The 110277-nt window shown below is 51.8% G+C and overlaps 1 protein-coding gene across 1 annotated transcript; it reads left to right on the top strand.

Annotated features, from left to right (window-relative positions):
- Positions 1-11317: 11317 nt before the first annotated feature.
- Positions 11318-56590, top strand: LOC144734135 (synaptotagmin-like protein 5). Its single transcript, XM_078616201.1, has 18 exons — positions 11318-12591; positions 16242-16529; positions 24814-24926; positions 27317-27479; positions 28420-28527; positions 29570-29827; positions 30185-30350; positions 30952-31051; positions 32573-32667; positions 35039-35119; positions 44311-44364; positions 46144-46337; positions 48224-48326; positions 49064-49225; positions 51372-51474; positions 52295-52415; positions 53310-53518; positions 54138-56590. The coding sequence occupies exons 1-18, from the start codon at positions 12473-12475 to the stop codon at positions 54278-54280; spliced, it is 2580 nt and encodes an 859-aa protein (XP_078472327.1). The 5' UTR covers positions 11318-12472; the 3' UTR covers positions 54281-56590.
- Positions 56591-110277: the final 53687 nt, after the last annotated feature.

A 110277-nucleotide genomic window follows, 5' to 3' on the forward strand; every position in this document is an offset into this window, starting at 1 on the left:
GTGTCTCTCCGCGTGTCTCTGCCTCTCTCCCCGTGTCTCTCCGTGTGTCTCTGCCTCTCTCCCCGTGTCTCTCCCTGTGTCTCTGCCTCCCTCCCCGTGTCTCTCCGCGTGTCTCTGCCTCTCTCCTCGTGTCTCTCCGTGTGTCTCTGCCTCCCTCCCCGTGTCCCTCCTTGTGTCTCTGCGTCTCTCCCCGTGTCTCTCCGTGTCTCCCCGTGTCTCTGCCTCTCTCCCCGTGTCTCTCCGTGTGTCTCTGCCTCCCTCCCCGTGTCTCTCCGTGTGTCTCTGCCTCTCTCCCCGTGTCTCTCCGTGTGTCTCTACCTCCCTCCCCGTGTCCCTCCTTGTGTCTCTGCGTCTCTCCCCGTGTCTCTCCGTGTCTCCCCGTGTCTCTGCCTCTCTCCCCGTGTCTCTCCGCGTGTCTCTGCCTCTCTCCCCGTGTCTCTCTGTGTGTCTCTGCCTCCCTCCCCGTGTCTCTCCGCGTGTCTCTGCCTCTCTCCCCGTGTCTCTCCCTGTGTCTCTGCCTCCCTCCGCGTGTCTCTCCGTGTGTCTCTGCCTCCCTACCCGTGTCTCTCCGTGTGTCTCTGCCTCCCTCCCCGTGTCTCTCCGCGTGTCTCTGCCTCTCTCCCCGTATCTCTCCGTGTGTCTCTGCCTCTCTCCCCGTGTCTCTCCCTGTGTCTCTGCCTCCCTCCCCGTGTCTCTCCGCGTGTCTCTGCCTCTTTCCTCGTGTCTCTCCGTGTGTCTCTGCCTCCCTCCCCGTGTCTCTCCGTGTGTCTCTACCTCCCTCCCCGTGTCCCTCCTTGTGTCTCTGCGTCTTTCCCCGTGTCTCTCCGTGTCTCCCCGTGTCTCTGCCTCTCTCCCCGTGTCTCTCCGTGTGTCTCTGCCTCCCTCCCCGTGTCTCTCCGTGTGTCTCTGCCTCTCTCCCCGTGTCTCTCCGTGTGTCTCTGCCTCCCTCCCCATGTCTCGCCGTGTCTCTCCGTGTGTCTCTGCCTCTCTCCCCGTGTCCCTCATTGTGTCTCTGCGTCTCTCTTTCCTTGTGCCCGCACACAATGTCCGTGCCCCCTTAACCGCTTTGTGTCCTGGGCGGCCACCCCTCGGAAGCACGAGACACAAAGTGATCAATTGCGTGCCTCGTTGTGGATAGTACCAGCGACAAAATGAATAAGCACACGAGACGCCTGTGGTAAAGTTCAGGACAGTACCGGTCACCAGATCTCGGTACAAATTTAATTCCTGCCCCCCGAACAAGGATACCAATTCCTGAACTTTCTGGGTCAAAGCTGGACAGCTGGCAATTCTATTGTGAAAAAGAGCTTCATATAGCTCATCTGATTCCTCCAGAATAAATGCATATTCTGATTCTCATGATTCTATTGCAGCTGGTGACGTGGTCATCAATGTGCCTCAAGGAGACTGATTTCAATCAGTACGTACTGCCTCCTATGACACGTTGATCAGAAACCCAGACATCCATGAAAACGAATTCAAGACAAGCCGGAGAGCGTGCAGAAAACAACACACAGCGAGATGCACGCTTGGAATGACATTGATAGAAGGAGAAACAAGTGGATTGAAAAACATTCGCAGGTTAATGAAATCATCCAATCGGTTGAGACAAGTATGCGAGCTTGGTCAGGATGCGTGGTGGCAATCTGCTAACTACCTCGCCCGGTTTACAGGAGGGCATGGGTTAAATCCTGACCCGGCAGCCTGTTGTATAATTGGAGTTTGTGCGTCTGTCTCACCCCCCATGGTCGCGTGGATTTTTATCCGGGTCCTCCGGTTTTTCTCTCCACAATTCGAGTCAAAGTGCATTTTTAATATTTTCCACGCGATAAGCCAATTAATTGGGGCTATCATTCGTGATAGCCAACTCGCTCCCGACAAAAGCAACACAGCTCAGGTCTGTGGCCTATGGTCGAGAACAGCGGCAGCGAAGGAAAGGCATGAAACGCCTCCCGAGAGCACTCCGCTGAGGAAACGGAGCGACGGGCATCGGCTCCGCGTGCGCTGCAGGCGCCGGAGGGACTGTTGAATCGCAGGATCGTGAGATATGGCGACGACTTGGGAAGGTCTTCATTCGGCATTGGATATGTCGTGGTTGACGACGATGACGACGACGATGTGGTGGTGGAGTGCTGCTGGCGTGGACGCAGACCCCAATTTGACGCCCGCCGTTAGAATTTACCAACTCCTCATCATGACGCCCTCAATTTTCCAAACATTCGGCGGGGAGGTGAAAAGTGCCGCCCGAGCTTTTGAAACGGAGCGCGGCACCCCCCCGCTTCCCCTCCCACCTCCCGGGCAATGGTGGTTCAAAACAGCGGCTCGGCTGATTGGAACCAGCTCAAGGCTCAATTTACAATTTTGCACTGAAGGAAAATAGACGTGAACAGCCCACGGAACAACGTGTCTCACATGCGCCATCACGGGTTTTGACAAGGAACCTTTGTCGTCAGTCTGCCCTTGCAGAAACAAACAAGTTCGTCTGTGCTGTGAGTCTGTTTGTTTTGGCTCCCCGAATCATTGGCGAGAGAGAGGATTGCAGGGCAGCGCTGGAGGGCGGAACGCGATTGTGCTCGATCTCTAAAGTGGCGATGCCCCGCAGCCGGTTTACTCTGCACGACTGGCGAGAGAGCGAGTGAGAGAGTGGCTCTCCCGTGAAGCCGCGGCTGCTTCTTCTTGAGTTGCCAGGCCACATCTTAGTCCGCCTCTGTCTGACTTTAGCATCTCTCATTCCGCCACGGTGGTGCCCTGGCCGCAGCACCGCTTCTCAAGCCCCCGGGGGCGGGGGGGGCTTGCGGCAGAAGTCGATTCGTGCCCGCGGACGTCGCGCGCAACAAACACGCCGGAACGCTTGCTAGGTGGCGCGTCGATGCACACGACAGTCATAACGACAGCCGCCTTCTGCCTGTGAGCCAGCTTGTGTCAGGCTAAGTGCACTTTGCACTTTAAAGCCGCGTAAAGTGTTAAATACTCGTTAGCAGTAGGTCACAAGATAGACACAGGTGCTTTTGGTTGACTGACCGAGATGACTGGCAGATGCGCCACCTGTACTCCCCTACTTTGCCAACTTGCTCCGTGAGCGTCGCTCCTCCGCCCTCCATTGTTGCTGGAGGGCGACTGCCTGAAACTGCCCAGCAGCATCCTCCACGAGCCTCCTCCACACAGTCCGATCTTAACACCGCTGGTACCGGTCATAGATAAGTCCATTCAGCTCCACGTCCTCCTTTACCGCATTCGTCCATTTCTTCTCTAGCACGTGCCGTGCCCATTTAGCCTCCTCTATCCAGCCAAACAGGAGCTGCTTGGGCATGCGGTGGCTGGGTATGTGGGCTGCATGACCCAGCCAATGCAGCCTCACCTGCTGGAGGAGCTCGCTGATGAGACTGTGTCCAGATCTTTCAAGGATCTGTGAGCTACTCACAATTCAGCCTCGCTAAACCCAGGACGAATCGTAGGCAGGCCAGCCTGAATGTTTCTAACCAGTGTAGATGTTACTTTAAAGGGGTCCACGTTTTGCAAGCATACAAATGGGCGGTCATAACCGTGGCCGAGGAGACCTGGAGCTTTGTATGGAGTGACAGGTCAGGCAGCTTCCACACAGCACTACACAGCGATATGCAGCACGCACACACGCACACACACACTCGATCATTACATTCATACAACTCGCTCATGCTAAAATAGATTCCATAAGTGCCACGTGTGTGTGTATATGTATGTTGAACTTCTTTTGATATGTACGTAGCTAACCATGCTGATCGGAGGTGCGGAGGAAGGACAGCAAACTAAACACAAAAAGCTATTCTAAAGAAATTAGTTTTTAATCTAAATATTAAAGTGCATAGCTCTAGGGCGTCCTAATATCGGAAGCAATCAATGACAGATGACTGTCTATGTTGATTTAAAAATGGTAGTAAGTGATTTTTCTCTCAAAAAAATACTTTTTAAATAGTCATTTAGCTTAAACAGCTGAAAATTACACGGATATTTGCTGTTCAGAATAATTATGCCTAAAGCCTATAAAGTGGAGATTAAAAATGTACGCATTAAAATGAATACCCCCTGTACGTATATACAGTACTACATTTTAATATGATCACATTGATCAGCATTGTTGGGAGACTGTACAAGCAGACAGAATATTGTTCTGCGTCGGCTGTTGGCTATGGTCCTTGATGCATTTTCAGGTCCATCCAGTCTTCTTGTCATTATCACCGGCCGGGTACCAGGAGAGAGACAAAAGCCATGGGCACTGACGGCTTCTTAAACATCGAGATAGGTAGCCAAGTCGGTCGTCCTTTGTATATTTCTGAAAATTGAATTTCTTTGCAGACTTTTGCTTCTTCAATGTCGCGTGCTTGTTTAGTATTCACGTCTCCCTCCTGGCAAGCTGATGTGGCTCGCGTCGAGCCACATCAGCTTGAGAGACGACCTTGGGGGACGCATCGATGAGGTTTTCCGGGTCACGGTGAAAGTTGTCTGGAAGAGGTCGTTTGTTTTCTCGTACTTTTCCACAAGTTGTCCTCGTGATGGTTGTAGCCGCCTGTGACTGCTTGAATTTACGAGTCTCGATTGGTAGGGGGTGTGGGGGGACCGCCACTAATTGGGGAGTGCACAGAAATATTTTAGACTTGGCAACAACACCGTGTTCATAACTTGTTGTGCATTCGGGTCACTGCCAGGGCTTGTTTCATCCTGAGGTCGACGGCCTCGTGACTCCTCGTGTTCTGAGCAGATAACAATGAGGCGTGCATTGATTGTGTCGGCTCACCCCGCCAGGAGACTTTTGAAAGTCCCATTGGGCCCTCGGGGGCAACGTTCGCCCGCCCCCCTATGCCTTGACGGAGCGATTCGCTTTGCGTTGATTTTTTCCCCCATTCCCAGCATGCATTGCGATGTCACCCGCAGGGGATACCCTTGCCCGCCTCACCGGCATGCCTCTCTCCGCCGCGTCTTCTGCCTTCAACCGCAAGGCCTCTCCGCGCCCCATCCCCACTGACAGCTACTCTAGCCTCCGGCCATTAGCCGGAGGGGGTGGAAGAGAGAGGAATGGAATTGATTGCCGATGGCATTCCGGCCTCTCGTGTGAATAATGAATGCCGTATCTGGCAGTGCCGCGCCATCGCGGTCTTGCGGCCGCACATGGCTTTTTCGCGAGCGGCGTGCGCTCTGTTAAAGGCACGCGTGGGCAAACCGCGTGGTTTCTGTAATACAGCAGCGGCATATTACCATTTTAAGAGTGTATGGTTATACACTCCTAAAATGTCTGTTTTTATTTATTTGAAGAAAAATGGGCGACATCGTTATTTTTTATGCGTTTGTGTGTCGGTGTGTGTGGTGGTTTTTGCCCTCCGTTGGGGCAAAGGTCAAACAACGGAGGGCAGAGGAGCGCCGGGTGGCTATAATGCAGCAAGTTGGCAGAGTACGGTGTACAGCTGGTGCATCTACCGGTCAACTCAGTCAGCCAACCCATGGCACTTGCTGGGTCTGTCCCGATACCTCCAGTCAGCGAGCCTTCCACATTTCACGTGGTAGCCTCAAAGTGCACCTGGCCTGGCACAGGCACCGTGGTGACTTCACCGTCACTTAATGGCGAATGGCGAGCATTGGTATTGGTGCTTTTTGGAAAACTTGATTTGATGAAGGGCGGCGGCATTTCAGGGTGCCTGACAACGTTTTCAATCGGTGCGTATATTTTCATCTGTGGCACGAATGAGAAACGGTTGCACTTGTGGCAGAGAGGGGGCCACGTGGACTTGGGAAAAAAACACAAGTGTGACACCGCATTGAAGTGAAGCGAGCGCGATTGGGCAGGACACGGCGTTGACCGTTGAAGAGCGCGTCGCTCGGGCGGATTGCTCACGGTGTGCGAGAGGGCACACGCCCGCGAGGATGCCCGCCACTGGGGACGACGGAGCAATGGGGGGTCCTGTTTCACGTGCAGCAAGCGCGGTGGACCGTGGCAATCGCATGGGGAAAGGCCTTCGTCCAGCCGTGCATAGACGACGGCCGTTGATGCTGCTGATGCGGATATTCAATTTACAGCTCCGTTGTCGAATTTAGAATTCACTCCTTAAAATGAAAAAAACCGAAGTCAACGCCTGAATGTCATTAAATAGGTACCTAAGCATTGTTTTTATTCAAGGCTTTGCTCACACTCTTCACCACCACCACTATCACCATCACATAGCTTTGGGTCTTCTGTTATCTTGGTCACTAACCTCTGAGTGCTGCTGCACTGCAGTCCCGGTCTCATGGCCTCCTCCTGCACCCTCCACACGAGGCCCACCCATCACTACCTCCAAGTTGCCTACCCTATCTTCCTGCACCCTACACACGAGGCCCACCCATCACTACCTCCAAGTTGCCTACCCTATCCTCCTCCACCATACACACGAGTCCCACCCATCACTACCTCCAAGTTGCCTACCCTATCCTCCTCCACCCTGCACACGAGGCCCACCCATCACTACCTCCAAGTTGCCCACCCTATCCTCCTGCACCCTCCACACGAGTCCCACCCATCACTACCTCCAAGTTGCCTACCCTATCTTCCTGCACCCTACACACGAGGCCCACCCATCACTACCTCCAAGTTGCCTACCCTATCCTCCTGCACCCTACACACGAGTCCCACCCATCTCAACCTCCTCTGCTTCCTCATTGACATCCACAGCACTCTCCTGCCGTGTTCCATTCTGAACTTCCAAGTGGTTTACCTCATTCTGCCACGAAATTCCCAGCATCCTCTGCATGCACCTGCGCTCAAATGCCAGCGCTTTGACCCGCGCAGTGACACAGATATTTCTCTTGCCTCAAACTCCCATCTCTGAACACTAAAGTTGACCTCCCTGATGAAACACCAAATGTCGAAACCATCCCAGAGTATGCTTGTGTTGAATCAGTGCCGCTGAAGACGAGCACTCCCAGAAGGCCTTTTGATCGATGGGATGTGCCAGAAATACTCTTATTTTTTTTTATGTGGAGAGACAGATACGTGACGGATGCGAATTGTGAGTTTATATATCATACCTCTACTCTCTGCTCTCCCAAAGTGGTTTATAGAGAGTCCATCAAACAACTCGCTGTGACAGCGACACGCCACCGCAGCCTCCTCGCGAGTGACGCTCCTTTACGTCACGTCACGTATCCCTGGCAGAGAGAGCGGCTTGCGCGGCAAGTGGACTGGAGCGAGCTTTTGTAACTCGACCACCCACCCACCTCGCCCACCCACCCCGCTTGTCTGCCGTGACGCCAGTGGGCCTCATCCGCCATGCGTCACCCTCGGCGCCGGTTCACCCCGGTGCTCGTCAGCGGCGGTGGTGGTGGTGGTGGTGGCAGCTGACGTGTGGCTTCATTGATTCTTCAACTGTCCCCCGTCTAAGTTTTTTTGAAGGTCGGTTTTAACAAAGGAGGAATCGATGGCAGCGTCCATGCAAGCGACACGTTCATAACAAAAAACATGTCGACTTGTAAATGCGTTCGTATTTTCCTGCCCAGTTCTAAAACAATTTGGGGTATTAATTTCCAACCTTTTTTACTCCTGATACGTTTTAATTAAGTCACCGACTCGCTGGATTTTTTTGTTGGTTTGACACGGCGAGCTCGTGCCACGTGACCCGGTGATAACCTTCACTTGAAGTTGTTCTACTGTTGAAATACCTCACGAGGATTTCCCTTCAATTCGATATCTTCCAAAATAATGTCATATATATTTGTGAAACACACTGCCTCACGGACATTTTTTTTACATTAATCATGATTTCTTCTGTTTTTATTTTTTGTTCTGACTGAATTGCATGCGATAAAAAAAAACTGGATTCAATTATCGTTTATCATTCCAGAATGAATGACACCATCCTAGTCCTTGACCTTTTTCCCCATCCTTTTTTACGAATTGAACAATGAATGTCACAGATCTCAATGCGTGTGGGGGGCCCTGCGTACTGCACGACACGCGCCTGCTTGTTAGTGTATTGCTCGTATGCCCGAACACCCCTATGCCCGTACAAAAGTACATTCGTACGCCCGTAAGCTCGTATGCTCGTACGTCCGTACACCCGTACGCCGAGCACGGCCTCACCAAGTCCCATGACACTTCTTCAGGAGGGTCCTGCCAAGTTTTTTCGCACTAGGGGGGAGATGTCACTGCTGGGTGGTTGTCCCAGTTGAGTAGTTTAGCAGGTAGTTTGTCAGCGTTGTTGTCTTTGTTCCGGTCCAGTTACCCATCATGGTGTTTATCTGCATGGCAGAGCATGGCATTGACGGCCTAACAAGGCCCACTCGGATGGTGAGCCCAATCATAAATTAATCGATTTCCTCCAACGATTATCGATTCGATTACACGACTAATTGTATAACACGAAAACACTTTCGATCGATGCATTTCCCCCCCCTCGTGTGTCGCTGGACGGGAGGTGACGGTCAGGGCTTGGTGACAGTATCGGCCGCATCACGACGGGCACGGATTGTCCACCCCTATCTATCTTAAAGGGGCCGGAATAATCGGCTGTAAAAAAAACGCAACTGTTACAATTTGTTGATGGACGTAATTCATTATCTCCAACAGGATGCACGGCTGTGCATTAATGCCTTTGAGGCCTCCTGGGACAACCAACGTGCGCGTGTGTAGCGGCTGCTTTTTTTTATTCAGTAAAATTTTTATCGCAGCAACAGCCAGAGGCTTCGTGCAGCTGGAACGCATCGTCCGTACACCTCCATTTAAGGACCGAAGCACGAGGAGGAATTCTCCACAATTCTCGCTGTCGCCTGTTGGGGCTGGTTGTTTTAATTACTGGCGAAACGTCACAGTAGTCGAATTGTAAATGTTGGGTGTTCAGTCTCCAACACACAACCGGTGTACGTTTTGTTTACATAACAAACCTTACTGATTGCCTGTGTCGAGTGGTGGTGGCGGGTTTAATGACACATTTATATTTACACCATCTAACCCAAAAAAAACTCATTTCTATACACCGTGTATAAAGTGGGCATTCATATTTATTAAAACCCCCCTGTGCCGAGCGGTTAAAGCCTTGGCTGAGTAGTGTCCACGGTACATATCCTGCATGCATTAAGATCAGACTCAAAATCTTTAGTTAGACTGGAGAAATCCGATGAGCTATGAAGCTCTTTTTCACAGATGTCCAGCAAGGGGCACGGGGTAAGAACGTTACAACAATACAAAAAAAACGATAAATGTATGAAAGGTAATTAAATCACAGAAAATGTATTAATTAATTTTATAAGTTCAAATTCCAAGCTTCGTCGGTAATTACAACAACCAGCCTCATCAGGTGACAGCCAGAATTAAGCAAGGCAGCATAACAACAGCAAAGACAGTCCAGGACCACAGCAAGACAACAACAACAAACAGTCTCTCAATAAAAATTGCACTTTAACATTGATGTTACCCACCCTCGCCCCCCCCCCCCATCCGGTGGCCGCTGCAAGAGTGAGAGCTCTCTCTCCATGTGTCTCAGTCTTTGTGATTGAACGAGCGCAATCGACCGGCTCGTTCACACGCGGGCGCCAGCGCAATTGCGCTCCCTCCCGGCGTCGCTTTTCACCGAAAGCTCCGGCCATCGATGCCCGCTGGTCGGCCCTGGGCAAAACGGCGGAAGTTCCACATTGCCCACGACGGGGTTCGGCCGTCCACGCAGTAGACCGGCTGCTCGTCTCACCGAAACCACGTGGGGTGTGATGGTGATGGGTAGAGTCGACGTTCAATCGGGCGCCTTGGAATAAGGCGCGGCATAAATCAACATGAGATAAGAAGATAACGACTGTTTTTTCTCTGCTAAATATAATACTGTCAACTATTTTTTATTGTTTTACCAGGTAAGGCCCACTGAGTTATGTAACTATTTTTCAGAAGCGACCTGACCACAAATGATAGCTCAACGAAGTGGCTAATCATCCCGTGGAGATTCATAGCAGCCAAATACTCTAATCGAGTGTTTCTAATTGTGGAGGGGAAGACCAGAGGACCTGGAGAAAAATCCATGTGACCATGGGGATAGAGACATTCAAACTCTAAATATACAGGCGCCAGGGTCGGGATTGGGATCGGACCCACAACCTCCTGTATACCAGGCGAGGTAGTTTTCATCTCGCCACCGCGGCACCAGACAAGGATTTGAACTCCATAGCTCTAATAGCCTGTGACCTAATCACCGGGAGTGTGCCCAATCTCATAGGATCTCGGAAGCTACGTAGGCTTGAGCCTGGTTCGTGGTTGGTTGAACGGCCACCAATGCATAACACAGATGTTATAGGCTGCGGCGAGGCTACCTGGTCATAAGAGATCTAACGTTTATGCTCCCACCTTCAACAATCCGCGGTGAATAGCATGGCGAAGTATGATAACAACCCCCGTGGCCGACACGGTGTGTGTGGGTAGACCTTATACAGCAGCGCACTGACAAAAACGCAGAACACTCTCGTTAGAAACAAGTGCTGTGGCCAGATGTATTGTACGTATCACCACGTACATCCTTTGTTATAGACATTGGCCAGGTATATTATAGAATTGGTTAAATATGCACGATGCGTGGTGGAAAATCGGAACGTGACCCCGATGATCCATTACAGCCCCCGGTCCAAGCAAGGTCAAAGTGTCCATTGGGTGCGTCTCACCTCTCTTGATGGTTCCAAGCCAGTGAGGGAAATTCCACAATTCTATGGTGAGGGCCAGTATCATTGTTATCGCATTTCTCGAATTGATCAATAATTTTAGGCATTCTGGCCACTTTAACGAATCTACGCAGTTCATCAAAGTAACGTTAATGCCACTGTGAGAAATGGAAACTAGATAATAATAAAATTGTAGTGTTTTAGACGTTGTGGGAAGTGTACGGTGGATTTCATATAAAGAGGCTTGTCCCCACAATCAGAATGTGGCTACTGGGCAGAGCACGATCCCATGGGTGTGTGAGCAAGGAAGCACGGTGACTTGACTTCTTAATCGTGAGTTAATGAGCACAAACATGGCGGACCCGTTTTGGTCCTTAATTGGGAAAACATCCACAGCGAGGTCGCTCCCTGCTGGCAGAGCGGAGCCACACTCACGCCGGCACCGGGTACTCCTCGTGCCTCGTGTAGGGATGCCTCCCACTGGTGGTACCCTAGGCTAGACCGATGCAGGGCGAGGGGGGAACGGTCGAGATGAGGTGTGATGCTGCCCGGCGCTCTGAGATGCTGAGGCATTTAAGCCCTGTGAATACAAACCCTTACATTGCGTTTTCTCTGCACGCCCTGAACAATGTCTGATCGACTGGATTGTTATTTTCCAGCAGCTGGAGGGAGAGGATATCCCGAAGGAGCGAGCGCAGGCGGGGAGGGCTGCCGGGGGCACGATGAACCCGCAGCTCACTCGCCAATCTGCCTCGCGTTCTGCAGCAGCAGTGGCAGCAGAAGCAGCAGCATCGCCATCCCACATTTAGTCACCCCCGGTTTGGCACAGCCCCCGTGTCTCACAGAGCACTACCTCCACATTGACGAGTCTCCGCAGAGGCGGAGAGCGAGGAAGTGACCTCCGATTGTACAGCAGCGGCGTTACCTTCACCGGCACCGGCGCCGAATCGGCATTCTCGTCGCGTGACATTTTGAGTTTGGACAAGCGAGCGGAGGAGAGCGGCATGGGCTGCACGCTCCACGGGAGAGGTCCTCATTGATTGGATGGCAGCCATCGTCACGCCGCTGCGCTATCGCGGGTCCTCGTGGTGAGCGAGCCGCATCGCGGCTGCCTCGCTCCGCGCCGCCTCAGCGGCAGCTGCAGCGCGACCGGGTACAGGCCCCACAACACCGAAAGACGACGGCGGCGGCCCTCCGCTTGCCGAGGCGTCTTCACTCAACGGGCAGCGTCGTCCAGGTGTCTTCCTCATTCAGAACAACGGGTTTATGTACATTTTATGGATGATTTGAAGATGGACAGAAGGAGGTAAGGACATCAGAATTAAAACTTAGACCGGGAATTTGAGCAAACAGAACGAAAATCTTGACTTAAAGTTTTCGTGACTGCAGGAATTCATATTCTTTGGGTCTTTCCTTTCGGTAAAGTCACGTCGATAGGTTTGTTATTTTCTTTGAATCTATCTCCGTGACTTTACAGACAGAATGAGACGTTTTTTCTTAAAATATATATACAGATTCTGAAGGTGTGCCGTGAGTGGCCGTGGTACGAATCGTAACGTGGGGGCGTGAGATTCCCGGGGCGAAGTCGGCGGAGTCGAGGCATTTGGGCGGCCCGGCCGAAGAAAGGAGAGTGGTTGGCGGGTGGGAGAGAGAGGGAGGATCGCGAGGCCCCTGTGGATTCGGTCGCCTTCGAGCATCTTCATCAAAAACGGCGACAAAGTTCACCTCGACGCCTTGAAACAGGGGCGGATATAGAGGCGGGGGGGTCGCGGACAAGGAGTCCCGAGGAGCCCGCGGAACGCCACGCGAGGAGCGGCCGTGACCGACGCGTGCAGCCATGTCCGGCGAGGAGGAGACCGTGGACCTGAGCTTCCTCACCGAGATGGAGAAGGAGTCCATCCTGGGCGTGCTGCAGAGGGACAAGACGCTGAGGGAGATGGAGGCGCAGAGGGTTCGGTGAGTCGACCCGATTTGTGTGATTCGCTGAGACCGCCGTTGTGTACTCGCGTTTTTTTTTTCGTTTCATTAAAATAGTTCACCTGGAACGTCCCTTGAGATGGAACTTCCCGTTTACCAGAGGCATCCAGAGAAACCGGGGTACCCTCAGAGCTCTGTGATCGTGACCGCCAAAGCACATGCAGGGCATCCAGTTTTGATATGCCTGGGAAGCCACCACAGTAGAGCCACCGCGGTAGAGCCACCACAGTAGAGCCACCAAAGTAGAGCCACACAGCCGTAGAGCTACACCGCGGTAGAGCCACACAGCGGTGGAGCCACACAGCGGTGGAGCCACTCAGCGGTAGAGCCACACAGCGGTAGAGCCACACAGTGGTAGAGCCACACCGCGGTAGAGCCACACAGCGGTAGAGCCACACAGTGGTAGAGCCACACAGCGGTGGAGCCACACAGCGGTAGAGCCACACAGCGGTAGAGCCACACAGCGGTAGAGCCACACAGCGGTGGAGCCACACAGCGGTAGAGCCACACAGCGGTAGAGCCACACAGCGGTGGAGCCACACAGCGGTAGAGCCACACAGCGGTGGAGCCACACAGCGGTGGAGCCACACAGCGGTAGAGCCACACAGCGGTAGAGCCACACAGCGGTAGAGCCACACAGCGGTGGAGCCACACAGCGGCAGAGCCACACCGCGGTAGAGCCACACAGCGGTAGAGCCACACCGCGGTAGAGCCACACAGCGGTGGAGCCACACAGCGGTAGAGCCACACAGCGGTAGAGCCACACAGCGGTAGAGCCACACAGCGGTAGAGCCACACAGCGGTAGAGCCACACCGCGGTAGAGCCACACAGCGGTAGAGCCACACAGCGGTAGAGCCACACAGCGGTAGAGCCACACAGCGGTAGAGCCACACAGCGGTAGAGCCACACAGCAGTAGAGCCACACCGCGGTGGAGGCACACCGCGGTGGAGCCACACAGCGGTAGAGTCACCGTGCTCACACAGGTCGTCATCGGGCTTGTGGAGCTACGTGGCGGGTAGCAGAGGACAGTGCAGGAAAACTGCATTGCTGTCCTGTACTTGGCCAGTGGAGGGGCGTAGTTAAATAATTCCCACGAGCCCGCACGGCATGAGGGGAGGCCCCCGTCCAGCAGTGGATTTACAGAAAGGCTTACACGTGGGAGCGCTTTGTAAGCGGCCCACGTGGGAGCTGTCCACGAATTGATTCTTGTTGTCTCATTTGCACCGTGCATTTCCCCGTTTCTGCCATTAGCCGAGAGGGAGCATTTGCATATTAAAAATTCGTATAAACGGTTAATGATCGTTTATCATTCTGACGCTTGTGACCATAACACGGTCAATTGTTTTGCTGATGGGGAAACGCTTTTGCATTTCCTCTGCCAGTCCAAGTCCCAGAGCAGAAAGCAGCAGCAAAGCGTTTAAGTGATAAACATTTCTCGGTGTGACCGGAAAAAAACCCCTTAAATTTATAACGGCGCTTCAAACCCACTCCGGTCATTTGCAAGGGCTCTCTCCTCACTCACATGTAGAGCAATTCACTTTTATTGACCATCTCGAGGTGTCCAAGCTGCTGTGGTGTTGCCACCTCGCGTGGCACTCACTCGAGAAATCCCTGCTCTGAGCGTTTGTGGCGTGACCCTCTCTCTCCTTTTAATGTCTCTCTTCCCATTTGCACAGATTGGAAAAGCCGCAATCACCCGACGGAGCATAAAACTAACACTCAAGGGACATGCCGCACAACAATAACGATGATAATAATAATCGGATATAATTTTGCAGCGAGGCGTAATAACAAGCGGCGCTTCACAGACACAGACCGGATACCTCTGCGGTGTAGAATGTGGACTTTTACCGTCCCCAAATACGAATCTCTTGAGGATGCTGCTGCGCTAGCATGAGACACGAACCCACCATGTTGCCGACGCTCCATCCGCTCCGCGGCTCCATCTCCGCACGACCCACTTACCCCGCCCCCCCCACCCCACAGCTTGGTGCCCATCGCTCTCATCCCCTGCGCCGCTCACCGCGACGCGTCCCGCTCGGCCACGGGCGGCCCCCGGGTACCACGGCGGTCTCCGTGACCGCCGCCCACATCCTCGGACCCCTCCGGTGTCGTTGTCTCAGAGCCGTGCCGTGAGGCTGTCGGCGCAGCGGCCCTCCCCCCGCTCGAAGCATCCGCGGCACTCGCGGGGTCGGGTTTATCCCACGGCTCGTCGAGAACTCTTAAACCGCGGGGGAGCGTGTGTCCCACCGGTCAGGTCAGGACCACCGCAGTGGCGAGGTGGTAGCTACCTCACCTGGTATGCAGGAGGTAGTGGCTTTGATCCCGACCCTGACTCTTGCTGTAGATTTGGAGTTTGCGTGTCTCTCTCTCCGTGGTCGCGTGGATTTTTCTCCGGGTCCTCCGGTTTCTCCCCTCTACATGTAGAAACATCACACGTAAATTTACACTGCGTTAGGCTATCATTTATGGCCAGGTCGTTTCTGCAAAAGAGCTATATAGCTCAGTGGTCCTTACCTGGTAAAATATATATATTGATAATAAAGATTTTAAAAATAAAAGCGTAGCACGGTTTATCCTGGTATTGCACTCTTCCCATCATTTCCCGTCCACTCCGGCGTGGTGAAGCGCGCTGAACATAACCTGCAGACGTGCGCCCCGGCCTAGTTAGGATGCTCACGTGTGGCGCGGTTCACAACGATCAGCTGTGACGGCCGCTCTCAGAGTACAATCTTCGTCAGCCGTCCTCGAAGCGGCAACCATCAGCAAGAGGGGCGGTGACGCGGTTGAGCGGTGGCCCAGAGCTCTCCGCTTGTCACAGAGGTTCGCGGTTTGCATCCGGCAGGCCGCGCCTGGTTATTACTACGGCCATGGGCGTGGCAGTATTAACCGTGAAATACCCCATACCGTTGTGTGCTGGCGTCAAGATCCGTATTGGCCAAGTACTAGGATTTACGCCAGTTACTCAATTTGGGATCACACAGCGATATTGCCCCCAACTGCGAAACTCCTGTGGACTGCATGTGAGACACTGCAACCTCGTGACGATAGCCCTGCGCTATTACTGTATTGTCCTATCAGCTTGTCAGGGAATGGCCTCGGCAGATGAATGACTGAAACACTATTGCGGTAGATTGTACGCAGAGACGAAGTATCCATTCTGAACCTTCGCAGGAAGCAGTGCATCACCCCGCGTTAAGCAACAGAAATTGTGGAAGGCGATATCCAGCACCCCCAGAATCCACACATTCGGGGGCGCTGGACTTTCTCAGAAAGCCCCACTCCACGTGAAATGTTCATCACACGGCAGTTCCCCAAATCATATTAATCTCTTGCAGCTGGAACATAGCCACTTCAAGTGAAACCCCGAATCCATACAACGGGGTCATAGGTGATGGAGCCGACACCATCAACTCGCCGCACTTGGGAACACAGTTGAAGGTCATACCACGGGCCGGAGGCCACTTTCAATCCCAGGATGTGGATCGCTACCCTGACGCGCTTTAATAAAAAAGCAGTTGCTGACCACAGGCCAAAAATGTCGAGCGGCCAACAATGAGCAGCGCTGAGCCACGTCGTCCTCTGCGCTCTCCCCCCCTCCCTGCACTCGCTCGCTTGTGATCCCAGGCGGCTGCGTCGCGAGCTCGAGCGCCTGCGCGAGAAGGGAGCGGCCCGGGGCCAGGGCCGCGGCCAGCAGGCCCTGGTGGCCGTGCAGTCCGCTGGTGAGGGCGTCCCCGACGGGAGCTGCGCGCGATGCCTGCAGCCCCTGGGCTGGGCCTGGCTGGCCGGTGGGGACCTGTGCCCCGCGTGCCTGCAGCGCGTGTGCCGCGCGTGCCGGGTGCCTGCCAAGGGGGGGGGCGGCGGTGCGCGCGCGGGAGGCGGCGAGTGGCAGTGCGAGGCGTGCCACCGTGAGGCGTAAGCAGCCAGAGGCGCCCACTCTACCCCTCTCTACCCCTCTCCTCTCTGCCGTGACGTGGCTGGAGTGCTAATCCCAGCATGCACCGCATGACGTGGCTGGACTGCTCGTCGCAGCATGCACCGCATGTTGTGACGTCTCCCAGCATACACCACGTTTCGTGTCGTGGTTGTAGTGCGGGCTCCCAGCATGCACTGCGTGTCGTGATGTGGCTGTACTGCTCATCGCAGCATGCACCGCATGTTGTGACGTCTCCCAGCATACACAACATTTTGTGTCGTGGTTGCAGTGCGGGCTCCCAGCATGCACTGCGTATCGTGATGTGGCTGTGCTGCTAGTCCCAGCATGCACCGTGTGTTGTGACGTGGCTGAAGCGCCTTCTCCCAGCATGCACCACGTGTTGGAATGTGGCTGTTGTGCTAGTTCTAGGTTGCTTGTGTTGAACCAATGCTGATGAAATGCTGCGCACCAAAAAGGCTGTGTGACTGATGGGATATGTATGAAAATACTTTTTCATTTGTAGAGAGACAGATATGGGAAGTAGGCGTGTTTGTGAGCTCATTCATCTAGTTCATCAGAATGGTCTGGGTCGATTATTACCTCTGTCTCTGTTTAGCACGATTGTCTATGTACGGTGAAAAATAATTTTGAAACTGGATCTTGCAAAAGCCACTAAATCTGAATTAGAATCTAAACAGAACGTGCCTCGTGCCATACTTTCTAGAATAGCAGTTTCACTGTAATCACACTCAGTGGTGGGAACTTGATGGTAGCGGTGGTGCCCGCCGTGAAACCTCTCCATGCTGTGGGGTCACGCTCACTGCCTTTTAGAGTATTTGGCTTCTATAAATTGATACGCCACTTTGTTGGACTATCATTTTTGATAGCCAGGTCGCTTCTGCGTTTCACAACTTACACAAACCCGTGGGCTTTCACGACCAATATTATCCAATGTAAAAACACCGTGGCAATTAGTTACTACTTCAGCACACCGGTGTGCTATAGAGTAAACCCACAACATAAAAAATTCGAGTACTGTGACGTTCCGTTGGTGATTACAACCAGCTTCAGATTCTTGACTTAAAGCTTTCATGACTGCAGGAATTCATATTCTTGGGTCTTTCGGTAAAGTCACGTAGATAGGTTCAAAGAAAATAACAAAAAACTACGACGTTTCGCTCGCAACACAAGCAATCATCATCAGGAGAAAATATCGCGGGAAAGCTGCTGAGGCAGGATGTGTTAAAGGTTTGAAATGGGTGTAGCCCAAGGGTCATAAGCGACGGGGGCGGGGCTAGTGATGTCAAAGTGAAACATTTGCATGTAAATGTAAGATCGGAGAGCTACCTCCACGGCAACGAAGCTGCGGAGGTGGCCATTGTATTGTGAGAGATTAGCATGTCAATGTAAGATTACAGAGCCACCGCCACATCGAGGAAAACGAGCAACGGTGGCTGTGTTCGTGAGACATTTAACCTGTTAATGTAAAGACATTTAACCTGTTAATGTTAGACTCGAAAATAAGGTAGGATGTAAACATCACAGCCAGTTATGACTGAAACTGGTTAATAATGTCCTTCCAATGATTGCTCAGTTTGTACCCAGCTTTTCAGTTTAAATTGTGTCTGTTTATATATGGATGGCTTCATGACCGAATCTTTGTTGATAGCCAGTGGGCTTGCAAACTACCTTTGTTTTAGAGAAATCAATTTTGTGTGAGCCCACCACATTAAAACAATGATCAGCCACGGCCGAGGTATTGGTCCTACCGTGTTTCAAATCTGCCTTATGTTCACGAACACGGTCCGAGACATGTCGCTTAGTTTCCCCAATGTAACTACTGCCGCAGACACAGCTTAGTTTGTAGACGCCGGGATATTGCATGTTAGGGATCACATCCTTCACAGATGGGATCAGATCACGAATTGTATGTACTGTGTTAAATAGAACCTGGATTTTGTGTTTTCTCATGATTTTGGAAATATTTTTAGTGACCCCTGCTATGTATGGCAAGGTGATGGTTTTGATTGGGTCCTCAGATGGTTCTTTCCCAACGGTTGGGGTGATAGCTTTACGGATTGTGTAATCTGAATATCCATTAATCTTTAGGGATTGGTGTACGTGTTCCAGTCCACTGGCTAGGCGATGATGGTCGGAAATACATAGAGCTCTATGGTGTAGAGTTTTGAGGAGGGAATTCTTCTGGGATGGATGGTGGTGGGAGTCAGGTTTTAGGTAGGCATCCATATGGGTGGCTTTCCTGTAGACAGGGTCCAATACAGCTTCATAATGTGCACACGCAAAATTCTCCTCAAGCTCGGCTGGGCTGAGCCTGGCAGAGTGCTTTGACTCGTGGCCACCATGAGCATAACAGGTGTTATAGGCTGCTTGCCGGGTTGCTGGGGTGAGCGACGGAGGGCAGTGCAGACAAGTCCATTGTCATGCTGTACTGCGGTTCAACAACCTATGCGTAATTCCTTCGCCAACCCGCACTGACCAGTATGCTGAGATGTGGCCGAGCAATCCCTGTGACAGTACGGCGGAGGGAGGCTCTCATCCGGTAGCGGGTGGACACCGGGGGCTGTGCGAGGACACTCGCTGAAGGAGGGAAGCTGACCGTGAGATCCGGCTGTGTTGGCTGACCGTGAGATCCGGCTGCGTTGGCCGATCGTGTTAGCCGAACGTGTGCCATTGGGTAGGAGGGTGAGGATCCGAGCAGAGAGGTGGCAGCACAGGAGGGTGGTGATACGGACCGGTTGTCACTGCACGCACGGGCTTCCTGCCCTGTTCTCTCGTGTACAGAGTCGGTGAGGCTGCAGTGTGCTGTGAGAAAGGGCCAATTCTTGTCACCTGCTTTTCATTTCTCAGGCCACGGTACCCGGTGCCGAGTGTCATGCTGACTTTGTGGTTCTGGCCAGGAAACGCGTTAGACCCGAGTTTTAAATCCCGGAGAGCTTTGAGTGGGCTCGAGCGGCGGCGCCGTAATTTGTGTGCTGCACCGGTGATCTGGCGAATCCCAGTTCAATTTCCCGGTTGCTGCTAACGTCAGTGGCCAGTGATACCTCAACCATTCCTGGGGCTACCAGCTGCATCAAGCCACCGCTGAGCAGCGTGGTGACGCGTGGCCAAACAACCCCGAGTGACAACGGCACAGGGAGGGTTCTCAGCTTGTCGTGGAGCCGGTGGGGGGGGGGGGGTCCGTGTGCACGAGGAGGGTCCCAGCGCCAAGCCCCATTCACTCCGCTCGTGTTTTTAGAAAACGGCTGCTCCTTGTGATCCCAATCGGTGCACTGGAAGAGCACGGGGCGCAGCGGTGGCGGCAGCATGTGATCGATGTGTTCTCAATGTTGTGTTTGTTCCTATTTTGTACGAATTAAGGACCCCCCCACCCCGGCTGGCATCCTCTTACCCGGAAAAAAAAAACACAAACAGCCTTAAGCGGGAGAGCGGCTGTGAATCGTCGCCTTTTTGGAGTTTGCCAGAGCAATCCCAAAGGCACGTCAAGGCACCCCTCTCCGGCTTCACTCTTGCTGCTTCGCGGTGGCTCGTTCACAGAGGCGGTTACTGGTGTAACTCCCGAGCATGGGCTGTCGAGACGGCACCAAGGCCTCATATCAGCCGGCTCGTAATATCCACGAGTGGAAAACGCCACGTCCTGTACACCTCTTATGGCTGTTGCTGCTGCTGTTGGTAACAGGCCTGCTCCAGTCTAACAGCGGCCTGGAAAATATTTGGTCAGAAATTAATTTTGGACAGCGCTCAAATTTTGCCCTGAGCCCAGTGTGTTGGGAATTCCACATAAACCAGTTACGGCCGACTTACCACAATGCGTTACTGATTTTATAAACCCTAACGTGATGCTAGGCATAGTCAACCCCGCGACTGGGATTTAAACGCGCATCCTTCCGATCGTGATTTAAGTGCTCAAGCCATAGAACCTCCCGGCCGTAATGGGGAAGATTAATAATTAAACAGAATAGTTTTAAATTTACTGCAGGATGAAGACTGCCCTACACCATGTCCGTCGTGAGGATTGTTGGACCGTACTTCGCCACACCGGTCAGTGAAGTGGGGGGTGCCCAGGAGCAGTTCAGATGTCGTGATCCCAGTGGAAGAACACGACGATTCTGCAGCTGCGATCAATTGCACGCTCTGAGAGCGCTACGTCGGGCTCCAGATTCGTACGCTGAACGCAGTTTATGGCAGCTGCGTATTTTGAATACAATGACGGAAATGTAAACACAGGCCTCTGTGTGTGTGCGCTACGAACCCGGTGACTCCAGTTCGATTACCGCTCAGGGCCAGCATCAGCGACCAATACCTCCACCGGTCCTGGGTCTCCTCCCCTAGGTCGACTCAGCTGCTCGGGAGACAAAGGCGGCCAGGCCTGGTGCTGGCCACCCAACCCCTCGTGTGGCGTGACGGCCTTCATTGGTGCTCGCTAACAGCACTTGCCCAACAGTCTTTTAAGGCTATATGAGGGATCTTTGTTTTTGTATATGTGTGGGGAGAGCGGTTGTGTAGCGGTTAGTGCACTGCACTACGAACCTGGCGACCTGGGTTTGATTACTGCTCACGGCCAGCGCCAGCCACAATTATCTAACCCGGTCCTGGGCCTCCCCTAGGTCGACTCAGCCTCACATTAGTACCTGGTGTGGTGTGTAAACATCTCCATTTGAGAGACAAAGGCAGCCGGGTGTGTTGCTTGCCTCCCCTTCCCTCGTGTGCCGTGCCGGCCTTTATAGGTGCTTGCTAGCAGCACTTGTCCCTACAGTCTGTTCAAGGCTGTACGGGAGATCTTTGTCTTGTGTATGACGGTGTCTGCTGTTCAGGAATAATGAAGAGGTTAGGTTTTCTGGCAAGGAACGTGGAGCGACAATAGTGTGACCGACCAGAGGGCCAGTTCACAGGTAGCCGGTAAGGGGCACCTATCAAGATTTGGTGGCAAATTGGCAAAATTTCCAGTTTTCTCATTCAGGTGGCACTATGCCACACAGTGCCTCAGAGCGATTTTCTGCGTGCAATTTGTATATTGTCTCCCCCTGTTCTGCATGGGTTTCCTCCAGGTTCTCCAGTTTCACTCGCACAGCTAAACACAAACTCAACCCGTAGAGTGTAACCGCGGTATTGGCCAAACATCCCAATTTAGAAAAATTATGCTGCAAATGCCTCAGTGGAGATGAGAGCAGCAGCAGCAGCATCAACACCCCCAACCCCTCCCCCCCTGGTTCTGAAAAAAACTTGGCAGGGCCCTTCTGAAAAATACTGGCTCTCCTGGGTAAACAAGTGGAATAATAACAACAATATCTCATAAACAAGGGATGCAAGTTCTCAAGCGCCTCTCATCATGCCTGCCTGCTTTTGCCTCTCCATCCGCCAGACTAAACAATATCCATTACAAAGTTGCCAATTCATTCTGTTCGTCCTTAACTCTACTCGCTATGACGATCCACTCCTCGCAATCCCGCCGGCGCACTTCACCGTGCTGGCTGCGACGGGAGGGTAGGGAGATCCTCGGCTACCCGTGCAGCGCCCTCCGCGGCACGGGCATTGAGAGAGATATTTTATTTATTTGCGACGTTGACGCCGACAACCCGGAGCGGTGATCTCTGTCACTTGCGGTTCCTGCTGGACGGGCAAGGAGCAGGAGACGCGCCGTTTGAGGGCCGTGTGCGCTCTGCATGCCCCTGTACATTCTCGTAAATAACAACCGTGATCTTCTGTTTAGTCCAGGGCAGCCCTCGCTGAGTCTCAAGATCTTGTTGATCCACGTCGGGATGTTTTCCCAGTTGATTTTTTTCTAAGGAAGTGTTTCGAACCCATTTTGCCGTACCGCCTCACCACACCAGGGTTTGGCATTTTGACAAATAATCTCGGCTATTCCACAAACCCGCTGGATCACAAGCATGCTCCTGGCATAGTGTGCTGGCCTAGGCATGTAACCATGTGTCAATGACAATAATAATAATAATACGTGATTGTAGGTTTTGATTATTATTGGTGGTGCAATGGTTATCACACTGTGCCTATGAACCCGACTGCTTGAGTTCGATCCTCGGCCTCAGGCAACGTCAGTGGGGAGTGGTATCTGAGCCGGTCTCCGGGCTGCACACTACATCCGAAATGAGCATTGACCAGCACGGTGAAGTATGGCCAAACAACTCCCCCACGACCAACCGACTTGGCGCGAGGAGGCCTTCATCAAGCATTAGACTCGTAAAAGGCAAAAAATATATAATTGAGTTAGAAGACTTCTTACCCCAGAGAACCTGGCCGAGTGCGAGACTCTTATACAGTAGGACTCTGTTCAGCCTTGCTGGGATCGTGCAGTGCGCGGTGAGGGTCAGCCAGGGGTGCCGCGGTATGGTCGGGCCACGGAGCCTAGGGCCTGGTACCACGTGGTGCGCATTGTGAAGAAGACTTATCTTCCATTTTATTCATTTTTATATTTTCATTTTCTTTTCTTTCAGAAACTCATCCGTCAGTGTGGACGCCTCCAACGTAACACAGCGAGAGCAAAACGAAACGTACACGATGCCCACCCGCAGGCATTTGCCTGTCAAACCACGCGTTCAATCTGAAAAGTCCACAAACAAATGATGACCCCTAGGGAGAGCCTCTCTGAGTCTCCTCAAGAGGATCCTGGATCTGGATTTGGTTGTTTGGCCAACTGCATGAATGAGGAACACGACAAGCAGACAATACTCCCTCATTCGCACAGTTTGTCTCTCTGCGTGAAAAATACAAAAAGCTTTATTTTCGCACATTCCATTTGGCTAAACGGCCTTCTGGGAGTGCATAATTAAATGGCAGCATTGGGTAAAAACAAGCAAGTATTTGGCTGCTATACATGTCCACGTGACGATAAGCCACTTCGTTGAGTTATCACTTGTGGCCATATAGCTCATTGGTGCCTTACTATTATTACAATAAAAAATAAATAAATAGTAAACTCTGGTCTGTTTTCGGCATTCAGGATTCCATTAGCATAGTCAGGCTTGCTTGAGCCTATGCTGTTGAACTTTGCACTCCTATCCTGCTTTTGTATTGTTTGCTATAACTTTCAAATCCCATGCCCCTACTGGACGTCGGTGAAGCAGAGCTTTATAGCTCATCGGATTCCTCCAGTGTAAATTAAGATTATCATTCTCAGCAAGGGCCCTCTTAGGCCAGATATTGGTCCTGATATCATACACAGCTATATCATACGCAACTCAAAAAATTGATTAGCGTTGCAGTGGAGAATCTAAGTAGCTTCATTCTCCACAACGATGCGGAATGTTAGCAAGTGTTTTTTTTAATGATAGCATGTATGTACATCGAGCTTCTTTCATACCGTACGATGTCAACCACGCTAATCGGGAGGTGCGGGGGAAGGACAACAAACTCATGCCTGTCAACCCAGATGGTTCACTCGTATTCTTGTACAGGGAAATTGAGTTTTTAGGTCCGTACGGTGTGCAGCCGTTTCAATTTGGCTGTCTATTTGTTTGTGTTTCTACCTTGTGATGGGACTTTGTAGGATGGACGTTGAGATTTATAAGGGCACGGGGTGACCAATAAGGTTTGAATTAGTCTGTAATAAGGTAGGGCACTGATAAGGGGTTGACAGGTATATAAACAAAACACAAAGAGTAGTTCTAAAGAAACGAGTTTACAATCTAAACCGTAGAACCGCTATGCACAAATAATCCTTGCATCCAATCCATTCAATCATTTGGAATCCTGAACCCATGACTTTACTGCCATCCCCTGGCCATTGCCCACCCCAAGCCTATAACGCCTGATATACACTATGTATGTTCGTTGACCTTCCATCGCACCGCACGTAGCCAACCGTGATAATCGTAGATGCGGGGTCGCCCATCCATATACGAACCAGGCTCAAGCCTGCTTAGCATCTGAGGTGCGTCATGATCGGGCACGATCAGGGTCATTTGAATGTAGGGCACAGTGGTGCGGAATTACCCAGACAGCTATAGGAGCATGCGCATCGTAGCCTCGCAGGGCACCACACATAGCACATCGACCAGTGGTTCACGTTGAATGAGCTCAATTTGGTTTCCCAGTGTCTCATTCCGCAAATGAATGATGTGCGATGAGATGCGTATGCTATGTGATGTGTGATGTGACGCATTGTGTGATGTGATGATGGGACACGTGATGTGTGATGAGATTATGTGACGCGTGATGAGATGATGCGACGTGTGATGCGATGGTATGATTTCACGCACGATGTGACAAGTGATGATTTGACGCACGATGAGATGGTGTGGCGTGCAGGGAGATCCGCACCGCCTCTGGGGAGTGGTTCCGCCAGGCTCGTGCCGAGCGCTTCTCATGCGCAGCGAGCGATGGCAGCGACATCGTCACAGCATCGCTGAGACGCCGGCAGAGTGAGACCCACAGCATCGCAGCATCGCACCGTCACAGCATCACAGCATCACAGCATCACCATCACACCATCACCATCACACCATCACACATGACACCATCACACCATCACACCATCACCCCATCACGCCATCACGCCATCACACCATCACACCATCACCATCACACCATCACCCCATCACACATCACACCATCACACCATCACATCATCACCATCACACCATCACCCCATCACACCATCACACCATCACACCATCACCATCACACCATCACCATCACACCATCACACCATCACACCATCACCATCACACCATCACTCACAGCATCACCATCACACCATCACACCATCACCATCACACCATCACTATCACACCGTCACACCATTACCATCAAACCATCACACCATCACCATCACACCATCACCATCACACCATCACCATCACACCATCACCATCACACCATCACACCATCGCACCATCACCATCACACCATCACACCATCACCATCACAGCATCGTACCATCACACCATTACACCATCACACCATCACCATCACACCATCATACCATCACACCATCGCCATCACACCATCACCATCACACCATCACACCATCACCATCACACCATCACCATCACACCATCACCATCACACCATCACACCATCACACCATCACAGCATCACACCATCACACCATCACCATCACACCATCACCATCACACCATCACACCATCACCATCACACCATCACAGCATCACACCGTCTGGTATAATATTGTCACACGCTCAGCTAAGGCGAGGCCTCCTGCTGAGCACCTGTGATCCCCTCGTACGACTGCTTGAGTTTTATCCGGGACCGCTGTTTCCTCTCCTATGGGAGACACTCAACGTTCAAATGGCCCAATTCAGGACCTTCCCAAAACAAAAGAGCGTCACCCATGCCTAACCCTACTTCATTAGACAGGAAATATTGTCAAGTGAAAGCCGGCCATTGGCAGGCTTTCATTTTACAATGGCCACATTGCATCGTGGACGCTCCCCCTATAACGTGTTCAGTGAAAGCGGCAGCTGTTGGTATGCGTCCTGGTGTCACTCATCTTCTCCTCCAATCTATTTTGTTCGGGAGTCCTAAAATTCAGTTAAAATATATGTTTTAAATGTTTTGATATTACCAGGTAAGGCCCACCGAACTATATCGCTCTTTTTTCAGAAGCAACCTGGCGATCACAAATAGTAGCTCAACGAAGTGGCTTATTATCACGTGGACATTTACAGCAAGTAGCCAAATACTCTTTAAACGCGTGATGTTGATTTTAAATGTTGAGGCAAAAACTGGAGGACCCGGAGAAAAATCCACGCGACCACAGGGAGAGAGACACGGCAAACTCCAAATGCAGAGGCGTCAGGGTCGGGATCGAACCCACGACCTCGTGTATACCAGGCGAGGCAGTTAACATCTCCTAGCCACCGTGACAATTGTGTCTTAATAGGATTGATACATCTAAAATGTATTACTGTTGATTGAGTGCTGTGCCGTTTTTTAAAATGGTAAATAATATTTAACCGCTTCATTGATTTTTACAAAAAAACATTATCGTTATCTTCATTATGGTCATCATGAGCCACTGTCCATCTCTACGCCGTCATTTCCCCTCACGGTCCTGCGATGGCGCACACCGGCGGGCGAGGCAGATTTCAGCGCTCCATCTCCGCAGTAGTCTCCCTCCTGCACACCGCGGTCTCCCATTTGGTTGCTATTCCATCACCAGCGCTTGCACGGAAAGTGGCGAATTGGAATTCCAGCGCGATAATTACGAAGCCATCGTACAAATTGCACGCAGGTGGAGCTGATGAACCTCACTTCCAGTGGCACGGGCCCTGGTACAAGGAAGGAAATAATAATTCACATATTTAAGGCGCATTTTATACGTAGATCCCACTGCACCCCGTGTATGGAAAGCCATAAATAAACACAACTTGCAGAGTTAACGGCCAGAACTAGGGAATAACGGCCAGTTTAAGATGTGAGTTTTCAAGACATACTAAATATATATCCTAAGACTCTGATTGTCTGATTAGAAAGTGCAAAGCGTTGGTCCAAGGTTTGGGAGCTGCACAGTGGCAAAAGCGCGATCACCCCTGCAGGAACAGACCCTTTACCTCGGAGTCCTTAGAAGAGAAGGAAATCTAAATCTCTAAGGGACCTCGTTGGGAGAGTAAACACAAACCGGTTCCTGTAAAGATTGTGGGGCTAACCCATTGAGTGCCTTGTAGGCCACCTGCTGTACTCGATAGCTGCGCCGCCGATCACCGTGGCATCTCGTTCTGCATGCACGCTGCTTGTCCTTTCGCCCCCGCGCGACCCACTGGCTAACTCGTGATGGCGGCGGCGGCAGAGAAAAAGCGCGAGGCTGCGGGGGACATCTTCCTGGAGTCGCACGCTCGCGCCCCGGAGCAGCTCGCCAAGCCCAACAACGGCCTCGCGGTCGGCACCCCGACGGCCACCCGCTCTGCCTCCAAGAAGCCGGCCGACAACACCAAGAGCTACGGGCTCAGCAGGTGACTCCTCTTCCTCGCCACCGCCGCTGCCGCCCCGCCTCTCCCTACGCGACGGTGGCTAGGAGATGTTGACTCTCTCGCCTGGTATGCAGGAAGTTGTGGGTTCGATCCCAACCCTGACGTCTGCTGTATATTTGGAGTTTGCGTGTCTCTCTCTCCCTGTGGTCGCATGGATTTTTCTCCGGGTCCTCCGGTTGTTTCTTCCACATTTAGAATTAACATCACACTTTTAGAGTATTTTGCTAAGTTGCTTCTGAAAAAAAAGCTGTATAGCTCAGTTGGCCTTACCTGGTAAAATAAAACATGTTTTTAGGCTGCCAACAAGGTGACCTGAGTGCGATTCCCAGCCACGGCCGAATTAGAAGTGGTGAGTGATACCTGAACTGGTTCTGGGTACCCCCTTTCACCAATCAACATGGTGAAGTATGGTCAAACAATCCCAATGGTCAGATAGCATGAGTAAAATGTGTGTCACATACCCCCCTCCACCCAACACAGCCAATCAATAGAGGTGTCACGTGATGAACAAGCTTGCAAATTCATTGCTGCTTCAGCACCACCGGTGAGTTGTTGGAGAGAGATCCAGAACATTTAATGATTGGGTGTGGACGTTTCGTTGGTAGTAACAGGCAGCATCATCGGGCAATGGCCAGCTTTGTGTACGACGCACGTTATACCGACGCGACCTGACCTCAAAATCCACTGCCATTTATAATGTGGGTCGCGACGCGCGAACCCAGCTCATCGATGTGGGATGCAGGTGACGTCACCGCACGCACCGACGTGTACGCACACACTTGCCCGCCGGTGCATCAGCTGGCAAAACACAATTAGTTATTTATTTACGTATATATTTTTCATATGGTAATGTTGTGGTAAGCTCGTGCGCTGGTACTTGTGTCATCTGTCTGCGCGTTCCGCCGCGCGCACTGCCGAGCAGGAAACCGTCCAAGTCACGGAACAAGCGGGGAGACGAGGCCACCCACAAGCGGGGAGACGAGGCCACCCACGGCGTGCTGCACCACGACACTCATGCCGCCAAGGAGAGGTGCGTGGGCCTGCATGCGCCTCGCGGTGTCCCATCGTGTCACGCGACCGGGAGGCTGAGTTCCGATTCCCCTCGTGTCACGAGGCTGGGAGGCTGAGTTCCGATTCCCCTCGTGTCACGAGGCCGGGAGGCAGAGTTCCGATTCCCCTCGTGTCACGCGGCCGGGAGGCTGAGTTCCGATTCCCCTCGAGTCACGTGTCCGGGAGGCTGAGTTCCGATTCCCCTCGTGTCACGCGGCCGGGAGGCTGCATTCCGATTCCCCTCATGTCACGGGGCCGGGAGGCTGAGTTCCGAGTCCGCGGCCGGCAGGTCGTGAGCGCCGGGCTCCCCGCGCCGCACGAGGCTCGCGCTGCTCGTCGTCGCGTCGTGGTTTCACTTTTCGTGAATATTTAATTTCGGAGAAAAATATTTCTGCAATCACAAAGATATAGTAGTAAGCTTTCACGACCATTATTATCCATAATCACGTAGATATAAATGTGTTGTTAAGCCCACCACCAGTAAGGTTTGTCACGTAAACAAAACGTGCCAATTAGTGACTCCTTCAGCAACCTGGTGTGCTGGAGAGTAAACCCACAACATTTACAATTTGAGTACCGTGACGTTTCGCTGGTGGCTACAACAACAACAACCAGACTCATCAGGCGATTTTGCCATAATTGTGAAGAAGTCTTATTGTATCGGCACGTTTTGTTTACCTGACAAACCTTACTAATTGGCTCTATCGGGTGGTGGTGGGTTAACGACACATTTATATTTACTCGATCTAACCCCAAGAAAAATCGATTATGGATTAAAGTTCACAATAACAATTGAAAGTTCTCAAATAGTCACGCTCCTCCTCAATAAGCATCAGTCTGCACCGGTCCTCCACATTCACCCTTTGGGCTGTTGCAGGTCGTTGGGCAGTGGTCCATCTTCTGACCGTCGCCCAAAAATATTCACAGAGCCATCGCCGTGAATGCGCAAATGGCGACCCCTTGCCCGACGCCTGCTGTGCAGGACCGCCCCGCAGCTTCCGCTCGTCTCTCTCCCCTGGCAGAAGCGACCCCAAAGCGGACTCCGTGGGCAAGGCGGCGCCGCTGTTCACCGGCGGCGCCGCGTCCCGCGCCGAACACAGCCCCTCGGCTAATCCCAGCGACGCGGCGCCCGGCGGCAGGGGCAACGTCATCGTCGCCACCGCCGCCGCGGGCATTGCCGCCGCCCCCCCAACCCTCGGCGGGTCGGTGCCGACGGCCGGCTCCCTGCTACCCCCTCCGGACGGCATCTCGCTGGGGAGCCGAGGTTCCCCGCCGCGCAGGTGAGCGAGTGGGCGAGAGCCGGCGCGGTGCTGGGCGGGGCAGGGTGAACGAGCTAAACTATTTTTTTATTTTACCAGGTAAGGTCCACTGAGCTTCATGGCTCTTTTTTAGAAGCAACCTGGCCACAAATAATAGCTCAAACAAGTGGCTTATCATCATGTGGAAATTTATTGCAGCCAAATACTCTGAACGTATGATGTTGATTCTAAATAGGGAGGGAAAAGTCGGAGGACCTGGAGAAAAATCCACATAAACACAGGGAGAGAGATACCCTCGGTAACACACGCGGCTACCATGGTCACATGCGCGGCAACTCTGGTGACACATGCGGTGATCATGTGCTGCGTGCCGCACAGGCGCGACGGCACACGCACCGACTCCAATGGGAACCGCGTGTCCTCCTCATCTCCATCGTCCTCTGGGTTTCCGTCACCCCCCGCCAGTCGCCTGGCGACGACCTCCACGCTGTCGCCGCCTAACAGGTCGCCCGGGCCCAAGATGGAGGGCCCTGCCCGAGGGAAGGTGCGAGTTCGGACCCCCGTGCCGGGGTGGCGCGCCGCCCTCAAGCCGGCCTGCCATCCCATTTCCTAAGCCGTCGATTTTACTCTGCCGATTGTCTGTTCTATCACTCGACTCGGCGGATAACACTCTGCTCCCACGTGTGCCGCTTGGATGAGAGGGCGATGGGTGGGGCTTGGTGACATCATTGGCATCATTGGCCACTTGACGCTTTGTCCGTGGCTTGTTGGGGGGGTTTCCCACCTTCAGGAGGCATTACGTCAAGGCGGCCTACATTTTAAAAGAGCCCAGAGTAATCGACTGCAGGACCTTTCTCGTTGCGCGTAACACATCTTGGAGAACGTGGCATTGTGTTAAACGCATTACAGGGTCTAACAATCACTCATCGCAACCTACAAAATACACGCACTCGTATTTACATGTCTCCCCTTCGAATCGCGACTCCGAATCGCGACACCACATCGATTAATCACGGGGCTCTGGTGGTAGATGTTGATGAATGCATGGCCCACTCTGGGACCCCTCCTCGTGCGATCGCGCGCCGCTCGCGTGACGGAGCGCTGCTCGAGTAACAGGGTGCTGCGCGGTCGTCTCGTGCTCGCAGGAGACCTCGACGCGATCCCCGCAGGGGAGCAGGGTGGGTGGGAAGTCGAGCAGCGAGAGCCCTCACCCCCCGTCGGCGTCCGTCTCCTCACCCTCCACCGGTGAGGCGACCACCCCGCTCACTCTCTCTCACTCGCAATTCGGCCACTGCCGCCATTGGCGGTAGAGCGTCGGTAGGGTCGCGATCTCGCCGGGCTAGACCCTGGCACTCCGGCAATCGGTGTCCGTGCTCGGGTGACAGGAACCGATCGGTGGCGAGATCTGAAAGGATTCAGCGTGCTCAGCCAGGTGTCTTTACGAGATGAGTCACAGGTAATGCCCCTGGGCACACGGCAGGAAGCACACCACGCTTCAGCATGCCGCATCCAGAACTCCCCTCTCGTCTCTCTCTGTTATACCCTGGTCCACATTCCTTGCCAGTCACTCATTGTCCAGGGCTGGGTCTCAGCTTACGATGAGCTGGCCAAACCTATTGAGTTCCCTATTTAAATCCCAGGTTATGGTTAACCGGTCAGGTGCTGCAGAGTCTCCAACATACGTAGGTTGAACTTCTTTCACGCCGTACGTATCCAACTGCTAACCGGAGGTTATAACGGGATTGTTGTGTGGAACTTTATAGGCTACCCAGTGTTGATATATTTATTTTCAGTGATTTTCATACCTTTCCTATACTTTGCACTCCTATCATATTTTTGTATTGTTTGTTGTAACTTTCTGACACCATGCCCCTACTGGACATAAATAAAGTCATTCTGATTCAGAGAACAGACCTAGACTGCCTGAGGAATCTGTCCGGGTTTGGGGTCTCCAGTGGGGGAGGATAGCCGGTCTTAGCACTCACCCGCCATTGACCACTCGATTGTTGATGTATGTAGAACTTCTTTCACACCGGACGTAGCCAACCATGCTAATTAATCAGAGACTTGTGAACACTGCGTTCACCAGCACGGCATATGTTGAAAACAAATCTAAAGCCTCCCTCTTTTACACACCCTCGCTTCTTGAGAATGATTCTTATTTTATTATAAGCACAATTGTTTTACGTTTCACATTCGTATTGTTGTCATTTGTTTCTCCGTCATTGGATGAACCAGCCCAATATTTACTTCACCGTGTGCCCATGATGTGAGTTATGGGTGGTGGCCGCGAGATCTCGTCGGATGCTCGGCAGCGCTGAGCCGGGACAGTGCTGGCATGTCGTGAGAATCTGCAAGGCTAACATGGTCACCAGAACAAAGTACAGCACAATCATGCACATTGTTGTACTGTACTATGATCCATAAAAATCAGAATATGTATTTAGACTGGAAGAATCTGACGAGCTATGAAGCTTTTTCAGTAGAGCAGGTTGACAACAAATAATATAAAAACCGATAGGAGTGCAAAGAATAGGAAAGCTAAGTTAGTCACTAAATAAAAATAAAGTATACAAATTGCATAAGTGCATCCAATGTCTGTTCTGATCTTCACCGGCCTCCACTGACTAACATGCCAGGAAGGCCTGCCTGTGTGGCGTCTGTGAGGCTGGGCATCTCCCTGCTTTGTAAGCCAGCCCCGTGCCCCATACGCGCACGGGTGACGAGCACCCCCCCCCCCCATGTGTGCTTGTGGCCGCCTGTCAGTGTCATGGGGCAGCTCTGACGCGCCAGCCGGAGCATCTCCTGTCCCAGCCTCCCCCGCCCGCTCCATCCCCAGCATCGGCACTCCCGAGCACAAGGTTGGTGAGCTCAGTCTGGGGGGCCCTGGAGGGCCCTGGGGGGCCCGTGTCCTGGTGCGCACCGTGTCTGCCTATCGTCCCTGTTATAGCCTCAGGCCTGGGCCCATCCCCCCTGCCCACCCGTGGGCCCTGGTGGAGTTCTACCGCCTGCAAACAGGATGGCAGGAATCGATTTGTGCCAAGTTTCCGATACTGGTATTGTGCTGAACTTAATTTCAGCAAACTACACAGTTTTTATAGAGCGAAGGCCCTAAAGCTAGAACAAGGCAATTCTTATTTTAATTGTAATGTTTTATATTCTCACAATCTCATGCTGATTGTGCTATCAGCTTCCTTCGGGCGAAGCCTGCATTTGGTTCTCTCACCGAGCAGTGCAACTCGTGTGTGAGAACACGGCCCCATAGCACAGAGCCTCTCTCTTGAGAGCCCTGCACGTGACCTCTGGTCCACACAGTAGAGGGCAGCACCTTGCCACCCCCAGACTGCCACTGAGAGAGATGTCTATCGCATGCGAGGCCCGGGGCAACTCACACACCGTGTGCCCCCCCCCCCTCCGACACCTTCAAACTAAACCGGGAGCATTACATCTGACAACCGTGATATCGAAGCATGCCCCCCCCCCCTTCCCCGGTTCGCAGTAAGCCTAGGGTACGGCTCTGCATGACAGAGCTAGAATTTGGCCAAATGGTCCGTGGTGTGTAAAGGCTGAAGGAGGTTTAAACTTGATTTGGAGCTTTCGTGACTGCAGGAATTATTCTTTGGTTCTTTCGGTAAAGTCACGTATAAAGATAAAATAATAAATTAAATTAAATACTAGCATACGACGTTTCGATTGCAACACAAGCAATCATCATCAGGTATAAATTAAATAGAAACACAAATCTAGTATACTTAGAAATGTAATGTAATACAACAGAGAGTCGGATAACATAACAGTCAACACCCTATCTGGTTGATTACGTTCTTCCTGAGAATGCTAAATTTGAGAGAGAGATTAAACACAGAACCAGAAACATAAACAGACATATAAGCAGACAGATATCACAGAGATACATAGAGAGAGAGCAAACATAGCAAACATAGGCACAAAGAGACACTACACCTCTGTGTCAAGGCCTTAAATAGAGAAAGGGGGCGGGGGCGGGGAGAGAGGGAGGGGTTAGAGAAATTAGCATGTCCATGAGTGGAAACGGTGAGTGGCAAGGTGTAAAAAGCTTGAGAGAGGGGGGCAGGGGCGGAGAGAGGGGTTAGAGACATTAGCATGTCAATGAGTAGCACGATGAGTGGTACGGTACGAAAGCTTGAAAAAATTAGGAGGCAGGGAGAGAGACACACTAAATTAACTAACCTAGCATGGTTGGCTACGTCCGTTACACCCGCGGCATTAACCAGAGGTGATATCTGTCTGCTTATATGTCTGTCTATATGTCTCTGGTTCTGTGTTTTATCTCTCTCTCAAATTTAGCATTCTCAGGAAGAACGTAATCAACCAGATAGGGTGTTGACTGTTATGTTATCCGACTCTCTGTTGTATTACATTACATTTCTAAGTATACTAGATTTGTGTTTATATTTAATTTATACCTGATGATGATTGCTTGTGTTGCAATCGAAACGTCGTATGCTAGTATTTAATGTGATGTATTATTTTATCTTTATACGTGACTTTACCGAAAGAACCAAAGAATGAACGAGGGTTGTTGGTGTGTGTCTGTGTGTATGGGTATGAGCGGGAAGCGGTAGTGTAGCGGTTAGCGCGCTGCGCTACGAAAACGGTGACCCGAGTTCTATTTCCGCTCATGGCCAACACCAGTGACGATTATCTGAACCGGTCCTGGGCCGCCCCTAGATCGACTCAGCCTCAAAATGAGTATCTAGTTCGGTATGTAAACATCGCTACGAGGGAGACAAAGGCAGCTGGGTGTGGTGCTTGCAACCCGCCCCCTCATGTGCCGTTCCAGCCTTCATAGGTGCCATTCGCTAACAGCACTTTCCCCAATAGTCTGTGAAGGCTATACGGGGATCTTTGTAATGTTTGTGTGTGGGTATGAGCGGTAGTGTTGCGGTTAGTACACTGCCCTACGAACCTGGCGACCTGGGTTTGATTCTCGTTCAGGCCAACACCAGTGACGATTATCTGAACCGGTCCTGGGCCTCCCCTAGATCGACTCAGCCTCAAAATTAGTATCTAGTTCGGTATTAAACATTGCTACTCGGGAGACAAAGGCGGCCGGGCGTGTTTGCTGGCCACCCACCACCTCGTGTGCCGTGCCGGCCTTAATAGGTGCTCGCTAGCGGCACTTGCCCCATCAGTCTGTTAAGGCTATACGGGAGTGGGGGATCTTTGTCTTGTGTGTGTGTGTGTGTGTAGTCTGATTGTACGGAAGACCCCCCGGTGTCTCCCAACCAGACGCTGAGTAACACCAGCAGCCTGCTCAGCACCACCAACCAGGTGCGGCGGCCCCTCGCTGCACCGTCACTTCCCCCCCCACTCCCCGGTCATCATCACGCCGCTTGGTTCACCAGGAAAGCCTCCTTGAACCTCAACACTCATTTCCCAGGAGGGTACTGCCAGGTCTTCACAGTCGGGGGTGATGAGGATGGTGTTATCGTGTGGTCACCCCCATTGGGTAATTTGCACGTACATTTTCAACACTGGGACGTTTTGGCCAAGACCAGTTACGTGGTGTTATGTGGAGCGGTGGTGTAGCGGTTAACGTGCTGAGCTACTAACCCGGCGACCCGAGTTTGATTCCCGCTCACGGCCAACACCATTGACGATTATCTGATCTGGTCTTGGGCCTCCTCTATGTCCACTCAGCCTCAAATGAGTACCTGGTGTGATGTTTAAACATCGCCACTTGGGAGAAAAAAAGGTGGCCGGGCATGGTGATGACCACCCACCCCCTCGTGTGCTGTGCTGGCCTTTATAGGTGCTTGTAAACAGCGCTTGCCCCAACAGTCTGTTCGGGCTATATGGGGGATCTTCGTCTTTGTTTGGTTTAATGTGAATTTGAAGCTTCGTTAATGAGAATAGACAGACATTAATTTTCTAAGTCAGACGATTCATTACAGCACACGAGTGACATCGTGAAGATGACATTCAGTATGCTGATGCAGTGACGGAGCCGCTGTGCCGTGGTCTCGTCGTGCTTGGTGCTAAACATGATACTTTATTCTTTGACTAAAGAAGCTGAAGGCATGGGCCAGAAGCCTGGGACGCACGACTTCGCCACGCCACACCGGTGGAGGTGCCACGGTGGCTAGGAGATGTTACCTTCCTCGCCTGGCATACAGGAGGTCGTGGGTTCGACCCTGACCCTAACGCCTGCTGTATATTTGGAGTATACATGTTTTCCCCATGGTCGCGTGGATTTGTCTCCAGGTCCTCCAGTTTTTCCCTCCACATTTAGAATAAATATCACGCGATTAGAGTATTTGGCTGCAATAAATGTCCACGTGAAAAAGAGCTATATAGCTCAGTGGGCATTACCTGGCAAAACTATATATTTTTTTGTTTAATTAGTTTCCAGGGACGCTCCGGCACACCACACCAGCCCTTCTCAGAACACCAAATATGTCAACTGAGATGGAACAATCACGAGGTTTCTGCGGCGTAGAAGCTGCCGCTGAGCGTGGGCGGCCAGAGGTTTCACATGGGGACTTGTACATTCACACATTCCCATGCCCCGAACCAAATCACCCACGAAGGACTCGATTTTATCAGATCTCAGAAGTTAAGCAGGTTCGCCCCTGGATAGTGCTTTGTGTGGCCGATTGGCGGGCACAAACGGGTTACTATAGGCAGCTGCACGGCACCTCTGATTAGCATGGTTGGCTACGTACGGTGCGAAAGTAGTCAAATTGTAAATGTGGGTGTGCTGAAGAAGTAACTAATTGGCACGTTTTGTTTACAGGACAAACCTTACTAATTGGCTGTATTGAGTGGTGGCGGGTTTTAGCACACATCTATATTTGCGCGATTTAACCCAACAAAAACCTCTATTATGGATACATATGAAGTATTCGGAATGACGGCGGGAAACCACTTGACGGATAGCACACTTTATTAAATCTTGTCTTCCCACAATAACACGTGTGGTCACTTTCTCACACTACACACTCCACTTGACACGTGTTGTCACTACGGCTCACTGCACGCTCACGCTACACGCTCACGGTGCACGCTCACAGCCACGTAGCGTCCGTGGAGCCTACAGACCCACCCCAGCTTGGGCGTGGGTCTCGACCTCTGGGTCCCGCGGGCCGGCCCTCACACGGACGTTCGGCCCCGGGTCCCAAGGTCCCGCCTCTGAGCCACACAGGGCCCCGGTCCTCACAAGGACAGCGGGACTAGGTGCCTCAGGGCCCTATCTCTTCCTCCTCCGTCTTCTGTCTTCACTGGTCACCAACTCCCCGTGTGCCTGTGCGCACCGCCTTATATAGCCTCCGCTCCCGGGAGACGGAGCGTATGCGGACCGCGACGTGAGCACCCCCTTAGTTGACCAATCCCCACGCGCTGACACACGATCCCCTCACTGTCAGCGCGCGTCACCGATACCCAGCCAATCACCGCCTCATAACCCATGACCCCGCGCTGACCCATGATCCTTCACCGTCAGCGCGCGTCAACAATACACACAGCCAATCACTATGCGCTGGCACACGATCCTTACCCCAGCGCGTATCACCACTACATCACCCCCTCCCACATAGCTCGCAGCCGGCCCGGCTGCTAAACAACACAACAACAACAACAATAGTAACAACAACAAAATCCCCACCCCCCAGTGTGCCCCGTAACACAACAACAACAACACAACGACACAACACCAGACAACAACCTACGTACAAACCGACGAAAAACACAATAAAAAGTCAACAACAACATACAACACCAGACAACAAGCTATGTACAAACCGACGAACAACACAATAAAAGTAATTCCAAGAAAAAAACGTGTCCAGTGTCTCTGTAACTATCGATCTCCCCCTCCGCTCGCTCCTCAACCGGGGTGATAGAGCGGTCGAGCGGATGGGGAACGCAGTGACGAGACGCTCCGGCCGCATCGGCCCCTCATTCAGTTGGTCAGGAAAAGTTGCGCGACTTAGCGCGAGTCCGCCTGGCCGGTCCATCGTACGGGACGGGACGCTGACGACCGTCTGGTGGCTCCGGCAGCCCCGGAAGGCACGGATCGGGCCTGGAAGGACCGGCCGTGTCGCGGGGATCCGGCCGCCGGTGGTCGGCAGCTGTCAGTTCCGAGCCACCTGGGAGCGGATCAGGCGGAGACATGTGAGGATCAGGCGGAGACATTTCCCCCCTCAGGTCGTCGGTCACGTCACATGCTCGGTCCTCACGACACAAAGAGAGGCCATACGGAGGCGAGAACGGTTTCAGCCGGGAGGGGTGGACGTACCAACGGCGCTTTCCCCATTTTATCTGAACACACTGGGGGCGTGCAACCCGCACGACCTCCACGGGTCCCCGCCATGGCCTCAACAATTTAGGCGACGTAACCAAAGGTGCCTGAGGGCAGTGCAGCCGGGCCCTATCGCCCGGTTTCCAGTCGTGCACGGACACCTTCCGTGCACGCAAGCGCTCGTTGGCGATTTGGCGAGACCTCGAATTAAGCCGTGCGGCCTCCCGTGCCTCGGTCAGCTTAGCAATGTTAAATTTAATATGTTCGGCCAATTTTTTATTCGTTCGTGGCGCGGAAAGACCCAGCTGAGTTTCCATGGGCGGGTCGGCCTCCCGACCATACATCAGATAAAATGGGGAAAATCCCGTTGCTGCATGGGGGGCCATTCTATACGCGGCGAGGACCCCCGGGACCTGCAGGTCCCAGTCAACATGTGCCTCACACACCTGCTGGCACAGCATAGAAGTCAAAGTCCTGTGGAGTCGCTCCACCATCCCGTCCGTCTGTGGGTGGTACGGGGAGGTACGCACCTTCTTAGTAGCCAAAAGGTCGCACACCTCCTGCAGCAATTTACTCGAAAAAATGTTTCCCTGGTCGGTCAGCAAGCGTTCGGGAGCCCCCTTGTCCAGAACGTAGCCCTGGACAAAGGCGTCCGTCACAGCCGCCGCCGACTGGTTGGCGAGTGGCCACGCCATAGGCCACCGGGTAAAGTATTCCACACCAACCAACAGGTACTTGTTACCCCTAGGCGTGACTGGAAAAGGCCCCAAAATATCGAGCGCAACGAGCTCGTTAGTGCGCGAGACCTGAATAGATTGCAGCGGTGGATTTGACGCCACGGGCGGTGGTTTCCGTCTGGCGCAGTCTACACACCCCTTTAGTATATTTACCACATCGCTCCCCATCCCCGGCAAATAATAGTCACGCTGAAGCAGAGCAAGCGTTTTGTTTACCCCCAAATGCAAGAGGCGTTCGTGTGCGGCCAGGACAACTTTTCCCCGCATAGCGGAAGGCACCACGAGTGCGTGCCGCCGGGACAAATTGTCCCATCTCATTAGCAGGCCCTGCTTGAGCAGCCAGGAGCCAGTTCGCTTCCGGCCCTCCTCGGGACCCCCCGCCCTGCGACGCAACGCTAGCAGGGAGCTGTCAGCCATTTGGAGACGGCCCCACTCAATCAGAGACAGTGAGAGCAGCGAGTCCCCTCCCTCAGGGGTAGCAGGAACGTCACCAATCGGCGCATCCGCGGTCGTGGCCAACGCACCCACGCTTACCGCAGCTGGCGGTTTACAGCGCGCCGACCCCATTAAGCACGCACATTTGGGACAAGGCGACAATCGCGACAGGGCATCCGCGTTAGTGTGGCGCAACCCCTTACGGTAAGTGGTCGTAAACTGATAGTCCTGGAGGACTTCCAACCACCGTGACAATTGGCCCGAGGGTTGGGCGACCCTCAATGAATACTGAAGCGCCGCGTGGTCCGTCCGGACCGTAAAATGACGGCCATAGAGATACAGTCTAAATTGCTGTACAAAAAAACAATAGCCAGCAACTCGCGACGGGTGACGCAGTAGCGCTGTTCCGCCGGCGACAAAACCCTGCTACCATAGGCGACCACCCGTTCGACTCCCCCAACGACCTGTGAGAGCACCCCCCCAATGCCCGTGTTGCTAGCATCCGTATCTAGCAAGAAGGGACTTGTAAAGTCAGGATAACGTAAGGGCGGGGCACCCACCAATGCGTCCCGGAGGGAGCAGAACGCGGCCTCCTCCTCCGGTCCCCATCGGAACTTGACTCCTTTTGCCATTAGAGCGTGCAAGGGTTTTGCAATGGTGGCGAAATGCTCAACGAATCGGCGGTAGTAGGAAGCAAAACCAATGAAACTGCGTACGTCAGAAACCGACGTGGGCATTGCCCAAGAACTGACACAGTTCGTCTTCGCGGGATCGGTAGAGATCCCCGAAGAATCGACAATGTGGCCCAAGTATCTCACGGACTTTCGAAGAAGATGGCATTTGGCCGGTTTAAACTTTAATTTAGCCGATCGCATCCGCAAGAACACCCCTCTCAACCGCTGGAGGTGTTCCTCAAACGTTTTACTGAAAACAATGACATCGTCTATGTAAATCAAGCAAGTATCCCATTGCAGACCCGACAAAACCAACTCCATAAGGCGCTGAAACGTCGCTGGAGCGGAGTGAAGTCCCATGGGTAACCGGTTAAACTGGAACAGGCCCCCTGGAGTCCGAAATGCTGTCTTAGGTCTAGACTCGTCGTCGAGTGGCAGCTGCCAGAATCCCGATAATAAATCAAGAGTAGAAAAATATCGCGCACCAGACAATGCATCGAGGGACTCGTCCATTCTGGGGAGCGGATACGCGTCAGCCACGGAGATTTTATTCAGGCGACTGAAATCTACACAAAATCGCAAGCACCCATCTTGCTTTTTAACCAGCACGATAGGTGCTCCCCAAGGACTGGAAGAAGGCGAAATGATGTCGGCCGCCAGCATATCGTTGACGGCCGACTGAACGTGTTCCTTCTCAGCAGGACTCAGTCGGAAGGGATTCTGCCTGACCGGTGCCGCATCGCCTGTTTCCATATGGTGGCGCAACAGGTCCGTGCACCCAATGTCATATTTGTGCTTACTGAACACATCAGAGAATTCTATCAGCAAAGCACGCAGCGCACCCAACTGTACCCTTGACAAATCCTTTGAGTCCGCACACAGCGAATCGACCCATTCAAGGTCCTCCCCCGATCGAATTTTCTGCGCCGGGACTGGATCAACATGCGCAACAAGGCGCTCTTCCGCAGGGACCCGTGCCGCGTGAGCAAGCACAGTGCCCTGCTGAATAACGGCCGGCCGCGAACCAGCGTTTAGAACCATAACGAACGGGTCCTTGTCAGCCCGAACCAACGTGTGAGCCACCGACAAATCCAGACCTCCGACAGCCCTATTTGATGGACCCAAAAGCACGCCCTGTTCCGATGTCTCCCCATTCAATGGCTTCCTCAACCGGAGGGGAATCAACATCTGCGAACCCGGGGGCACGTGCACGGTCTGTGTCGCCAGCGCTTGTATCGTAGCGCACGCCGTCCGAATTTCCGTAGGATTCGACAAAAAAGAAATACGGCGACCCGATGGTAGCTCAATGCAACGTTGATCGATGAGAATTTTAATGGGCATTTTAGCCAAAAAATCTGTGCCCAACAGACAAGGAACCGCTAAGGAAGAGGAGACGAAAACAGGTCCCGACAATTTAATATCCCCTATGCAAATGGACGCCCGAATCTGCCCGACAATGCCCAAAGAGCCCCCATATGCCGCGTAAAATGGCACGTCCACCGGAAGCAGAGGTCGACATTGGACGGGGAGAATGTTGTAAATGAGGTCTGAAATTATAGTCGCCGACGCCCCCGTGTCCACTAACACCCTGACCTCGACCCCGTCTATGAATCCCGTAACGACCGATGAACCCGCCGACGCAGCCACTATTCTGTGACCCAACTCAGACCATTTAATGTCCCCTCGGTCCTGCACGAACCCCCCTCTCCAAACCGAATCCCCGACCCCTAATCGGCCCTCCTCCGCCACAAAGCGACGGCCCATGTGTGTCGTGCATGTAGGCCGAGCATGTGAAGTGCCGCGACTTGCCAGGGGTTGGAGGGACGACTTGGGGCCTTGGTCGTCGTCCAGCCGAGGTCCCATGGCGCGCTGACGTGGAGCGCGGCAACCGGACGCCACGTGGCCCCGGAGGCCGCAGTTGTAACATGTGATGAGGGACGTCAGAGGTCTCGGTTGCTCCAGCTTGCGGGCCGATCGCAGAGGCGAACGACCCCCGGACCTCCAGTCCCCCGGTCGTCCAGCGGTGAACGCCTCCTCCCGTGGGCAGACGACTTGGCTCGGTGACCACCGGGCCCGGAGCTGAGGCCACGGCAGCAGTGCAGACGACCCCCTGTTTACGCTTGAGGACCTCGTGCGCCTGTATACTTGTTGCGACCCGCAATGAAGATATGTCGACTTCGTCGGCCGTGTTGATGGGGACCCCCAGGTCCTGCGCCAACTTGAGCAGTTGCTCCAAGACCATCGCATCCTGGCCCTCCTCGTCCATACGAGGGAACGCGGCGTCGGCGAGAGCCAACAACGCCGTGCGGTAGGCGAGCGCGGTTTCCGTGTCCGCCTTCCGTCGCTCGTAAAACTGATGGCGACAAGCCGAAGGAGGTCCATAGACCTTGGCCATGAGGCCCAACGCAGCCTTAAGCGTGGAGCGGTCCGACCTCTGTGCGGACCTGAAGGCCGCGAGCGCGTCGTCGTCCAACATGGCAGGCAGTGCCCGCAGCGCCGTAGCGTCGGACCAGGCCGACATTTCTTGATGCGCCAGAAACCTGCGTTGGAATGCGCCCCAGTCCCCGCCTTCCGCCTTGAAGGCTGTCAACGTGGGAAGGCGCTGCTGTAAGATGAAGTCGTCCTCTGCCACGTGGTTCCTCTCCGCCGCACCGTCGGTCTGCAAGATGGCGGCCCCTATGGCGGGTGGCTGATGGCGGTCCGTAGCGCGCGCTGATGACGTAAGCGGGCGCGCTTGGAGAACTCCCGCCACGTGTTGCTCGCCGTTCCCGCCAAAAGATGTCCGCGTGGTTGAAATAGCGGGAACTGCCAAGTCATTTTGGCGGGAATCTGCGAGGCGAGCCTGTTGAATGTCCGCCGACGTCCCCGCTCCTCCCGACGTGGTGATCTCCGCCAGGATGGACGCCGCGGCGAATAGCAGCTCTGCCAGACGGGAGTGCGCCTCGCGGAGTCCGGCATCAGCCCCCAGCCGCTCGTCGGGCGCCCCCGGTGGGTCTTGCGGCGTCGGCATCTCCTCGTCCTCTCCCCCTGATGCCAGCTGGCCCGAGTCGTCGAGGTTATCCTCGCGGTCAATCCCGTGAGTCCGACGAGTCTTCCTTGTATCCATGCCTGGAAGACTGTTTCACTTCTGACGCCAGTTGAAGTATTCGGAATGACGGCGGAAAAACCACTTGACGGGTAGCACACTTTATTAAATCTTGTCTTCCCACAATAACACGTGTGGTCACTATTTCTCACACTACACACTCCACTTGACACGTGTGGTCACTACGGCTCACTGCACGCTCACGCTACACGCTCACGGTGCACGCTCACAGCCACTCCAGCCCCGTAGCATCCGTGGAGCCTACAGACCCACCCCAGCTTGGGCGTGGGTCACGACCTCTGGGTCCCGCGGGCCGGCCCTCACACGGACGTTCGGCCCCGGGTCCCAAGGTCCCGCCTCTGAGCTACACAGGGCCCCGGTCCTCACAAGGACAGCGGGACTAGGTGCCTCAGGGCCCTATCTCTTCCTCCTCCGTCTTCTGTCTTCACTGGTCACCAACTCCCCGTGCGCCTGTGCGCACCGCCTTATATAGCCTCCGCTCCCGGGAGACGGAGCGTATGCGGACCGCGACGTGAGCACCCCCTTAGTTGACCAATCCCCACGCGCTGCCACACGATCCCCTCGCTGTCAGCGCGCGTCACCGATACCCAGCCAATCACCGCCTCATAACCCATGACCCTGCGCTGACCCATGATCCTTCACCGTCAGCGCGCGTCACCAACACACACAGCCAATCACTACGCACTGGCACACGATCCTTACCCCAGCGCGTATCACCACTACACATACAACGTGGTCGCTAGCTGGGAACAGTGCAGCAATATTTATTGCGTGTCTGTGTTCCACACGGACGCTCCCTGTCTTTACCAACCCTCACCGGCCAGCGTGGTGAAGTATGGTCACATAACCCCCGCAAGCTGCAGGCATGGGGAGGCCATCATCCAGCATCAGATTGACAAAGGGTGGATTGTACCTGCACACTAACCCATACACGACAGCTGATAACGAGGTCATCGAGTCTGCGTCTAACGTGTGTGTGCGTGACTAATAAATGCCTGTGACCCCGTGCTCCTTGCGCCTTACCGTCCTGCTTGGCACTAACGCCTTTGCTGTTTGTGCCGTAGCTTGGGTGGCTGCCGCGTGCCTTGAGCCACGTGCCGCGTACCTTGAGCCACGTGCCGTGAGCCGCGTTTCACGTGCCACGAGCCGCGTGCCGTGAGCCACGAGCCGCGAGCAGCGAGCCGCGAGCGCATGCCTTGCTGTCCCTGCCCGTGTGTGACGTGAGCGGCCCCGTGTGTCTCCCACGCTACCCTGGCTCCATCTCCGCGCAGCTCACCCCCGAACGGATGAAGCGCTTGACCCTCCCCGACCATGATGGCGACTCCGTGAGTTAACGTGGTGACGTTGTGCCATTGTCGCGCCGTGTGGCCGGCTCGGGTGCTAGGGCGGGCGGCGGGCGGGAGCTCCCCCCCCCCCCTTCCACCGGGGGCCAGGTTCAGTACGGCTCGATACGTACCACACCGGACCCATTGCGAGTCCACGCTCACCCGGGCATTGAGCCGTTGTTGCACATATCCCACTCACAGCCCTTGCAGAGCCCGCGGTAGAAACTGCACGTTCCTATGGCGAAGGCGAGTCTGTCCGCAGGACAACCACTGTTGGCTTCCCCACTAAGTGGTGCTCGTTCTATTGACCCTCGGAGGGATTATCAATTGAATCGACTACGTCCCAGGATTTGAACTCACAACCTTTTGATCTGGAGCCGCTCACTGCGGCTGGGCCACCCAGCCGGATCTCATTTGCTCTGCAACTGAGGATAATGTTCGGTGCGTGACAGTCAAACTTACGTTTTTTAATTCTCAGAACTACAATTTAGTAAAATTGAGTGAACAAACTTAACGTGATGCGTATTTTTCCGTAAGAGCCATTGGTGACCAGAATAAGACCATCAACTGTCTAGACATGCGAACTCAGTTTAATTGCAGGTGACTGCCTATTATACAATCCCAGGATCTCAGCAGTGCCGGCTGAGCGCTCTCGCCTGGTCTACAGGAGGTCGTGGGTTCCATCTCGACCTGGATGCGAGCTGTATATTTGGAATTTGCATGTTTCTCTCCCCGTGGCCACGTGGATTTTTCTCCGGGTCCTCCGGCTTTTCCCTCCGCATTTAGAAACACTCGTTTGGAGTATTTGCCTGCTAAAAGCCCTATTCTTATATATTGGTACTGGCAAAGGAGGTCAAATGATATATTTGGCTGCTATAAATGTCCACATAATAAGCTATTCCGTTGAACTATCGTTTGTGATAACCAGGTCGCTTCTGAAAAAGATAGCTCAGTGGGCCTTACCTGGTAAAATAAAAAATAGGTTTAGTTATAGTTTTAGTATCGAACGTATAGTAACAACAGAGTGTGGCATCTGGTATGTGGACAGCTGCTGCGTGCGTGTGTTTGGGGAGTGGCCACCGAGGTTCAATTCTCAGCCATGCAGAACACAAGTAACAATTCATATCTGAACCAGTCCTGGGCTTCCCCTAGGTCGACTCGGCCTTAAATAAGTATCCGGTGAAAAAAGTAAACATCAGCTCTGAGTAGACTCGCTAACAGCACTTGACCCAGAAGTCTGTCAAGGCTCTATGGGGGATGTGTGTTTTGTTTGGTACAGTTCGTAAATTTTACCTGTTAAGCTGGGACAGTCCTGGGCTCAGACTACCCATGTCGCGAAGTGTTAAAAATATAGTTTATATTGAATATGAACATTGGAAAAAATGTTCCGGCCTCCTCCATGCCCATGAATCTGGAAAAGGGCACCACCACCTCAAAACATCAAACGGCCAGCAACAAACGGCACTGTCGTGAAATTTGTAATCGATAAGAGTGGAACACGTTTCTTGTATCGAGCAAGGTTCGGTTAATGAGATGCTGGGAGCGAATATTACAAAGTGGAGCAGTATGGTTGCGTTTTGACCTGCAGTGTGGTTGCTGGTCGAACAACGTGTAGTGGACGAGATGACGCAGCTGGTGTCTGGTAGACCAAGTCCTCAACATGGGCAGAGGAGGCAGTGAGCGAACGTCACAGGAACAGTAACCGTGGTGGTAGCTGTAGTGGAGTGAGCGTCGGACCTCCACCCGTCCCGGCGCGTGACCACGGCCCGTCCCCTCTAGGCAAGCCTGTGCAGCAGCAGCAGCCTGTGCAGCGACACGGACGCCCCTCCCAGGAGCAGCGGCGGAGCGGCTCGCGTCTCCGGCGACATCAACTTCTCGGTGTCGTACGACTACCGCGTGGGCGTTCTCTCGCTCACCCTGCGCCAGTGCCGCAACCTGGCGTACGGGGAAGAGCGCACCAAGCGCTGCGACCCGTGAGTGCCCCCGCTCGCACACACACTCGCACGCACGTGCACTCACGCACACATACGTACGCTCGCACGCTCATGCACACATACGTACAAACTCACGCTCGCAAGCTCGCATACTCGCTCGCTCGCACGCACGTTTGCTCGCTCCGCCGAGTGACGGGCACGCGACGACTCAAGCCGAGCCAGCGCTGCTGCCTTGAATCTGGGTTTCAGCCGCCCGTGATAATTACTGTAATTGTCGTTGTCATTGTGCATGTTTACCCAGCAAAGCAATCTGTCTTGTGTGTGATACGTTTGCGTTGGCGTGAGCGCAGTTTTTTGTGCAGTTGATGCATCAGGGAGCTGGGCAGCCTTTGCCAATTTACTGGCAGTTGCCCAAAAGCTGACAGTTTAATTTCCTGCATCCTATAAGTTGTAAATAACTCAAGTGCACGTTTATTTGTATTATTGGTTGTTGTTTTCGTTATTATTCCACTTGTTTAACCGGGAGAGCATTACTTGAGTTGCAAGACTGTTATTTGAGTAACGTTTTTTTATATCGCAAATTTCTTGTGATGATGGCACACGATGACCTACTCTTTTTTTTTTATTACGCCGGGGGATCTTTAACGTCTATTGTGAAGCGGATGCCGTGGAGTATATTATGGTTAATATATTCATCGCAGTATTAACCAGGGCGGCCTGCCGGATTCCAAGAGCAAACCTCTGCAACAAGTGGTGAATGCGCTACCGCTGGGCTCTGATGTGTTAATGTCTCAGCCTGGTCGCCCAATTAAATTATACTTTGGTCCTGCAATGAATTTGGCAAAATTTCAACTCTTACAATTACATTTGGGTTTGACTGTCGCAAGAGGAATGTGGCATGGTGGGTGGTAAAGTGCTGCAGGGAGCGGTAGTGTAGCGATTAGCGGCACTGCACTATGAACCTGGCGACCTGGGTTTGATTCCTGCTCACGGCCAGCACCAGTGACGATTATTTGACCCGGTCCTGGGCCTCGCCTAGGTCGACACAGCCTCAAATGAGTACCTGGTGCGATGTGTAAACATCGCCAATGAGGAGACAAAGGCAGCCGGGCGTGGTGCTGGCCACCCACCCCCTCATGTGCTGTGCCGTCCTCCATAGGTACTATCACGAACAGCACTTGCCCCAAATGTCTGTTAAAGCTATATACGGGGATCTTTGTCTTAGTTTTTTATTGTAAAGTGCTGCCTCTACAGTATGGCCCAGATGTCACACGTTCGGGAATAAATTGTACAGACGAACAACAGTCGGGGGTGTAATGATGCATTGATTAAGATCAAGCCTTTAAGTTCTTGCTAAATGCATTTTGATTGTGCCTGACGATCGTCCCGCAAGAGAATTAACAAAAGAGAAGCGTGAGACGCGATGGGTTCAAGGCTGCGAACCATGAGTCCACCGCGGTCGTGTTTCAGAGTAGACGCCCTGCAAGGCCTCGCGTGGGAGTTGTGTTTTTAGCGAGCGTTCCTTTTGCGCCCAATCGTCTGTAGGAATTCGGCCCCTTTCCATGTCGGCGCGATGGCCACTAGACGGCACCGGAATCCACGTCGCGATCTTTTTCACTTCTGTTTCAGGGATTTATTTTTCAATTGATATACGTTGGTACATTCTTTTCACTTTCTTCTGTTACACAGTTCCTTTGGCTCTGATCTCAATCTGGTTTTGGCTCTGATTTCTGTTAGGCTCATTGTCGAACTTGTTTTTACGTTGTTGCCTTTGTTATTTTGGCCACCCAGGTCACTTTCGCGAATGAGACTCATTCTGGCTTTGTCGAGTTCTAACCGTGTTCATCAACTTGACGCCTGAACCCCGATGCTCACCGCCCGTCTCGGAGGCTGCCTCTAACCCTGTGCTGATCTCTTCCTGCTAGTTACGTCAAGGTGTACCTCCTGCCTGACAAGTCTCGCCAAGGCAAGCGGAAAACCAAGATCAAGAAGAACACCATCAACCCTGTGTTCAACGAGACACTGAAGGTGCGAGGGACATTAGCACGCGTGTACATTTATCTCGTGTGTATGTGTGTGTGTGTACAGTACACTATAAACCAAACTCCTGTCTGTGTGTGCGCATGTGTGCAGTAAGCGACGGTGCAACGGTCAGCGCGCTGCACTACTAACCCGGCGACCCGGGTTCGATTCACGCTCATGGCCAACACCAGTGACGATTATTTGAACCGGTCCTGAGCCTCCCCTAGGTTGACTCAGGCTCGAATGTAGAACCTGGTGCAGTGTGGAAACATCGCTACTCGGGAGACAAAGGCAGCCGGGCGTGGTGTTGGTCAACCACCCCCTCGTGTGCCATGGCGGCCTTCATAGGTGCTCGCTAACAGCACTTGCCCCAACAGTCTGCTAGAGGCTATATTGGAGATCTTTGTCTTCGTGTGTGCAGTAAGCGATAGTGTAACGGTTAGCGCGCTGCACTACGAACCCGGCGACCCGGGTTCGATTCACGCTCATGGCCAACGTCAGTGACGATTATCTGAACCGGTCCTGGGCCTCCCCTAGGTCGACTCAGCCTTAAATGAGTACCTGTTGTGGTGTGTAAACATCGCCACTGGGGAGACAAAGCCGGCTGGGCCTGGTGCTGCCGGCCCACCCCGTCGTGTGCCGTGCCGGCCTCTATAGGAGCTACTCGCTAGTAGCACTTGCCACAACAGTCTATTAAGCCCATACGGGGGATCTTCTTTGTCTTTGCATGCGTGCATGTGCAGTATGCGATCAGCCACACGCAGCTGGAGGTCCGCTGCGTCCAGCTCTCCGTGTGGCACCACGACAGTTTCCGCCACAACTCCTTTCTGGGCCAAGCGTCGCTGCCGCTCGACTGCTGCGACCTGGAGCGTGGGGACGACCGCTGGTGTGCGCTGCAGCCCCGGGTAACGCGCAATCCCTTCGCTGCGGGAAATTCCACGTTCCCAAGGCAGCAGCCTCGGGATTGTTGTTCACGGCCCTGCAGAGCCAGTGGTGGACATTCCACATTCCCTTTGCGTGGGGGCCAGTTTCTCCAAAGGATAGCCAGAATCAGAATCTGTATTCGGACTGGAGAAATCCGATGAGCTATGAAGCTCTCTTTCACACGTGTCCAGTAGGGGCAGGTTGACTTCCTCACAAATTGATATCTATTTTACCAGCTCCAAAGGCATGATGGGTTGAGTCGTCATTTGACTGAGATTTAAGCTGCCAATATTTCACATCGATTTCTAAGCCAATTTGTCATTTAAAAATATGTGCACAACAAAAGCAACATGGTTACTCATTCCATTAAAATGACCTCAGAGTGCACCTTGCCTGGCACAAGCACCACGCGGTAACGTGTCCAACCCAACCACTGTTCATCTCCCACAAAGCGTTACTTATTTTAGCCACCGTGAAGGGCGATCTTGAAAACCTCCGCGCCTGAGATGAGCTCTGACCACAGCAACACACAGCGGCAACAGCCGCCACAAGCGTGAGACTCCTTTAGCTGCTCATTAATTTATTTAACTAATTACTCTGCTAAAATTCATCAGAATAATTAACCACCCCGCTGCAGTGCAAACCACACACTTACATAGGCCACGTGTTGGTGTCCTAGCATTGCAGTGCTACAAGCGTGATATATGCATAGCTTGGCTCTGAGTGCGGGTGTGAAGGATTTGTGCCTCCTTGGCATATTTGGGATGGAGCTCCCAGTTCCCACCTGACTGCATTGGATAGCAGTCGGGATGATTCTTCTTTTTTTTCGTACGGATGATGTAGATGCAGTACAACAACTACAATTTCACCTTCAAGCCAGATAACCGCGTCAGAAGGAGCAGAGTGTATCCCTGTGATGTCTCCTTCGTATTTGTGGATCGTGGAATTGCGTCGTTACGCGTTGTACGGTCCTGTTCTGGATGACCACAGTCGCACGCTCATGGAGAGTTTTTAATTTTCCATTTGTGCATCAGGTATCCACATCTGCTGCCATGGTTTGTGTGGATTTGATTTAGGGTGGACCATGAGCTTCGTGGAAGATAAAACCCTGGGATCTTCTGCGTTGGGTCTTTCACAAGGTGTTCGTTTGTGAGTTCTTTTGAACTCTAGTCAGCTCTTCAGGCTTCATCGGGGTTGAATTCGCATTGTTTAAGGTTCAGCGCATGGGTCCAAAAGGGCTTGCGTGACTTCAAGCGATGACGGGGGATGTTATTGAGGTCCTGATGAATGGGTCAGAGTGATTAATTAGCCTGCGCTTGCCAATTCACTCCAGTCGCTCACTCGCTCACCGGCGGTCAGCCACCTCCGTCTCACTCTTCCATAGCCGCAACCGCCATGGTTACCGTTCCACTGATCTCCACAGGTTTGATTCTTTCACCTGTATCGGTCTCCCAGACACTCATGGCTTGTGAGTTCAACCAGAGTACGGCAGGTCTCATCGACACTCACCAACCCACTCACTCGCTCACCGGATCACCCACTCACTCCTTCTCAATGTGCAATTTGATTGAGGGACTACTGTCTGTTGCCTTGGTGTGGTCTGCCTTGCCCAGGCTTGCATTTAGTGTTGAAGAATCGGCAGGAGTTGTACTTTTGCAATTTGTTCTCATATACTTTATTTGTATTTATTCGTAGTGACTTGCTTACCTAAACGTTGCACTCCTATCGGGTTTTTGTAAGCCACTTCGTGGAGCCATGACTTGTGACAGCCAGGTCAGGGCTGCTGACAAAGATAGCTCAGTGGGCCTTACCTGGTAAAATGAGAAGTTTAATAAATAGTGAACTATATTCTGGCTTCGACATTCAGCGTCTCATTATCAGAGTCAGCCTTGCTTGAGCCAACGCTGTTGAACTGTTGAACTTTGCACCAATATCGTGCCCCTACTGGAAATCTGTGAGAGAAAAAAACTTCATAGCTCATCGAATTCCTCCTCCAGTCTAAATAAAGACTTCGATTCTGATTCACTGCTCTACTTTCTCCACCCCACCGTGAACTCTTTGTGATCCCGCGAGTGTTCCGAATCCTCGTGTCCGTTGCAAGCGGCTGTGCCTGTTCCTCCACCCCAGGTGGAGAACATCACAGAGGCGAGCCCCCAATACAAAGGCGAGCTCATCCTCGCGCTCAAGTACATCGCCCCCGCCGAGCAGCCCCAGCCCGAGTCCCCTCCCGGTGAGTCTCCTCCCGGTGAGTCTCCCGGTGAGTTACGGCGCCCACCAGCGGGGCCCTGCCCGGTCGGTGCCCCGCACCACTGAGGGTGTCCGCTGTGTGGCCCAGCCTCCTCCTTCTTGGTGTCGTCACCATTACAGTGCTCCGCTCCCCCCCACATACATTTATCTGCTGCCCCCCACCCCCGCCCCGAAGTCTGAGAGGAGCCCAGAGCCAGGGGCCTAGTCCGGTCGTGCCACTTATAAAATTGTTTTCTCAATAATGTTCGTTATCGGCCTCGGTTCGTGAGAGCTTGGATAGCTGCGTCGATTTCCGTCGTTGAGATGAAGCCGTGAAGGCAGCCCGTGGGAGATTGCTACGGCTTGAGAAGGCCTTCGCAGCAGTAGATTGATCTTGGCTGATGATAATGGTAGCAGAATTCTGGGAGCCTCGTTCATGGGATTTGGAAGAGGCGTGCAAGTGGTTTATACAAAATGTGTATCGGGGAAAATGTACACCTGGACAATCCCTTCCAAATAAAGATGTTCCATCGGAAGGTCGCGAATTCAAATCCTGGTTGGGGGTTTATGCAGCCTATCATCCCTACGAGGTGTATAAAATAGTTCCACCTTGTTGGGAGCTCAACAGTGAATGCCTTATTGCTTCTGCCATTGCAATGTGAAATCTCCATCACTGCCTCAGGGCTGTAAGGACGCGACGAGCACCGCCTCAGTGCTCATCTTGAGCAGAACATCGCTTTGATTTCGCGACTATTGGACAGCGCTCGCACACGAATGGACGCGGCTCCGTGTCAATTGTCCCGGTGGTTGTGCGCGCGCGGCAGACGGAAAGGGGAAGGGGAAGAGGCGGCCCCTGCCCACGGGGGAGCTGCACATCAACATCAAGGGCGCCAAGAACCTGACGGCAGCCAAGGCCGGGCGCACGTCCAACCCCTTCGTCAAAGGGTGAGAGCGGGGCCCCCCCCCCCATCCCCACCACCGCCAGCAAGAGGCCAGCGCCTCTCTGTGTGGAGTTTCATACGGTCTCTCTCTCTGTGTGTGTGTGAGTGGGGAGTGGTGGTGCAGTGGTTAACGCCACTGTGCCACGAACGCGGCGAGTTCGACTCTCGCTCACGAACAATCACCAGTTGTCTGATGGTGTGGTAAGTACTAAACATCAGCACTGGGGAGACAAAGGCGGCCGTGCATGATGTTGACCACCCACCCCCTCGCATGTATGTACTGTACGTTGAACTTCTTTAGCACCGTACGTAGCCAACCGTGCTAATCGGAGGTGTGGGGGAAGGAATAACATAATAAACAAAAAATAAGTTTTAAAGAAAGAGATAATTGCCACTGGTATTGGCCGTGAGGGGGAATCGAACTCAGGTCGCCTGGTTTGAAGCGCAGCATGCTAAGTGCTATGCTACAAAGACACAGATCCCCCGTATAGCCTTAACAGATTGATGGGGCAAGTGCTGTGCTGCGCTATGCACACATGCACACCTACATATACATACACACAAAGACAAAGATTCGCTTATAGCCTTTAAAATACTTTTAGGGCAAGTTCTGTTAGTGTGCACCAATGAAGGCCGCCACGGCACACGAGGTAGTGGGTGGTTAGCACCACGCCCGGCCGCCTTTGTCTCCCTAGTAGCAATGTTTACACACCAGACCAAGTACTTATTTGAGCTTGAGTCGACCTAGGGGAGGCCCAGGACCGATTCAAATCATCGTCACGGGTGTTGGCCGTGAGCGGGAATTGAACTAGGGCAGCACGCTAACCGCTACACTTCCACTCCCTGCACACGCATACGCACGTATACACACACATGCACACACACGCACGTTGAGCAGATACCTTCTCCCGGATGAGCACAAGGTGACGAAGCAGAAGACCCCTGTGGTGCGCAAGACGGTCAACCCGGTGTGGAACCACACGTTCATCTTCGAGGGGCTGCCCGTGCAGGAGCTGCCCGAGGTCAGCCTGGAGCTCACGCTCTGGGACCACGAGTCTCTGTCCAGCAACCACTTCCTGGGTGGTGTGCGGCTGGGCACTGGCACAGGTGCGTGAATGCGGGCGTGCATGAGCACATGTCTTCTGCGTGTGTCTATATGTGTGTGGATGTTGGTGTGGGGAGTGGTGGTGTAGCGGTTAGCGCTACACTGCACTACATATCCAGTGACCCGAGTTCGATTCTCGCTCATGGCCAACACCGGTGATGATTATCTGAATCGGTCCTGGGCCTCCCTTAGGTCGACTCGGCCTAAAATTAGTACCTGGTGCGGTGTACAAACATCTCCACTCGGGAAACAAAGGCGGCCGGGCGTGGTGTTGGCCACCCTCCCCTTCATGTGTCGTACCGGCCTTTATATGTGCTCGCTAACAGCACTTGCCTCAGCAGTCTGTTCAGGCTATACAGTGGGATCTTTCTTTTTGCTTGTGCGTACGTGCATGTGTGTGTCGACGCAGCCTCAAATGAGTACCTGGTGCAATGTGTAAACATCGCCACTAGGGAGACAAAGGCGGCCGGGCGTGGTGTTGGCCACCCACCCCCTCGTGTGCCATACCGGCCTTCATAGGTGCTCGCTAATAGCACGTGCCCCAACAGTCTGTCAAGGCTAAACGGGGGATCTTTGTCTTTGTGTGTGTCGGGTGGCGCTGCCCTGTGCACTGCTCCGCAGGCTTCAGTTACGAGCGAGTAGCGCCGTGGAATGACGCTCGCGGGGACGAGCAGGCGGCGTTCCTGCGCATCGCCGAGACGCCGGGAGTGTGGGTCCCCGTGGCGCTCATGCTCCGTGCCAACATGGAGGCTCGCGCGTTCTGAGCTCGTGGCCATCGCCGGAGTGCCACGCCGCAGCCGCCACCGTGAGGGCAGAACGACGCTTCTCCGCAACAGGATCGGAGGATTTATTCCTCTCAGACCCAATGTGCGCTGCGTCCTTCCCCTCATTTTAACGACGACGCTAAAAGTGTGATTAAAGAATGACATGCGCCAAACAAAAGTATGTGGGGGGGCCATTTAATTTGGTCGATAAAGTAGCGTCGATCATCTGGGAGTGCAGCAGTTTGGACCTTCGTGAGTGGGTGCACCATCTACCAGGGGACCTCGAATAGTGTCGCCACCTTTTACACAAAACTGACATGTTTCTGACACATTTCTCAACACTCGTTCTATCAGAAACGGTGCAGTATCCTGTCGTTCAATTCAACACAATACCGATACCAGATCTCGGTACAAATCAAATTGTGCCACCCGGACAGACACATGCCAATTTCCTGGTCTGTCTGGATCAAACCCGGGACAAGTGGAAAACTCACCTCCGCAGGCTTTAGAATTCCAACGGCACATTGTGGATGGATACAGCCAGCGCAGAGCAGTGATGCCACACGAGGGTGCTACAACATCACTCCTTGACGTGTGGCGCCTTCATTTATTCCCCACCGCCCCGCGTCACCAGAGCCCTCACCCCAGACACCGCCGCTCGGCTTGCGCGTCCGTAACGCATGAGACGTTTGTATTTGGGTCGCGTCTCCTTTTAAGGTCGCGTGGTCGTTAACGTTCGCACCCTGCTCCTCCTCCGTTTGCGCCGGCATCATCATGCATCTCGGCGTCACAGCGGCCCCACTGCCTTATCACCACCACCAGAACGACTGGCCTCACCGCCGCTCACCGCACATGTCCAGCCCTTTTCTAGTCGATGGCCTCCCTCTGCCACATCTGACCATCTTCACCACACCGGGCAGTAGAGGTCGGCGAAGATGTGGTGGCACACACGGTGGAACGTAGCACAGTGCTGCACAACCAACCCAATTGTATGCACGGCTGTCGCCCGCCCAAGTACCGTCCAGGCTCAAGCTCTGCTTAACTTCCGACGTGGGACAAGATCGGGTGCATCCTGGGTGATTCTGTCATCGGCTCCTGCCTCGATAATCTACACAACAAACGAACAGTGGGATAAATAAAATTGGTGTAAGGTTTTTCCACTGCCGTGAAGCAGGCACATTTGATCAAAAGTGAAATGTGTCGTCAAACGTACCCTGTTTATCTAGAACACGTTAATTTCATTAATTAAAAAAATCCTCATGAGGTAACAAAGAATGTTCGTCAGAAACACCGCACTGCTATTTACAACCAAAATATTCGTCCTCGTGGAAATACGAGTGTTCCCAGTCGGCGCCGTAGTACGGTTGGGTACGGGCACCAACACAAGACAGTGAGATTTGGTCCCTTGCTCAATTGACCCCTTCATAGCACAGAGCCTGGAACCACTCGAAACCCATGAGCTGGGCCTGCCACCTTTCCACAGAACAAGGCTGGGCATGTTTCTCAGCCAGCCTAGCTCCATTAAAGCTGTGCAGTATTCTGGAACCATGAAAAAAGGTTCAACACGATCCCGGTACCAGGACTCAGTACAAATTCACTCCTTTGCCACCGGGACAAAGAAGCCGATTCCTGAACTATCCGGGTGGTGACCCTACCGTGCACCCTGGGTATCGTTGCACCGGCGTGCACACTCGATAGTTTACACCACTCTGATCTGCTGTACTTTTGTGTTGATTCACTGCAATAAGCGGCAGAGATCCAATACAACTGTCTTTTGGGGTTCCGCTGGCCAATTATTAAAGTCGACAAATTCGCTTAACGACGCATGCACGCATCAAAACGTGCACGCGTCAGCTCTGAAGTGGGTTCACGTGACCCCTGCAGCAAACTCGAGGTGCCACATTGTTCACGGTGGCAAACATCGAGGATTGACTCTTGGAGCGCCGTGAGGATCCATCGCATTATGGGGAATGGGGCTGGGGATCGCGGCACGCCGAGTGACGATCTTCCGTTCCCTCCACCCGACAGCCTCCCCCTGCATATACTTATTATATTTGCGTGGTAATTTGCATGCTTTTGATTACAGTATTTATACGGCTATTTTATAGGTATTCTGCAGTGTGCAGACATATGGCAGTGTTACGCTATGATGGCAGTGTTACGCTATGATGGTAGAGTTATGTGATGTGACGAAGCTTGCAACGAATTAGCAATGTATCTATCTCTGACGTCTCATGGTAAGCTACCATAGAGGTGTCGTCATAAAGAACAACAGAATGACACGTTTTTAATAAAGTTTGCCGTTTCAAATGCAATCTTGACTTTCTCTTTGGTCGCAAACATTCCTGAAAAATCCTGCCACGGTGTAGAGCCTCAAGTCCACTCTCACAGCATCATTACGGGCAGGACGGCGGTCACGAGACGAACGCTGTTCATCGGTCCCATCGTTGATGCGGTTATCAATCTGCTGCTGGATGAAGCACACCCCCCCCCCCCCATGCTGTGTTAGTCACTAGGGGTTGTTTGACCAAAGCTCGCTACACTGTTCTGTACGGGTTCGGGAAGAAGAGGGTGTTCAGGACCTGCTCGGCTACCACTCAACACAGATGTTAGCCCTGGCCAGGAATGGAACTCCACTCGGCGCACCTCCGATTAGCTACAAAAGAAATTCAATGTACGTACGTGCATAACCACTGTGCCACTGCTCCACGTCGGGCGCCGCGGTGGTGAGATGTTAACTACCTCGCCTGATATACAGAAGGCCGTGGGTTCGATCCCGACCATGACGCCTGTATAACCTGCATCGTGGTGATAGCATGGGTAGTTTGGAATGAGTGAGTGAAGTTATCAGGAAGAGTAACCGTGGAAGTAGCGATAGAAGAGTGATGAGGAGGCGACTGACCGCTGGTGAGCGAGTAAGTACAGTGGCTAAACAGCAGGTCTGATTCATTTGAGTAACGCCACGGTGGCTATGAGATGTTAACTCCCTCGCCAGGTATACAGGAGGTCGTGGATTCGTTCCCGACCCTGACGTCTCTATACTTGGAGTTTGCATGTCTCTCTTCCCATGGTCGGGTGGATTTTTCTCAGGGTCCTCCTGTTTTCCCTCCACATTTAGAAACATGCGTTTAGAGTTGTTCTCTGCTACTATAAATTTCCACTTCGTTGAGATATCATTTTAGCCAGGTCACTTCTAAAAAAGAGCTATATATCTCAGTGGGCCTAACCTGGTAAAATAAATGTTTAGTTTAGTATGCGTCTTGAACCCAAATTGTGTTTTACTGTTGTTTCCTTGTTATGTTCGGATCGGCGGTTGACAGCAGTGCTTTGTCTTTAGCCACACGAGTGGAGTGCTACGAGTGATAGGAAGCAGAGGAGTCGCTTGGCTCGCTTCCGTATTTTCGGTGAGCAACTCGCCTGGCATGGCCACCTATTCCACCAAATCAATCCTGGACATATTTCTCAGTCAGCCAAGGTCTGTTCACACTGGGTAGTCTACTGTGATAGCGCGCAACACGGCAATACCGATACCAGATCTGGGTACAAATCGGTTCCTGCCACCCGCAGACAGATGCCAATTCCAGGACTGTCTGGGTCAAATCCGGACCGGTGGCGACTCTAAGCTCATGAGCAATGTGAACGCCGGCCCTCATAAGGGTGAAATGCACTGAAGTGACGTAAAAAAGTGTCATGATACTCAGATTTGTCTGAGTCAACGATCAGAAGAGGAACGAGAAGAAATCGGAGAACCCCACACGAACAAAGATTGAAGATGTCCCAGCAATGGGTGGCATGCGAGCAGTGGCAGTGATAGGTGGAATGACAACCCACGAAATGGTTGCCCTTGTGGAGAGAAAGATGGACACGCTACTCGCGAGATGATTGTTTTGAAAATCTAATCGCACAGGACAGGAACGAACTTGGCTCTCGGACGAGGAGAGCACATCCTCTGACGGATAATTATTAAAACGGGGAAATCTCTTGCACCGGGAGGTATAAATGTGGACATCGTCAAAGAAGAAGGAACCAATTGTTGGAACGGATTTGTGTGTACTCGGTTACTAAATGTTCACACAGATGAAACACTGCAATCGCTCAATGATGATGGTGATTCAAACACTGTGCACTTCATCTGGTGCGTTCGCAAGGTGTTATGGGTTCTCCCGTGGTGCCGTGCTGCACACGTGTTCAGCTATACCGTGCGTTATTTTACAATGAAATATAATCCAAACTTGTCCCCCAAGGCCTGGAGTGTCCCATATTTCGTGTAATTGAATAACTTAAGTACACGTGGTGATTATGTACATGCGCTGTTGAACATCAACGTCTCCGACGTTTCTATATCCGTCCATTCAAACCCGAATACACCTCAGCACTATATAATCTATTGTTTCTTCCATCCCAAAAATGGAATGTATTTATCTCGTGTCGCATGCCGATGGGTAGTACAGGAACTAGAATGAATTCTGCGAGGGTTAGTCATGGGTTTTTTTCTTTCTGAACTAACCACAAATAGCTTCGTCTCCATGACACCGATATGATGCCAACGAGTGTCAAAACACCGCACCGGCGTTCGCGCGAACTCGCGGCTCGGGAGGGCGGAGGAATGCGCGAACCCGGCATTAGAGAGGCGGGCACTGCGCTGCTGGCTATTGATGAGAGGGGTGTGGGGGTGGTGTGTGTGTGGGGGGGGAGTTGAGCGGCGAAACCAAAGCGAGGCTGCGAGCGTGACAGCCGCGAGGCCCCGGGGCACGGCCATCGCGTGCCCGTCCCGCGCGCGCGACGTCTCGAGTCAGCATTCCGGTGCGAGTGTGCGACGCGGCCACAGGTCACGCACCAGGGCCGCAGTTGGGGGGTGTTGGAAGCTTCGTCGCCTGTTGTTTCTGCCATCGCTGCCGCTTTTTGTTTTTGCAGAGCGTTGTTCATTCATGGATCATGCGGCGGCGGCGGCTTTCGATAATGTCGAAATCCTGTGCAGATCCGAGCTCATTCTGGCCCAGGACTCGTCACGGCATCCGCAGAAGTTCGCATTATAACAAAAACACACAAACATAACTTCAGCCACTCGGGCAGTTACAACCTTGGTGCAGTTTTGCGACGTCTTTGTCAACCGGACATTACCTCGAACAATTCATAAGGGAGGTCGCAGTCTCTCAATGACAAAGACAATCAATTATATTACACCCTGCGGCGGTCCCAAGGGGTTGGCCAGGACACGCGCTGCATGCGAGGATCATCGAAGTCCAACTTGATGATGAAATCACATCCAGGCCAGGCCTGTCAGGGACGCTCGGAGGCACTCTCACGAAGTGTAAATATAAAGCATGTTCACCGATAACGCGGTAGTTATAATAACAACCATTGATTCAATGGGAATTAAGGGGTTAGGGGGTAGTAAAATTACATATTTTCCTTGTTTCTGCAATGCCACGAAAAATGCGCAGCGTGGATTCGGTAAGTCCCGTTGCGCGAATAATGTCATCACGTGTTCTTTAGTTTCGTCCATACCGCTCTTTCACATCGAGTTTTTGTTCAAGAGTCATAGCTTTTCTTGACTTCACTCCCACGAGCACCACTACCAGAACGCTTCACAGCCTTGCTACTCATTGTAATTAAAATCAACACCGTTGTATGCAAAGCGAGACAAATCTTATTTGGTAGAGCACAGTCGGCGATAGTATGTGAGATGCGTCTGTGTAGCGTCGTGAAGGATCCAGCAGCATCCCGCTGCCTCGTGTGATGCTTACACGCGCAACGTCGTTCTGTTCACTCAATCGCGTTTTATCTAATTCGCATCCGCGTTGTAAAAAATGTTCCCTAATACATTCATCATTGGGTTATATCCAATTCGCGTTATGAAAACAACACGCGGCGTTATTGCAGAACAGATTGTCATTTTGCTCTCGCGGCTGCTGGAGATGTTATTTGTAGACCACTTGTGCACGTTTTAATATGTCCCTTCAAGAATGCAAAAGTCCAATTGAATGGAAAACTGCATTTATACGACCTTTACATGAAGGCGGTTCAGAGGATGAGCTTAACAATTATCATCCAATTTAAATGTTATCGACTTTAGTCAAGGACTTTGATAAAATATTCAAAACACAACGAAGTTTATACTTCAAGACACAATCTTCTCAACCCTCGACAATCAAGTTTCCGTGAAAATAATTGCATGACAACAGTCACGAAAGCTTCAAATCTAGAATGATAAACACGACTCTGGAGCATTATTCCTTGACGTGTCGAAGGCCTTTGACAAATGTGGATCACAACATGTGTTGGCTTCCGTTGATCAACGAAGATGCCCTTAGTTTGGGTAAAAGAAAAAGATATGTTATCCAATCGACTTCAGGTTGTTAAGCAGAATAACGTTTCATTTTAGTTTGCTGAGTAAGACAACGGGTGTGACATACGGTTCGGTAATGGTACCCAATCGATTCTCTCTTTCTGTATATATGTAATATGAGAATATATCCGGCTCACTGACGTATCATAACTTGTCATGGTGATTGGCTCTGCCGGTCCTGGTTTACAGCCAATGGGGGGAAGCCTGGGGGCATGGCCCTGACGTGATGGAAGGGTGACAGCTATGGAGATTGGTTCTGCTGGCTTTGGCCTCAGCCAATGGGGAGATGAGTCAGGGGCGTGGTCCCGGGAGCTGACGAGGGAGCCTGGAAGATTCGATGCAGGCTAACGAGGATTGGCTGAAGCGTACCACGTGACCCGGGTATTAAATAGGGGTAGAGAGGAACGACACGTGGTCAGAACGGGAACGAACGGAGGAAGGGGCCACGCAAGAGCGGGGCTCCGAGTTGCCACGTGGCAGTGCGTCTCTCTCGGTCTATCTGTCCCTTCACGTTGCCTATCAGCAGCGTGAAGTAGCTGTAACCCAAAGTGAATAAAAGACGGATTCCAGAAGTCGTCTCAAAGAGCATTATTACATATATATAAACTAGTGTCATTTACGGTCATATTATGGGTTCATACACATTAAATTTAATACAAGAAAGACTAAAATAAAAAAAATGTATTTAATGTAATTATTCCAAATGTCTCATATTCACGTTTGGTGAAATTTGATGATCATCTCCCAAACGTTTTCCTTGAGATGAATTTCCTTGAATCGGCACCTTGATGTTGGTTGGATTTTGCATCTTGACAAAGAAACATCATAAAGTTGTCAATGGAGACAAAAACAGGTTCGTTGGGATAAAGTCCAACATTCAAATCGTTTCTCCTTGTGACATATTGGCAGTGGTAGCAAATGCTTAAATGTATAATTGTGTGCAACACAAAAAGATAATGTACACAAATTGGGGCGCACTTGAATGTTATCAAAAGCAGCGCTGATAGACTTTTGGAGAAAAAAGATTATTTTTGTAATAACAAACTAATAATTAGCTACAATTTGTATAATAAGCGTTTCATGAAAAAGAAAAACAAAATATATAAAATTGGATGAAAATCCACGTTGCCTAGCCGGCAGCGTTACCCACAGCGTACAGTGTCAGGCGAGTGGCACAGGTCACCAAAACTATAATGTATAATTGAGTAGTGAGTTTAACACGTAGGCTTTTGCGACCAATGTTATTCATAATCAACGTTTTTGGGTTTAGATCGCGTTATTTATAAATGTGTCGTAACCCTCCACCACCCGACACGGCCAATCAGTAAAAATGTGTCACGTTGACAAAAGACAAATAGTTCACTGCTTTAGCCCACCGGTGTGTTGAAGCCACAACATTTACAATTTGAGTACGACGTTTCACTGGTAATTGCATCCAGCATCATCGGGCAATTCGCCAGAATGGTGAGGCTCTGCTGTGTCTCCCGTTCTTATATAGAGCAGCAGCAGGGTGACGTCATCATTAACTCATTAACTCATCAGGTGCAAAGATTCAAGGGGGGAGTGATTGTAATTATATACTAGATTAGTAATCAGGCTGTTGTTACGATGCGAGTTGTAGATTAGTAATCATTTGGAATGTGTTTTATTGTGATTATGCTACATTAGTAATCAGTTAGTGTTTGTTTCCCTTATAAGGGATTGTAATGTATCTTATTTAATAATACGCTTCCAGGCCGCACTAAGCCTGTAGCTGTCTGAGCGATTAAAGTTATTTCTGTTTCTCTCAATTTCAATCGATTCTCTAATTAGTCTTTGCCAGTTGTAACTAGTTTTACACAACACTTCCACGTTGTCAAAATCAATTGAGTGTCCCTGTTGGCATGCATGTTCTGCCACTGCCGACAGTTGTGTTTGTGATAGATTAATATTTCTCTGGTGTTCTTTTAGTCTTACACTAACGTTACGCCCTGTCTGTCCAATATAGCATCTGCCACATACACAATTAATCCGATATACACCTTCTGTTGATAATTTAGGTAATTCGTCTTTAGTGCATGTTACTAGTTGTTGAATTTTGTGTACTGTACTAAATCTTACTGTAATGTTTTGCTTTTGCAAAACACAGGCTAATTTGTCAGTTACTCCTGAGATAAATGGTATTTTTATTGTTTTAATAATCTGATCGCTTTCGGCAGTGTTGCTTTGCGATCGTGATTTGGCTTTTAGTGCTCTGTTAATTTGAGCATTATTGTAGCCATTCTGTCTTAGTGCTTCTTTAACATGAGGCAGAGATGACTAGACACGAGGTTGCCAAAATTATTGAGAATAGTAAAGTACCAAAAGTAAATATTAGCTCGAACGAGGCAAAAGCCTTAAGAGAGCTTCGTCTAAACAAAGATATTCAAATCCTAGCAGCTGATAAGGGCCGCACTACAGTAGTGATGTCACGAGCCGATTATGATAATAAAATTAAAGATGTATTAGAGGAAAGTACCTACATTCAAATTAAACGAGATCCAACTAATACTTTGGAACGTAAGACTACTGCAATCATTGCAAATTCATTAATCCCAAAAAATGAGCAATTCCTAATTAAGCCAAGGGCTTCAAAACCACCTAGACTGTATGGGCTACCAAAGATCCATAAAGTCGGCATCCCTTTACGACCCATAGTCAGTACAATTGGCTCAGCCACATATAAATTAGCAAAATATGTAACTAAACAAATACAGCCTTACATCGGTAGGACATCATCATTCATAAGAAATTCAGAACATCTTGTGAATATGATCAAAGATATTAAACTTAACCCTAATGATATTTTGGTGAGTTTTGATGTGATTTCGCTATTCACTAAGGTTCCAGTGAGCGAGTCGCTTAAATTACTTGATACACTGGTAAAGAATACAGGTTTACCAAAAGATATTCCGAAACTCGCAGACCATTGTTTAAATAACACTTACTTCTTATGGAGAGGCGAATTCTTTAAACAAAGGGAAGGAGCAGCAATGGGCTCTCCTTTACCTCCTGCTATAGCAAATTTGTACATGGAAAACTTTGAAACCAGAGCACTTGCCTCGAGCACATTAAAACCATCCTTTTGGTTTAGATATGTTTCTTATGAATGATGATGTCCTACCGATGTAAGGCTGTATTTGTTTAGTTACATATTTTGCTAATTTATATGTGGCAGAGCCAATTGTACTGACTATGGGTCCTAAAGGGATGCCGACTTTATGGATCTTTGGTAGCCCATACAGTCTAGGTGGTTTTGAAGCCCTTGGCTTAATTAGGAATTGCTCATTTTTTGGGATTAATGAATTTGCAATGATTGCAGTAGTCTTACGTTCCAAAGTATTAGTTGGATCTCGTTTAATTTGAATGTAGGTACTTTCCTCTAATAAATCTTTAATTTTATTATCATAATCGGCTCGTGACATCACTACTGTAGTGCGGCCCTTGTCAGCTGCTAGGATTTGAATATCTTTGTTTAGACGAAGCTCTCTTAAGGCTTTTGCCTCGTTCGAGCTAATATTTACTTTTGGTACTTTACTATTCTAAATAATTTTGGCAACCTCGTGTCTAGTCATCTCTGCCTCATGTTAAAGAAGCACTAAGACAGAATGGCTACAATAATGCTCAAATTAACAGAGCACTAAAAGCCAAATCACGATCGCAAAGCAACACTGCTGAAAGCGATCAGATTATCTCAGGAGTAACTGACAAATTAGCCCGTGTTTTGCAAAAGCAAAACATTACAGTAAGATTTGGTACAGTACACAAAATTCAACAACTAGTAACATGCACTAAAGACGAATTACCTAAATTATCAACAAAAGGTGTATATCGGATTAATTGTGTATGTGGCAGATGCTATATTGGACAGACAGGGCGTAACGTTAGTGTAAGACTAATAGAACACCAGAGAAATATTAAACTATCACAAACACAACTGTCGGCAGTGGCAGAACATGCATGCCAACAGGGACACTCAATTGATTTTGACAACGTGGAAGTGTTGTGTAAAACTAGTTACTACTGGCAAAGACTAATTAGAGAATCGATTGAAATTGAGAGAAACAGAAATAACTTTAATCGCTCAGACAGCTACAGGCTTAGTGCGGCCTGGAAGCGTATTATTAAATAAGATACATTACAATTCCTTATAAGGGAAACAAACACTAACTGATTACTAATGTAGCATAATCACAATAAAACACATTCCAAATGATTACTAATCTACAACTCGCATCGTAACAACAGCCTGATTACTAATCTAGTATATAATTACAATCACTCCCCCCTTGAATCTTTGCACCTGATGAGTTAATGAGTTAATGATGACGTCACCCTGCTGCTGCTCTATATAAGAACGGGAGACACAGCAGAGCCTCACCATTCTGGCGAATTGCCCGATGATGCTGGATGCAATTACCAGTGAAACGGCGTACTCAAATTGTAAATGTTGTGGCTTCAACACACCGGTGGGCTGAAGCAGTGAACTATTTGTCTTTTGTCAACGTGACACATTTTTACTGATTGGCCGTGTCGGGTGGTGGAGGGTTACGACACATTTATAAATAACGCGATCTAAACCCAAAAACGTTGATTATGAATTGAGTAGTGCGTTAAATTGTTCTGAATCCAAACTTTTGCAGTTGATGCCGTTTTGTTATCGAAGCTCTGGCTAGTTAATTGGCAAAAATTGGCAAAAACATTTGATGTTATTCAGAATCAACATGTGTAAAAATACATTTAGGTGTTTTTTTCTCCTAAAATAGTTGTAGGGCTTGCCTTCCAACCTCGATTGTGGCATCGAATTATTGAAGAGACTGGTCATTATAAATTCCTTGGGTTTTATTATCGATGCCACCCTATCCTTTGATGAACATATTGATCGGGTAATCGAAAAAGTTAAATGTAAGGTTGGCTTCTTGTCCTGAAACAAGCATTGTCTTTCAATTCATCGACAGATTATTGAAGTGACAGTCATTCTGCTATTCGACTCCTGTGATCTTGCCTGCTCAGTACATTCTAAAAAACTAAACTCTGTTTACCATGCAGAATTATGATTTGCAGTGGACGCTCCGTATAGGACGCACCACTGTGACCTCCTCTATGGCCATGGCTAGGCAAATGTCCTTGGATGTGGAAAGACATTTTCACTGCAGGACCATTCTCATTCACAAGGCTGTTGTCCGTAGGTCTGCTCTCGATTTGTCTGACCTGCTGTTGATATTACCATTGGAGAATCCGAAAAATGTGCAAAACGCGTCTGATTCTCTGGACATAAATCACACACATCGCACACAATTTCGATCCAAAGCATTGAATGTAGCTGCTGCCCCAATGTTTTGAAATCACCCAGTTTTCTCTCTTGGCATCCCTATTCTGCCATCTATGTTCTCATTTACATGGACTCATTAAAATCACTAAATATTAAGTGTGAATGTATACTTTTACAATATAATTTCTCTCATATTCTTGGTTCTTTCGGTAAAGTCACGAAGAAGGGAAATAATAAAATAATAAAAATAAAACATAATAAAATAAAATTCTCACGACGTTTCGGCCACAACGCACGCAGCCGTCCTCGGGTGAAGAACAGAGCTGTCGGAAAGACAGCGTCCTAATGAACACCGCCAAGCTTGGCAGCGTATATTTAAACTGGGTCACGGGAGGAGAGCACCTTGACAAAGGAGTTTACATATCAAACAGAGGAATTTAGCATATTGGTGACAAATGCAGATATGGAATTAGTCACTCCTTGTGGAATGTGTAGGCGGTGGGGGGTCTCAAAGTCATATTATGCTAGTGTATTATGTAGGATTAGCAGTAATGAAGGGAGGGAAATTTTAATAATAAAGAACTGCAACAGCCCAAACCACCGCCTATCAAGCTTATTTAATGATGTTTAATTTTTATTATTTTATTATTTCCCTTCTACGTGACTTTACCGAAAGAACCAATAATTTGAATCCCTGCAGTCACGAAAGCTTTAAATCTAAATTGAGAATTCCTCTCATTACGTTTTTTTTTAAATCTGTAATTATGAAATTATTTTATGTCGTCTGCCGGGCGAGTCGACCCCTTGGAAAAATTGCTTCTTAGCTCTACGAGTTTTACTCGGTGCGAAATAACACTCCTGATTCTGAGATCGGCCAAAGGGCTGAAAGGGAGGAGACGTTACCGGCGCTGGGGATGCGAGGCGGGTCTAGGGGGGCCAGGCGTTGCTCTGACAGCCACTCCTGGAAGCCCGAGGATGAGTCAGAGGGAAAAGAGTGGGGGAAAAGAGCGGCAGAAAGAGGCGGTTATGGGATCGAGAAAGAGGTGAAGAAAGGGTTGGTGGAAAAGGAAAGCTTGGGCGGAGGTTTGTGGAGATTCTAGTAGCTTCTAGAGAGAGAGAGGAGGTATGAGGGCGCGTGACGTGAGCGCGGGGCTCTTACGGGGATAACGAAAGGAGAAACGTTTGGTGTGATGGAGTGGGAAGGAGAGTGCAGTGCGGCGTCAAAGACTGGTGGGCAATAACATTTTTAAGCTTTCGTTTATTTGTTACACGAATGGTCCCGTGTAGGCAGTTTCCCGGCTATTTTACAAGGGAGCACGGTGGCGCCTGAGCACATCAAAACAAAGATAACATCATCAACATTGCAGAGAACGAGTACAGGGTCCTCAAGGAATATTGCGCAACTAACAAACGAGGTATTTGGTAGTCGTAAACAAAACACATGCGAGTCAAAAACATTGCAAGTTTACTTTTTGGTTCTTTCGATAAAGTCACGTAGAAATAAAATAAATAAAATAGAATACGACGTTTTGATTGCAACACAAGCAATCATCATCAGGTACGAATGAATGAGAAAAAACAAATCTAGTAAACTTAGAAACATAATGCAATACAACACAGAGAGTCGGCTAACATAACAGTCAACACCCTACCTGGTTTATTACGTTCTTCCAAAGAGTGCTGAATTTGAGAGGGAGAGACAAAACACAGACACGGAGACACACAGACAGACACATAAGCAGAGAGAGACAACACAGAGACACACAGAGAGAGACACACACATAGGCACACTTGTCTGTGTTGTATTGCATTATATATTACTAGGTTTGGGTAAGAGACGTATTTTTGTTGGGTTTGCCCTGTTGAAAAATCGTCCCTTCAGTTTTAAGATAGAACCTCATTTATTATGGTGTTCATCAACTATCACACGTAATAATCCTAATGCAGTGTAGGGACACATTTATGAACGTGCTTTACTATTTACACATTTATTGAAGCGATTTTCCTGAGTGAGTTTTATTGTTGTTTGTGCTAAATTTAGGAAACCCCCAGACTCGAATAATATTTGAGAGAGGATGTCAATTGTGAACTGGACTCCAGGCAGAAATTGTGCATTGCTCCTCCTTGCTAACTTTATTCAGTGACACAACAAGAGAATAGTTTGATGCCTGTTTTTCCAACGTATCAATCTAGACACTAATTTGTGAAACGACATAACACAGAGATATGGCTTTATTTGACAAAGTTGTGGGAGTGCTCCTGGCAGTACCGCTGATTTTGGGACTGCGAAGTTTCTGGAACCCCCCCCCCCCCCCACAGTCAAAGGACTACATTGGTTGTGTGCAACATATTCCTGGAGTCTGATACAGGCAGTCTCGCCCAGGCAGAGTTCCAAGTTCAACATAGTTTGTTCGAGTTGGACACAACCCGTGCCGGAGAATGAAACAAAAGTCTCGCCCAAGTTCAACATCGCACCCAGTGCGGGAGAGAGTGCCAAGGCAGACTTGCCAACGGTGACCGGGCAATTCTGGCGATCGAGTATGCCACTCATTTCCAGGGAACAAGATCTGTGATTTCGAGAAGATAGTCATATTATCGGCATCTGGGGGTGAGCCATTATAGCATTTACAATCTGTGGTGTTGAATGTTTTTTTTGTCGTGTGTCGAGCGTTTCGGTTCAGTGGCCTCCCTTTCGTGGGCTTCGGGTTTGCCTGAGTAGGGTGGTTCGGCTCATGGGTCCTGGTGAGTGGCTGGGGACTCATTTGAGAGAAGTGTTAGAGTGCTCAGATGGAGTCTCTGTCACATGGTCGACAGAGACTCATGCAGGCAGGGAGACTTAACAGCTGCCCGACTTCTTTCGTGTGGCTGAAGTTGATGCAGAGCAACAGCGATCATTTCACATTCCGGTAGTCAATCCAGACAACCGCGTCAGGAATAGTGGAGTGTAATGGGGGCCCAGGGCTCTTGTCAGTGAATAATAATTAATTATATAACGATTTACTATTTTCCAGTAAAGCCACACTGAGTCGAAAGACTTTTTCATGAGGCTTTTGCAGTGGGTTATACGTTTTAAGATGGTTTGAGGCATTTAATGATGGATTTATATAAGTGGAATGAAACCCGGAGCACCCGGAGAAAGCACAAAAGGGCAACACCCTCACCCCCTACAGATAGAAACAGGCGGGGATTAGTCCACTTGCTGCACTACCTTCTCCTGGCGAGTCTGGATATGGTACCTCGACGGTCAGGGGAAGGGAACTTCACAATGCTGCATTACAGGCGTGCATAGCCACCACCGGCCTGGCTAACGTTAGCCCTAGCCGGGAATCAAACTAAGTTCGTTAGTGCAGGGGGCTAACCACTGTGCCACTGCTTCTCTCCCAAATCAAAAACAAAGGGCAACTTAAAGTCTATGGGGAATCGTATCAGGAAGCAACCTCTACGATAAATAGCTGCTGGCTGTGCGGAGAGAGCCACCAGGAGAATGTAACGAAGGTGTTGACTTATGAGATGGAGCAGCTTATAAAAGCAGTGACAATCGGGCAACATCGCTCGGGCCTCTGCTCGGATCGCCCACGAGGGCGAGAGAATTGCACAGCGCTCATTGTGGCTCTGCTCGTGCCTTGCGCGGTCCAACTCTGACCAATTCCCACAATGACAAATTCAACCAACTTCAAAATTCCAGACATCCACTATCCTACGGTAATTACAATGGAAATTCAGTACTGAAGCAGAGCCAAGTCTACTAATCCTGTGAATGGCTTTTCTGAGACCGACATGCGATGGGCGTGTACCACATCCGGAGGTTACGACTGACTTTTGAACACAACTGGAAATGTACACCTTAAAATGTCTGCTCTGTGCACGTGTGCGAAGTGGAGCAGAAATTAAACCGCCGACGCTGTTGTGACGGGCGAGACGCTACAGGGTGGAGGTGATGGGTGGGCATTGGCGTAGCACCCAGAGGTTGGTGACTGGAAAAAACACACAGAAAATACTTAAAGCCAGATAGTTCAGTGGTGCCAGTGCAATCGTGGACCTTAGAGACCAGGTTGTCATCATTGCATAACCAGATAATCTAAGCAGGAGAGAAGTTGTGCCGAGGGGCACCACTGACGTTGTTCGTGATGACTGCTTAATTGGTTATTCGTGAGAACAATTCTGACCTATTTAATACGCACATACCATATATTATGTATGTGTAATATCTCAATTACGGCGGGAGACGAGTTGACGGGGCAGCACTTATTTATTAACACTGATGCAACAGTAACAGATACAGCCGAGATACAGCCTACGCTACGCGCGCCTAACTCGGCCACGCTCTCAGGCCCTCCGGCTACGCTCTCCCCACGGGGAGCTATCGGGCCCGCCTTGCCAGGCACGGACCTCAACCTCTGGGTTACACAGCCCGGCCCTTACAAGGACATCGGGCCGTGAATCCCTAGGTCTCGCCTCTGAGCCGCACAGAGTCCCGGCCCTTACAAGGGCAGCGGGGCTAGGGGTCTCAGTCTCAGGGCCTATCTCTTCCTCCGTCTTCTGTCTTCACTGGTTGACTTCTCCCCGAGTGCTGCTGCGCATCGCCTTACATAGCCCTCCGCTCCAGGGGGCGGGGCCTATGCGGACCGCGATGTGGACACCCGCCTGCGGACCGCGATGTAGCCACCCACCACGCGCTGTCACACGACCCCCCCCTGCCAGCACGCACCACCTCTACATATGTACCATATTTTAAATAATAATACAAAACATTAGGACTCCTTTATCAGTCCACTGCTCAATGAAGCCCTCTCCACGCTGTGTCAATCATTAGGGTTTATCACCATACTTCACCAAACCGGTCAGTGCGGGTTGGTGAAGCGAGGTGCTGGGACAGGTTCAGATATCACTTGCCACTTCATTGCTAGCTTCGGCCAGGAATCGGACTCGGGTCGCTGGGTTCATGGCGCTCATCGGAACTCTCACTGGTAGCAGCAGCAGCAGCGGCAGCAGCGGCAGCAGCAGGAGTCGCGGCGATTTGTTGGGTCCAGAATTGTCGAGGGCGACCCACGGCGTCCCGCCCAGGTTGGTGAGGGGCCTGTGCCTGACCTCCTGACATCAATGGACGCCAGATGTGGGGTTGCCACCTGTCCCGGAATTGCGACTGTGTTCGGGTGGCAGGAATTGATTTGTATCGCGATTTCGTACTGGTATTATTAAAGAATGCTGCACAGTTTTGATGGAGATACAGGCTGGCTGAAAACAATGTGTGGGGTTGGTCTACAGTGGGAAAAGGTGGCGGACCCTGGCAAGATCAGGCAAAATAAAATTACACCACTCCATGCCACGTGCACCGCATGCAGCGTGTGACGTGTGCACGTCTGACCTCACATTTTGGTTATTACGAGGCGACTGTAATTCACTCCTAAATTGTCTCTAAAGCGCAACATTGCGATGCGTATAAAGTCACAGACGATACCGTGAAGGAATGAAGAACCTTGTTTTGGCCATCGCCCCTATATTCGAGCACGCACCTGCACGGGACCACGCGTTGTTACATGTGGCGCCCCTGTGCGCACGAGGCGCACAGGGGCCAGTATGCCAGGTAGTTGATGAGTGAGCAATCGCACGTGGGTGTGCTTGCGTGGTGTTTACTGCGTGTTGTTTACTGCGTGGTGTTTACTGCGTGGTGTTTACTGCGTGTTGTTTACTGCGTGATGTTTACTGCGTGATGTTTACTGCGTGTTGTTTACTGCGTGTTGTTTACTGCGTGTTGTTTACTGCGTGATGTTTACTGCGTGATGTTTACTGCGTGTTGTTTACTGCGTGGTGTTTACTGTGTGTTGTTTACTGCGTGATGTTTACTGCGTGATGTTTACTGCGTGTTGTTTACTGCGTGTTGTTTACTGCGTGGTGTTTACTGCGTGTTGTTTATTGCGTGTTGTTTACTGCGTGGTGTTTACTGCGTGTTGTTTACTGCGTGTTGTTTACTGCGTGGTGTTTACTGCGTGTTGTTTACTGCGTGTTGTTTACTGCGTGTTGTTTACTGCGTGATGTTTACTGCGTGTTGTTTACTGCGTGTTGTTTACTGCGTGTTGTTTACTGCGTGATGTTTACTGCGTGTTGTTTACTGCCAAGAGATCAAAGTGTCTCTCTCCCCCACTCGAGCAAGCATTGAAAGGGGGAGCCCATCTCCACGTTCACGGCGCCCGAGACAGCGGCTGGAAATTCCACATTCCTATGGTGCGGACTAGTCTCGAGTGAAGAGAAGGTTCTGTGGCCAATTGGGGTGTGTAAAATAATCTCGTATTTTTGTTGTTGTATGGAGGGACAAAAATGGGAAGGATGGTCTTTGCTTATTTGTTTTGTTACTGATATTCCCCACAGCAACACTCGTGATGGTGCTGTGTTATACATCTCGTACTGTGTAGAACTACGACCCCATATGTGCCACGGTGGCTAGATGTTAACTACCTCGCCAGGTCTACAGGAGGTCGAGCGTTTGATCACGACCCTGACGCCTGCTGTATATTTTGAGTTTGCATGTCTCTCTCTCCCCGTGGCCGCGTGGATTTTTCTCTGGGTCCTCCGGGTTTTCCCTCCACATTTAGAATAAACATCACGCGTTTAGAGTATTTTGCAGCAAAAAAATTCCACGTAATAAGCCACTTTGTTGAGCTATCATTTGTGATAGCGAGGTCGCTTCTGAATAAGAGCTACATAGCTCAGTGGGCCTTTCCTGGTAAAATCATAAATAGCTTAAATGTGCAACAGAGGAACCCTGCATATAAATATCTGGCAGTTCACCAGTATTTGTCTAAGCAAGCCTAACTCTGCTGATTGCTGATGAGACGCTGAATGTCGACACCGCTCCAGAGGTACTTGTATGAAATCATTACTGCTGAAAAGCACTGACACGGCGGTTAGCACACTTAACTATGAACCCGGAGACTTGAGTTTGATTCCCCACCATGGCTACCGTCAGTGGCGAGTGGTATATGCACATATTTGCCCTGGTCTCGATCGGAAAATGTGTTTTTTTTATGATGTAACGTTTTAAAAATGTTATTTCAACTTTCCAGTCCTGTCGCAGCTTTGAGTGCATTCCATATGAACTGGGGGGGGCGCAGCTTACATTATTTATTTATGTGCCTGACTGTGTGGGATATTTTACTCAAACACATTAATCCTGTGTAAGTGATAAGATTTACAATGTTTGTATACGTGTCATTACTATGCATGTGTGTATTTTGCGTGTATCTGTGTATGAATATGTGTATTGTGATGAGCGGTAGTGCAACAGACAGTGCGCTGTGCTACAAACCAGGGACCCAAGTTCGATTCCCGCTCACAGCGAACAGCAGTGACGATTGTCTCAACAGATTCTGGGCCTCCTCTAGGTCGACGCAGCCTTTAATTACTACCTGCCGTAGTATGTAAACATTGCCACTCGGAAGACAAAGGCGGCCGGGTGTGGTGCTGGCCACCCAACCCCTCGTGTGCCGTGCCGACCTTAATAGGTGCTCACTAACAGCTCTTGCCCCAGCAGTCTGTTACAGGCTATACACGAATCTTAGTATATAATCTATATGCAATTACCTATTGGTCACGTATCAATTGACACCTTAGACACCCTTACAAACGAGCTATTGCAATACAAGTTGTATTCCAGGTACTGTAAAATAGTTATAGAAAAAAAAAACTAATTATAAAAGTACTGCTTGAATAAAGAGCAAGCGGGAAAGGCAAACTGAACACGCGCCATGCATTCGTGATTTGCCACTTTTGTTCTCTGCCCCTTGTGAGGGTGGCGCTCAGCAACGAAAGCCACAGCATAGCCACAAACCAACGGGGCACAGCGATACGACAACGGCGTGCCCCCCCCCCCTCGCTCACCTCACCACCGCAACCACCGCCCTCTGGCCCTGAGATTGGTGTGGCACGCGAAGGGTCAGAGGTGGCGTGGGCCTTCTCACGCGATGGAGGCGAGTGAGTGGCTCGGGGGATGTACCCCCGCCCCCTACCCCCCCGAGACACGCGCAACAATTACGGCTGTGCATGTATACACAAGTGGAGTTGTATGTCTCTGTCTATGTACGATGTTGAACTTCTTTCGCACCGTACGTAGCCAACCTCGCTAAGCGGAGGTGCGGGGGGGGGGGAAACACAAAAAGCAGTTCTCAAGAAATTCGTTTTCAACCCAAGATACCTCGAGAGAGCCCCTCTACAGGGTATTTGGCCTATTCTTCCATGCTGACCAAACACATGGGAAGACGTGGAATTACCAACGCTTTCACAGTGGTGTATCCATTTATATTGCTAATTGGTCTTACGGCTTGCATTTTCTTATTTTGGTATAGGTTGTGGGTTAAAACATGTTTCTGTATACATCCCGCCATTCCACGCAATTCAACAGCGTTTCGGTGCAGTTCACAGCATGTATATACCAAACTATGCAATTATTGTATTTTACCACTGATCTATGTAGCTCTTTTTCACAAGCTACCTGGCCACAAATGATAGCCCAACGAAGTGGCTTATCATGTGGAAATGTATATCGGCCATATACCCTCAAAGCATGTTTCCAAATGTGGAGGGAAAAACCAGAGGATATCGAAAAAAATCCACGCGACCACGGGGAGGACATGCAAACTCCAAATATACAGCAGGTGTCAGGGTCGGAATCGAACCAAGCACCTCCTGCATACCAGGCGAGGTAGTTAACATCTCGCCACCGCGGCAATGCCTCATGCATTGGATACTTTCAAATTGTATTTTTAAAAAATATTCTTTAATGATCCGGTGTTAATTGTAATCACTATTTGCTTTTAATGAAAATAAATCCTTCCGGACAATATTGGTCTGGAAAGCTCATAGGCTGATGAGATCAAAACATTTATTCGAATTTGATGAGGAGAGCAGAACACATTCCATTTGATCCTATTTACAATAATTAAGTAAATGCAAAACTTTTGTCAATCCACTGGTGGATGAAGGCCTCTCCACACCGTAAGGGGCACGGGGGCTGTTCGACCATACTTCACCATGCTGGTGAGTGGATTTTTGTGAAGGAGTCGCACAATACCATTCCACATATTATCGTCCCTGGTGCTAGCCGTAACCGGCAATTGAACTTAGATCACCGGGTTCAGAACATCGTGCCCACACCATGGCACAGCTGCTTAGAATCAACCTAGACACATGTAGGAATTTTTTTCTCAGTAAAGATGTTTAGAGTCAGATATTATTACATCACATGCAGGAGCTTCGTCCTGCTATCAACACCACAGCGAATGCTCGAGCACTGTGGCACTGCACACAAAGGGAAAGATCCTCCTATAGCCAGACTATTGGGGCAAGTGCTTTTAGCGAGCACCTATGAAGGCCGGAACGGCACACGAGGCAGTGGGTGGCCAGCACCACGCCCGGCCGCCTTTTTCTCCCTCGTGGCGATGATTACACACCGCACCAGGTACTCATTTAAGGCTGACCGATTCAAATGATCGTAACTGGTGTTGGCCATGAGTGGGACTCGAACTCGGGGATTCGTAGCGCAGCGCACTTACCACCACTACACTACTGCTCACACAAGCGCATGTACACACGCGCATGCACGCACACACCTCGCAGCCAGCCTCCTGTAATTCCACGGAACTCAAATCGTCAAGAGCAGCGGGTCTCAGAGCGTGGTCCCCGCTCCACCACCAGTGAGTGGCCCGCGAGGCTCCTCCAGCCGGTCCGCAGGGGCTGTGATGCAAACGCAGCTTGATCCGGACAATAATGACGACGTTTATTATACGTTTTGTTTCGAATATTCATTTATATTTTACTTGTATTTCATTTAAAATTTAAGTTAGGTAAACTATCGCGATTAAGCTACCCTCACCCTAAAATCTAAATACCACCCCCCTAAAAAAATCCCTGTGTTTTTACGTCCCGGTAATATTTATAATTTTGTATTCGTGTTATTTAGATAAATAATTGAATTCGTTTTGTCACCAGGGGTAGTGGGGGCGCTTGGTGGTCCGCGGAACTGTCCGTATCGGCCGAGCGGTTTTCGGTTCAAACAAGTTTGAGAAACACCGCCCTACACCATCGACATCAGCCGTACGGAGACGCGCTGCTGTAGCGCGTACTGCTGGTACGTCCATCGTCTGCAGGGCGCCAGGAGATACACTGAGATGGTGACCCTTGTGGCCGCTTCATTTAGAAAACGGCCAATGATATGTCAAGGAATCTTCGCGACAACATGTGCCTTAACAGGCCTGCCTATGCTGATGAGAAACTGAATGTCGAAACCAATTTACAGTTTGCTTGTATGGAACCCATTTTGTTGAAGTGGACTCGGGGAAGGCTGTGTTGGATGATGGGATGTGTAAAAAATACGTTTTGTTTTAAGGGACAGATACATGATGGATGCATATTGTATACTTATTCATTTTGTTATATATTTGATTTTTTGTCTGTTATTTATCGTACCATCATTTCTATTCCCTTCATGGCTGTACTTTATTTTACGTATTCTTGTCATTTTGGTGACGTGGGTCACTCCGCCAAATGAGACTCCTCTCTTGGTATCTTTGAGTCCTCACCACGTGGTTACACAACACAAACCTGAACTCGAACCCTTGACCAGTGATAAACATCCCGGGTCGTGTATACCTGTCTGACCCCTTCAAGCTGTCTGTCGACATCTCTCAGGGTCACCCAAGTCAAGACTCCATCTCGCTCCTGCACACGCGATGGATGATTCCATGGCTCCATATCCACAGTGGACGGTCCTCTCGGGCATCTTCCTTCCTTTGGCCGCCACTCTGTCATTCGTCTCAATCGTCGGGCCCTCGTCCCTTCTAAGCCACGAGGTGTCCTGCCCAAAGCCGCTTGCCCTAACTCACAGTCATTATGACATCACTTGCATTGCCACAACGGCACTAATCATTGTAGGCGAACTCACCCCACCCGCTGCATGCATCTCTGCGCACGGGCTGCAGCCAGTGATCTGCCCCGTGGACCACCGCAGTGCGGTCACTCAGCAAGCCCCGTGCCTCTGTCACGTGGACCCGCGGGGACCTCTCTCTCTCTCTCTGGTGCCACACAGCCGATATGGATCTCATCGGTTCGTTTCATCTTCCCCTTGGAGATTGGTTGGGGGAGATGAACTGATTGAACTTGCAACGATCGTAGGTAATGTGACCCACGTTGATTTAGTTTATTTTGTGTTTCCCCTCCGGATTTATTCCCATTGCGCTATCCATGCGGGATTCCTGCAGCGCTACACAACCTTTCATCTTGGAAAACGGCTCACGGAAGTGGATATTACAAAGCTACCTCTGAGATCCCTTCAAGTGACTCCTTGTCCACACAGTCGGGGTTACCACTCTCCCACCTGCTCTGCCATATGAGAGGAATGTTCAACGCATAACAGCCACACTGATATGTTTCATTCTCACAGATAAAATGTCGGCAAATTAAGTGCAGGACCAAATTTAACTTAACATGTGTTTTTTTGTGTGCAGACTCTGGTTACCGGGCAGAGGTCATAAACTCACTGCACCTGAGAGCCCAGTTTAATCACAGGTAGCTGCCAGGCAGAGGTCACACACAGAGAGAGCGTCGCGGAGGTCACGCAGGAGGTGTGTAGCATTGGGAGGAAGCTCAACGAATTGTCTTATTTTCACGTGGAAATATATGGCAGACAAATACTTTAAACGCGTGTTGTTGATTCTAAATGTGGAGAGAAAACCCGGAGGACCCAGAGAAAAATTGACGCGACCACGGGGAGAACATGCAAACTCAAAATATGTAACAGGCGGCAGAGTCGGGATCGAATCCATGACCTCCTGTATATCAGGTGAGAGATTTAACATCTCGCCACTCTACTTACTCGCTCACCGGAATTCAATCGCCTCTGTATCACTCTTCTATCACTACTCCACGGTTACTCTTCCCGTGAACTTCACTTACTTGTTCCAACTACCCACGTTAAGGACCCAGTCTACCAGATTGAGTTCCATCCCCACAAACGCAAGTTAAAACTCATCTTCATGCGTCTTCCCTTGCACTACTCCACTTTGGAATTCCACCCCCCCCCCCATCGTCTCCCCCTCCCCCCTTACTCAATTTATTCACCACTTTGATGGCGCTCTCCGTTGCTGGCCGCTTGGCGTTTTCGGCCTTTGGGCCCTACGCTCAGCATTCGTGGTTTAACAACAACATTGGGGAAACATTTTCAGGAAGCGACGTTGTTGGTGGTTTCAGACGCGCGATGCCTACGACTGTGTCCGTGCAGCCCAGATGGGGGGAGGGCTGAGGCACCGAACCCAAAATAAACAGTGCCGCTGTTTACACGCGAGAGAGAGCGCGCGCTCTCAATGGGGCTGTGACGCCTCGGAAAAAAGTCACAATTCAGCAGCCGCACGACCGCTGAATAATGCGGCCACTTAGCCCTCTACCACCTCCGCCCCCTCGGGAGAGAACGTCCCCGTCTGTTTACTCTGCGGCGGACGCACGGGGCGCCGTGCCCCGCGAGAAAGTCCAATGCGGGAAAGGGCAGCGTACATCCTGTACCTGGGGCAGGGCTCCGTCCACATCGCCCCTTGACGAAGGTGAGCGGTCGCCCGATAGCAGCAGACCTCAGGTTCTGACTGGCGTTTTTTTAACAGTGTCGGATTATCATCATTACTACTACGCTTCACCGAGTCTCAAGGCTATTTTTTCAGGAGGGTCCCGCCAAGTTTCCGCAGAATAAGAGATTTTTTTTGGTACGTGTGACCTCAAGTGAGTCATTTGCAAGTGATTATTGAAATGTGGCTTTGGGACCATGACACCGGCACACAATGGCCTACTCGATTTTTAATGACATCAGGGAATCTTTAACGTCCCCTGTGAAGCGGACGGCGACACGTTTTTTGTTTTCACTGTTAAGCCACCCGCAGTAATAACCAGGCTGCCCTTCCATATCGAACCACGAATCTCTGCCATGTGGACCCAAAGCTATCTGTGTGTGTCTGACGCTGCGGGTGGAACGGTGACTGCCCGTGGCGTCCCTGAGACAGACACACAGAGAGAGAGAGAGAGAGCTCTGGGCCCAGTGCCCTGCCTGATATTGATTCCGTTTCTTGTCACATTCGTCCCCTCGCTGTCACGACCCAGGTCTCATTACTCACGACGCCGCACCCCGGCGGCGGCGGAGAAGGCCCGACGGGCGACATGTGATGATGTGTGGGTGGTTCTTTTTTAGACATTTGTAACATTTAATAACACCAAATAACATGTGGGCATATTTTTGCTGGTGTTTACCGACGCTGTTGAAATGATGTACTCCCAGAAGTCTATGTGGCTCATGGGCTGTGTAAAGAACAATAAGGTTATCGGGTGTTTTTTTTTTACGTGGAGTGACAGATATGGGAAGGAAGGCATGCATTATATGCCTATGTATTACGTAACATTCTCACTGGAAACGTGGTGGGTAGGAAGACCCAACAGATGAAGAGTTTGTTTTCTCATTACGAACATTTACGTGAATAAATATATACATTAATCCACCAATGACACACATTGACTGACACCTGTTGCAAACGTGCTGCTGATGCTGCTCGTGTTTGTCGTTGCGCTGCATGGGCCCTGTGGCATGGCGGCTGATGGTGAATAATCTCCGCTGGCCACTGGTCATAACACCAAGTCGACATCCGACTTGGAAACACGAGCGGAAAGTCGTAAATGTGAAGACTCAACAATTTGCTGCTGCAACAACAACAAAAAACCACACGCGATTGGTCACGGGCAAAAAAACACACAATGCCGGAGGCGGAAACACAAACGTAGCCTTGTAATTGAATACTCGCCAAGAACAATTGGTAAAGTTTGGCACAGCCAAGAGTTACACAAACATCACGCAAAACGTGCCGACGATGAAACGCGTTCATGCAGCTGTGGAGGGACAATTTGTCGACAATGATAATGATGGAGGAGGGCCTTGGTTTGGCGCGTGTGTATGTGCAGTATGTTTGCACTGGGCTAGGAATTCGGAGACTCGAGTTCAGTTACGGGTCAAAGCAAACTAAATCTCAGCAGTCCTTGGGGCCTACCCTAGGTCGACTCAGCCTTAAATGAGTACCTGGGTGCGGTGTGTACACATCGCCACTGGGGAGACGAAAGGCAGCCGGGTCGTGGTGCTGACCATACAGCCCCTCGTGTACCCATGCAGGCCATCATAGGTGCTTGCTAACTGCACTTTCCCCAAAAGTCTGTTAAGGCTACACAGGGGACCTTTGTCGTTGTGTATGCACACGCGTCCACAAAGGAGGAGGTGCGCGCGTATGAACAACGAGTCTTCGCGTGGCCTCCGGGGTAGTTCCATCGCGTGTACACACACACGAGCGTGCGTGCGTGAGCGGGTGGATGTTTGCGCGAACGCACGCGCGTGTGTGTGCGTGCGCGTGTGTGTGCGCGTGTGTGTGCACGTGTGTGTTCGTGTGCGTGCGCGCGTGTGTGCGTACACGTGTGTGTGCGCGCGTGTGTGCGTGCGCGTGTGTGTACGTGTGTGTGCGTGTGTGTGCGCGTGTGTGTGTGCGTGCGCGTGTGTGTGCGTGTGTGTGCGTGCGTTTGCGTGCGCGTGTGTGTGCGTGCGCGCGTGTATGCGTGCGCGTGTGTGTGCGCGTGTGTATGTGTGCGCGTGTGTGTGTGCGCGTGCCTGTGCGTGCACGCGTGTGTGCGTGCGCGTGTGTGCGTGTGCGTGCGCGCGTGTGTGCGTGCGCGTGTGTGTGCGCGCGTGTGTGTGCGCGTGTGTGTGTGTGCGCGTGTGTACGCGCGCGTGTGTGCGTGCGCGTGTGTGTGCACAGGCTCCCCCCTGGGGCACCACCGCGGCCATCTCGTCCCTTGGGGGGGGGGGTCTGTGAGTGGGGGATCAAACGGCGCCGGCGAGGCCGTGTCACAAAGCTCACACGCAACATAGCGTGCTGCTAAACGAGGGGGAGCGAGGGAGGGAGGGATTCGAGGTGGGGGGGGGGACTTTGGGGTGGGAACCGAGAGGGCCCTGGGGTCTCGCATACACGCGCAGACGTAAACGCCCAGCGCTTGTCGAGCCGCGTAATTTTAAATGGCCATTACCAGATACATATTCTTCTTAATTAAAATTGGACTCACTGCAGCACGCGACATATTTGCCCGGAGTGTGGCAATCTCCGTGGAATGCACTTCTCGTGCCCAGAGATCAGCTGAGTTTCCACCCCAGGGCACCGAATCATTGCCGTGCACACACACGTATACCCATCTCTTTACAGGCGTCAGCTTACAAAGCTGGCTTTAAACCAACAGGAGTAATACTGTGGTTTCGTACGAGATGAAACGTAATTTGTTTGTGTATTTAGTAAGACAGGGTTTCTTACAGATTTAGCTGATTTATCAGGTGATCATAACATTAGCAGCCTTGCTTTTGAGCTCTTACCTTTCTCCATACCTCACCTGCGTCTCGCACACAGGGTCACACGGGGCAAGAACACAAACAGATGCTCATATTGTCCTTTAACGCTGTGAACTGCGGGGACACCTGTTAGCGAGCATCTCTTGTGTCCAGCACAGGGGACGACGCTCAGGTAAATGCCGTGCCGGGCTGTCATTGACTCGATTGCGCTGCTGCTGTGAATGTAGAAGTGCCCCATTGAAGCCTCTCCGTCCTACAGGCCATGATCACTGCCGTTGCCCAAGGAGTAGAAACCGCTCGTCTGACTCGCCTTCTGTTCTCTGATGTAGGCCAGTCGGACGAAACGTCGCGATCTGTATTTCCTCTCAATGGTAGTAAAACAAAACAATATGCTACCGGCTGTGACAGATGGGATCACAAACGTGGACATTGACACAGACTATGGAACTAAAAGCTGAAAGTGCGCAAAGAGGGTTGCAGAGGTCGCACGCTTAGAATTGCACTGAGAATCACAGAGAGGAACACGCGGATGAGAAAACCTATGCAGTTAGAGACATCGTATTGTCTGTTAGGAAAAAGAAATTCGTTTATGCAGGAAGCAATATAAGGACACATGGCCGGTGGTCGAGACAAACGATGCAGTGGCAGCCAAAGGCAGGAGGAGCGTGCCCAAGAGGATGGATTGTTGCATCGCGAGATGGCGACGGCTACATCCAACAACGATGACGATAATTATTGTGAATAAGTTGGTTTATCATGAAGTATGCCGGTTGCGTGGGTGCATACATGCATATAAAAGAGTAGAAGGGAAATCCGTAGGGAGTCGTGGCACGTGCAGTGGGAGTAGGGTAGCTCGTGCGTGGCAAAGTAAACCATATCCAGGCAGCCACGCCGCACGCCCACGGCCCCCCACGTGCCGCCCGCGTCGCTGGCTCACAGCGCGGTTCCTCTCCCACTCTGCGTATTAGAGGGGCGCCGAACCTAAATTTAAAGTAAGCTATTTCTTTTATTTTATTGTACCAGAAAAGGTACCCACTGAGCTATGTAGATCTTTTTGCAGAAGTGACATGGACACGAATGATATCTCAACGACAGTGCCTTGTCGCGTGGAAATTTAAAGCAGCTAAATACTCGAAACGCATGTTTCTGAGTGTGGAGAGAAAAACCGGAGGACCCGGAAAAAATTCTACGCGACCACGGGGAGAGAGAGAGACACGCAAACTCCAAATATACAGGCGCCAGGGTCGGGATCGACCCCACAACCTCCTGTATACCAGGCGAGGTAGTTAACATCTCGCCACCATGGCGTTCGAAGGGCACCCCCTGTGTGTCATGGAAGTGACTCAGCGCCTGGCCTGTAAGTGGGCATGAGTCTGCCAGTAAGTGACGATGTGTAATCCCAAATGCGCAATCTGCGATGCAGTTTTAAGAATTTGTCAAATTTGTACCGTGACACCAGCGCACAAGGGCCCACTCCTTTTAAACAACGTCACGGGATCTATGACGTCCGCTGTGCAGAAGACGGCGCGAGTGTGTTGTTGCGGTTAATACACCCGCTATTGATAACCAGGGCAGCCTGCCGGGTCGAACCGCGAGCCTCTGCAACGAGCGGAGACGGCACCGCCGCTGGGCCAAGTCACTGCCCCAGCGACGCTGCCAATGAAAGAAGCCGTACAGTGGGGAATAGCGACACATTCCTCTTCGCCGAGTTACTTCACAGTGGCAGATTTTATAAACACGTTTTTTTTCTTCTCCTCAGGAATTGAATGTCAGTGTTGTGACCCGCATATTTGAACTTAAAGGCCAATGTGATAATGCGAGTGACATCGCCCTTTATATTCCTGATGTACACAGGAAGCTGGATGCCAAAGTGATTTAGAATGTCAGAGTTGGGTTTGCTTGGGGCTGACAGACGCACAAGTGAACCCGTGTGTGTGACCTGCGTTCTCTATGAGCAGATAAACACATTAAGTGGTAACCGTCACGATCTACAGTACCCGTGCCGTGGTGAGCACACTGCGCTGTGAACCAACCCGCACTGACCAGCGAGGTGAGGTCTGGTCACACAACCCCGTAACCTCAAGTGTAACGACAACGATGTATAATGGGTGTTAACTAAACAAAACAATGGGGGTTTGTGTTGTACTCTGAGACAGACGTCAAGTTATCCGAGGCGTCGCCTCTTGCTCCAGCGGCGCGCCATCCCTTGGCTATCGCATCTCTCTACGAAGCCGCGCTCCTTTCGGCGTGAGCGCTCGATAGTGATGACACCGCGATGGACTCGGGTACAGGCGGTGTGACTGGAAGACGGACTTCACTCTTTAAATTAACTCGCTTACACCCCTCCCTCGTCCACGTGGGCGTTTATTTGAGCGGGATGCTGGATTTTATCATTCTGCCCAATTAGTGTCAAGACGTTTGCTCGCGATGCGCCAATGCACTCCCAAGAAGGCCGCGCGGCTGATGGGATGTGTACAATATACTTAAATTATTCATGCAGAGAGACAAATGCATATAGAACTTCTTTCGCACCGTCCATATCCAACCGTGGTAATCGGAGGTGCGGTGGAAGGACAACAAACTAAACACAAAATGCAGTTCTAAAGAAATTAGATTACAAAAAATATGTACAAGTGCATATCTCCAGTGGCTTCCTAATATCGGAAGGAAAACGTTCCAGACGGCTGCAGAAGCGCATCTGAAAGCGCGCGATGCGGTGACCGTCTTTGTTCTATGACGAGCCAAAAACCGCCGCTGCGAGGATGACCGCCGGAGTTCGCGTGATGATGGTTTATGTTCCTTGACGAGATCAGCGAGGCATTGTGGTGGACGTTTAACGTGGGCAGGAGGCGTACTTTCCGCGTATTATATCACCGAAGGATCATTGTGTTCCGTGAGCGCGTCCACTGCACCCTCGCTTGTCGTGGGGTATCGGGCGACCCGATCGCAGAGTCGGGTGTGGAGGCTGACGTGTTGAGACTGCGTCAGTGCGTCCCAGGCGGGCTGACTGCTCCATTGTCCGTATTCTTTAACAACTGGACGACCCGGTCTGTATTGGTCTCAAGTGCGATCGCTTCGGATGAAACGATGGCGAGGCAGAAGATTGAGTGTGCACGACTAGGCAGTGACGCGGTGGCCCATGCAATCGTTGGTACCTTTCATTCCGTTGTGCACAGCTCAGCGCTGCGAGACTGAGCATGTTCACATTCGGAACTCACAGGCCCCTTATTCTTAGTCACTGCTTGGCTCTGGCTCAAGCGAGCCGACTCAAAGCCACGCTTAACTTGAGGCGGCTCCGAGCACGGTCCCGGCCATGCTCAGGATTTCCACCGGAGCCGAGCCACGGCTGAGCCGCTCACTCGCGCGTCTTTGCCAGCAACTCCGGGGCTAAAAGCTGAGCCGAGCCTTGAGTGTTAGAGGCTGAGCCAGAGGCGAGTCGAAACTAAGAACACGGCCATACAAGTGTAATAAACCTTCTTGAGACGGCTCTTGGAATCAGTCCTTTATTTTTCACTTCCACAGTTACACACACTCCCCGTTGCTGACAGGCAACGGGAAGCGGGCAGACAACCAGCTAAGTCACTCGCGCACGTGGCACCCAGAGCCCCGTACGCGCATGGCTCCTGCTCTCTTCGTTCCCAGGTCTGCTCCCGACTCCCTCGTCTCTTCCCCTCTTCATCCCTCGGTCACGTGGTACCCCTAAGCCAATCCTCCGTAGTCAGCTTAGCCCGTTCCAGATCATTCCCCGTCAATCGTGGGACCACGCCTCTGATCCGGCTTCCCATTAGCTGAGGCCCAGATTGGCCAAGCCAATGACCCTAGCTAACATGCCGTGATCACGCCGAGGCCATGCTCCCTGGCTCTCCCCTTATTGGCTACAAAGCGGGACCGGCAAGCCGATCGCCACGTGAGCCATACATGGCTCTAATTACATCACCCCCCCCCCCCTCCGGTAAAAAAAATCAGCCGACTCGGCTGGGAAAAGGGCGATCAACCGATTCCATAAAATAGCTTATTAGGGCACCAAGGCGCATTTAACAATGAAGGGTGAACGGCGTCCCTGCGCCGCACAACACTTAAAACAGAATCACCCATGAACAACCCGACATACATTAGGGCGCCCCTGCAGCGCGGTAACGACAGGGAAGGGATAGCGAGACAATCAAACGCTAACGAAACGGGAGAGATTTAGATCGTGTACGCGACGCGGGACCCTCTCCGCTTCCTGCGTATGGTCGCCTCGTCGCCGGTTTGACAGGAGGGGGTAGGCGTGAAGAAGAAGATTGGTCGTTTTCGGTCATGTCCAGGGCAGGTCCCGTTGGAGAGGGGGCCGCGGGGGCTTCTTCAGCCCTCAGAACCTGTTCATCTGCAGGAGGCACACAACAGTCCCCCTGGGGATCAACGGGCAAGGCAAGCGGCGCATCCGGCACATCAGATCCCGGCAGGCCAGCGAGTGGGGATGAGGGATCAACACGCGTACTAACATAGGGTTTAAGTCGCGACGAATGGACGTACCACCGACGTTTTCCGTACTGGACGCGAACACTCTGTAAGTTCCGAATGTCCACCAACGTCACAGGCCCCCGCCACGGCCTGTGCAGTTTAGGGGATGTGCCCACTGGCACTTGAGGGCAATGGAGCCATGCCAGGTCGCCCACTGACCAGGACATGTGAGTATGCGATCGACGCGCATACTTCTCGTTCCTTGCCTGTGCACGGGCCGTCGCACACCTGGCAGCCTCTCGTGCCTCCGTAACCCGTTCAAGCGAGTCCCGTACGTGATCAGGCAAGGAGCGGGACGGTTGTTTACTCGGAGTACCCAGTTGCACATCAATGGGTGGTACGTTCTCACGGCCATACATCAGAAAAAATGGTGAGTATCCCGTGGACGCGTGTGGAACCATGCGGTATGCCGCTAAGACGCCCAGTATGTGCAGGTCCCAATCGGTTTGCTTTTCACTCACCGTGTGACAAAGCATAGCCGAGAGGGTGCGGTTGAATCGTTCCACCATGCCATCCGTCTGAGGATGGTACGGGGAAGTGCGGATCTTCTTTGTGCCCAGCGCCTCGCAAACTTCCTTAAGCAATTTGGAGGAGAAGTTACGTCCCTGATCTGTGAGCAACCTCTCGGGTGCCCCCTTATCCATGACGTACCCGTTCAAGAAAGCATCGGTGATGGACGCGGCCGTCTGGTCGGGCAGAGGCCAGGCCATCGGCCATCTAGAAAAATATTCCACTCTGACCAGAAGGTATTTATTGCCCCTAGCCGATGGAGGGAACGGGCCGAGAATGTCCAGGGCAACCAATTCGTTGATGCGGGACACCTCAATGGAACGTAATGGCGGCAAACACTGTTTCCGAGGCGGTTTCCTCTTCGCACAATCATGGCATGAGCGAACAAAGTCATTAACGTCTGCCGTCATGCCGGGCCAGAAGAAATCTTTCTGCGTCGCGGCCAAAGTCTTCTGCACGCCGAGGTGCATCAATTTGTCAGCGTGCAGGGCGCGAAGCAGGTCATAGCGAAGGGAAGTAGGCACGACCAAGCGTGGTCGGTCAGGTAACCCGTCAGAGCACATTAATAGTCCCGCCTTGCCCCGGAACATCCGCCACTTCCAACCCGCCAATTGAGCTTTTTGTTTCCCGATCAATTTTTGCAGCGGAGCCAGCGAGGTATCAGCCTCCTGCTCACGTAGCCAGACCGAGTGCGGCAGCTGTAGGGTATCATCAGTGTCCACCGACACCTCCTGGTTGTCCTCGTTCGCTATCGCCCCCATAACCGGACAGGGCGAAGCGAGCGGCGCCGCACAGCGGTGCATACCCGTCAGACAAGTGCACGGGGGAACGGGTGGCAGCCTGGAGAGCGCGTCCGCGTTACCGTGGGGACCCCCTTTCGGTACGTAATATCGAAGGAAAATTCCTGTAATGATTCCAACCACCGAGTCAATTGGCCTGATGGTTGGTCCAGTTTTAAGGAGCATTGCAAAGCCGCGTGATCAGTGCGGACGAGGAATTTCCTTCCATACATGTACGGCCGGTACAGGCGGACAAAATGCACAATCGCCAAAAGTTCCCGCCTTGTCACGCAATATCGTGTTTCTGCAGGGGACAGAACTCTGCTGCCGTATGCAACCACTCGCTCCACCCCGTCTTAACGTTGTGATAAAACGGCCCCAATGCCGATATCGCTAGCATCTGTGTCAAGGATGAACGGTTGGGAAAAGTCCGGGTAATCGAGCGTAGGCGCCGTGGCAAGGTGATCCCGAAGCGAGTGAAAAGAGCTTTCCTCCTCCGGCCCCCATTTAAACCTTTAATTTTTGCCCGTCAGAACATGCAATGGTTTAGCCAATGTTGCAAAGTTCTTAACGAAGCGGCGATAATAGGATGCGAACCCAATAAACCGCCGAACATCGCCCACCGAAGTGGGTGTGGGCCACTCTCGGACACATTGCGTTTTCTGAGGGTCAGTGGACACGCCATCCGAACTGACGATATGACCCAAGTAACGGACGGAGTGTTGCAAAAGGTGGCATTTCCTAGGTTTAAACTTTAAGTCAGCCGACCGCATCCTTTGAAAAACCGTCTCCAGGCATTGGAGGTGTTCCTTGAACGTGCGGCTAAAAACGATGATATCGTCCAAATATATGAGGCACGTTTTCCACTGTAATCCAGCCAGTACCAATTCCATGAGTCGTTGAAACGTCGCCGGAGCCGCATTCAGGCCCATAGGCAACCGATTAAATTCAAAGAGACCTTGTGGCGTGCGGAACGCCGTCTTGGGTTTTGACTCGTCATCGAGGGGAACCTGCCAAAAGCCCGAGGACAAATCGAGGGTGGAAAAGAATTTAGCACCCGATAAAGCGTCCAATGAGTCATCCATCCTTGGCAAAGGGTACGCGTCCGCCACGGAAATCTTATTTAACCAGCGGAAATCTACGCAAAACCTTGTCCCACCATCCTTTTTCTTAACTAGAACCACGGGCGCACCCCAAGGGCTGTTGGACGGCAAAATAATATCTGCCGCCAACAACTCGTCCACTGCGCCGCGCACATATTCTCTTTCCGCCGGGCTCATGCGATGCGGATGCATACAGATGGGAGGTGTCGCACCGGTGTCAATGTAGTGTGACAAAAGTGACGTGCGGCCAAGATCCAAGTCATTCTTGCTGAAAACATCAGCGTAGCGTAGCAATAATGAATGCAGGGCAGTCCTTTGCTCGTTCGACAAGGATTAATTTTCCCCGCACAAATCCGCAATCCACCGTTCCTGCGAACGATCGCGTGGAAGTCCACCAGTGGGCATTTGGGCGTGCGGCTTTTCATCAAAAGTGGCGAAATCGGTAGTGGCGTGAGCCAACACCGATCCCTCCGGGACAACAACCCGGTCAGGCCCCCCATTCAACACCTGTATGAACGGTGCCTGACCTGGCCGTACGATCGTTTGGGCCGCCGCCAAGGAAAAAGATTTAGCCACCGAATTTGACGGGGATAAAAGCACGCTCATTGCACCCTTTTTAACTTGAAGGGGTTTCCGGTAACACAGCAGAATGAGCATTTGTGCGCCTGATGGGACCTCAACCGTAGCAGCGACGACGGCGGTAACCGCGTTACCCGGAGGCGTACTGCCCAGCAGGGAAGGCAGGAACGACATCCTACGACCCCCCGGCATTTCCAAACAATCTTGGTCGACCCGTATTGTTAGTGGCATTCGGCGCAAGAAGTCTGTACCTAGCAAGCATGGGACAGCTAGCGAGCGCGAGATCAACACGGACCCCTTAGCGGTAATATTCCTGATAGCGATACTCACATCGACCTGACCGCAGATACCCATGATACCCCTATTTGCAGCTACACACGCATCATTAACCCGACGTATCCGCGACGTGGGAATGGACAAAAGATTAAAGATTACATCGGAAATGATGGTGGCAGATGCACCAGTGTCCACCAAAATACGGACCTCGACGCCCTCGATGGTACCCCGTACCGTCGATGAGCCCAATGCCGCAGCCACAACCCTACGAGCCAATTTTTTCCATTGCGTAGCAGAGCGTGGAAATGATGCAAAAGAGGGACAATTATCATCAGGAGTACAACAATGAGTGCGAGTGGATGAATGATGTGACACGACCTGCCGGGTGTCCGATTTGTGCCGACTCGCCCGTTGGTGTTGCGGTTCCGCGCCCGGCAGAGGAGATGGAGACCCCCTCGGCGGAAGTGGCGAAGGCAGAGGTCGGCAGCGGCAGTCGCGGGCGAAATGGCCTCGTCGGCCGCACTTGAAACACGTGGCCGTCGTCGGCCGGCGGTCGGACGACTCGGCCCTCGCACGTGGACGGCTCGCGTAGCCACCCCGCTGGTCGTGCGGCCGCCGTCCCGGAATCCCGTGCGGAACAGCAGCAGCCAGCATGTCGTCATCGCCGGAGTCGTCGGAGCAGTGGACGACCCGTCGTGGAGACCACCCCAATGGTGGCCCGTCAATTTCGGGTTTCCCCGTCCACGCCGCCATCTGGTCCCAGCGCTTGATGTTAAACTTAGCGTCCAGGCAGCGCGCCACCCATCGCGATGTAAGCGGTTCGTGGCCGCATACCGGCAGCGAGATGTTGAGCTCCTGGGACAGCTCCAGCATACTGGAAAGGATGAGAGGATCCAGATGATCGGCTGTCGCGTCGGTGTACGTGGCCATGGCCAGCGCCATCAACGCCCCCCGATAAGCCAAAGGCGACTCCTCCGGTCCTCGGCGACGCGACATAAATTTTCTCGTGGCCGCTGTCGGCGGGTCGTAGAACTCCGCCATCTCTGCGAACGCATCACGCAGCGCCTTCTTCTTGGACGCCGGGATGGAGCGAAAGACCCCCAGAGAAACATCATCGAGCAGTGTAGGTAGCGCTCCCAGCGTCTCCGCCTCCGTCCAATGCACGGATCTGAAGGCCGACTCGAAGCGCCACGTAAAAGCACTCCAATCGCCCTCGGCGATAAATTCCTTAATCTGTGGAAGGCGATGTCCGCAGTGGCAGGCATACGCCGCGGGCGTCTCCGACTTCGTTTCCCGCGCCCCACCCGTCGCAGGCAAAATGGCGTCCGGCGACCGCGTGGTGGCAGGCTCGCACAAAATGGCGCCCAACGGCTCCGGTGCTGCCGCCCCGCCCAAGATGGCGGTCTCTTCCCGCGTGGCAGGAGCAATGGTGGACGCCGATTCCTGGGCAGGATCTCTATCCGCGGGCGTTAAGCTGGTCCGCTATCTGGCGACCCACGGCTGGTGAGGATGCCACCGCAGTCACCAAACTGAGCAGAATTGCACGTAATGACTCGATCTGCTCCGCCATCAGCCACCATCCGTCCTTCGCCCCCGCGGTGGTCGTATCCTCACCCTGTCGGCGTTGAGAGGCGTCGAGGAGAGTAGCAGCAGCCGGCGGCAGAGAAGCTGTAGCCCCCAGCAGATCATCTTCGTCCGTCTCGACCTCTTCCTCCGATAGAGGCTCGGGCGGGTTCTTCTTTCTGAGGTGCTTGGACATCTTGAAGATCCATCTTCTTGGTTTTTTCGGTAAAGTCACGTAGAAGGGAAGTAATAAAATAATAAAAATAAAACATAATAAAATGAAACAATTCTCACGACGTTTCGGCCACAACGCAAGCAGCCGTCCTCAGGTGAAGAATGAGACACTTCAAGCTAGGAACTTACATATAAGCTGGGTTGGGGGTGGTAGAAGAGCGCCTTAACAAAAAGAATGTGCATATCAAGATGAGTTTAGCATATACATGGGAAATGCGCAGGGGGCGGGGGGGCTTCAAAGTCATACCATGCCCACGCACTATGCAGGATCAAGAGCACCAAGGGGGGGTGCAGGGATTAGCATTAACCAAGGAAAGGAATGCCAATGATATGTAGCTGCAGTAACTAAACAACACCGTAGAAAACTAAGGTATAAACTACATACAAAGACTAAAATATAAACTGCATAGCACCATCAGTATACTTACTATACTCTACAATAAGCTGAGTTACTAACAGCAAGTAATACATTACAATACTACGTCGTAAAAGTTATATAATATGCTTCCATCTAAACTTTATTCTCTTACATCAACCGAGCATATACCGTACTATATACTGCCATAGATAAACCCAACATTAAATTATATACTGTATTGCAATAAACCACATTTCAACATAACACTATGTATTATTCTACCTACCCTAATGTGTATCAAAATGGTTTATTACGTCCTTCCAATGATTGCTAAGCCAGAATCCATCTTCTCGATTAAAATTGTCTCTGTGTTTGTATATGTGGATCGCCTCATGAACGAATCTCTCATGATAGCCAGGTGGCTTGCAGAGAACCTCTGTCTTGGAGAAGTCAATGTCATGTGAGCCCACTGAGTTGTAACAGTGATCTGCCACGGCTGAGATGTTTGTCCTACCGTGTTTCAGGTCAGCTTTATGTTCACGGATGCGGTCCGAGACATGTCGTTTGGTTTGTCCAATGTAACTGCTACCACAGAGGCAACTTAGTTTGTAGACACCAGGGTGCTGTATGTCTGGAACCACATCTTTTACAGACGGTACCAGATCACGGATTTTATGTACTGTGTTGAATCGGACCTGGATCTTGTGTTTAATCAGGATTTTGGAGATCTTTTTTGTGACCCCAGCAATGTAAGGTAAGGTGATGGTCTTGAAAGGCTCCTCAACAGGATCCTTCTTGATGGTTGGAGAGATGGCTTTGCGGATTGTGTAGTCGGAGTAACCATTAGCCTTAAGAGCTTGGCGTATGTGTTTGAGTTCACTAGAAATGTGTTCATGGTCGGATATGCATTGGGCTCTATGATATAGAGTCTTGATGAGGGAATTCTTCTGGGATGGATGGTGGTGGGAATCCGGTTTTAGATAAGCGTCCGTATGGGTGGATTTCCTGTAGACAGAGTGGCTCATTGAACCATCAGGTCTCCTTTTGATTAGGACATCCAAAAAGGGTAGCTTGCCATCTTTTTCGACTTCCATGGTGAATCTGATGGCTGGGTGTATGGAATTGATGTGGTCAAGAAATTGGTCTAGAGCAGGCCGGCCATGTGGCCAGATGACAAAAGTGTCGTCTACGTACCTCTTCCATAAGGTCGGGCGTAGAGTGGCAGTCTGGATGGCGTCCATCTCAAATTTCTCCATGAAGATGTTAGCTACAACCGGAGATAGGGGGGAGCCCATTGGGGTGCCTTCAATTTGCTTGTAGAAAGTTTTATTCCAGGTGAAGTATGTATTGGTTAAGCAGTGTCTCACCAGGGGGGGTACCCCAGCATTCAGTCCCTGATGAACCAAGTCTTCAATGATTGCGATGGTGTCAGGTACAGGAACCTTGGTGAATAAGGAAACCACATCAAAACTGACAAGCAGGTCGTCTGGGGACAGGGCAATCCCCTTGATTGTCGATACCAGGTCAGTAGAGTTTAGTACCGCAGAGGTGGTTTTTCCAGTGAAAGGCCGTAGGATTTCAGACAAAAAACGAGCCAATTTATAGGTGGGGGAGTTGATAGTAGAGACAATGGGACGAAGAGGTGTATCTTCTTTATGTATCTTTGGTAAGCCGTATAATCTTGGTGGCCTGGCTGCAGAAGGTTTCAACGAGAACTGTTTGGTCTGATCAAATAAAGCGATTGAATCAGAAATGATATTGTTGGTTTTAGTGACAAGGCTGTTGGTGGGGTCTCTTTTTATTTTTGTATAGCTACCATCGTTGAGTAGTTCTTGAATTTTGTTGTTGTATTCTATTTTGTCCATGATGACAGTGGCATTGCCTTTGTCGGCTGAGAGGATGACAATGTCATCCCTCTTTTTTAATTGAGCTAATTCAAAACGCTCATCTTTGCTGATGTTGCTAGCTGGCATCTTGGCGTTTTTGAGGGTTGCAGAGATTTCGGATCTAGCTACGTCTGCAGAGATGTGACTCAAGCCCTTGAGAGCAACAGCTACCCTTTTTGGATGTCCTAATCAAAAGGAGACCTGATGGTTCAATGAGCCACTCTGTCTACAGGAAATCCACCCATACGGACGCTTATCTAAAACCGGATTCCCACCACCATCCATCCCAGAAGAATTCCCTCATCAAGACTCTATATCATAGAGCCCAATGCATATCCGACCATGAACACATTTCTAGTGAACTCAAACACATACGCCAAGCTCTTAAGGCTAATGGTTACTCCGACTACACAATCCGCAAAGCCGTCTCTCCAACCATCAAGAAGGATCCTGTTGAGGAGCCTTTCAAGACCATCACCTTACCTTACATTGCTGGGGTCACAAAAAAGATCTCCAAAATCCTGATTAAACACAAGATCCCGGTCCGATTCAACACAGTACATAAAATCCGTGATCTGGTACCGTCTGTAAAAGATGTGGTTCCAGACATACAGCACCCTGGTGTCTACAAACTAAGTTGCCTCTTCTTAGGTTTTTTCGGTAAAGTCACGTAGAAAGTAAAATAAAATAAAAACAAAAATCACGACGTTTCGGAGGCAACACAAGTCTCCGTCATCAGGTGGGACCGTCACAGCCAGATTAGCTGTATCAAGTGAGGCAATGATTCAAGATGTAATCCCTTAAAAGCGAGTTGAGGGGGGAGGGAGAGGGAGGGGGGAGCTCATCAGACTATGGTAGCCAATTAAAGGAACGTATCGGGAGGGAGGGGGGGCGAGGCCAAAAGGGTGGGCGATGGACGTGGAAGCGCTTGTGCGCAAGCGGCCAATTACTGCACACGCCAACACAATGGAGCGATTGTGCACAAGCGGCCAGCCACTGCATCCGCCAACACAATGGGCAGAGAGGAGGAGGGGAGGTCTAATACAAAAATAATGATGAGCTCCCCCCTCCCTCTCCCTCCCCCCTCAACTCGCTTTTAAGGGATTACATCTTGAATCATTGCCTCACTTGATACAGCTAATCTGGCTGTGACGGTCCCACCTGATGACGGAGACTTGTGTTGCCTCCGAAACGTCGTGATTTTTGTTTTTATTTTATTTTACTTTCTACGTGACTTTACTGAAAAAACCTAAGAAGATGATTCCTTGCAGTCACGAAAGCTTCAAATCTAGAATAAAGTTGCCTCTGTGGTAGCAGTTACATTGGACAAACCAAACGACATGTCTCGGACCGCATCCGTGAACATAAAGCTGACCTGAAACACGGTAGGACAAACACCTCAGCCGTGGCAGATCACTGTTACAACTCAGTGGGCTCACATGACATTGACTTCTCCAAGACAGAGGTTCTCTGCAAGCCACCTGGCTATCATGAGAGATTCGTTCATGAGGCGATCCACATATACAAACACAGAGACAATTTTAATCGAGAAGATGGATTCTGGCTTAGCAATCATTGGAAGGACGTAATAAACCATTTTGATACACATTAGGGTAGGTAGAATAATACATAGTGTTATGTTGAAATGTGGTTTATTGCAATACAGTATATAATTTAATGTTGGGTTTATCTATGGCAGTATATAGTACGGTATATGCTCGGTTGATGTAAGAGAATAAAGTTTAGATGGAAGCATATTATATAACTTTTACGACGTAGTATTGTAATGTATTACTTGCTGTTAGTAACTCAGCTTATTGTAGAGTATAGTAAGTATACTGATGGTGCTATGCAGTTTATATTTTAGTCTTTGTATGTAGTTTATACCTTAGTTTTCTACGGTGTTGTTTAGTTACTGCAGCTACATATCATTGGCATTCCTTTCCTTGGTTAATGCTAATCCCTGCACCCCCCCTTGGTGCTCTTGATCCTGCATAGTGCGTGGGCATGGTATGACTTTGAAGCCCCCCCGCCCCCTGCGCATTTCCCATGTATATGCTAAACTCATCTTGATATGCACATTCTTTTTGTTAAGGCGCTCTTCTACCACCCCCAACCCAGCTTATATGTAAGTTCCTAGCTTGAAGTGTCTCATTCTTCACCTGAGGACGGCTGCTTGCGTTGTGGCCGAAACGTCGTGAGAATTGTTTCATTTTATTATGTTTTATTTTTATTATTTTATTACTTCCCTTCTACGTGACTTTACCGAAAAAACCAAGAAGATGAATCCCTGCAGTCACGAAAGCTTTAAATCGAAAAATCTTGAAGATCGTCCAAACGGTCCCAGAAGAACTTCTGACACCAATATAATAAACCTTCTCGAGACGGCTCTTGGAATCAGTCCTTTATTTTTCGCTTCCACAGTTACACACACTCCTTGTTGCTGACAGGCAACGGGAAGCGGGCAGACAACCAGCTAAGTCACTCGCGCACGTGGCACCCAGAGCCCCGTACGCGCGTGGCTCCTGCTCTCTTCGTTCCCAGGTCTGCTCCCGACTCCCTCGTCTCTCCCCCTCGTCATCCCTCGGTCACGTGGTACCCCTAAGCCAATCCTCCGTAGTCAGCTTAGCCCGTTCCAGATCATTCCCCGTCAATCCCGGGACCACGCCTCTGATCCGGCTTCCCATTAGCTGAGGCCCAGATTGGCCAAGCCAATGACCCTAGCTAACATGCCGTGATCACGCCGAGGCCATGCTCCCTGGCTCTCCCCTTATTGGCTACAAAGCGGGACCGGCAAGCCGATCGCCACGTGAGCCATACATGGCTCTTATTACACAAGTAATCTAACAGGCCCCCAATATCTCCACTTGGTGATCTATCGCTTATATGCGCCTGCAATTCGCTTTAATCTGTGTGGATAGCGGAGTTGGAATACGTAACATTAGGTGAACAAGTTTAACAAAAGTTTAGTTTAGTTTATTTATAACGGGGCTTAGACCATCATCAGCTGCACACTCGAGAGCCCGGTTTCAACACGGATGGCTGTTTCCGATTGGGGTTTAAACCGATGGCGATGTTCTACGAATATTACTCGAGAAGTGGCCGTGATTGGCTATGAACCCCGTGACTAAGTTTGATTTCTGGCCACGGCTATCATCAGTGGCCGAGTGATATCTGAACCGGTCCTGTCCCCTCCCACTTCATCAACCCAGCCTAGTGAAGTATGGTCAAACAACCATCATGACTGCAGCAATGGGGAGAAGCCTTCATCCAACAGCTGATTAAGCAAAGGCTGTAATAATAATTGTTTCAACTTTATAAAAAGTATAAAGTTAAAGAGTCTGCTCAACCCAGCAGTAGAGGAAATTCCACATTCCTATGGCAGGGGTAAGTCTTCTACTGTACTGAATAATTGATCGCTGAAATGAACTCGATCCCGACCCGGACGCCTGCTGTGTATTTGAAGTTTCCATGTTCTCCTCGTGGTCGCGTGGATGTTTCTCCGTGTCCTCCGGTTTTTCCACATTTAGAAACATACATTTAGAGTATTTAGCTGCTATAAATTTCCACACGATGAGCCACTTCGTGGAGCTATCATTTGTGATAGCAATGTCCCTTCTGAAAAAAGCCATATTACTCAGGGGGCCTCACCTGGTAAAATAAAATAAAATGTTTTTTTGTGAACTCCCAAAGCACACGACAGTCGGTAGCTGCCTGCTCACTGCCAACCGAAGTACGAGATAAATTATGAAATAAACAAACATCCACCGCTGGCGGTGTTTCATCGCACCGGTAAAACCGGTCCGGCCGCGCTCACCTCGTGTCCGGTTCGTGGCAGAGATTATTTCCCCGGGTGAGGAGCGCTCCGGGGCTGGAGCCCGCAGGGAGTCACGCGCTCCCCCTTTGTGTCGCACGCGCGCTGCCCACACAACCCCCCATCGAACAATCGAACAATATGCCGTGGGATTTGTTGGGACTATTGTGTCCCAATGTCCCCCGGGACTGAGAGAGAGAGAGTGAAAGAGGCGGCAAACTCGGGCGGCTCTCGCGAGTCGGGGCGCTCATCCCCTGCGATGTGCGGGATAAATAAAACTCGGCGCGCCCCAGATCCCGCAAGACGAGCGACGTCGAGCCTTGAAGAGGGGCCGCCGCCGTGCCTAACAGGTGCTATAGGCTGCCGCGGGGGCTACGTGGCGGGCAGCGGAGGGCGGTGCAGCAAAATCCACGGTTGTGCTGTAGTGCCCTGCTTCTATGCGCCCCACCTTCACGTAATTTGCGAAGGGCGAATATCCCCTACATATCGCAAGTGCGGAGACCGTAATCTAGCAGTGGACAAACACAATCAACCAAAACAATAAACACATTCGTTCTCCGTACTGTGGCCTTAGAATAAAAAATGTAATAGGTGACATTTCGCACAATGGTCCTTCTTTAGAGCAAATCGACGAGAGAAATAGTGTGGTGAAGAGTCGCAAGACTGCGCTATACAACATAGGGCCTGATTAGAACATTTCAAAAGTGTTTCCAATTGACCAGTTTTAAATTGACATATGATTAGTTAGGCACGTCTATTCTTCCGTGATCTCCATGTCACATAACCCCCACCACCCCCACCCCAGCAGCGCCGCAATGGGGCCGCACTGAGACCCCGCTGAGTGCCAGGGCCCCGGTTCGCGCCGTGACGCGGGCTGCAGAGGCAGCGCGCGGCGCTCCGAATACCCCCAATGAAGTCGCCGCACCAAGGATGTAAAATTTCGTTTATTTATTTTAAGACTCCGCAAATGAGCGCAGAGCGGCGAGGAAAGTTTCAAAATAAAAAAAAAGTATATATAAAAAAAAACAACGTCTATCTCCAAATATGTATAAACATGACATTCAAGCAAGGGCGACTTGGGCGCATGCCTCCCCGCGCGTGATAAGGGCGCCGCCGCCGGAGCCGCGCCGCGTGCGTGCGCGAGCATCGGGGCACGGCGCAATCAGCCGAGCGGCTCGCACCGCACGTGTGGAGTCTGCTGCGTGCGCCGATAACATCGCCGCCAGACGAGGTGGATTAAAACAGCTGGGTGCCCGCGTGCCCGTGCGCGTGTGCCCGTGTCTGTCCCGGAGTGTTATTGCGTCGAACGCAATAAGAATGTACCCGAGGGGGGGGGGGGGGTCTCGAGCCATGTCAACGCTGCTCATCGCAGGCACGGGCTCCGTAGCCCGTGCATCGTCGCTCGCATTGAAGCGGCGTTGTGGCATAGGCAGAGATAGCCGCCTCGTTCGAGTTGAGCCAAACGCGTTGGGGTTGCCACTTGTCCTGGAATTGGCATCTGCATTGTCGGGTGGTCGGGAATTGATTTGTACCGAGATCGGGCCACCGTGCTTGTGTTGGGCCTCACCAGAGGATAATACTGCACGGGTTTGACCATCGACTCGGTGCTCGCTCACAAATTCGTCCGGGTTCGGTCTGCAGTGGAAAAGGTGGCAGCCCAAATTTCATGGCATTTGTTGGGGCCGCTGGTCCCCGAAGTCCCTCCCTGCTCCGTGCCTATGGCAGGGGCTCTGCCGTGCGCCGACCCCTCGCTGCTCTGCGAGCAGCTGCTGCCGTCGCTGGGCTCATCGCCCGACGGCTCCCCTCCCTGGTCCATCCCTCCGCGAGCTCGTGTGAGAGGCATAGCTCGCCGCACGCCCTCGTTCACCTGCAGACGCTGCGTTGTCTCTCCACGGATCACGCGCTATTAAACGGGGGTCAGGGGTCGGAGGGCGAACGACGCTGCCCTCACACTGCGCGAGTCCCGGCGGCGACAGACGGAGCGGGGGCCTGCGGACGCACCGACCCCTTCCCCCACACTACGAGCGCACACACCTGCACACACGCGACACCCACTCGTGCGCCGCTCTACACAGCGCTCACTCACGTGGCGAACCACTGTGTACACACGCGCACCCACACGTTCCCACTGCTCGACAAGATCACGCGAGGCCACGCTTCGCTATTAATGATTTATTATTCGCTACCTGGTAACTAATGTTGAATCAGTGAGTCGACGAGGCTGGCCTATTCCACTAAACCTGTACCTATTCCTTATCTATCGGCTATTATCCTACTTCACCTTCTTACTCCCTGTTAGATGCCCACGGCGGTTCGTTGATCCCGTACTCGCAGCGTGCCTCGATGCGTCTCACGGACGTTCAGGTCGCTGGACTGGAGAGCGTCCTGTCGCCTGGCGCTGGAGAGAAGAGAGCGATTTCCCCTTTGCGCTCCCTATTTATCCTCCCTACCTCAAAGGGAATGCGGCTCTGAACAATAGGCTCGCGACCCTCTGGCACGCGCACGGCGGTTCCGGGCGCTTTTGATATGCTACTTAATGCTCAACCTGTGTGGCGCAAATTTTAATCAATCCGCTTTTGATATGCTAATTAATGCTCAACCTGCGCGGCGCAAATTCCAATCAATCCCTTTCTCACGCAGGCCCCCCCATTATTGCAGTTCATGCGGCGGCGTCCGTCACAAAGGCTCGCCGTGGGAATCTGTGCACGGGCTCCCCGCGCGCCTCCCCTCTCCCGATCTATTCATACCTTCAGCTCAATCATTTACCCTCCCCAACAATTGTGCCTGCGCGCTCAAGCGCAACTATCCCAACCTTCCGTGACTATGTGCAAGAGCCCCTGCGGTCCTGCTACTCATGCTGTCCCGTCCTTCCCCTGCTGGCCTCGTCGACGCGTGGGGGGGGATGTGTGTGGGGAATGCGTTTCAACCGTGGTGGCCGAATGCCCTTCGCCGCGGCCACACCATATTAAGGCCGGTCGCAGCGCCGCGGTGCAACGTAGCGTCGGGGGAGGTCATCCAATTCCCTGATTGCCGGAAACCGTGAGAGTTAATCCCGATAAGGGTTTCTCGGATAAAAACCGGTCGATCAGGTGTCCTCCCCTTCCCGCTCTATGGGGGGGGGGGGATGCGTGCGGGTGTGTTCATGTGAGGTGAGGTGAGGTGAGGTGAGGGGGACGTGGGGTCGGCTCCGTCGCTTGGTGGTGGCGAGGCCGCAGATGGGGCGCCTGCTGAACGGCTTCGTGGTGGCGGCATCACATAGCCCCCCGAGGTGCCAGTCCCCGTCCCGGGTTGACTGGAGCACCTTGCTTGGGCCGCGCCCACGAGGAAACGTTGTGGGGTCCGGGGGATCCGTCCGGACCTGGTGGCTGGTCTCGGGGCGGGTGGCTCCGTCCTCTGTAGCTCCTGCGGCGGCCTCCTCCTCCACTCCAGCGGCTCTCCCCGTCCTCCGGCACCTGTGGGCTGGGGCACAAACTCAGCAGCGGAAGGGTTTAGGGGCCGTCGTCCGCGTCGTCTCCTGACTGGATCGGGGCGTCTCGGGGGCCCGGCGAGGCCCATGTAGGGTGCGAGGCCCCCCAACACGAGGGGTGCGGGTACTCCGGGATTTCGGGGCCTTCGGGTGACGGGGTTCTCTCTCGCCGGGGCCGCTTTCCACGGTTTTAAGCGGCGGACGTTGACCACCGTCTCTCGATCCCTCTCCCCGCCATAAATTAGTACCGTCCAGGGGGAGATCTGTCACACCACGGTCCAGGGTCCCCGCCAGTAGGTCGTCAGTTTCCCCACCTGCCCGGCCCCGACGCGAGGGGTGTGTAGCCACACCTTAGCGCCTGTCAGGAATAAAGGGGGTTCCATGCGGGGTCGGGTGCCCTGTTCCTGCCGCCGATGCGCGGCTTCCCCTTGCGGGTATGCTCTGCCTCAGGCTTCTCACAGGGTCTCCAACAGGTGTTCCACGGGGCGGCTTCCCTCCTCCGGCTGGGGGGAAGGGGCGCCGAATAGCAGATCTGCGGGTAAACGAGACTCGCGGCCGAACATCATTAAAAACGGGGTTTGTCCCATCGACGTGTGTACGGTGGTGGCGTAGGCGAAAAGGGCGTAGGGGAGGTGTTCGTCCCAATCCCGTTGATTTGCGGCCGCCATACGTTTGAGTTTCCCCACTAGGGTCTGATTCATGCGCTCTACCATACTGTTCGCTTGGGGGTGGTACGCTGTGGTTCGGTCTTTCTGGATTCCGAATTCTTGGCACAGTGCCTGGAACAGCTCGGCCTCGAACTCGCTACCCTGGTCGGTGAGGACTCGTTCTGGGATCCCGTGCTTCAGTACGTAATGTTCCACAAATGCCCGGGCCACCACCAAGGCCGTTTTATCAGGGATGGCCACTGCCACGGGGTAGCGGGTGAAATACTCTACTGCGACCAGGATATACCGGTTGCCTCGATGGGATCGCGGGAATGGCCCCTGTAGGTCGATCCCGACCAGCTGATTCGTGCGGCTGACGCGGAACGGCCTTAGGGGTACCTGGTATCGTGCCGGTTTCGGCCCGCACTGCTGACAGGCGCGGCAGCCCTGTACCCAGGCTGCCACGTCTTGTGCCAATTTGGGTCAGAGATACTGGCGACGCAGGGTCTCTCACGTGCGTCGTTCCCCATCGTGGCCCCCGAGTGGGTGGTCATGCACCAGCCGTAGCAGCTGGGGTCGCACCTGGGCAGGAACACAGATGCACCCCGGCTGGCCGGCCTCGGTTAACTCCCGTACCACTCCGTTCTGCACACACAACCGGGCATACAAACCGCTCCAGGGTCCTGGTAGGGCGCTCTTTTCCTCCCGCAGTGCCGCCTCCACTGCCGCCAGATCCGGATCTCGCTGCTGGGTCTGTCTCAGCTGCTCGTCGTTTAGGCCCGGGAAGGCGCAGCCGACGTCCTCCTGGATCCGTCCGATCGGGTCCCGAGCCGCGGGTCCCGCGCTTGCCGGGCGGTCGACGGGATCCTCGGTGCCACCTGTGAGGGTCTCTGTGGCGCACACTGCACTCTCTCTCGCTGGGGGGGGGGTCAGTGGCCGCGGCCTCTCGGGGGTCCGTTGCCTGCCGGCAGCGTCCCGCCGTGAAACACGGGCAGGCCTCCTCCGCCCTTGTCTCGGCGTACACCGTGGGTCGCCTCGACAAGGCGTGCGCGTTTGCATGCGTCCGGCCAGCCCGATACTCGATTTGCAGGTTGTACTCCTGCAACTGCGCCAACCACCGGGCCATCTGCCCCCGCGGCTCCTTGAATGTAAAAAGGAACTGCAGAGCATAATGGTCAGTGCGTACGCGACATCTCCTGCCGTACAAATACGGCCGGAACTGTTTGCATGCGAAAATCATGGCGTACAACTCTTGGCGGGTCACGCAATAGTTCAGCTCGGCCCCACTCAAGGTCCGGCTGGCGTACGCGATGACTCGTTCTGTCCCATCCTGTACCTGTGACAACACCGCGCCCAGCCCGCTGCTGCAGGCGTCGGTGTCCAAAATAAAATCGGTGGTAAAATCGGGGAAAGCGAGGGTGGGGGCGTGGGTGAGGTGATCTTTGAGAGTGGTGAAGGCCGTCTGGCAGGCCCCCGTCCACTGATAGGGGTGCTTAGGGGAGGTGAGTTGGGTGAGAGGGCGTGCAATCTCGCTGAATCCCTTTACAAATCGACGATAATAGGTGGCGAGCCCCAAAAATGATCTGATCTCCGTCAGATTCCTTGGCCGTGGCCACTCCACTACGGCGCGTACCTTCTCCGGATCGGTGTGCACGCCTGCCTCGCTGACGCGATGCCCGAGGTACCCCACCTCGCGTTGTGCGATGTAACACTTACGTGGCTTGAGCTTGAGATGAGCCGCTTGCAGTCGCTGGAACACCTCTCGAAGCCTGGACCAATGCTCAGACAAAGATCTACTGAACACTATCACATCGTCCAAGTAAATCAGGCACTGTTCCCATTGCAAGCCCCACATCACCAACTCCATCAGCCGCTGGAACGTCGCGGGCGCATTGGTGAGTCCGAACGGGAGTACTCGAAACTCGAATAGCCCCATCGGGGTGGTGAATGCGGTTTTCAGCCGATCCTCCTCCGCCATCTCCACCTGCCAGTACCCGGACGCGAGATCGAGGGTGGAAAAATATCGCGCTCCGGCGAGGCTGTCGAAGGTGTCGTCGATGCGGGGTATGGGGAAGGCATCGCCGAGCGTGACTGCATTTAGTTTACGGTAATCGACGCAGAACCGGGTTGACCCATCCTTTTTCGTTACGAGTACCACTGGGGCTGACCAGGGGCTCGCCGAGGGCTGAATTATGTTATCGCGAAGCATGTCCCCAACTGCCTCTTTGATTTGGGCGCGTTCGGGTGCGGCCCCACTCGGTACGCAGGGAGTTTGATGGGTCGGGCTGCACCGGTGTCAATTTGGTGCTTAACAAGATCGGTCCGACCCACGTCCGAGTCGTGTTCACTGAATACGTCGGCATACTCCCGCAGTAACTCGCGCAGCCGATCGGCCTCTCCCTTAGGTAAATCCACCCATGGTACATGTAACGCGTCGAGCAGGGGAATGACCTCGGCTCGGGGAGTCGGGCCGACTCGCCAGGCCAGGTCCTGGTCACCCTCAGGACGACCGGGGTCCTCAGCCCAGAGTGCGAACACCGAGTCGTTAGAGTGGCGTGCGTGCAGGGAGTGTACGGTGGCTATCGGGGTGCGCCGTCACAGTATCGCTGGGGTACTGTGGGGGTTAAACATCCGCATAAACAATCGGTCCCCATCTGCGTTTACCAACGTGGCGGATCCCACGACCCCATGCCGTTTTGCCAACTCCGGGTGAGGAGTTAGCATTACCTTTCCTGATGGTCGGAGCGCGGGGTCGGTGGGGGATGTTGCCACCGGCACCAGCATCTCGGTGAGCGGCCCGATGGTGACTGCTGTCGCCAGGATAGCGGCCACAGGTGCGAAGCGGGGGCGCGTTGGTTCTCGTCCCAGGAACGGTATCCGCTCGCCGTTGCTCTCCATGGTGGCGCATCGCTGGCGGGGTTGCACGTTGAGTCCCAGCTGTTCTAAGAGGTCGGTACCTGCGATACACTCGTGACACAACGCACTCGACACGTAGAACTCCTGGGTGCACACCTGGCTGCCTATGCGGACCTCTAAGGTGGCTCTCCCCAGCAGCCCCATTCCGGCTCCGCTCGCCGTGTGCAGCGCGCGGTCCAGTGCCTGCAGGTGATCCCCGCCACCAGCTCCCGTAGCCAGTCGCCAGGAGTCACCGTTTCCATGGGCGTTGTTGCTGGAACCTGTGTGGAGATCACTCGCTCGCCATTATTCTCATTATCGTCTATTTGTATCGGGACCGCGTCAATTGCACCCCTAGTTGGTCCGCTTTCTAGGGGGCGTTGGAGTTTAACCCCCGCGTCTGCCTAGCTCGGGTGATTTCAGGACAGTCTCTCACTAGATGCCCTCGGCGGTCGCACATATAACATGCCCGGGGAGGGGGGGCGGCTCCGTAGCAGGTCCCCTGTCCGCTCCCTCTCCCTCCCCCAGTACGCAGTTGTCCCACATCGGACTCTAATTGGGCTACCCTCCCGGCCAGCCCCCCTACGGTCGAGCGTAGTTCCCCCATCTCAGACTGGAGGGTCTTCATATTTTTATTCGCTTCCTCGCGTACCTGGGTTACCCTCTCACCTACGTGGGTTACCCTCTCCCCTACTTGGGTTACCTTACCGTCCATTCGGTCTACTCGGCCAGCAATATCTCCCATGCCGGTCTGTAACCCAGCTACCCAACCCGGGGTTGTCTCGCGGGGTTTCTGGGCCTCTCTTGCCCGTCTCCCTATGGGGCTGGCGGGCTCATCCTCATCCTCCTCCTCGTCAGGGATCAGGCTCGCCACGGTGTACTCCTGTCCCGACCCTCGGAGCTGCGCGCGTTCGCTGGAGAGCTCCTCACACTCCAGCGCTTGCTCGACTAGGGCATCGAAAGGGAGGCCTGCGCTACTCTTTTTGGGCTGCCACCACGCGGTGCGAGCTAGGTACCTGAGTAGCTTGTCTGCAGCTAGCGCGTCAATGACCTCCTTCGAGAACTCTGGACGGGCGATCCGGGTTAGTGATCGCACGTCCTCAGCGTAGTCTCGGAAGTCCTCGCCAGTTTGGCGTCGGCGCGCCTCTAAGGCCGTCTTCGCCCGTATCGCGTTGCGCGTGCCGAAACGCAGGTCTAATCTACGCATTAGTTCTTCTAGTTGGGTTTTCGCGCTTTCGGGTAGTGCCTCTACAAAGTCGGCTGCCCGCCAATCTAAGTTTAACTTAAGATGTCGCAACGCCTGCGCGTCCGACCAGCCATTAAGCTCTTTAGCCCCTATGATATTACGGGAAAACGCTTTCCATGTAGGGGTCCCCTGGCCGGTGAACACATGCCTTACCTTTGCGTGGAGTAGCGCGCCACCTTCCCGTGAAGATGTGAGGGTTCGTACGACTTCTGACACCATGTTGTTGGGGCCGCTGGTCCCCGAAGTCCCTCCCTGCTCCGTGCCTATGGCAGGGGCTCTGCTGTGCGCCGACCCCTCACTGCTCTGCGAGCAGCTGCTGCCGTCGCTGGGCTCATCACCCGACGGCTCCCCTCCCTGGTCCGTCCCTCCGCGAGCTCGTGTGAGAGGCATAGCTCGCCGCACGCCCTCGTTCACCTGCAGACGCTGCGTTGTCTCTCCACGGATCACGCGCTATTAAACGGGGGTCAGGGGTCGGAGGGCGAACGACGCTGCCCTCACACTGCGCGAGTCCCGGCGGCGACAGACGGAGCGGGGGCCTGCGGACGCACCGACCCCTTCCCCCACACTACGAGCGCACACACCTGCACACACGCGACACCCACTCGTGCGCCGCTCTACACAGCGCTCACTCACGTGGCGAACCACTGTGTACACACGCGCACCCACACGTTCCCACTGCTCGACAAGATCACGCGAGGCCACGCTTCGCTATTAATGATTTATTATTCGCTACCTGGTAACTAATGTTGAATCAGTGAGTCGACGAGGCTGGCCTATTCCACTAAACCTGTACCTATTCCTTATCTATCGGCTATTATCCTACTTCACCTTCTTACTCCCTGTTAGATGCCCACGGCGGTTCGTTGATCCCGTACTCGCAGCGTGCCTCGATGCGTCTCACGGACGTTCGGGTCGCTGGACTGGAGAGCGTCCTGTCGCCTGGCGCTGGAGAGAAGAGAGCGATTTCCCCTTTGCGCTCCCTATTTATCCTCCCTACCTCAAAGGGAATGCGGCTCTGAACAATAGGCTCGCGACCCTCTGGCACGCGCACGACGGTTCCGGGCGCTTTTGATATGCTACTTAATGCTCAACCTGCGCGGCACAAATTCCAATCAATCCGCTTTTGATATGCTAATTAATGCTCAACCTGCGCGGCGCAAATTCCAATCAATCCCTTTCTCACGCAGGCCCCCCCATTATTGCAGTTCATGCGGCGGCGTCCGTCACAAAGGCTCGCCGTGGGAATCTGTGCACGGGCTCCCCGCGTGCCTCCCCTCTCCCGATCTATTCATACCTTCAGCTCAATCATTTACCCTCCCCAACAATTGTGCCTGCGCGCTCAAGCGCAACTATCCCAACCTTCCGTGACTATGCGCAAAAGCCCCTGCGGTCCTGCTACTCATGCTGTCCCGTCCTTCCCCTGCTGGCCTCGTCGACGCGTGGGAGGGGGGTGTGTGTGGGGGATGCGTTTCAACCGCGGTGGCCGAATGCCCTTCGCCGCGGCCACACCATATTAAGGCCGGTCGCAGCGCCGCGGTGCAATGTAGCGTCGGGGGAGGTCATCCAATTCCCTGATCGCCGGAAACCGTGAGAGTTAATCCCGATAAGGGTTTCTCGGATAAAAACCGGTCGATCAGGTGTCCTCCCCTTCCCGCTCTATTGGGGGGGGGGGGGGTGCGTGCAGGTGTGTTCATGTGAGGTGAGGTGAGGGGGACGTGGGGTCGGCTCCGTCGCTTGGTGGTGGCGAGGCCGCAGATGGGGCGCCTGCTGAACGGCTTCATGGTGGCGGCATCACACATTCCACGAAATCGCTCAGAACACGTGCGGCTGCGTGTCCGGGACCGGCCGTGGGATGACACTTCTGGCATATTCGTAATGTACAGCCCTTCGTCAACCTACTGCTGGGTGAAGGCTTCCCGAATCCATGTCGATCGTGTGGGTTATAGTGATGTTGTATACACCTGTCCATCACAGGTGGTTGCGACACGGTAGGCAGCGGGGTTCATCGTCCGACCTCTTCATAGGCCCGGAGATAAATAACATATTTTATATTGAGACATCGTCACGGCTAAAGCCAATTGATGCCCCCACCGCGTCTCCTCGCTGCCCTCCGCCAGAACCCGCAGCTGCCGCACAGTCGACACGCAGCGACCTCCTAGATCCGTCCGGACGTTCTCATGCCACCATCTGCTCCGATTCGTGGAGACCGCTCCACGCTCCCTTGCACCGAAGGAACAGCAAAAAGCTAACTTTTACTAAATACAACAAAACCTACGTTTGGCAACGCTGGAAAAAAAAACCAGACGATTTAAATGTAGTGCTGCACACTGCACTGGCACTCGTAACGTGTAGGGCACAGCGCTTTTTAGAGAGTGGAGCCGTGTCGAATGAGCAGGCGTCTAAATAGCGGCGCGCTGGTGCCACCCTCGTGAGGTCAACGGACTCACCGTCACCACCGTGGTGCCGCACCGTGAACTCCGGGAGGAATTCGCTGCTCTGCAGTTCCCAACGTCTGCAAAAGAGTCGCGGATGATTCGGATTCGCGGTGCAGCTATCTCCAACAAGACCGTGAATTCGGCGTCACGTGACTACTAGAGACATTACAATCGCTTGCTTTGTTTTACCTTACAAATAGTTAAGTTAATAGATGAATCACAGTTACATTATTAGAAGTGTGCTCTTTCAATTATTTTTTTTGTATTTCGCTCTGAATTTAACTTTTTACATGCGCCCCTAAATGTATTCTTGAACCTGAGGCCCCTTGAGTTAATTCGAATCCTTAGGTGTCTGTTTGTCTATGCCCAGTGCCGCCACTGCCTGAGCGTCTTGGCACAACGTTGCGACATTAGCCTCACTGATAGTAATGGACAACATGGCCCTGAAGGAGGATGCTGTGTCTGGTGTAGACCAATCAGTTTCAAAGGCAATGCCAGATATTACCAGAGCATGTTTTTGTTTGCATGTTCACCACAAGCACGTGTGGTTAATGCCGACTTGATTCCTTGTAAAAGGGTTCTATTTGGTGTTTCAACATCTTAACACAATTGTTTTATTTCTAGAAAGGGTAAAACCTATTCTTATTTTTTTAATACATCCTCTCAGTCCATGTTGATGTTCCCATAACTTAATCTGCTACGAATATTTTTTTCTCTCAAAGTAATTTGGCTGAGCCAACATTTTTTTCAGAAAATGTGTTATTATTGATTATGTCTGTGTACTATTGATCGATTTACTCTGCAGTGTGGCTGTTTTTAACATGATTAGTTTCGCTTAATTGTTGTAATAATTGTTTGTGTTATTGCTTTTATTGTATTTTTGTGTGACCCTGGTCACCTCTTGCAAGTGAGACCCCCGTCTCGTGCGTTCTCAGCTGGTTAAACAAAATACACGTGAACTTGAAACCCACAAAGTCATTTGTTGAGAGAGATAAAAGCAAAACTCTTCAATCAAAAGGAAGAGAAGCCTTGATCTGGCAGCCTTCCAGGTGAATAATAATAATGGCACGCAGCGTATTTAAGCCTCGCTTCATTGACCGTAGCCGCTGAACGTGGAGCGCCCGTGGCTCGATCTCTCGCACAGCTGAGTCGAGAGAAACGCGAGTGGACACGACCTGGTGGGGCAACAGTCCCTGACCTCGTCGACCACGCCACGTGAATCCTGCCCCGCTCTCGCGCTGTTGTGGCCACGAGCTCCCCGTGAGCTCCCCGGAGAGCCGGAGGCGAGAAGGGGGTCCCCTGCAGGGGACGTGAGGGTCAGAGCGGCTCAGCAGCAGCAGGAACCTCATGAAAATACGACCTCTAATCCCAGTGCTCTGGACACAATTTACACTGCGTATAGTACGAGAGAAAGTCATTTACAAATATGTATTAATATCCCTTACGAACTTCTGAGGTAGATCGTGTTATGCTTTGGGCCATTTAAATCGGGGTTTTGTTTGTATAAGGGATAGGGTGCTACCACGCGAACCCTTCACCAGCCCGCACTGACCAGCGGCGTTGATGAAGGACGCTCACACAATCCCCATGACCGACACGGCAATGGGAGGTCCTCATCCAGCAGTTTATTGACAAAGGGCTGTGCATTATTACTCTCATTATAATTATCATCACCCTTGTATCTTCCATCCAGACGCTTTCTTCATCAACGGTGGCCTTTCTGATTTAAGTTCACACTTTTGCTCTGCCCTGTAAGTAGAACTTCTTTCGTACCGTACGTAGCCAACCTTGGATGATCATCGCACAGATTACAGCCAATAGCTCACCTGATCGGTAACACTTGCACGTCGCACTGTGAGTGAAACCACTTTGGCCCGGCAGCCGATCCTAACATCTCAGTCTCAAGTACCGGATTTAAGTCTCAAAAGTCGGCACCACCTCATGAGCAGATAGGCATGCCGGTTAATTGTGTTCCAATTGGCATTCTGTTTTAAACATCGAGGTTACCGCCTGTCGCGGTCAGACCCCGACAGTAATCGGGTAGCAAGAATGTATTTTTACCGAGATCTGATACCGATATCGTGTTGAGAACTTTATGACAGTAGAATGAACAGTTCCAACAACAGACCTCAGAATCAGAATATGTATATAGACACTAGAGGAATCCGATGAGCTATGAAGCTCTTGTTTCACAGATGTCCAGTAGGGGAGGGTCAGAATTTTACAACAACAAACAATACAAAACACGACAGGATACATACAAATACAACTAAACCATCCAAACCCTACCAGGCAAAGACCACTGAGGTATCAACTCATTTTTCAAAAGCAACCTGGCCACAAACGATAGCTCAACGAAGTCCCTTATCATTGTAGCAGTAGCAAAACAATTTCAAGTCTAAACGCATGTGTCTAGGCTGGCATAGAAATATGTCCAAGCTTGCTGTGTGTGCAAAAAGAAAAGTAGCAAGCCCTGCTTGAAGCACGACGATGAATTCCCTCTTGAACATTCGCCCTGCCTTTGAGGAAACCCGTGTGCGTGTCACTATTGTACGACTCGAGTGCAGAACTGCATGGTTTGTGGAGCACGCTGGAATTTGCCTCGCGTTTTGTAAATATTGTCGAAGGGGCAGGAAAACATCTCTCTGCCTGTGACTGCCAGGC

The sequence above is a fragment of the Lampetra planeri genome, chromosome 50 (assembly GCF_965212315.1).
Source record: "Lampetra planeri chromosome 50, kcLamPlan1.2.h2, whole genome shotgun sequence".
Lineage (NCBI taxonomy): Eukaryota > Metazoa > Chordata > Hyperoartia > Petromyzontiformes > Petromyzontidae > Lampetra > Lampetra planeri.

Excerpts from the sequence above, each read along its gene's own strand:
- LOC144734135 (XM_078616201.1), top strand. The coding sequence starts at position 12,473 with ATGTCCGGCGAGGAGGAGACCGTGGACCTGAGCTTCCTCACCGAGATG. Across the intron at positions 44,365-46,143 it reads CCGACCATGATGGCGACTCC|GCAAGCCTGTGCAGCAGCAG; the intron begins GTGAGTTAACGT and ends CGTCCCCTCTAG. Across the intron at positions 49,226-51,371 it reads GGTGTGCGCTGCAGCCCCGG|GTGGAGAACATCACAGAGGC; the intron begins GTAACGCGCAAT and ends CCTCCACCCCAG.